The sequence below is a fragment of the Salmo trutta genome, chromosome 3 (assembly GCF_901001165.1).
Source record: "Salmo trutta chromosome 3, fSalTru1.1, whole genome shotgun sequence".
NCBI classification, from domain to species: domain Eukaryota; kingdom Metazoa; phylum Chordata; class Actinopteri; order Salmoniformes; family Salmonidae; genus Salmo; species Salmo trutta.
In genome coordinates, this window is record NC_042959.1 from 19,092,251 (window position 1) to 19,236,429 (window position 144,179).

General features: G+C 42.8%; 1 protein-coding gene across 3 annotated transcripts; it reads right to left on the reverse strand.

Annotated features, from left to right (window-relative positions):
- Positions 1-1,617: 1,617 nt before the first annotated feature.
- On the reverse strand, positions 1,618-80,684 carry glra4a (glycine receptor, alpha 4a). 3 transcript variants are annotated; one of them, XM_029725905.1, is made up of 10 exons: positions 80,315-80,684; positions 19,385-19,518; positions 17,416-17,483; positions 15,641-15,864; positions 14,695-14,777; positions 9,275-9,412; positions 8,754-8,968; positions 6,299-6,448; positions 4,592-4,720; positions 1,618-2,645 (listed from the first exon to the last, which is right to left on the reverse strand). In XM_029725905.1, the coding sequence occupies exons 1-10, from the start codon at positions 80,380-80,382 to the stop codon at positions 2,352-2,354; spliced, it is 1,503 nt and encodes a 500-aa protein (XP_029581765.1). In that variant the 5' UTR covers positions 80,383-80,684; the 3' UTR covers positions 1,618-2,351. The 3 variants fall into 3 exon arrangements, with proteins under 3 accessions (XP_029581765.1, XP_029581772.1, XP_029581782.1); XM_029725912.1 differs by lacking the exon at positions 4,592-4,720 and having other exon boundaries at positions 19,376-19,518; XM_029725922.1 differs by lacking the exon at positions 4,592-4,720 and having other exon boundaries at positions 80,315-80,683.
- Positions 80,685-144,179: the final 63,495 nt, after the last annotated feature.

Below are 144,179 nucleotides of genomic sequence, written 5' to 3' on the forward strand. Positions count from 1 at the left end.
GGAACTTTTCCTGTTGTAGTCTATCCCCCTTGGGTTGTGATCGCTGTGAAGAAACCGAGAGACAGACCCTCGCTGTTGACTACAAAATCCAATCTTTTTGACATTTGCCTATTGCCCTCAGATTTCCTTTTCAAAAATCTACTTAAGCTGTCAGAGGCGAGTATGCAGGGTTTAAGCGAATGTGTCAACCCACTATATTCGTTCTCATGTCCAGAAACCCTTCAACTCTCTGAGGCAATGTGCCTCACCTTCCCCCATTTCCGATGTTTCTTTTCATGTATTTATGTCTGGAAAAGGGGGTCATCATCAAACTTGATTTGAGACAACAGGAATCGAGCTCTCTGTAACTTGTCATAGTGAGGACAGTGTTTTATTATGGGCCTTCTAGGCCACCTTGGTTTAACTCTGCAGTGGGCATGTGGAAGAGTATACACGTAATTTCAGAATCATAATGACAAGCTCCATCAGAGGGGAAAAATAGCCCCTTCAAAATCTGATTGTATGGAGATTGTATGCAACTATCCCCCAAGTAATGAGATCCCACTCCCTTTCAGTCTGATTGGTTTACGTGCTGGTTTTTGACAATAGGTCTGTCCGTATGCATTGATTCATCAAGTGTCCACAACCTCCTACCTTTAACCTTCCATGAACATAGACATCTAAAAGGCACAGATCACACCCCCACATCCACCCGCACATGGGAGCACAGCAAACAAGAGTTGATTAGGAATGCCTCGCCTCAGACAAGGGACAGTAAGCTGAAGTTGCTGGTCTGAATTCATTGTCATTAGCAGTGAACAGCAAGTCCTTTTTAAACTCATTAGTTGATAAAACACCCTCTGATTTCCCATTAAAAAAACGTTAATCCTCCCTTGCTGGCAATGCCCTCTTTCTTTCCACGTCTCCACACATCCATAGCCACACTGGGGACAGGAAAATGAACGGGTGCTTTCATACGTTTCACTCAAGGATTCTGGCAGTGACGCTTCTAATAGAGAAAAGTATAGGGGTGATGCATGTTTCTGCTAGTGACAATTAATGCCCTTCTCAAACTGTTGATGCTCACTGATGTTCTATTTGCTGGGAGGCAAAGTTGTAACATTTTATGAAATAGTGGCAACACTTCTTGCACTTGCCTAATGGAATTTGGCCCACAGTTGCTGTACTCTAAGTAATACTGCCTGAGGGGGTGTAGTATATGACGAATTGACCACGGCTAAGGGGCTGGTTTTAGGATTACAGCCCTTAGCCATGGTATATTGCCCATATACCACAAACCCCCGAGGTGCCTTATTGCTATTATAAACTGCTTACCAATGCAATTAGAACAGTAAAAATGTATTTTTTGTCATACCTGTGGTATTGTCTGATATACTGTACCATGGCTTTCAGCAAAATCAGCATTCAGGACTCCAACCACCCAGTTTATAATGGAAACTAATGGAAGACTATAACAGAAACCAATTGTCTATGATGCTGTAAATCTGTTGGGGAATTTCCTGACTGTTTTAAAAGTCAGTCTTGAATCTTCTGTGTATTACAGCTCTGCACTTCTGTGATGCGAGCAATTTCAATCTTCTGCCAACAATACATTTAGCGACAGAGGAGCAAAAGCAATTGCAATTTCCTGGCAGAATATCCCATTTATTCAAATGTTAGACAAAAGGAAATACACATTTGTGAGGTGTGCAATCGATGAACAACTCTGTTTATATACAGTTTATACATTTGTGTGTGATACATATATAATCTCGTCATATGTAGTTAAAACAACATATCCCCACCCCATTAAATATCCAGAATATCAAAGACCCCAATCCCTCCCTCATTTGTTTGGCAATCTAAAGTTGTAAAAAAAGCCTTTTTATTGTTATTTTTTTTAAAAACATTCATTCAAAGATGCATTGAGTGTTAAAATTCAAGTCAGCATTATCCATCCAGCTACAATCAATATTCACTTTGGAATATGGCTAAAGGCAAAGACCACGACTTCAGAGTTCAGGCAGAAGTTCAAAGACTAGCATTGTTATGTCTCTAGTCTAGCGTCTGTAGCATCTGTTGTAATCCAGTCAAAACAAGAGGAGTAAGATAAAAGAGAACACAAAAAACAAACTGCAATCTAACACCAGTTTGAATCCATATCTTCACTTCGTTCTCTGCTCACATGCTCTCGCTCTGAGATCCTGAAGGCCTACCTGAGCAGAGTTTTAGGATCAATGGTTATGAAGCATATGCCTCAAACACTTCATCCTCCTTTTTTAATGTATATCTTGCAGGCAGTTTTGGTTGAAAGAAGAAAAACTGTAGCATGAGACAATGAGGAAGTTGTAGGGATTAGAGCAGAGAGCGTATTACAAGTTTGCATGGATGTCTTCGTGTCGCAGCACTTTGTAGGTGATCCAGTAGAAAATGTTGAAGAAGAGGAAGCTCAGAGGGAAGACGGCCCTGGATATGGTGTCGATGCGCTTGGCCCGGTCCACGAAGCGCTTGCGGACTGCTTCGCCATCATAAACAGACACCGCTGGGGGTGGCGGGGTGAAGACCGTTGCCCCCTCCACAGTTGTTCCATCCTTGGTCTGTAGGCAGTGACCCAGTCCGTAGCCGCGGAAGTAAAACCCACGGCTGTCTCTCGCCAGTTCCTCTTCCTGGGGAATCAAAAGGAAAACACAGATTGGCTTCACACTGTCAACAGCTCATATTTCATCCCAGTGGATAATTTTCAGACGCAGGCATTTGGGATGTATCGTAGCAAAAGGTCTACAGGGTGAGGGCACGACCTAAAAACAAAAAAAGATCAAGCATGCCTGAAAATATAACTTAAAGGGAGCTGTATTTCCAGCCTAAAGTGTTGTACTTTTGCCTCGTGTGATGGATTCTTTATGAGAGATGATGTTTATAAAGGGCTTTATAAATACATTTGTTTGATTGATTGATTGATTGATTAATTAATCAAGCCAGCGACCTAAGATCACTTTTGTTCAATCATCTGCCTTTCCGGAGTGTCTCTACACAGAGGGAGGGTAGAAGGAGAGGAACAGCATCATTAAAGCGATGGGGAAATTTTAATTATCAGTATAACAAAAATTACCTCCATTTCTCTTTGTAGGCTAAGGACACTTTTTCCCCTAAATTTCTGAAATAATGGATCTCTCAAGGTGCCTGAATGAAAAGTCATGGTCCGACAAAAAACTCACAATGGGCATTACCATGTGATGGATGGCACCCTTTCCACGCAGAGTGAGACGCCCTGTTCCCTTTCTTTGTGGAGAATATTAATAGACATGTAGCTTAACGCTGACAGTCCTTTGACACCTTGAAAGATGCCATTTGGCAGGGGGAAAGTGGAGATGTAGGATCTAAATTGGGTGATTAATAGTCAGTGTGAAAGCAGTGAGTCAATTGACCCCCCCCCCTCAAGTGTCTCTCTCCCTGACCCTTGATGCCCTTAGTGAAGGGCAGTTACCAATATGTCCCCATTTATAGCCCAATTTCAGCTCCGCCATGTTCCTTTCTTCAATAATGAGCATTGGCTTCCCTCTCCGACTTGCCTGCCTTGTTCCTTGGCTGTAAGTGAACTTGGTAGAAACTAACCATTTATCTGTTGCACAATGACAAATTACACCTTACAACAGAAGGATGAGGAGATCTTCTTGCACTTAATTATCTCTTCTACTTCCACCTAAACTACAGTAGATCATGTGCTGAGGTCTAATGATGCGTTTCACTAAAGATAATAGGTACTCATCGTCGTTGGCCCGTGCTCATGGCCCCAGTCAGGTAGCTTCGGTACACATTTTGTGATTTGTTGAAGAGGAGTGGCGTTCTCACCACTGGGATCAACAGCATGCAGTGTCCTGACTCTGCAAAGCAGGGGCGGACAAGGACCAGAAATTGGCCAGGGCATTTCTGACACACCGGCCCTGGGTTGGTCCATTTTGGGCCAGCGTCTGGTTAATTGGACAGCAGTCAATTAGCCAAATGGTGATCATTCTGAGCAAAAATCATAACATTTGCATGCCCATGCATGGGCTGCGCCCGCATTGCGTCCTAAAGATAGACCAGCCCACCGAGCATTTGCCCGAACTGCCCTATTGCCAGTCCGTTTCTGCTACAGAGTGTAAACTGAGTGTATGTGGAAAAGTTTGTGTTAAAAATGGAGTTGCACTTCTGGTGACTTTCCTTTTACCCGACTGCTAGAAATTCACACCAACGTTTTACATTATCGACTTTGGCTTGGGGGTCAGAGCAGCAAGTAGTTGTCGCCACTTTGAAATCAAACAGGTAAGTATATTTCAAGGGGTATGTATACTTTCTGAAGGCACTGTGAAACCCAACCCCCCCCACCCCCACAAAGTGATGACAGATGAGGGAGAGAACACACCTGGAGCCGCAGACATAGAAAGACATCGGACTTCAAATCAATGTTTATAATTAGGACGGAGTGAAGGTCAGGAGCCAAACCAGGGGAAGGAGAGTGAGGAGGGGCTTGTTTTAGGGCGACACATGGTGGAGCAGAACACATTCAGTTTGGGGATCAGAAGTGGCGGAAGACATTCGGTTTGGGGTCAGACGTGACACGGGTTGGTTTTACCCTGGCACAGGCGCTGCAGTGCTGATTCAGGTTCCCGTGGTAGCTGGTGCTGGTAGTGCTGTTGCTAGGCAGGTCGTTCACTTTCCTCAGTGACTCGACACTCCCCGGTTGATTGGCCAAGGCCATGGCCTCCGTAGGGAAAGGAGCAAGTACACAGATTGGAATAATGCCATTTGAAACCATGCTATTCTCTTAATACCAGTCAGAAACCATGCTTTTCTCTCTTTTAAAACCAGTTAGAAACCAGTTGCACATTGGACTGTGTACTTATTTGCTCAGCTTTTATTATATTACAAGGGTCCCGAGAGAAAGATTCGCTTAGTTCCTCAAACTTAATTCCACAGAAATGCTAATCTGCTTTTTGCTGAGTGCAGGAAATGTTCTCTGCTTCATTCCAAATTCAGCTAAAGCACTAGCTTTGAGACAAAACATGTGATAAAAGAAGTGGACATAAAATGTGGAAATAAACAGAAAACAAGCTATGCTATTTAGTCTTTAAGTCAGAAGTGCTCAAGGAAAACGTTGAAAGTACAATTCATCATCCATAGCTGTTACCAAAGGAATTACTGTGGCTCAGGAGGCTGAGGAAAATATCCTTAAGGAACTAGAGTAGGCTCGGCAAACACCCTACAATATAACACATTTTAATTCCTGTATGATGTAAGCTGTAGTGTATACAGTATAGGTACATGGGTGCTTGGGACTCAGGGACTAACTGCTCTCTCTGGTTTTTCAAAGCTGAAGACCATGGAGGTACAATAGGTATTGATGAACCCTGGTCAGTCGGTGGCAGTAGCTAGGTGTGCTCCATCAGACCAAGGCTTTGCTTCAATACCACCCTAGATGGATAATTCAGAAGCCAAATTTCTCAACAGGAGTAATTGCCCAACTGATGTGGAGAGGAGGAATCATAGGGAAGTAGGGGTGCTGAAGGACCCCCTGAAAAATAGGAATTAAAAAACAATATTAATATTTCCTCACAAAAGTAATGTACTGGCCCTTTACTAGTCCTGTGTTAGCAGACCGATATAGCCGCTATGGGAGGAGTTACTTCTTGCTCTCATGGACAATCATTTTCTCCCCTGTTATTGATTTGGGTCCAGTAGACGGTTCATTAAATCTGTGGGATTTGTCTGCCCTGGACAGTGGAAGCTTTACTACAAGTCTGGGAAAGCAGCCCAGACATTTTGGAGCACAGCTTAATGTGATTCTTTCGGACTCTTGTCTCTGCTCTTGAGATTTAATTCTGTTTCGCTAAAGGGTCTTCCATTTGATCATATGCTCTCAGTAGCACTACTGCTCTACACTCTCTACAAGTGGGTACATGGTGGATAGGTTGTTTGCCTGGAAAGTAATACTTCAGATCAGCAATTTAAAGTCGTAAGCTCTTGTTCATCCTTTAAAACCCCCTGTATTACTTTCCCAGAGTTCCAGTGATGTGAGGCTGGAAAACAGCCTGTTAACCCAGCAGGGGAATGGTGTGCCGGGGGTAGCAGGGAGCACACAAACCTCTATGCAAGTTAGTGCTCACCATGGAAATGAGCTGAGCCTGAAACGAGCTGATCTTTCTCATGTAATGTGACGGCCAGCTGTAGTGTGTTGCCGTTGTCAGTTTCTGAATAAACATAGGCGCACCATAACATGGGGCAAAAGTCAGTGTGATAGGAGATGACAGGTAGGTGTGTGTGTGTGGTAGTTTACACTCACTATTCTCTGCCGCCGCTGCTTCTTCCTCAGTCTGATGAACTCCTTGTGTTGCCGTGAGACAAAGTTGACTGCTGCGTACTCGAGCAGTGCGGCGAACACGAACAGCAAGCACACGGCCATCCAGATGTCAATGGCCTTCACGTAGGACACCTGGAGACGCAGGGAAGGAACACACAAGGTCGCCGGGTCATCAATAGCCAATCAATTGAGGTGTTGGTGTGCATAATGACGGCGGTGTGGTGCAAGGACTTTCAACCCATCCCTCAACCAGGCAGACTAAGGAGCCATGTCCTCAGAATGGCTCAGAATTCCAATGGGAGTCAATAAGATACAGGCAGACATCATCCTTGAGAGGTCACAGTAAGACCCAGGTAAAGTCAACTCCGCTCTATTCATGAACACGCCAAGGTCAAAACAGGTCAAACTCAAATTGGAAATTCAATAGTCTGCCAGCTACCTGTCTAGACATGGCCTAGTTATTGTGATATGTGCTTATCCAGTCTAACCTAGCTATTGTGATATTTCATTATCCAGTCTAACCTAGCTATTGTGATATTTTCTTAACCCGTCGAACCTAGAGGCCTAGCGTGAGGCAGCAGTTACTTATCCAGGTACTTCCACATGTGCGTCATGGCAAGCATTGCAGATGCTGGGAGTATTGGTTATGAACTGGACCGTTACATTGCGTTCTGTTGATCTGTCAGGTGATGATAACCAGGTGTAACATCAGATTGATCTTAGCTTCATACTTCGAAAATTGGCATGGTCTACTTTGAACCAGCCTGCTAAAGTGACATCTGAAATAGCCAATCAGCATTGGGAGAGGAGTCATTTGATTGGACTGAAACAATTTGAAAGATTCTGATACATAGCCACCAAATCTAGCGGTTCCTACAAGCTCTGCATTGACAGCGACGCATCTGGTGTATAGCGTTTACGCGCCTTAGCACTGCTAGCACTTACTATACTCGCCGTCCATCATCCCACTTACTTGCCTTACTTTTTAACCTGTTTGGGATAGGGGGCAGTATTTTCACGGTCGGATGAAAAAAACGTACCCGATTTAAACTGGTTACTACTCTTGCCCAGAAATGAGAATATGCATATAATTAGTAGATTTGGATAGAAAACACTCTGAAGTTTCTAAAACTGTTTGAATGGTGTCTGAGTATAACAGAACTCATATGGCAGGCAAAAACCTGAGAAGATTCCAAGCAGGAAGTGGCCTGTGAGAATTTGTAGTTCTTCTTTTGGTTCTCTATCGAAACTACAGTATCTGAGATGTTACGTAGCACTTTCTAAGGCTTCCATTGGCTCTCTAAAGCCTTCAGAAAGCGGATTGAGGCGTCTCCTGTCTCTGGGCAGAGTAAGGTAGCTCAGTTTGTCAGTGGTCTGCCTGGTGACAGAGATTGGATATGCGCGGTCCCGCGACCATGCTGTTTTTTCTTTTCCTCTTTGAATGAATACACTATTGTCCGGTTGGAATATTCGTTTTTTTTACGAGAAAAATACCATAAAAATGGATTTTAAACAGCGTTTGACATGCTTCCAAGTACGGTAAAGGAACATTTTGAATTTTTTGTCTCGAAATGCGCTCGTGCGTTACCCTTTGGATAGTGACCTGAACGCACGAACAAAACGGAGGTATTTGGACATAACTATGGATTATTTGGAACAAAAACAACATTTCTTGTGGAAGAAGCAGTCCTGGGAGTGCATTCTGACGAAGATCAGCAGAGGTAATCAAATTTTCTAATAGTAATTCTGAGTTAAGTGAGCCCCGAACTTGGCAGGTGTCAAAATAGCTAGCCGTGATGGCTGAGCTATGTACTCAGAATATTGCAAAATGTGCTTTCGCCGAAAAGCTATTTTAAAATCTGACATAGCGATTGCATAAAGGAGTTCTGTATCTATAATTCTTTAAATAATTGTTATGTATTTTGTCAACGTTTATGATGAGTAATTTAGTAAATTAACCGGAAGTTTTGGGTGGGAATGCATGTTCTGAACATCACATGCTAATGTAAAAAGCTGTGTTTTTTTATATAAATATGAACTTGATTGAACAAAACATGCATGTATTGAATAACAATGTCCTAGGAGTGTCATCTGATGAAGATCATCAAAGGTTAGTTCTTCATTTAGCTGTGTTTTGGGTTTATGTGACATATATGCTTGCTTGGAAAATGGCTGTGTGATTATTTCTGGCTATGTATAATCTAATGTTTTGCTTTCGCTGTAAAGCCTTTTTGAAATCGGACAATGTGGTTAGATTAACGAGAGTCTTGTCTTTAAAATAGTCGTATGTTTGAAAAATTGAAATTATTGCATTTCTGAGGATTTTGTATTTCGCGCCACGCTCTACCATTGGATATTGGCGAGGCGTTCCGCTAGCGGAACGTCTGTCCTCAACACACTACATCCCTGATGTTGGTAGACCGTTATCTCTGCTGACCTTGGGTAGAGAGGCACGGGACCCGGAGCTCTGGGTGGTCATAGTGAGCACGGTGGTGATGCCTAGGCCCACTCTAGCCGGGGCAGCATCCATGTTGATCCAGAAGGAGACCCAGGACAGGATGACAATCAGCAGGCTGGGGATGTACATCTGGATCAGGTAATAGCCCATCTGTCTCTCCAGGTGGAACTTAACCTCGATGCAGGTGAATTTACCTGCCACCGGAAACAATAGAAATGGCAAGTATGTGTGTCAGTCTTTCTGGCATATTCAGAATAATTTATGTAGTTTAAATGTGTAGGTGGGAAAAGTTGCCACTGGTCCATGTTGAGAAGGAAGTTGTTGCTACTCCATTGAGCAATTAATTATATATATTTTTCTCAGTTAAACTAAGTGAGCAGAAGGCACTGTCTTTATGCTCTGAACTTTTCTTAAACTTGGATTCAATCCACAAACCTCTATAATGTCATTTATGTTTCTACCAGAAGAACAATGGAAGTGAAGTAACACCAAGGTCCCACCTGTGTTGTAGTGCTTGGTGCAGTAGCCTAGATCCTGCTCATCTTTCAGCACAAACTGTGGGAGCGTCAGATCATCAGCCACCTGCACCGGGTTCTTGGCCAACCACTCGAAGATCAGATCATTCATGGTATACCCAACTACAGAGAACGAGACAGTGGGGGGAGGGGTGGGAGAGATTGAGAAACAGAGGTGCAAAGGGAAAGATATAAGGGTTGGGCGGTTTCCAGATTTTTGTATCGTCATTCTGGGATTTACAATATTACATGCTTAATACACAAGGGGGTGCCAAACAAACGCAAAAAAAACGACCATTGGGAATCTGTTTCCAGAATGCTAACAAAAGTAGCGCAAGTAATAGCGAATTTCCATGGAGTCTGCTAGCTAAATATGCTAACAAACACACACGAAAATAACAAATTGCAAAGACAGGCAATCCAGCTCATAAAGTTATAAATATATGTAGGAGCTATCGAATGCCACTTTTGGTGAGTTTGGACATTTACAAGCGAATGTGAATGAGACATTGTGCAAATGAACACTGTTTTGATCCATGCTTGTCTGCTCTGAAGCAGCATGTGTACACAATGTCTGTCCGGAGTCGCTAGGGCAAGGGGCCTGCCTGCTCTGCTCTGAGAAGATGTGGAAAGTGCAGATGGAGAGGAGCAGACAGGCAGAGTAGAAAAATGCAAGGAAATCAAAAAGATAGCATTGGCAGCTGTACAGATAACTCCTCCAAAGGGCTTTGACTTCTTTGACACGGCAGAAAGCTAAAGACATTATGATGCCCCGTCACCTTATTAATTCAGTATCTTACTTAGATAACTAGCCACCCTTACAAAAAAAGTGCAGTAACTGCAGTCGACTGGTATTTTGGACACAGTAATTGCAGAATAACTGCAGTGTACTGCAATATAATTAAGCAATAAGGCACGAGGGGGTGTGGTATATGGCCAATATACCACGGCTAAGGGATGTTCTTATGCGCAACGCGGAGTGCCTTGATACAGCCCTTAGCCGTGGTATATTGGTCATATACCACAAACCCCCGAGGTGCCTTATTGCTATTATAAACTGGTTACCAACATAATTAGAGGAGTAAAAATAAATGTTCTCTCATACCTGTGGTATACGGTCTGATATACCATGGCTGTCAGCCAAATCAGCATTCAGGGCTCGAACCACCCAGTTTATAACTGCAGTTATACTGCAAAATTACTGTAGTAAAAAAAAGTATTTGCAGCATAGTGCACTTTAACTGCAGTTATACTGTATTGTACCTCGGTTAAACTGCACTCTGACTGAATTTTTCATGCAGGAAAAAAAAGATAATATGCGTAAGAAATCTTATTCTGCGTTTTGTAAAGAAGCTTATTTATTTTATTTTTGTAATTTCTGCACACACATTTTGTGCTTCAGTTGCACCTCTCCACTCATGAGAATTCAAGAACGGGCATTCTATCAGCAGACAGCGCTTTGACTGATGTGTAGCTACTTTTCTTGGTATAGCCAACCTACTTTTCTCTGGTAAAATTCAAGATGAACTTCAAGAAAAACATGATAAACGTTAGAAATATGATGGCCATGCATCGTTTTTGCAAAAACCTTGTGTGGCTGCCAGCCGAATAGCGTTGCACTTCTGTTCATGAAAATTAACCCATTTTCTGCCGAATGTGTTGTACTAACGTATTTCTGACGGAAATCTATAGTTGCACGTCCCTGATCACTCGATTGAAACCAAAAACATTCAATATGAAATGCGACCCGTCAATACACAGCTGGACTCACCTGCTCCGGCTTTCTCCCTTTGTGCTATTTACACATGACTGGCTCAACTGTTCTGGTGAACTATAAGCTTCATAATGTAAAAATAATATGTAATAACCTGCTTTATCTCCTAACGCATTGCACAAGTTGACTGCAGGTATTTACTTAAAAAGTAGCTACAATGTATTGAAAAACTTCAAAGAAAGTTTCAAATGGTATTGATGGTATTGAAAAACCATCCCGTGGTCATTTCCAAATAACCTGGTATACGGTTACCGCCCAAGCTTAAATGATAGACATACGGAGAGAGGGAGAGAGTTGAGAATGGGAGAGATGGAGGGATGGACAGAGATAGACTGGGGTGGAAAGAGAGAGAGGTGTGGGGTATACAGGGTGATGTCCCTCAGTCCAGCTGCCATTCTGTTCACATCTCCCTCTCCGCCTGTTTGTCATGATAAAGGTCATACACCATAGTGGCAGACCGTTTGCTTGAAGGTTGTATGCGAAGGGTGAACGTGAGATGCATGCCTCCCCGACAGCGGGAGCTAATGGCTTAATGGATGCAGGATTGCCCTTGCATTCGCTTACACGTGTTTGCGCCGCTGAAGACCCACAAAGCCTGTCAGTTTGGCGAGGTTACAGTGTAAGCAAACATACATCACACTCGACCAAGCACCCATACGTAACCACTCAAGACGAGACTGTAATTGCTTTGCACCCCCCATTAGAGCACAGCATACAGGACTTGATTAGAAGTGCCTCGCCTCAGACAAAGGACAGTAAGCTGAGGCTGCCGTGGAATACTTGACACGTCTGAATAATACTACTGATGTCCATCTGGGATGTCCATCTGAGTAACAAAGACATCAATTATTCAAGATATTATCCCCCGATCCTTACCAGCAGACTGAAAACAACGGCACCACTAAAACACACGTATTTCTCCCCTGTTGACTTCTGAGTCATTCTCACAACCTTCATTAACGAGCAAGGAGAATATCAAGGTTTTCATAATGGTGATGAAATGTTCTCTGGACTGTCTGGATGTGTTTGACAAGGTTACCTAGTAGAGAATATGGTTTTGTATTGATGTGGTCTGGTGTATTTCTGATGTTTATGGGCCTTGTCCCTGTAAAAAACACATTTAGATGGTGCTCTGAATTAGTCCAGTCTAACTCTGTCCTGTGGATTTACACTTTATCCATTTACTTACTAGCTTAATGATACCAAATTGGGTCACAAGAACACATTATGATTAAAAAGATTGTTTGAATTATGAAATAGCTACATGATCTGTCAGAATAAGGCAAACATTAAAAATGTAAATGTTTACTAGAGTTCAAGGCATCAAGATTACAGCTAACAAACAGCACTGGAATCCTCAGACCACTCCCTCTTTCCCTCCCCCCTCCCTCCCTCTCAATGTGGCAGCGTTGGCAGTTGGCACATCGCGTGGCAGTTAAACCTGCAACTGTGTCCTCGCCCTGTCCTCCCGGGCAGACAAGGTGATCACACCCTTGGGCGGTGTAGTAACACTTGTCAAAACAGAGCTGGCCGGCCCCTTTAGAGCCACGGAGAGGAGGGCTTCCTTTAATCAGAAATGATTAGGACTCCTGTAATGGCCCTGTCAGGTAGTAAACCTGCTGGCTGGCACGTTCTCCGCTGTTGGACAAGATCTCTCCTCACTTGCTCTCCACACTTTAGGAGGGTTTAACTGCAGACAACGGAGGGGGGGATGATGACGACGACAGTGGTATCGGGTTACTCTGTAGGGCAATGCTGAGAATAGTGAACCTCACAGATGTAGGATTTTAATTTGATCATTCTTTTGTTGCTGAGAATTTTCCTGAACCACGCTTCCAAATTTGCATAAATTCACAGAAAACCAACATGGTTACATTAACAGTTTAGCACTTTTCATGTAGCCTAATTGTGGCCAACTTATAGCCTATCCACAATCAAGCAACGTTATGAACTAAACTTTCAAATCCTATTGCTGCAGGATTATTTTGCTGTGACAATATAGGTCAAATTAAGATCCTACATCTGTACATGCATTGATTCCCACAAATATATTTATTAATCTTTATCATATTTGGCATTGAAATACACTGAGTATACAAAAGACTGGCCAAGCGAATCCAGATGAAAGCTATGATCCCTTATTGTTGTCACTTGTTAAATCCACTTCAAATCAGTATAGATGAAGGGAAAGAGACAGGTTAAAGAAGGATTTGTAAGCCTTGAGACAATTGAGACACGGACTGTGTATGTGTGCCATTCAGAAGGTGAAAGGGCAAGACAAAAGATTTAAGTGGCTTTGAACAGGGTACGGTAGTAGGTGCCAGGCACACCGGTTTGTGTCAAGAACTGCGACGCTACTGGGTTTTTCCATGCTCAACAGTTTCCCATGTGTATCAAGAATGGTCCACCACCCAAAGGACATCCAGCCAACTTGATACAACCGTGGGAAGCATTGGAGTCAACACGGGCCAGCATCCGGCATGGACACCTAGCAGTGTCCATTCCTCGACATATAGAACCCCACAGTGGAGGTTTCATAATACCCATAAAACCTAGTGGTCAAACAGGAAAATGGTTCCAATTGAAAAACGATTGGAACCATTTCCCTGTTTGACCACTAGGTTTTATGGGTATTATGACTCATAATGTGGGACACTCTAGAGGCTGTTCTGAGGGCAAAAAGGGGGGTGGTGCAACTCAATATTAGGAAGGTGTTCCTAATGTTTGGTATACTCTGTGTATATGCTCCAAGCAAGTTCCTACACTAGTAAAGATCTTCCAATTGAAACAGAGGGGCAAAGCAATAGGAATATTAACTAGACTTAAGTTATTTTGTCTGGCCTTGTGGAGGGCACCAGGGGTGGGTCATATAATAAAAGGGAACATAAAATGAAGGTTTCATTATTGATATCCTGGAAATTGGATTTGTGGGGGGGCAGATGCCATCAGTGCTGGGGGCAAGGGGGTAGCAAATTGACTTCTTTTTTTCTTGACCTTTTATCTAGGTAATAAGGAAGGACATGCTATATCCAGGATTTATCCACTGACTTTGTTCTATTTATATTTTTTATGAAGAGATTCCTACATGTTTGATACACCACACATTAATTTCATTACCCTTAAGGGATATCACTGTCAAAGGGGCGGCAGGTAGCCTAGTGGTTAGAGCGTTGGACTTGTAACCAAAAGGTTGCAAGATCGAATCCTCAAGCTGACAAGGTAAAAATCTGTTGTTCTGCTCCTGAACAAGGCAGTTAACCCACTGTTCCTAGGCCGTCATTGAAAATAATATTTTGTTCTTAACTGACTTGCCTAGTTAAATAAAGGTAAAATAAAAAGCGTGTAATTTGTCAGTGACTACACAAGTCGGTGTCAGAAAGTCCATCTTTTATTTTATGCACGCGTAACCGTCATCAGAGGATGTTTGATAAAAGCAGCAACTCAAAACCTAGCCGGTCACATTCAGGCATTGAACATAACCTCAATCAATGTCACCCCTTTGTGATGATAATATCACTTAAGATTTTCACAACTTAAATTGCTCCATCTATAAGCTAATAGCCAGTGTGAAAAGGGGAGGAGGAGTTGAAAAGGAAAACGAAGAAGAGGAAGGAGATAGAGGGAGACTCACAGCTTTCAAGCTGCATGGTACAGGTCTGAATATCCATGGGGAAATTCTTCAAGTCCATAGGGCAGGACAGGATGAGAGTCAGCCTGAGATAGAAAGAGAGAAGGGCAGCTTTAGGTTAAGGTAAAGGGCAAAGGAGAGCGTGAAAGAAGAGAATTATAACATACAGAGAGAAATGAAGACAGAGGCCAGGAGGACAGCTGCAAAGGTCACTAAAGGTGCTTCACAGGGCAGACATTTGATTAAAACTCACCTAATGCTTTGACGGTGGACAGTTTTACGACCTATCCCAAGATTAACTCTGTACTATACATTACGGCATGAATTGTGAGCGTTTTTCTGCATTATCAAAAAAGGCAAATTGCAAAGGATGCCGTGAGTTACAATGCCATTTGGTTACAATAGCAAACTAATTGGTAGACACATCCTTCCCTTTATTTATTGAGGCGCTGATGCATTGAGCCTTCAAGGAGCCGCGGGGAAGAGAAGTAACTATTAAGGAGTTTGAGTTAAGAGAAGCAGTGTAATTACCTGCTGTAATGCATTGCCCAGAGGACAGACGAGAGGCACCAGCGCTACGCTGCTCGCAGCAGGAGCCCCATCGCTATTGTGCTGCGATGACGTGAAATTCCAGGCTCAAAAATATCCCCCACAAATGAGCCTTTGAAGTTTCTTTGTGTCCTCGGTTTCAGAGGTAGCTACTAAAATGCCTTTTGGACTACTGTGTAATTGTTAGCGAATAAATCTGCTGTTGTAACCAATATGGTATGCCTAACTGCATGTTTTTGAATTCCTTTCATGGGGTCATGAATGTTGATGAAGGAGAGATCGATCAACTCACAGCAGTGTTTGGTTTTGATTGTGTGGCTAATATATTGGTATCAAAGTTAATGTGATGAATAACTCACTTGCTCCCCCTGTGGCCACAGACTGAACTGTTTCTGCTCACCTGATGCTATATAGTACACTCCCATCTTGGAAGATCCGCAGCAGTTTGTTGTCGGTGGTGACCTCGTGAAAGTTAGCCCCCTTCTCGTTAGCGAAGAAAAGGTCAGGCTTCCAGATGGAGTCCAACATGGAAGGATCCAGGTCCAAGGAGTCGTCTGGGTACTCCTGGTAAGCCAAACGGGGATCGTTCCACTTTTGCCGTAGGAACACATTGAGCCTGTAGTCCTGTGGATTGACCAATAAATTTAGTAATCGTCTCTTTCTCAATGAATCTTTCCTCGATTCCTCGCATTCCCTTTCTTCGCCGCCTCCTCCTCAAAAACACACTGGAAAAAAGGTCAGGGGCTGGATTTGGAACTTCTCCTGGAATGCGGTTGAGAAGGAGGCGTGGAGGTAGGACGTCAGGAATTGTGGAAGATGAATCGAGATTGAGACATAGTAGTTCGAGACAGTGCGTCATACCTTGTCACACACAATAGGAGGCAATTAATGAAGTGATACCATTGCCAGGTTTCAAATCTTCAATTAGGTTGTTCGGTTCATGATCGTCTGTCTCTGATGTAAAGTAGGAAGTCTGATTAAATTAATAACCTTTACTGTTGTTAATTATAGCCAAGACAATGCGACATTTTAATTAGTTCTTTCAAAAGTAGGGTGTATTTATACTTTGGAAAGTAGTGTGAATCTATGTAGTTTAGGGTTACGCTAAAGGAATTAGGAGTCATGCAGGAGTAATTTACATGTTGTCCATTTGTAAAGGGGGAAATCACAGACAATAACCTAGAATACTACCAGATTCTGGGTTAATCTAAATTCTGTTCAGTGCCTGTTGAAATGACAAAAATATGCTTTGTGGGAAGCAAAATCAATGAATGACTACTTTGAAATTTGGTTAATTCCACAAAAAGTTCACATCCTCATTTAGTCACAGGAGTTATTCAAGTGAATCTTTAAGTAAATGCTCATGGTATTGAGAAACTCAACTGTGTCGGTCTTCTTCGGCAGTTCATAACGGTCTGTCTCTGTTCCCATGAGGCACCACAAATAAACTAAGGGCAGCACAACACATTAATCACAATAAACACTAGGCCTTTACCACATCGTCCAGTGACATCACTAGTGTCCTCTGTCCACACTGACCTAACCTGGGGTCCAGCCCTCTGTGCCAAAAGAACCTTTAACAACTACAATCTACTGACCAAGCACTTTCCCTCTTGTATTGGACAGGCTTACAGGGAGAGATTCTTTCGCACTTCTCCCATTTCACTCTTTTTTCCCTCCAATTTTTCATTTTAATTGCAGAGCGGACAGTTCATTATCAGAACATCACTGACCCACTGGTCTCTGAAGGTTGCTCTGATAGACTCCAGGAAATAAAGGGAGAGAGGTGAGGGAATTGGTCCAATACTGAGCAGGCCAAAGGGTAGGAATTAACAGGGTATTGTATTAGCTGGAGGAGATCATTTAGATTTCTCTTTCTTCAATTCAGGGATTTAGCTAGAGTATACCTGCTCAAATATGCTCCTTATCACGGTCATTCATGATTACAAAGCAATGAGACTGCCTTAGGTTTATCATGCTACCTGGATAATTATGGTATTTTGTATAAAGCGCATATTCATTTACATTTTTTATTTCACCTTTATAGAGGTTTGTCTCTCTGAGACCCGTTCAAGATGGCAGCAGTCAGCAACACATTAAATTATTAGCTTAAAACCGTTTCTAATTCCAGGATGTTAATTTACTGTGGAAATTCAAGTTGGTCAGTTGACTCACCATAGTAGTTTCCGTGATGGACCCAAAGCTGTTGATGAAAATATTGCAGGTGACATTCACAGGCGGACCTGAAGAAATTATAAATAGACAATCCATCACTCCTTATATGGAAGAATCCTTTCAACTGTTTGACCTGCTGGGTAAAAGTTTGTTAAAGATCATTTTGAAATCTTTGAATGACACTGATGGTTATTGTATGTACAGGAAGTGGTGGGTGTCTTGCTGTCAACTCTGATGTGGAGCAAGTATGAAATAGCCACTCATTGGCCAGTTTATTAGGTACACTGTCCCTAGCCGCATCCTCTGAGCATGCGCAGACCAGCTGGCTGGTGTGTTTATGGACAATTCAATCGCTCCCTATCCCAGTCTGTTGTCCCCACATCCTGAGGACTTCAGGAAACAGCAGAGGGAGCACCCCTCTATCCACATCGAAGGGACAGCAGTGGAGAAGGTGGAAAGTTTTAAGTTCCTAGGCGTACACGTCACAGACAAACTGAAATGGTCCACCCACACAGACAGTGTGGTGAAGGCGCAATAGCGCCTCTTCAACCTCAGGAGGCTGAAGAAATTTGGCTTGTCACCCAAAACCCTGACAAACTTTTACAGATGCACAATCGAGAGCATCCTGTCGGGCCTGTCACAGCCTGGTACGGCAACTGCACTGCCCTGAACAGCAAGGCTCTCAAGAGCCTTGGTGCGTTCTGCACAACGCATCACCGGGGGGGGGGGGGCAAACTACCTGCCCTCAAGGACACCTGCAGCACCCGATGTCACAGGAAGGCCAAAAAGATCATCAAGGACAATAACCACCCGAGCCACTGCCTGTTCACACTGCTACCATCCAGAAGACAAGGTCAGTACAGGTGCATCAAAGCTGAGACCAAGAGACTGAAAACAGCTTCTATCTCAAGGCCATCAGACTGCTAAACAGCAATCACTAACTCAGAGAGGCTGCTGCCTACATGGAGACCCAATCACTGGCCACTTTAATAAACGGATCACTAGTCACTTTATATAATGCCACTTTAAATAATTCCACTTGAATAATGTTTACATATCTTACATTACTCATATCATATGTATATACTGTATTTTATACCATCTATTGCATCTTGCCTATGCCGCTCGGCCATCACTCATCCATATACTTATATGTACATATTCTCATTCACCCCTTTAGATTTGTGTGTATTAGGTAGCTGTTGGGGAATTGTTAGATTACTTGTTAGATATTACTGCACTGTCGGAACTAGAAGCACAAGCATTTCGCTACACTCGCATTAACATCTGCATGTGACAAATCTTTTTTGATTTACCCCACCCCATTCATGAAATGGTTTGCTATAGAAAGTAGGCAGACCTGAATTGAGGCATTCAGTTACAGTTTGATTGAACGTTAGCATGGGCAAATGAGTTCACTTTCCTTGCTTTGTCTAACACTATGAATCTGAATCTAGCAAAGAAGTTGTATTTAGTTTCATAGCACAAACGTTTGTTACAATGTTTCTTACACTAGCTTTAGCCACGGAGGGAGCAGGCCTGCCCAGGCAAGTGCAGGGGGTTGCCTAGCAACACGTGCCTCGGAGGGAGACCGTGTCTGCCTGTACAGCACAACGGATTCCCATGATTTGTGAATATGTTCAGACTGAACAGCTAGCGTGACAGCTAAAATGGCTTCGAAAAAATATGATTACAGCTATTAGGGAGAAGTATCTAACAAAATAATGACATTATGGCATTCAGTAATCAAAATATTTCATATAATAGAAATCTGGGTACATTCATGGACAAAATTCTAACTTATTCATTCAAACTAAGTAAGCAGTTCTATGCTTCCTATACACTTCTACAGGCAAGTCCTATCTAGCTTTTTATTAAAAACAGTGGCTGTCTGCTTGCATTCATTCCGTGAAGTTTCAATGTTTTTTTTATGGGAGCTGTGGCCCACTTCTGAACATACTTAAGGTACCTTTGAAGTTGGGTCTGATGCGGGCGTCATAGCCAGACCTTTTCCCCATGAGCTTGTCCAGGAAGTCAGACGGGGACTGCGAGGAGGGGACTGTCCTACTAGAGGACTTTATCTCCTCCTTACAGGAGCCCGGTCTGAAGAAGAACAAAAACAAACACATAAAGAGGGGGAGAGAGAAGCAAGAGTTAGAGAAACTTCAAATTGGCATCAGTGGAATACATAATGAGAGAAAAACAACTTTTACACGGCCGCCTCCGAAAACCCATCTTTTGTCACGTGATGTTCAGTACATAGTGTTCAATAGACCCTAACTACAGTGAGGCGGCGAAAGGGGAAAGGTACATCCACATCCAACCCCAGCACTCCCTCTTTCAGTGTGTACTCCAGCCTGGCTTAGCAGCAGTGGGGCTTGACAGATTGATGGCTCAATTGAAATGCTGTGAATGTCACACCAGGGGAGGAAGGCTTTGATTCCAGCTCCAGCATGGCTCAGTCTGCCACTGACAGGCCCAACAGGCCAAGGAGAGAAAGAGAGCGATTGAGAGAGAGGAGGAGAGAGCAGTTCCGGAGCCCACGGGCCCTGGCTTGTGTGATGGATCTCTCCTGGCTGGCATGCCACTGATTCTGCACGATGCTTTTGATGCAATTGTTAGCGGATCAATCACGATCCTGGCTCCCTCCTGTGAACTATGGACGGCTATCCCACCCCAGGCCCCTCCCCCAGGCTCCCTGTGTGCTGTCTGCCCTGTGTAACCTGGGCTGTGAAGAGGCTCCCTGTGCCGTCTGCCCTGTGTAACCTGGTGCCCTGTGTAACCTGGGCTGTGAAGGGGCTCCCTGTGCCGTCTGCCCTGTGTAACCTGGGCTGTGAAGAGGCTCCCTGTGTGCTGTCTGCCCTGTGTAACTTGGTGCCCCTGTGTAGCCTGGGTGGTGAAGGTTCCAGACAGATCACAAGGTTTCTGAACTGTACTCATCTGCTGAGTCCCATAGACTCTTGTTTGAACCCCGGTCTCCTACGTGCCAAGACTGTGTTAGCCTAATGAGCTAAAGCCAAGGCATTTTCTTGAGAAACTAGCACACAAGTCTTCAGGTCTCAGGCAAGGTTACTTATCCAAATAACATGGTTCAACGAACCACCACCTCCATTTCAGAAGCACTGGCGCTTTTGATATGTGTATAGAGTTGGGTATGAGAAAAAGAATGAAGCCCAACACGCGTTGGCCAGCTACACAGGCAAACACCTCGACAAGCCACAACACTGACTCCATTCAATCCTGGAAGAACCCCCAAATCTGATGAAACCGGGTAGCAAACTTAGCTACATAGATATGATTGTCATTTTTTTTTTACATGATTGGGATGCTCTGGTGTTTCTGATGACTAAATTTAAAACAGGATATAAAATGGTTTAAAAGCCTTGAATAGTATCACACATTACTCACTCAAACTTTGCTGTGATGTGTTTAATAAGATGATGCCTGCACAAAAAAACATGCATTTTTAATGATGAGAGTAAAACCTTAGGATTTGCGGTCTCCTTGGATGTCTGACTAACGTTCACTTTCTCCACCCTCCATTGAAAATCAGTCATCAACTATATACCCCTGAGGAATCTACTGAGCTACATCTCAGTCTCTCTTACTGTGGGAAAGTTCCTGAATTCCCCCTAGTCTTTGGTTCATCTGCTGTTGAATGAAGTTTACAGTTGATGCTACTGCATTGATGCACCTTCCATCTCTTTTACTCTCGGTTATGGCCACAGAGGCACACACACACACAACGTTGTATGGGTAACCTGAAAATAATTCTATCCAGTAAATATAGAAATGAAACATATCTGCTGTGAGACCAAGCTCCAAATTACATTTCCAAAGACAAAAGCAAATCGGATTTTCTTGACAAGTTTGAAATAGCGATTTCCTCTGAGCTGCAGATTTGTGACTCGATCTCGCCTCGAGCGTTAAAAATCTAAATAGCTGTGACAGTTCTCTTCAGACTTCAAGAAATATTGACACATGAGAAACTGGTCTCCTTAAATACAATTGCGAAGGTGTTGGCATGGATTTCTGGGTGATTGTGACAGGCCGGCGGGAAGGTGACTGAGGACAATTACCTGCGAAAATCGAACAAATCTCCATAGGGTGTCCATTTTATGACGCCCATGTCAGTTAAGCCGCAAAAGGATTCAGTGGAGTTGGGGAAACTTTTTTATTCACATTCTCGCTCAAGACGGAGTGAGCCGAGAGCATAAGCCAACCTAGTTCAACATACTTTTGAGAGAATGAGTGAATTTCAGCCTAGAATCGTGGAGCTGTCTTTAGGTGACTCATTATGTGCCTGGTAATACTAATAAACTGAGGACAGTTCAGTTTGAGATGTCTCCTCTGATGGCTCTCAACTACCTCGTACCCCTGCATATCGACTCGGTACTGGCACCCCATGTATAATGCAAAGTTATCAGTACTCATTGTGAATCTATTATTACGTGATTTACTTTTCTATTATTTCTCTATTTTCTCTCTCTCTGCATTGTTGGGAAGCTCCCATAAGTAAGCATTTCACTGTTAGTCTACACCTATTGTTTACAAAGCATGTGAGAAATACAATTGAAATGTTATTGTTTTTAAAGCTGTTACTTTAATAAGCAGTTAGAATTTTGACTTGGGGACTGAGAATATATTTATTTGGACCATCCAACCCACCCGTTACATACTGACTGCTGCTATAATAAGCTAACTTTCAAAAGACATAAAAAAAAAGAGTGGTCCTCGAGTTTGGATCCTTCCCAACATTATATAGGCTTTCTTCAGTCCACAACAGTTCTTAGGTCCTGTTTGTAATGGTCTGCAGCCCTCTCTCATGTGAATGTTGACCCATGTGCCCTTGAAAGCTGTGGGATTCCTATGCATCCCCTTAGGGTTGATGGAGAGTTGATGTACTGTAAAGCCTAACGCATTTCTAATCTGAGTCTTGCCTACACTGTCCTGCGTCATCAAGGGTAAAACATTCTTGCCATTAAGCCAGTGAAACCTGCCGACCACAACAATTAAGCAGCCCAAAAAACACCACCACATTGAGGTCTGATAGGTTTTTTCTTACAATTGACTAAATCCTAATATGGACACCATATTACCCGACGTTGAATGTAAATTGTGCAACTTTATCTGACAGAGGTTGTGGCCTCCAAGTCTGTATTGCTTGCATCTTTAGGTCAGCGGTGATGGCTCGACAGAGCAACAGGAACCTGTTAAATAAAACCGAGGGCCTCTTCCTAAATCACTGAGATGCAAGTTGGGACATAGATAGAGATAGATAGATTCTCTCTCTCTCTCTCTCTCTCTCTCTCTCTCTCTCTCTCTCTCTCTCTCTCTCTCTCTCTCTCTCTCTCTCTCTCTCTCTCTCTCTCTCTCTCTCTCTCTCTCTCTCTCTCTCTCTCTCCTCTCTCTCTCTCTCTCTCTCTCTCTCTCTCTCTCTCTCTCTCTCTCTCTCTCTCTCTCTCTCTCTCTCTCTCTCTCTCTCTCTCTCTCTCTCTCTCTCTCTCTCTCTCTCTCTCTCTCTCTCTCTCTCTCTCTCTCTCTCTCTCTCTCTCTCTCTCTCTCTCTCTCTCTCTCTCTCTCTCTCTCTCTCTCTCTCTCTCTCTCTCTCTCTCTCTCTCTCTCTCTCTCTCTCTCTCTCTCTTATTTTCTGTGTATCAGATTCCTGTAATGTGGTTAGTTTATTATTGACTTCCAGACAAACAACAAATTTGGTCAACAATGTGTTTTGAAACAGAGGTTAAATTGTTGCCATATTTCTTGAAATTATAAACAAAGAGAGACACAGGGACTTGTAACTGCTCCGCTGTCAGAGAGGAGAAAAAAAAGATCTATATTTCTGCCATAGATCAAATGCAATTGGAAACCTCAAAGCTGTGGGATTTGGCAAACCTTGAACAGTGCTGTTACCAAATACAACAGGAGAATTGCATAATAACTCAACAGCTGTTCAGAATGCATTTTGGTGAGGGGGAAAAAAATCCTGGAAAACATCCTCGTCACTGATTTTTACATGCAGAAATTTAGCATGAATCGTTAGCTTCTCATTTTTACATCCCTCTTTGAGCAACAACCGAGACAGATGAACGCATAGTGAGAATGTCATTTCCTCAAGATTGCTTGTGCCAAGTGTATTCAACTCCCTGTCTTGTATGTCAGTTTTTGTTTAGCATCAAAGATGAAACTGCATAGTACTAATTCAGAATGAATGCGATATTTAACTTTGGCAGAACACCACAGGACCAATATTTCCCATTTCATTAAGGGAGGTGAGTGTGTATATCATCTTGTGTTGATTGTGTCGACCCAGTGTAATATGCTGACAGTCTGGTTTGAGAAGGAAGTACTGTGTCGACTTCCATCAGCCCTGTCAGGAGCAGTGAGTGTACGGTCAGCACAGCAACAGCATTTGACAGTCCTGTAACTATTGGAAACATCTTTGGAGGCCTCCCTTTGCTGCTTTTTTAAGCTTTCGTCACTTCTTGATTTGACAGATACAATATTAATAAATGTCTTATGTCAGTCATTAAAGGCTTACAATAAAAGATTTTGCTCATGGGCGTAGGGAGTTTATTTTAGGTACCACAGCTTGTTCTGAGTTTGAAGTGACCATGTTCACCGTTTTTGTTGTTCTGTTGACTATGCAAGTCATATGGGGCTGGAGCTTTCTGCTAATTTGGGGAGTTTATCTCCAGTGAGTTTTTGCAGCCAATACCTTACAATGCTTCCAAGACAGTCCAGCCTTCTGCCTGAGCCTCACTAAGCTAAAGGTTTTCTGACATTTGGAGCGCCATTGAACAGCGTTATACAGTAGCATGTCTTCTACCCCCATACATAATGCACTGTTTTCTCTTTCTCCCATCAACTCCAAGCTTGGATTTATGAGGCTATAATCTTCATGAGGAGTTGAGGCAACCAGTAAGGCTGAGGTAAAGCAAGAGAGACAGCTAACAACGCTATATAATATATCATGTGAACATTCACTACAATGCAGGGACAATGAGAGATGCAACTGAAAGTGAAAGAACACAGAACTGAGACAAGTCAGGAGTTGTAGAACAACAACTGTCTGACTGCATTGAACTGCATTGTATTAAATATATTTAAACTGGAGGAAGGGGGAAGGGTGTCCGGGTCAGTGTTTAGGGCACCAACTCTTCTCTCCACAGGCATCATTGGACCCCTAGGAGTCTATTAATCACACTTCTTTACTTCCTCTTTCACCACATTAAAGCTATAGCCGACACTGTTAGCGTGGACAGTCTTAAATAATACATCCTCGCCTCTTGACCTACCTTAATGCAAGTCTCAAACTATTTTACTCAATGTTACTTTTACTCTGTTATTCAAAAAATGAACTGGCACATTTGACCTTTGTTGCAGGTGCAACTGAATAACATGAGAAAAAGAAGAAACCCGCGCTTTGCTCTTCAACTTGGAGTCGAGGAAAAATTATACAAAATATAACATTCTGAATTTCATAAATATTAGAATAAAGTGTGTACTAAGTCTATTAAAACACGTCTAAAAACACTATTAGAATATTTACAAAATACACATTGTTATATTTGGTAACACGTCCATTTTTCCTTGACCCCAACCCCATTCGATGCATTGAATGGAGCAATGTCTACAGAAGGGTGCAAAAAAAAAAAAAAAAAACGATCAAAAGCTCTGACGAAGGCCTTAAGGCCGATTCGTAAAGCTTAATAAAAAAACGGTGATACTAGCAAGAGCAGAGTGCGGGCTTCTCTTCTCTCATGTTACTCAAGCACTGTTGAAATACTTTTGCCTGACAACAAGAAGCAAATTGGCAGCGCCTCTATGTAGAATTCACCAAATTAGATTCATTTTAATTAGACCGAGCCCATATTCAGCTCATGAATTGCAAACATATGCTGCCAATTGCTTTTTATTCGTGAGCCCAGTGATCAGAAAGCATATCAATTTGGAATAGTGGCCCCGCCGCTCCTCGGATTTAGCACGCGTCACGGGAAATCAGAGTCATTTAGACAGCCATGCGTTTTGTGTTATTAGTATAATGGGAGATGGAACAAAATAGGTATGTGCGAACGGGAAAAATTATTAATTAATTGACAGGTGACAGTTTATTTACTCACTACTTAACAGATAAAGCGGGAAAAAGTGTGAAAATCAATGTATTCGTTGCTCAATAGAACAATTTGAGGATAAGGAGGGAAATGCAGTGGAGAAGTCTTAAAAAAATGTTTATGGGAGAAAGACAAATGGCCAGACATTTCATTGTGTGTTGGTGTGTGTGTGTGTGTGTGTGTGTGTGTGTGTGTGAGAGAGAGAGAGTGTGTGTGTGAGTGTTATTTATGTTAAAGGAAATGAAACTGAAAGGGAATCTGAAAGGCTTCACAGACCTCACCAATCCCCAGCTGAAGTAGCAGATGGAGGTGGCCATCAACATCGGCGTGGTGGATGATCTCAAAGCCAAGTTTGGTGGTTTGCTGAAGGATGAGGGTGTCCAGACCCCAGTGGAGTCTTTCAGAGTGCTAAACCCTGACACATGGCCAGAAGACCAGGCCAGCCTTCTCACCTTTGGCGATGATGGTGTGGCAGACCTGATGAGGCATTTCAAGGAGCCTCTAGAGAGGTAAGAATTTATTTGACACTGCATTGCCATATGAGAAAATGTTATGTTTGCATATTTGCAAACTCACTTGCTCTGTTCAATCCTGCAGATTGGGGTGCAACATGGCTGCAATCCACTACAAGTGGCAGGGGCTGAAAATCCTGGTCAGCCACAATTTGAAGGACAAGTCCTGCAGTGGCATGTGGGAGACCTTGTTGACAAAGGACCCCTACAGACACGATTACAAGGTAGACTAACAGTCCTGAGTGGTTATGTAAGGTATCCTATGGTTGGTTTTGATAAGTTAAATGGTAAGAATTAAATTCAATTGAAAGATATCTTGGTGCTGCCCATTTCAGCCGCCCAATGTGAGCGAGGCTTCTCTGCGCAACACCGGATTAAGAATTCGACAAGAAGCTTCCTTGGGGTCTCTACCACCGAAGACCTGATGAGGATCAGCCTGGAGGGGCCTTTTGTCAAGGAGTTGGATCCCACTCCTGCCGGGGACCGCTCGCTGACCTCTAAGCCTGCCAGACGGCCAACATACAAAAGCATCTGGACAACTGATATCCTTTGTGTCTAGTAGGCATGGGTGGTATGTGCTGTTGCACAGATATGTGTCCCTTAGTACACACACAGTGTAAATATGTATGGAATAAACTGTTTGTTAATAAACTCTGTTACTTGAACATTTTATTCTGTGCTCCTGAATTTCTTTGTGTGCTCCTACATTTTCTCATTTAGGAGCACATGTACTCCTTGGGGAAAAAGTTAGCGTAGAACCCTGATTCCTCATCAACCAGACCAGATCATGTTAGTACAGCTTACAATTGGCTCATTCATCCCCCTCCTCTCCCCTGTAACTATTCCCCAGGTCGTTGCTGTAAATGAGAATGTGTTCTCAGTCAACTTACCTGGTTAAATAACGGTAAAATAAAAATAAAAGTACATCTGTCTTTGATCAGCAAAAAAAGACACCCTTTGTAACAACTGGGTTACATTGCAAAGTACAACGATGCGGTGCACAATTGACTGCACATATGACACAATCACACGCTAAAACATTTAAAGTATGTGAATATATACTTTTTTTTACAATAAAACCAAATGAATTGAACCTTGTACACAGAGTGTTGACAAGCCCTATTTCATGTTACATATCCACTGACCTTTATATGGTAATATATCAACATGTCATTTTGTGTCCTGAATGACCCATGTGGACCTTCTCGCTCTATGGCCTGTAACAGAAGCCCTTCGCTATTGATCAATAGCCTCATTGGGGAATGGGATTTGGAGAACATTGCAATTTACCCCTGCACATTCGTCTTCACTGCCACTGCACTATGGCGAACAGTGATGGTGCTCTACACAGTAGCAGGCTTCAGCAACTCCCAGTCGAACACAACAAAAGGGATCGCATCAACAGCTGGACAAAATACTTCAAATGAACAAGATGAACTAATATGCACTTGAAGCACTAAGCACTTTGACATGCAAATACAGGCCCAGCACGACAGACATTTTAAGACCTTTGCACTATCCTGCCGACCTTTTTGAAAATATTCGGTAAATATCTGTAGCTTTTCTCTGTTGTGTTTTACATATGAATATGTATCTTGTCTGTATGTACTTTGACTGACGCAAAATGTTTTCTGAATCTGAAAATGCTCTGCCCGAGAAATTGTGAGAAACTGGCATGGGTCAGATGTAAAGGCCAGATCTATCCTTTGTGAGCAGGGGGCGAAACCCCACAAGACGGCAAACTGGAATACAGTGCAAAGGGAAGGGATCATTGCCGCTACCTTACTTTCCAACCAAGGTGCCTGAATTAAGGAGCAAAGAAGAAGTCAGAAATACACCTGGGAGGAGAAACATGTTTTTGTTGAGTCGTGACTGGGTTGTGGCTGGGTCGTAGCTGGGTCGTGACAGAGAAGTTAAGTCATAAATGGTGATGGGGAGTTCCTGGTTCAATTTACAGTAGAGGCTCTTTGCAAGACACAACTCCAATATGTTTCACTGCTGGGCTGTTACTGTCATGGGGAGAAAGTTACAAATGTATAACTTTAGAGCATTTACATTTCCTCAATTTTACACAAATTTCAGCTCTACCCGTTATGTAAATCAACATTTTGTAAATCAACATTGCAGTTAGTGTTGAACATCCCAAAATATTCTAATAGGCCTACTACTATGTTATGTTTTATTCAAGACACCTATCTTAAGAATGAGGAATTGTATTTCCTGTTTACCATTGAAGTCTGAAGGAAGAGAACATACAGGATCACATTTGACTCCACTTCGCTGCCTTATCATTTGTCTATGGATCTCCGAGAATTCATTATCCTTCAACAATTGTTTTTCAGAGTACAGTTGAGAATTGGAGGTATAGAGTGGGTGGGGAAATACTGTACAGGGCTACAAGAGACACAGGAGCAGGCAGTAGAGTAAAAATAGTCCCGGGACATAAATTGACCTTGCGAGTTGTGTGGCTGGGTTGGAATCTATCCAGTCTCATTTCTACAAAGATAGCATATGATTTTGTTCTTTCTTATTGGTCTCTCTTCCATCTCCACCTCATCACTGAACTATTAATATTCACTACTGTGTTTATGCTAAGTATTTTTTAAATTACAAAATATAATTTGTTTAGTGCGCAACGCAACAAATTGCTAAATTAGCTTTATGGAAACGCTGTACATTTAGCCGTCTGATTGCAAGCCCTGGGGTATAATGATTTAAACTAATCCATGCTGCTAACCCACTAAGAAATCAATCGCCACTTCCGACGCTCGTGCACTCTAATTTGTAATGCAATCTTCAATCTTGCGGGAGTGAGTCTTGACATCTCTAGAGGCCCAACAGAAACGATGTCTCCAAGCTTAGCCTCGTCTCCAGACTGACCGGGATACAATAGGCCTCCACTCTTGAGGGTAGAGCTACGTCTGGTCTGAGGGTAGAGCTACGTCTGGTCTGAGGGTAGAGCTACGTCTGGTCTGAGGGTAGAGCTACGTCTGGTCTGAGGGTAGAGCTACGTCTGGTCTGAGGGTAGAGCTACGTCTGGTCTGAGGGTAGAGCTACGTCTGGTCTGAGGGTAGAGCTACGTCTGGTCTGAGGGTAGAGCTATGTCTGGTCTGATGTCCCATTTAACTCCATTCCAGTTTTAGCTGATCTACTCCTCTAGTTTCAGTCTTGCAACTTCCATATTTCTTCACACTGAAACCTTCAAACTATTCATATTGACTGTTCCCTCTAATGTGATGCTGCTATCAGCTAGGTGTCTGGATGTTACACGATTAGAAGTGAGAGAAGCTTTTTCTATCACGTTGGGTTTCTTCAACTCTTAATTACTACATCTGCTGTCACTTTCAACCGTCTCACTGAGTGCCGACTCGCAAAAACCCAGCAGTTGATTATTCTATTATTAAATTATCATGGCAGCTGTTTTTGTCTCTTTTCAACATTCGTCTAAGTAACTAACTGATTAGGTAGAATCCAGTTTAATATGCGCATACATACTCAAAAGGTCACCCACTAATTGTGCCCAATGTAAGGATTTACATATGGAGAAATTCACACATTAATGAGCCCAATATATTTGTTTTTCTCAGGTATGTTGTCAAAGCTTTGGTATAAGGTCTTTAGAACTGCCTTTAAGTACTTCAGTCTAGTAACAGCTATTTTCAAATTGCTAGACTTAATGCTACTGAAGGCCTACTGTACGGTGAATGGCATTGATTGCATTGTTCTGCTCAGCACCTGAAGGACTTGATGAATCCTGTTAACACCTGCAATACTTCAACATCCTCCTTGTTGTCTTAAAAACAGCAATTACTCATAAAAATGTTGACAAGCGGATTGAACTCTACCCTGTTGATCCCACTGCTACCCTACAGCAGGGTTTAAGGGCTTCTAGCAGGTGTGCTTCCCAAATGGCACCATACTATTCCCTATACAGTGCACTACTTTTGACCAGAGCCCTATGGGATTAGGCTTCTAATTTGGGACACACGCCTGGTATACAGTCAGCTCTGCTGAGCCCTCAGTCCAGATATCTCCTGTCTCTCCCATCCTCCCTGTATTCAACACACCTTCCCACACGTCCAAGATCTGATATCAGCACGGATTGCCTCCGGTCAGTCTCACTGCAACACTGCTAGCATGGATCTCTGATAGAGACAGTGACTGTACAGGCTGTGAAAGAGGTCTTTGTGTCTGTTTAGGGCTGGAGATATGGCAGGAGTACAACGGTTGATGTGTCTGTTTAGGGCTGGAGATATGGCAGGAGCAGCTCTATAGACACTAGGCCTGTCCCCGACGAAATAAATCTTGGTCGACCAAGAGCCATCTGTTGTTGCACCAATCGATTGGTCAAAATTGTTTAAACGTGTATTTTTCAATATATTGACACTCCAAGTGTTTTAATCAAATCCACTATATTCACTGAGCTTGTCTGATGCTTTAAGCACACGGTTTGATTAACTAATTAAGACACACAAATTACTAGAGGGAGTCCGACCAGCAATTGATTTGATTGTGCCGGGCCCAGACTTACTGCACTGTGTAAAAATAAAATAAATACAAAAGAATACTGAGTGACTGATACTAGCACCTGTTTTCTCTCTCTCCTCCCTGCTGCAGCAACCACCACAGAACATAAGCATATATCGCGCTGTCCATGTTGCAACATAATTACAGCCATTTCTGACTGAAAAGTTCTGTAACCGAAATCCCTCATTTGTTTAGGAAAAACATTCCCTATTCCCTCGACCCTTGCCCTCTTTACGTGGCACATGTATCCATCGCATGCACGTGACCAAATACCTATTGGCATGGGACTAGTATTACTATAGAATGTTGTTTATGTAATTATTACTCCAGAATGTCCGTTATTCCAGAGGACGATTCGGACAGGAAAAGTTTAATTCTTTATTTTCTTCCAATAAATTGACAGTTATGACGGAAACCTGGAGGTTTATAATCACGTTATATCTACCGTAGCTTTGATTGGACTGAGCATGTCAACATCATAATTTCAAAATCTTAGCAAGTAAGCAGTCATTATGAATCAAGTCGACAATCTACTGGCAAATCCTTTTCAAGGATTTTCAAATGAAGAGAAATGATAGATAAAACGTATTGGTGCTGATCGGCCATTTGACATCAACATTACACAACAAGTTGGAAATCACAAAATCAACAATGAGTGGTTTGGAAGGAAATCAGTGGCTAACTGCAAACATTACAAAGCAATCACGAGCCTGCTATTCAGTGGAGTGGGTGTGTGGTCCAAGTCTGGGTTTAAGGGTCTCTTTTCCAAGTTTAAAAGGATAAACATTCACATGCAATATCATAGGCCAGAAAAGGTAGAATACACTGGCCATGCTGTCAATCCAGCGTGACTTCTGCCACATTCAAAAGAGCTGGAAAAATGTTTCAGAACATTAACCATGTGTGGCTCTCGTTTTGTACTGTTCTGTAGTTTTAACCCGATGATTCGTCTGACAAAGAACTTTGCGTCCTGCAAGCCCAGGCATGGATCCAAGCTGGCGAGTCATTCAATGTCATCTTCACAGACGAATCAACCGTGGCCCTTGAGCAATTTGCTCAAAATTTCTACAAAAAAGGAAGAAGGTCAAGCAAGCAGAGTCCCAAGCATCCCCTCGAACTCCATGTGTGGGGGGCAATTTCTCGCCAGAGACCAGGCCCATATTTGATTTTTGTTGGTAAGTTTGGCTATTTACAAATCAAAAAGGTACATCAAATATTGTAGCCTACACCTCACGGACTGCTATGTGTTCCACAATAATTCACTGTTGCCTCCATTTTCAGGTATCACGGCTCGAGATTTCTTTGAGGAAGAAATCATCAAGAGTTATGCTGGACCCTATAAGTAAAAGGTTAAAAAAAAAAAAAAAAGACCTACAACACCTACGGTAGGCCTACAGTATATCTAAAAATGTTTTTTTAATCTCTACATGCATCAACTGAAAACATTAATCCGGAACTCTGCCAAACCTACAAGCAAAGGTGAACTGGTCAAGGCCATCAAGACGTTTTGGCTAGAGAAATTGACGATACTACAATGCAACAAATACATTGATCATCTCAGCAAGATTTTACCTGTGGTCGTGGAAGTAGGTGGCTGTGCAACTAAAATGTAGTTTAAATAACCATCTGCATTTATGTATTTTTTCTAGTTATTTTAACGAAACCATAAAGATGTTGAAGAAATACTCTGCTGTTTTAAGTTAGAAATGTAACACTTCAGAGTACTTATGCATCGAATACATTGCAGGTAGGGGGATGTTCACACCTACAGTAGCCAGGCTATGAAGAGTATTGTCCTGCGAAATCGGGCTACAAGTGTTTGAAAACCTATTTTCAAAATGCCACCAGCTGTCCATCACTACTGTAAATAAAAACACAGCATCTTGTTTACATTCTTTATTGTAACCACAATGTCACAAATAATTTGTATCTACCTTTCCACTTCTAGAGTTTGGGATTCATTTGATAAATATTATATTTTTATTCCAAGAAAAATAAAAAACCCTCTGGGTTTCCGTTAGGATGGAACGAAAAAAATGGCGCTGTATAACGTGACGGTCGAGACTGGGGTTCAAATCCCCGATGGGGAGGAAGGAGTAGGCTGTCCTTGTAAATAAGAATTTGTTCTGACTTGCTTAGTTAAATAAAAGGTTACACTAAGAGCATAATATTTCTAAACCATAATTGTAGTCTAACCAACACCCAAACGGAGATTGTCAAAATAAAAGTCTCATTGATTTATCAAGATCAATCCCCATGCTCGTCTCAGAGCAGCCCAAAACAGTTGTAGGCTATTGCTTCAAATCCTTTTGCTTCTAACTTCTATATGCTCTTTAAATAAATAAGACCTACACCACTTTAACGTCACATTACTCAACACTAGTGAGACTCATGTTGCCCATGGTAGGCCTACAGTCTATCGAAAAATATGACATGACTCTCTGCCGATAATTACATAGAGGATATTTCTGTAATTCAGTGACATTTATTCCTATAGTAATTAGTTATGGATCCATAACTAAATAAACATGGCTTTTGAAAGAGTATTTTTATTATTTTATTAACGAAAGCTTAAAGATGCCACTATTAGTTACATTGTTTTAGTTTGAACGTGCAGACTGGCACTAAGAACAGAACAGCGGGAACGTTTCCCGAGTCAGCGCAATTATTAGTGCAATGCCCCTTAAAGTGTTGGCAGTGTGGCGGGGGGGTCCACCCCCCTTCCTTCCCCATGGGCTAAGTTGGTCTTCTGTGCGCAGCTCTGCGGCCCATGCCGTGCCCCCTGCCCTTGTGCCTTGAACCTCGCGCGCTTTCAGTGGATACAGCTGAGAACTGCAAGGCAATCCCATTGTGCACCACTCTGGAGCCATGACCAATATATATTGTCCTGCTAATAACAGGGTTAATAATATATCTGTGAGAATATTCAACAGGCTCTAAATTAATAATACATTGCTTTGTTTAAAAAATAACAATATTTTGGAGATTTTGTTTTCAAATAACGTAAAATTAGCAAGAAAAAGGCCATTCTTGAACATGGGGTGAGACAATGTTACTAATTTGTAAATGAAGCCAGTTACTAATTTAGAAAGATTTATTTCTGTTTTTAGAGGGAGAGAAACCAAAAACCTACAGTCATCTCATGGGTCTACCAGTCGAGGCCAGCAAAGGTATTGAACCAGCATCTGTAACAACACAGCTTGCACTGCTATGCAGTGTCTTAGACCGTTCCACCACTCAGGCACTGTTCAACATGACTGGTCGGGAGTGGCCTACAGTACTACAGTAAGAGCAAAATAATCCTAACCAAATAAGATAATAAAAACCTTAGTGTAACAACAGTTTTAGTAAGTAATACTGAAGTTGTGCACAATTAATTATCTGTTTCTATTTAGGTTTATGTCCCCCATTCATTGTCAGAGACACAGTAGGACCCAAAAGCATAATCAGTGCTCTAACGCCCCCTTGCGCTGGTCTGGAGCAATGAAGTGGTGACTCAGGGTACCGTACTAAACCACAAATTACATCTAAGTCCTGCAGCATAATCACAAAACTTTTAGTGGAGCAACCACTGTATTTTTCAGCCGTTGAAAATATTTGTTTTTATTAGACACCTATGTTTGGACAAAGTCAAGGGCGGTCTGGGCCGCACCAGAAAAAGACATCGACAGGGCGTCGGTCCATGCTTACTGAGGTGTCCATCTCGTTACATTTTATCTCCAGCCTGTAGCTACATAAAAAGGCCACATACTCTTTCTACCATATCTGCTACATGATACATGTGAGATTTTTTGGGACTGAACGCTGCAGAGATGCGTCTCTCCAACACCCTGGAGAGGCGTGCTGGGAATCGATAAGCAACATATCTTGCCCCCCCCTCCGCCTTTGACAAAGTGGGCACTGCTTATCACAGGGCGGCATCAGCGCTCACCCAAAAAGCCCATATGCCATTGGTTGAGAGCAATTGTAACTGTTTTTGGGGAGAATTATATGAGGTTTTATGTGTTGTTGTTGTTGGTGCGTCTTGGTCAGTTTAGAAAATGTCACACTCGTCAATCTGCCGCCACAGGCGGCCGCCTAATCCTGCCTAATGACTGGGCAGGCAGTGCCTATTGCATATCATAATCATATCAATAAATTGGTTATAACAAACTCTGAACACGTAACAGCAAAATGGATGCAGAGGTCATGACAAACCCGAAATGGGGGAACATTTACAGGTTGCGCAGGAGTTAAAGAGAAAGTCAGATGTGTGAAATAAATGTGACTAGTTGTGGAAAATATTGGAGATCATGCAAGGTAAGGCGCAAGCATATTGTTGTGCCAAACAGGTGCTATATAGATTACAATAGAATTATTATGACCGTTTGGAACTAAATAAAGTTTAAGAATACTAAAATCTGTTGTAAAGTTTTTTTGCTAATCCTTTATTACAGCAAACACTAACAACTGTTTCCCGAGATGGAGCAGTTTATTTATTGTTTAAGCTAATTATTCAAGGCTTGCTTTATTTTATTTTAAAAATAAAATGCGAAATTGAATTTCAAATCATGAATGACTTGTATGCTGGGTGATGACATGAACAAATCAATGATTGATTGATACAGTAGCCTATAGAAGTATTGAAATATTGGCCTAAGTAAGTTACAGCATTAAGACTAAACAGGACGTGCTCTTGGACCTACAGCTCGATGGTGGTTAAACAAATCAAATCAAATGTATTTGGTCACAGACACATGGTTAGCAGGTGTTAATACAAGTGTAGCGAAATGCTTGTGCTTCTAGTTCCGACCATGCAGTAATATCTAACAAGTAATCTACCAATTCCACAACAACTACCTTGTACACACAAGTGTAAAGGAATGAATACGAATGTACATAAAAATATATAAATGAGTGATGGCCGAACGGCATAGGCCAGATGTAATAGATGTTATGGAGTACAGTATATACATATGAGATGAGTATTGTATGGTATGAAAACATATAAAGCAGCATTGTTTAAGGTGGCTAGTGATACATTACATCAGGATGACAAGATGCAGTAGATGGTATAGAGTGCAGTATATACATATGAGATGAGTAATGTAGGTTATGAAAACATTATATAAAGTGGCATTGTTTAAAGTGGCTAGTGATACATCTAATTACATCAAGATGGCAAGATGCAGTAGATGGTATGGCATACAGTATATACATATGAGATAAATAATGTAGGTTATGTAAACATTATCTAATATAAATAATATAAAGTGGCAAGTGATAAATTGATTACATCAATTTTCCCATTATTAAAGTGGCTTGAGTTGAGTCAGTATGTTGGCAGCAGCCACTCAATGTTAGTGATGGCTGTTTAACAGTCTGACGTCTGAGATGGAAGCTGTTTTTCAGTCTCTCGGTCCCAGCTTTGATGCACCTGTACTGACCTCGCCTTCTGGATGATAGCGAGGTGAACAGGCAGTGGCTCGGGTGGTTGCTGTCCTTGATGATCTTTTTGGCCTTCCTGTGACATTGGGTGGTGTAGGTGTCCTGGAGGGCAGGTAGTTTGCACCTGGTTATGCGTTGTGCAGACCTCACTACCCTCTGGAGAGCCATACGGTTGTGGGTGGAGCAGCTGCCGTACCAGGCGGTGATACAGCCCGACAGGATGCTCTCGATTGTGCATCTGTAAAAGTTTGTGAGTGTTTTTGGTGACAAGCCGAATTCCTTCAGCGTACTGAGGTTGAAGAGGCGCTACTGCGCCTTCTTCACCACGCTGTCTGTGTGGGTGGCCCATTTCAGTTTGTCTGTGATGTGTACGCCGAGGAACTTAAAACTTTCCACCCTCTCCACTACTGTCCCGTCAATGTAGATAGAGGGCTGCTCCCTCTGCTGTTTCCTGAAGTCCACAATCATCTCCTTTGTTTTGTTGACATTGAGTGCGAGGTTATTTTCCTGACACCACACTCCGAGGACCCTCACCTCCTCCCTGTAGGCAGGCTCGTCGTTGTTGGTAATCAAGCCTACCACTGTAGTGTCGTCTGCAAACTTGATGATTGAGTTGGATGCGTGCATGGCCACGCAGTCATGGGTGAACAGGGAGTACAGAAGAGGGCTGAGAACGCACCCTTGTGGGGACCCAGTGTTGAGGATCAGCGGGGTGGAGATGTTACCTACCCTCACCACCTGGGGGCGGCCCGTCAGGAAGTCCAGGGTGGGGGAGGGACTTATATGCGTCGCAGAAGTTAGAATAACCATGATCCAGGGTTTTACCTGCCCTGGTAGCACAACCGATATGCTGATAGAATTTGGGGAGCCTCGTTTTCAGATTAGCCTTGTTAAAATCCCCGGCTACAATAAATGCAGCCTCAGGATATGTGGTTTCCAGTTTACATGGAGTCCAATGAAGTCCTTGCTATACTAAGCCTGCTAATGACACTACTTATTAATAACAATAAGGAGCTCAAGAAAAAGGAGCGTTATTGTTATATTATTTAGTGTAAACACTAATTATAAATAATACGAGAGACTTTTCTAACTAAAATAAGTGTAAAGCTTTTATTGCAGCAAAGCAAATATCAAAACGGCCGAATTTGTGAAATTGTTTACTTGACATGTCGTTGCATGAGGCTTGGTGCTCACGGAATCAGTAGGCTATTAAACAAACACTCAAAACAGGCAACAGAAGCAGGATCTGTCATATTTCTGTACATATACAGTTGAAGAAAGAAGTTTACATACACCTCAGCCAAAGACATTTAAACTCAGTTTTTCACAATTCCTGACATTTAATCCTAGTAAAAATCCCCTGTGTTAGGTCAGTTAGGATCACCACTTTATTTTAAGAATGTGAAATGTCAGAATAATAGTAGAGAAGAGAATGATTTATTTCAGCTTTTATTTCTTTCATCACATTCCCAGTGGGTCAGAAGTTTACATACACTCAATTAGTATTTGGTAGCATTGCCTTTAAATTGTTTCACTTGGGTCAAACGTTTTGGGTAGCCTTCCACAAGCTTCCCACAATAAGTTGGGTGGATTTTGGCCCATTCCTCCTGACAGAGCTGGTGTAACTGAGTCAGGTTTGTAGACCTCCTTGCTCACACATGCTTTTTCAGTTCTGCCCACACATTTTCTATAGGATTGAGGTCAGGGCTTTGTGATGGCCACTCCAATACCTTGACTTTGTTGTCCTTAAGCCATTTTTCCACAACTTTGGAAGTATGCTTGGGGTCAGTGTCCATTTGGAAGACCCATTTGCCACCAAGCTTTAACTTCCTGACTGATGTCTTCAGATGTTGCTTCAATATATCCACATCATTTTCCTCCCTCATGATGCCATCTATTTTATGAAGTGCACCAGTCCCTCCAGCAGCAAAGCACACCCACAACATGAGGCTGCCACCCCCGTGCTTCACGGTTGGGATGGTGTTCTTCGGCTTGCAAGCCTCCCATCTTTTCATCCAAACATAACGATGGTCATTATGACCAAACAGTTCTATTTTTGTTTCATCAGACCAGAGGACATTTCTCCAAAAAGTACGATCTTTGTCCCCATGTGCAGTTGCAAACCGTAGTCTGGCTTTTTTATGGCGGTTTGGAGCGGTGGCTTCTTCCTTGCTGAGCAGCCTTTCAGGTTATGTTGAGATAGGACTCGTTTTACTGTGAATATAGATACTTTTGTACCTGTTTCCTCCAGCATCTTCACAAGGTCCTTTGTTGTTGTTCTGGGATTGATTTGCACTTTTCGCACCAAAGTACATTCATCTCTAGGAGACAGAACGCGTCTCCTTCCTGAGCGGTATGACGGCTGAGTGGTCCCATGGTGTTTATACTTGCGTACTATTGTTTGTACAGATGAACGTGGTACCTTCAGGTGTTTGGAAATTTCTCCCAAGGATGAACCAGACTTGTGGAGGTCTACAATTTTTTTTCTGAGGTCTTGGCTGATTTCTTTTGATTTTCCCATGATGTCAAGCAGAGTCACTGAGTTTGAAGGTAGGCCTTGAAATACATCCACAGGTACACCTCCAATTTACTCAAATTATGTCACTTAGCCTATCAGAAGCTTCTAAAGCCATGAAATAATTTTCTGGAATTTTCCAAGTTGTTTAAAGGCACAAGCCTAGACATCACACACACACACACACACACACACACACCTTAGTCCTGGTATATTTATGGTGCTGCTGTATACTCCATACTAACTTAGTGATCTTGTGCTTTGTGTCCGCCCTGAGATTTTAAGGTTGGGGTTTTGATCCCCAGTCCAGTCATACTAAAGACTGTAAAAATGGGCACTCAGCATTAAGGAAATTAATTGGGGGTAATGCCCTTGGATAGACATGCGGCCTGTCCAGAGGGTGTATAGTGCCTTGACTTTTTCCACATTTGTTACGTTACAGCCTTATTCTAAAATTGATTAAATGAAAAATATAAATAAAACAGCAATCTACACAAAATAACCCAGAATTACAAAGCAAAAAAAAAATTAAGCATTAAAATCAGAAATACCGTATTTACATAAGTAATCAAACCCTTTACTATGAGACTCGAAATTGAACACAGGTGCATCCTGTTTCCATTGATTATCCTTGAGATGTTTCTACAACTTTATTAGAGTCCACCTGTGGTAAATTCAATTGATTAGACATGATTTGGAAAGGCACACACCTTCTATATAAGGTCCCACAGTTGACAGTGGAAGAAGTGGCTTCCATCATTCTTAAATGGAAGAAGTTTGGAACCACCAAAAGCTGGCCGCCCGGCCAAACTGAGCAATCGGGGGAGAAGGGCCTTGGTCAAGGAGGTGACCAAGAACCTGATGGTCACTCTGACAGAGCTCCTCTGTGGAGATTGGAGAACCTTTCAGAAGGATAACCATATCTGCAGCACTCCACCAATCAGGCCTTTATGGTAGAGTGGCCAGACGGAAGCCACTCCTCAGTAAAAGGCACATGACAGCCCGCTTGGAGTTTGCCAAAAGGCACCTAAAGACTCTCAGACCATGAGAAACAATATTCTCTGGTCTAATGAAACCAAGATCGCGCTCTTTGGCCTGAATGCCAAGCGTCACGTCCTTAGAAAACCTGGCATCATCCCTACTTTGAAACATGGTGGCAGCATCATGCTGTGGTAGATGTTTTTCAGCGGCAGGAACTGGGAGACTAGTCAAAATCGAGACAAAGATGAATGGAGCAATTTACAGAGAGATCCTTGATGAAAACCTGCTTGATAGCGCTCAGGACCGCAGACTGGGGCGAAGGTTCACCTTCCAACAGGACCACCCTAAGCACACAGCAAGTGGCCTCAGGACAAGTCTCAATGTCCTTCAAGGGCCCAGCCAGAGCCCGGACTTGAACCCGATTGAACATCTGTTGAGGCATGAAAATAGCTGTGCAGAAACGGTCTCCATCCAACCTGACAGAGCTTGAATGGGCGAAACTCCCCAAATACAGGTGTGCCAAGCTTGTAGCGTCATACCCAAGAAGATTCGAGGCTGTAAATCGCTGCCAAAAGTACTTCAAAAAAGTACTGAGTAAAGGGTCTGAATACTTATGTAAATGTGATATTTCAGTTCAGTTTTGTATTTTTTAGAAATTAGCAAACATTTCCAAAGATCAGTTTTTGCTTTGTCATTATGGAGTATTGTATGTAGATTGATGAGATAAAAAAAAAAAAACATTTTAGAATAAGGCTGTAACCTATAACATGGAAAAAGTCAATGGGTCTGAATACTTTCCGAAGGCACTGTACTTGTACATCAAGCTGCCTCACGCTACAGAAATGGGAGATGGGCTCCTGCCCTATGGCCAGTTCTGGCTGGGACAAAGCTTAGGGTTATCATTAGGGTTACCATCAGCGTTCAACACCATAGTGCCCTCAAAGTGCATCAATAAGCTAAGGACCCTGGGACTAAACGCCTCCCTCTGCAACTGGATCCTGGACTTCCTGACGGGCCGCCCCCAGGTGGCAAGGGTAGGTAACAACACATCCACCACGTTGATCCTCAACACAGGGGCCCCTCAGGGGTGTGTGCTCAGCCCCCTCCTGTACTCCCTGTTCACTCATGACTGCACGGCCCGGCACGACTTCAACATCCTTACATTTTCCAATGACACAACAGTGGTAGGCCTGATCACTGACAACAACGAGAGAGCCTATAGGGAGGAGGTCAGAGACCTGGCCATGTGGTGCCAGGACAACAACCTCTCCCTCAACATGACCAAGACAAAGGAGATGATTGTGGACTACAGGAAAAGGAGGACCGAGCACGCCCCCATTCTTATCGATGGGGCTGTAGTGGAGCAGGTTGAGAGTTTCAAGTTCCTTGGTGTCCACATCACCAACAAACTAACATGGTCCAAGCACACCATGACAGTCGTGAAGAGGGCACAACAAAACCTATTTCCCCTCAAGAGACTGAAAAGATTTGGCATGGGTCCTCAGATCCTCAAAAGGTTCTACATCTGCACCAGCGAGAGCATCCTGACTGGTTGCATCACTGTCTGGTATGGTAATTGCTCGGCCTCCGACTGCAAGGCACTACAGAGGGTAGTACGAACTGCCCAGTACATCACTGGGACCAAGCTTCCTGGCATCCAGGACCTCTATTCCAGGCAGAAGGCCCTAAAAAGTGTCAAAGACTCCAGCCACCCTAGTCATAGACTGTTCTCTCTGCTACCGCATGGCAAGCGGTACTGGAGTGCCAAGTCTAGGTCCAAGAGGCTTCTAAACAGGTTCTACCCCCAAGCCATAAGACTCCTGAACATCTAGTCAAATGGCTACCCAGACTATTTGCATTCCCCTCCTCTCCACACCACTGCCACTCTGTTGTCATCTATGCATAGTCACTTTAAATTTGCTCTACCTATATGTTCATACTATCTCAACTAACCAGTGCCCCCGCACATCGACTCTGTACCGGCATCCCCCTGTATATATTGTTATTTTTACTGCTCTTTAATTACTTGTTACTTTTCTCTTATTCTTATCTGTATTTTTTTTAAACTGCACTGTTGGTTAGGGGCTTGTAATTAAGCATTCCACTGTAAGGTCTACACCTGTTGTATTCGGCACATGTGACTAATAAAATTTGATTTGAATACTACTAGATTATCTCCTGTACTATTCTGTTTTCTCATCCACAGTGCACTTTTCGCACCAAAGTACATTCATCTCTAGGAGACAGAACGCGTCTCCTTCCTGAGCGGTATGACGGCTGAGTGGTCCCATGGTGTTTATACTTGCGTACTATTGTTTGTACAGATGAACGTGGTACCTTCAGGTGTTTGGAAATTTCTCCCAAGGATGAACCAGACTTGTGGAGGTCTACAATTTTTTTTCTGAGGTCTTGGCTGATTTCTTTTTGTTGGTTAGGGGCTTGTAATTAAGCATTCCACTGTAAGGTCTACACCTGTTGTATTCGGCACATGTGACTAATAAAATTTGATTTGAATACAGTGCATTAGATTGGACCTGATCATTTAATAATTGATTAAGCAAGTAGGCGAGATGTACGCATCTTGGCTCGTTAGGGTAACATGCTTACGGTTGCTCACTGTGTGTGTGTTGCTCTTTACACACAACATTTACAGCAGATGTTTGCTGACAGTGGGTTGATGTAATTTACACCTGTCAATAACCTTTTCACTAACCTTGCCATATGCAAAGCGGGTGTGTTCAAATGTAGTCAGTATAATCTCCCTGATCAGAGACCCAGGGGGCTTCATGTTCTTGATCTAGTCAAGGCCATGAAATGCAGTGATGAGAGGAGTACGATTGGATTTTAGATGTGAGCTAACTGGATTGGTAATTGGGTTAGATAATGAAGTGTGTGTGTGTGTGTGTCGGTGTGTGCCTTTCCCCCTTCCCACCACCTCTGTTTCAAATCCCATTGGGATTTCTCACCAGATGGAATCACACACAATCCCATGGGAGGAGTCTACATACAGTATCTTACTGTATATTCAGAACCTGCAGTGTGCTTCTTAAATGGACCCCTAGTGCAACACATTTGTAAAAGTATTCCATTGTATAGGGAATAGGATGCCATTTGGGATGCAAATCAGTCTGCTTGAGTGAGATGATAAAATGTCTTCCACTTGCCACTGAGCCAGCATGAATATGAATGGCGGTGTCAGCTCATCAGTCGAAATGGTAATCACTTGAATATGGATGGAGGTGTCAGCTCATTAGTCGAAATGGTAATCACTTGAATATGGATGGAGGTGTCAGCTCATCAGTCGAAATGGTAATCACTTGAATATGGATGGAGGTGTCAGCTCATCAGTCGAAATGGTAATCACTTGAATATGGATGGAGGTGTCAGCTCATTAATCTCACTCAGTGGCGGTCGGCTCATTTAAAATGAGGGAGGATAAATGTTTTCATGAGCATGGCCTCATTTCTGTTACAGCATATTTGATGTCTGTCATTCATATTACATTCACCCAGCTCCATGTAACATCGATATGTTTAGGCTACTTACTACATGATACTCAAATTTTCCCTATACCCATCATCATGAGGTTACTACAACCTAGCCTATGAATGAAAGTTCACAGGTCGAAAGAAATTTGAGTAATCAAGGTGGCAGACAGCGACACCTTCAATACCGCCTTCCACAAACTTACCTGAATCTAGCTGATCTATGTTGTACTCATTACTCCAACAGTTGCAAACGAGTTTCTATTGGACAAATCCAGGTATGTTTATCCCCATTTTGTTCCGTTTCTTTGGTTTAAGAAAAGTTTTCAGAATCGGCGGAATGAATACACCCCTGATCACACGCAAACACGATTCACTTCTATAGCAGCCAGATCATTGAAGAATACCTTCTCGCATCTATGCGCTCTCCTCCTCTCACCTTTTCGCTTCACTTGTGGACTTCAGTGAACAACAAAATCAGCTGCCTGTGACCAGGCAAAAAAAAAAAAAAAAAAAAAAACTTTCCAAGCCAACCCATATCATAACCGCTAACTGCTACACCCAGCCTACGTCGTTGTCACCATATTAGCTAATGTCAAGTTAACATAGTAACTACCGTAGAACTAATGCGTTAGTAAACCCACTACAATCATGCAGTACAGTTAGCAAGCAGTTTAGTAGTTACACCAGTGGGCCCCGGAGGCAATAAATTAATAACTTGAGCCTGTCAGAGATTGTGTGTGTGCGCGCATGCGTGCATGCCTGCATGCATCCATGTTTGTTTGTGTATGTCGGCTGGGGTTTTCAATCATGCTCGTGAAAGACGCAAGAGAAAGTAAGGCTCGTCAAATTGGTTGTTTTCCATATCAGCCATGCAGTTAATGATGCATTTGACTGTGTACAAACCCTGGGAGGAGGTTCCTCTTCTGAAACCTGACAGATGCACAGCACCAGATAAGACGGCATGTGAACCCTCTCCACTGTAAGTACGAACAAAAGTCATGTTTTACTCTCTGAGGCTATCAGAAATACATGTTCACACTAAAAATATTGAGCTGCTTTTTCAGGAAAAATCTTTACCAACAACAGCAATTCATTATTCAAAAGTCAGTTCCAAATGAGAAACAGCATCTCAGTGTTAGAGGCGTCACTACAGACCCTGGTTTGATTCCAGGCTGTATCACAACCGGCTGTGATTGGGATTCCCATAGGGCGGCGCACAATTGGCCCAGCGTCGTCTGGGTTAGGCCGTCATTTTAAATAAATGTTTTTACCTGACTTGCCTAATAAATAAAGGTTAAATAAACATTTAAAAATAGACTCATGCACTGAGTGTAGACTAACCAGGTGAAAGCTATGATTCCTTATTGGACATCCAGCCAACTTGACAACTGTGGGAAGCATTGGAGTCAACATGGGCCATCTCAATATTAGGAAGGTGTTCTTAATTTTTTTCGTACACTCAGTTTGTGTCTGATTCACACAAAAAGGCCCACATTGAGCTCTACTGGGCTGTCCTGGTTACACATACACCATAGCTACTGCAGGAAAGGACTACATTAAAAAGTTATATATCCGAGCCAGTACGGTACGAGTTGGCGCTATAGTGTGAATTGGCCAACTGAGTGGATAGACTTTGGCTCCCCTCCTGAACAGTATAATCCTCACTCACTAGCTGGTCTAACTCCAGCAGAGCTCTTGCCCACTCGTATGGTAGTCCAGAGGACGAGTCCTCTTTTGTGTGGAGTGCCTTCTATTTGTAAACTGGCACCAACTCCACAGTGTGTTGGACACACACAAACACTGCAGAATTGCCATGCCACAGTCCACTTGATTCCTCTGTTGCTCTGGGCACGATGCATGCTGAAAGAGATGTGGACACGCATTTCCATTTTAGCCATTTAAGGACAGACAAGAGCAGTAAAGTATAGGACAGTGACATATAGCTAATCCCATTGGGAGTATGTACGTGGGTTTTCCTCATGACCCATTACAACTTGTGTTTGGCCAGGAGACTTTTAGAAGTCTGTATGTTGAGTGTGACCGAGACAGCTCTCTCCCAGATTTCGTCACTAATAGTATGTGCCCTACACTGCCGGAAGAAAATGTGAAGAAAAACTCCATCTTTAAGACAAATTCACTTTGTGTAGACAGACATCTCCAGAGATTGTTGCAGTAAAAAAAGTACCCACCATATAGTGCCATCAGTTAACGTCTACAACATGTTTATTCAGCGATCCAATGATATGTCCCCTTATTGAAAGGCAAACGACCCTCCAGCCAATAGGCAGTCAGCGATTTGGCCTTGTCCCCACAGCATAATGATGTGGGTGACTGGGTGTTTTACGGGGGCCAGACAGATTCATGGGAAGAGCCAGTGGTCAAGCATTAAGGTGAGAGCAAAAACAAGAGTTATGTCCGAAAGGGCATCCTATATAGTGCACTACTTTTGACCAGAGACCTATGGGACAACCTATAGGGCTCTGGTCAAAAGCAGTGCACTATATAGGGAATAGGATGCCATTTGGGACGCACCCAAGGATGAACGTCAGGAGCCTAATCGGTGTATGTTTGCCCGATAAACGAGATACAGCGCCAGTCATGTAATGATGTGGAGGAGGCTGTGGGCCTGGCCATGCCTAATACAGTCAGGTATACCGGTACCACAGCACCTAGCAGGAGAGAAGACTGGGAAGGTTGGGCAGGGTTGTGTTCATTATGCACAAAAACAGAAGAAAACGGACTGAAACAGGGAGGGTCCACCAGGACTTGTCCAATAATAAAACGCTCAGTTTACAACATTTCTGTTGCGTGGCCTACTGAACTCCACCCTGCTCTGTGCACATACAGTATGGACACACGCTCAATGTTCCAACCCATAAATACTGTGTTCCCATTATGATGGATGGTGTCCCGTGTGTCGGCACTGGGTTAGTTAGTGTACTGAATATATTGCTACACATGTCCTAATCACTTCTTTTAAAAGGAGTGAACTCACACTCTTTGTATTTTTGACATTTATTGGACAAGGTTGTGAGATAGAGAAAAACAAAAGGACAGGGAGAGAAGTAGGTCAGATTCAAACCCATGCAGTGGAACAAAGATATTACACGTGACCAAGGCAGACCACTGGACCACCCCAGGCCTGAAACCCCAATACTGTAACAACTTGGACTACAAATCCCGACCGTACCTCACTTAAGGACAGCTAGTCAATCTCATTAATGGTGTGTGGCTGGGTATCTGGGACTGGACCAGAGGACACAGTATAGGGGGCTTATGACCACAGATAGCCTCAGCTGTTTCACGCTTGAGAAAGCACCTCCATCAGTTTCTCTGTAAAATATCTACTAAAACCTGTACTAATGCAGAACAAGTATCAAAGTGTAATGGAGAACGACACTGAACTAATCAATAAATTACAATTGTTATTGCAACAGATTATTGGAGGAGGCTTCCAAGGGTCTCGGCCAGTACAGTGGCGGATGCAGAACGTCGATAAAGTTAGTTAGTACACACTTCCTGTGTAGTAGCTAGCTTAAGTAGCGAGGTCAGTGCACAAGTCAGCCTTTGCTACTCGGCGGTGGCACGGTTGTGATTAGTGTTGTTGGATTTAATGTGCTCTTGCAGTAGCAGGCTGGATGGAGTCAAAGAGATCTGCTCTGACACCAGCCCTGCTAATTTATGCAGTGCTGCGAGGAATTAAACGTCTCAGGTGTGCACCGGCAACAGCTTGCTCTCATTTCTTGCTGTTGGAGAGGAGCGGGGTCCGCCACACGCTACCATTGTGTTATCTGACGAGCACAGTTGTAATCCCCCCCTTCTCAGGACTGCTTCGCCAGCCATGTGTGACATGGGCTTCAAAAAAAGAAAAAAAAAGAGAGATGGGGTGAGTGGGGTAGAGAGGGTAAGCGAGAGAAGGACAGAGAAAGATGTGTTTTGTTATTTGGGGTCTTATCGAGATGCTTGTTTAAAGTCTGTACTTTGTAAGTGTGACCTCAATACCACCCTATATGCTACCTCTGATAGCATCACCTATACAGACGAGCTACACAGTGAATCCCTAATGGACACCGCTTTAACTTTGCAGCCACTTTCTCTAAACTGCATTTTATAAGGCATATCACTTGCATTATATGGCCTTAAGGATCTTAGGTAGGCATTGTCATAGACCTACATAAAAGAAGACAGTTCTAAGCAGTGCCAATAACCTAGATTTAAGTGTAGTTATGCGATCAAACTTTATTCATATAGCCCCATTTAAAACCACTTGTCACAAAGTGCTTTACAGTAACCTCGCTTGGACCACCTAAGAGGACGCAGCAGCACAGTGTCAAGGAAAAACTCCCTTGAAGAAAGAGATCTTGATAGGAACCAGACCTTCTTTTCCTCCTCTGGCTGTACCGGGTAGAAGTCTGAAGTGCATAATATGCTCATCTAGTCAAGACAGGTGTTCATTTAGGCAGTGCCAAAAGGGCAGTCTCATCAATCATTTCCTGACCAACCTTTAACAGTTCTTCTGAATTCTGAATTCTCTCGTCTATTTTGACAGACCAATGCAAGGTTAAACTGAAATGTTGACCTCATGACTTCTCATTTGGTCCAAATTCCTTTAGCTGTCAACTCCGTTCCACCTATTTGCTCCCACGCTGTTTCATCTTAGCTGAGGATATCTCCTCGGAAGGATTCTACCTGCACTGACACAATTCCATGCTATCAGACCTCGGCTAACTTACAGTACCCATCTTTCAAAATGAAATTCTGTAACCACACCATTACACACCAGGCTCACACTTAGCATATGGAATTTTATTTTGGTTGTTGCTAGAACTCATTACACCGTTGCCTAATAAATTACTACGATGTTATGGCACTCCACTTAAATTGCACTAATTTGTAAGAGTTTGGTCAGTTTAGTTCTATATAAATGGAATCATTGCTTTATCTGCTGTTTCTATATACAGCGACGGACATTACATACCAGCTTCGATAGTAATTATGGAGTAATCACATGCATAAGCGTTACATAATGGAGGCCAAATTGGTAATCCATTGACGAGGTCGAGAGGTGTCAGTCAGTCAGTCAGTCAGTCTCTCAAGCTATATGGTGTGGGCTTAATGATATGATGAAAGCCTTTGTAATGGGCCCACTACATGTCCCTAATCGCAGTGAACATGATGACTTGCAGCAATGGTCTCAGGAGCCATTGGCTGGAGTGCTACTCAGCCAATTAAAGGCCATTTTCTTTATTGGGAGCAAGAGAGAACAGATTCCATGGATTCCCTCAGGTAGCCATAGACAATACACCAGTATAGGGTTTGGTATAAAACAGGGCAGCCATACTCAAAAGGCTGACCGGATCCAGGATGGGGTCATTACGGTCCGCGGGTCCCGACAAAAACAAACCCCACACCCGGTCAAAAGATTGGGGTCACTTAGAAATGTCCTTGTTTTTTAAAGAAAAGTACATTTTTTGTCCATTAAAATAACATCAACTTGATCAGAAATACAGTGTAGACATAGTTAATGTTGTAACTGACTATTGTAGCTGGAAACGGCAGATTTTTTATGGAATATCTATGCAGGCGTACAGAGGCCCATTATCAGCAACCATCACTCCTGTGTTCCAATGGCACGTTGTGTTAGCTAATCCAAGTTTAACATTTTAAAAGGCTAATTGATCATTAGAAAACCCTTTTGCAATTATGTTAGCACAGCTGAAAACTGTTGTCCTGATTAAAGAAGGAATAAAAAAACTGGCCTTTAGACTAGTTGAGTATCTGGAGCATCAGCATTTGTGGGTTTGATTACAGGCTCAAAATGGCCAGAAACAAAGAACTTTCTTCTGAAACTCATCAGTATATTCTTGTTCTGAGAAATGAAGGTTATTCCATGCGAGAAATTGCCAGGAAACTGAATATCTCGTACAACGCTGTGTACTACTTCCATCACAAAACAGCGCAAACTGGCTCTAACCAGAAGAGAAACAGGAGTGGGAGGCCCCGGTGCACAACTGAGCAAGAGGACAAGTACATTAGAGTGTTTAGTTTGAGAAACAGACACCTCACAAGTCCTTAACTGGCAGCTTCATTAAATAGTACCTGCAAAACACCAGTCTCAACATCAACAGTGAAGAGGCGACTCCGGGATGCTGGCCTTCTAGGCAGAGTTCCTCTGTCCAGTGTGTCTGTTATTTTGCTCATCTTAATCTTTTCTTTTTTTTGGCCAGTCTGAGATATTTCTTTGCAACTCTGACTAGAAGGCCAGCATCCCAGAGTCGCCTCTTCATTGTTGGTGATGAGACTGGTTCAGTCTGCTTTCCAAAAATCTACATTTAAAGCTAAGTAAAGGTTACCTTGATTGACCAAGGCATCTTCTCAGCTTTTTACAAAGCACTTTACAAGTAAGACTTGAGAACTGTGCACCATTGGCATTTCTCCCTTTAGTTGTTCACATTACTGTAATACATTTCAATAAAATGTGTAATATGTTGTGTAATTAAAAGTACAACATTCAGTTTGAAAATGAACATCAAAACATCTGAATAAGCTAAATATGAGGAACAATATAAATCAAAACTTCAACTACAGAAAAGGATGCTGGTAATATATGCACATTTTTCTGCACATGCATTTTTGAAAGGAGACAAAATATATTTTGTACAAATTTAAGTATACTTTAAAAAAATGTATATTTAAGTACATTTTCTTGAGATATAAAATGATTGTTAACTTCTCCATTTTTGCAAATCTTATAATAAAGTTGTTTGAATAAGCTACAGTCCATCTTCCTTTTGGTTAGAATTTCCACGACAAGTTACAAAGTGGGATTAACAGCTTTACACACCTGGATTGTGCAATATTAGCCCTTTATTCTTTTCATAATTCTTCAAGCTCTGTCAAGATGTTGGGGATCATGGCTACACAGCAATTTTCAAAATCTTGCCATAGATTTTCAAGAATATTTAAGTCAAAACTGTAACTTGGCCACTCAGGAACATTCATTGTCTTCTTGGTAAGCAACAGTGTAGATTTGGCCTTGTGTTAGGTTATTGTTCTGCTGAAAAGGTGAATTCCTCTCCCAGTGTCTGTTGTAAAGCAGGTTTTGCTCTAGGATTTTGCCTGTTCTTAGCTCCATAATGTTTCTTTTCATCCGGTGAAACTCCACAGTATTTGCCAATGTCAAGCATACCCAGACAATGATGCAGCCACCACCATGCTTGAAAACAAGCCAACAGTTACTCAGTGATGTAGTGGGGGAAAAAAGTATTTGATCCCCTGCTGATTTTGTACGTTTGCCCACTTACAAAGAAATGATCAGTCTATAATTGTAAAGGTTTATTTGAACAGTGAGAGACAGAATAACAACAAAGAAATCCAGAAAAACGCATGTCAAAAATGTTACAAAATGATTTGCATTTTAATGAGGGAAATAAGTATTTGACCCCTCTGCAAAACATGACTTAGTACTTGGTGGCAAAACCCTTGTTGGCAATCACAGAGGTCAGACGTTTCTTGTAGTTGGCCACCAGGATGCACACATCTCAGGAGGGATTTTGTCCCACTCCTCTTTGCAGATCTTCTCCAAGTCATTAAGGTTTCGAGGCTGACGCTTGGCAACTCGAACCTTCAGCTCCCTCCACAGATTTTCTATGGGATTAAGGTCTGGAGACTGGCTAGAACACTCCAGGACCTTAATGTGCTTCTTCTTGAGCCACTCCTTTGTTGACTTGGCTGTGTGTTTTGGGTTATTGTCATGCTGGAATACCCATCCACGACCCATTTTCAATGCCCTGGCTGAGGGAAGGAGGTTCTCACCCAAAATTTGACGGTACATGGCCCCGTCCATCGTCCCTTTGATGCGGTGAAGTTGTCCTGTCCCCTTAGCAGAAAAACACCCCCAAAGCATAATGTTTCCACCTCCATGTTTGACGGTGGAGATGGTGTTCTTGGGGTCATAGGCAGCATTCCTCCTCCTCCAAACACGGCGAGTTGAGTTGATGTCAAAGAGCTCCATTTTGGTCTCATCTGACCACAACACTTTCACCAGTTTTCCTCTGAGTCATTCAGATGTTCATTGGCAAACTTCAGATGGGCATGTATATGTATTCTTGAGCAGGGGGACCTTGCGGGCGCTGCAGGATTTCAGTCCTTCACGGCGTAGTGTGTTACCAATTGTTTTCTTGGTGACTATGGTCCCAGCTGCCTTGAGATCATTGACAAGATCCTCCCGTGTAGTTCTGGGCTGATTCCTCACCGTTCTCATGATCATTGCAACTCCACGAGGTGAGATCTTGCATGGAGCCCCAGGCCGAGGGATATTGACAGTTCTTTTGTGTTTCTTCCATTTGCGAATAATCGCACCAAATGTTGTCACTTTCTCACCAAGCTGCTTGCCGATGGTGTTGTAGCCCATTCCAGCCTTGTGTAGGTCTACAATCTTGTCCCTGACATCCTTGGAGAGTTCTTTGGTCTTGGCCATGGTGGAGAGTTTGGAATCTGATTGATTGCTTCTGTGGACAGGTGTCTTTTTTACAGGTAACAAGCTGCGGTTAGGAGCACTCCCTTTAAGAGTGTGCTCCTAATCTCAGCTTGTTACCTGTATAAAAGACACCTGGGAGCCAGAAATCCTTCTGATTGAGAGGGGGTCAAATACTTATTTCCCTCATTAAAATGCAAATCAATTTATAACATTTCTGACATGTGTTTTTCTGGATATTTTTGTTGTTATTCTGTCTCTCACTGTTCAAATAAACCTACCATTAAAATTATAGACTGATCCTTTCTTTGTCAGTGGGCAAATTTACAAAATCAGCAGGGGATCAAATACTTTTTTTCCCCCCACTGTATTGTGTTGGATTTGCCCCAAACATAAGGCTTTGGATTTAGGTCAGTTTTTTTGCAGTATTACTTTAGTGCATGTTTTCAAATTTGTATTCTGTGTATTTGTATTATTATTTTCACTCTGTCATATAAATCATTATTGTGGAGTCACTAAAGTGTTGTTGATTCATCCACAGTTCTCCCTTCACAGCCACAACTCTGTAGCCGTTTTAAAAATCACCAATGGCCTCATGGTAACATCCCTGAGCAGTTTCATTCCTGTCCTGCAGCTCAGTTTAGAAGAACGACTGCATCTTCAATATTTTTTTTTTATTAACTTGACCATGCTTATAGATATTTTCAATGTCTGATTTGATATCGTTACCAATCACTGCCCTGTAATGTTTAATTCTTCCACTGATAGTCGAGTATTGTGTGTGGATCGTTAACAAAAAAGGACTATTAAATAAATTGTAATCTCACTTTGTAACACAAATTGTGCAAAAAGTAAAGTGGAGTGAATACTTCCTGAAGGCACAAAATATTTTGGGGGGAATTCAGTTGGGATTTACCTCCTGGTGTCATATGAACACATAAGACATGGAAAATGTGTAGAATTGCAGGAAATTAGCTTGAAAACCACTACATTTTCCCTTCGCTCCATGGCATAATGTGCAGAATGCAGGAAATTAGCTTTAAACTGAACATTTCTCTCTCTGCCAACAAGAGGGGTGTGAACAGTCTGGGGATGCACGTGTTACAAAGTGTGTGTGTGTGTGTGGGGGGGTTTACTAATAAATGATATAAATCCATCCAGACCTTTGCCACCTAGGACATTTGTATGACTTGACCTTCTCAAATAGTAGTTGAGTACCCCTGGTATGGCCTATACACTGGCCATTGTGTTCAATATGACACAGTGGCCGTGTCCGAATACCGATACTTGCGTCCAAAACAGTAGGCCGTTTGAGTGTGCGTAAAAATTAAGTTTAATAGTATGCGACATTTCAAAAATCAAGTATATTTTAAATGCCCGGATGTCAGTCATTTCCGCTTTGACAACAGCTTATCAATTAGACATGGGGATGCGCTACAGAAATCAACGAAAAGTGGGAAACGACGGAATCACGCATGACGCATTCACAGTATGCCAAAAAATAATGTTTAATAGTGTGCGACACTTCGAAAATCGAGGATGGTTTAAATGCCAGGATACACAAATTTTCATCTCTTCATCTAATTGAATTCGATGCACACTTTTACAGTGCATTGGAAGAGGTAAGCTGCGAGTGATAGGCCGTAGCTCTCGTCAAGTAGCCAACAAAGCTAGGCTGCTTAATTGGGAAGATGCCGAAGCTTCTGCGGTGGTGTTCAAATGTATGCTAAGTAGTTTGTTCTCCTTAATATGATCACGAGTATTGCATTGTAGGTTATCTTTGAAAAACAGAAGTATTTTTTTATTTATTGGATTTATTAGATGAAGTGGATTTCTATTTCCTCATTGAAGTGTTTCTTGTTTTTCCGCTTGGCCTTCGTCAGAGCTTATTTCTGAATGTGTCAGCACCAGGGACTCAGGAGGTGGCGGTGTTATTGATGTCATGTTAATCAGGACTTTTGATTTTAACATATGGATTGTTTTAGTTTTGTAGGCTCGGCTACCTATTTAAATTATACAATTTATGGATCAAGCCTGTGCAATAGCCTTTTGATTTGCACATTTGAAAAGTTTGTGGTGTGTGTACTAGGCTATTTGATATACACTGTGCACAAAACATTAAGAACACCTTCCTAATATTGAGTTGCACCCCTTACTTTCGCCCTCGGAACATGGACTCTAAGGTGTCGGAAGTGTTCCACAGGGATGCTGGCCCATGTTGACCACAGTTGTGTCAAGTTGGCTAGATGTCCTTTTGGTGGTGGACCATTCTTCATACACATGGGAAACTGTTGAGCATGAAAAACACAGCAGTGTCGCAGTGCTTGACACAAACCGGTGCGCTTGGCACCTACTACCATACCCCACTCAAATCCTTTGTCGTGCCGATTTACCCTCAATGGCGCACACACACTCCCGTTCAAAAGTTTGGAGTCACTTAGAAATGCCCATGTTTTCCATGAAAACATTCATGAAATTAGTTGCTAAATGAATAGGAAATATAGTCAAGAAGTTGACAAGGTTATAAATAATGATTTTTTTATTGAAATAATAATTGTGTCCTTCAAACTTTGCTTTCATCAAAGGATCCTCCATTTTCAGAAATTACAGCCTTGCAGACCTTTGGCATTCTAGTTGTCAATTTGTAGAGGTAATCTGAAGCGATTTCACCCCATGCTTTCTGAAGCACCTCCCACAAGTTGGATTGGCACTTCTTACGTACCATACGGTCAAGCTGCTCCCACAACAGCTCAATAGGGTTGAAATCCAGTGACTGTGCTGGCCACTCCATTATAGTCAGAATACCAGCAGACTGCTTCTTCCCGAAACAGTTCAATAGTTTGGAGCTGTGCTTTGGGTCATTGTCCTGATGTAGGAGGAAATTGGCTCCAATTAAGCGGCATCCACAGGGTGTGGCATACATTGCAAAATGGAGTGATAGCCTTCCTTCTTCAAGATCCCTTTTACCCTGTACACATCTCCCACTTTACCACCACCAAAGCACCCCCAGACCATCACATTGCATCCACCATGCTTGACAGATGGCGTCAAGCAATCCTCCTGCATCTTTTAATTTCTTCTGCGTCTCACTAATGTTCTTCTTTGTGATCCGAACACCAACTTAGATTCATCTGTCCATAACACGTTTTCCAATCTTCCTCTGTCCAGTGTGTGTTCTTTTGCCCATCTTAATCTTTTCTTCTTATTGGCCAGTCTGAGATATGCATTTTTCTTTGCAACTGACTAGAAGGCCAGCATCCTGAGTTGCCTCTTCACTGTTGACGTTGAGACTGGTGTTTTGAGGGTACTATTTAATGAAGCTGCCAGTTGAGGACTTGTGAGGTGTCTGTTTCTCAAACTAGACACTAATGTACTTGTCCTCTTTCTCAGTTGTGCACCGGGGCCTCCCACTCCTCTTTCTATTCTGGTTAGAGCCAGTTTGCGCTGTTCTGTGCAAACTCGTACACAGCGTTGTACGTGATCTTCAGTTTCTAGACTGACCAGGTGAATCCAGGTGAAAGCTGTCATGAAAAGAGCAGGTGTTCCTAATGTTTTGTACACTCAGTGTATGTTGCAGCATTTGGTTTCATCAATAAATATGTTGAAATATAACTAAATTATCTGTTTCGGTCTTAAGCCCTTTTTAAAATAGGATAGATGGGCTATGTTATAGGTCAAATGTGATAGTCTGCCTATAACCAGCCTGAGTAGGCCTATAACTCCATTCCTGTTCAGAGTAATTCATTTAAATGGTAAATTAGCTACCATCAAGCTGGTTAATGTGAAGCATGTCTGTTGAATTTGGAAAAATCCAACTGCACTCGGCCCCGCCCCACCTACTCAGCCAACAGGAGTCGCTACTGAGTTGCAGACGTAGCATATTGTATACCTTTTACTAAGTATGCAACAATGACTACATAGTATGCAGTACGCTAGTATTGGTATTCGGACACGGCCAGTATGGAATGGTATGTGGTCATACAAGACGGTTGTAATGACTCCTATGTTAGTACAAGGAGAGGCTGTGACTGTCTGTTGATATTGGGTTGTACTGATAGAAGTTTGTGACATATGGCAGGGTTTAGGAAAGACTGCGAGCGGAACACCAGTCATCTTACATATGCACTTTAAAGTTTGCGTCTCTCCGACCCAGACCAGCGGACGACTTTGCATACTGATGACTTCTAGCCGACTGCTGTCTAAGTCTGCGTCTGAAATGGCACCCTATTCCCTTTACTGTGCACTACTTTGGACTAGAACCTATAGTAGTGCGCTATAGGGAATAGATTCCATTTGGGATGCAGACTTAATCATTAGGGGGACTTGTAAGGAGGGAGAGATTAAAAGTAGACATGGGGCTCCCATCATCCGCATCAGTTACATTCCATGATGGGCGCTTTATTTAGTGACTCTGGGTTTGGTGGCTGGCAGTGGAGAAATGTCACTGTCAACTTTGCCACACAAGTCTGGGGACATAGTGGGTAAGGGTTACAGGGTAAAAATTCAGTGTCCTTCCTCTCTCCGGGAAAAAATTGGGTGAAAAAAAAAATACTAATTTAGGTTACTGTGCATGTGAGGTGATATGCTTGACAAGGAGATATGACATAATTGGCCCCTTTCCCTGTGTTGCAAATTGAAAACGGAATACTCATTTTCACTTCACTGAGTCAGTCTGGGCCTGCTTCAACAGAGGGACACTTAGAATTGGCTAAATTATAGCAGGTCAGATCAGTCTTCACAGTGACTGCAAAACCCACCTCATTCCAGACACAGACTGTGGCCTTGTCTGAATACCCATACTAGTGTACTGCATACTATTTACTCATTGTCGCAGACTGTTTAGCACGTACCGTTTAGTAAAAAGTATGCAGTATGCCATGGTTGCAACGCAGTAGCGGCTCTTGACTGGCTGAGTAGGTGAGGTAGGACCGAGCGCAGATGGATTTTTCCAAATTCAACAGACATGCATCGCATTAACCAGCCTGATAGCTAATTTACAGTTTGATGAATTTCTCTAAACTCTGAATAGAATAGGAGTGGAGTTATAGACGTACTCAGGCTGGATATAGGCAAACTAAGCCATTCAACCTTTACCATAGTAGCCCATCTATCCTATTTAAAAAAGACTGAAGACAGAAACAGAGAATTTGGTTGAATTTCAATATGTTTACTAGTGAAAGTGCTGTAACATATATAAATTAAATCAAATAGCCTAGTACATACACAAACTTTTTAAATGTTCAAATCAAAAGGCTATTGCACAGAAAAACGTGGACAGTCGGGTGCATTACGAATTCAGAATTGCTGGTAGGACGATGGATAGGGCTGCCGTGCTTCAAGCTCTTAAGAAACTTCGCAATATTTAGATTTTTTTATGTGTTATTCTTACATTATTAGCCCAGGAAATTTTTGGTGTTATTACATACAGCCGGAAGAACTTTTGGATATCAGCGCGGCGGTAACTCACCAGCATTACGACCAGGAATACGACTTTCCCGAACCAGATCCTTTGTTTGTACCCCCCAGGGCAATTGAACTGGTACCAGAGGCTGTTCCAAAACTCCGCCAGCGGAAAAGAGGTAATCGGAGAGGACTTTTAGTCTAACTCAGGAGGCGAGCACACCACCCACCGCTTCCAAGAATATTACTCGCTAATGTTGAGTCTGGATAACAAATTTGACAATGATTCTCTTACAGAGAGACATCAGGGAGTGTAACATACTCCGTTTCATGGAAACATGGCTCTCTCGGGATATACTGTCAGAGTCCGTTCAGCCAGTTGGGTTCTCAGTTCATCGCAGGAATAAATAGAAGGGCGGGGGTGTACGTTTCATGATTAACTACTCATGGTGTGATTGTGATAACATTCAGAAACTCAAGTCCTTTTGTTCACCAAACCTAGAATACCTCAATCAAATGCCGACAGTATTACCTCCCAAGAGAAATCTCTTCGGTTATAGTCACAGCCGTGTATATTCCCCCTCAAGCCAATACCACAACGGCCCTCAAATAACTACACTGGACTTTATGCAAACTGGAAACCATATATCCTGAAGCTGCATTTATTGTAGCTGGGGATTTTATCAAAGCAAATTTGAAAAGGTGTTCTATAGTACTCGCACTGCTAAAACAAACGATCACTGCTACTCCAACTTCCGGGATGCTTAAAAGGCCCTCCCCCGCCCTCCCGTCGGCAAATCTGATCACAACTCCATTTTGTTCCTCCCTTCCTATAGGCAGAAACTCAAACAGGAAGTACCCATGCTAAGGACTATTCAACGCTGGTCTAACCAATCGGAATCCACGGTTCAGGATTGTTTTGATCATGCGGACTGGGATATGTTCTGGGTAGCCTCCGAGAACAACGTATACAAATACACTGACACGGTGACTGACACGGTGACTGAGTTTTATCAGGAAGTGTATAGGAAATATTGTACCAACTGACTATTAAAACGTACCCTAACCAGAAACCATGGATAAATGGCAGCATTGGCGCAAAACTGAAAGCGCAAACCATCGCATTTAACCATGGCAAGGTGACTGGGAATATGGACGAATACAAACAGTGTAGTTATACACTCAATAAGGTAATCAAACAGGCAAAACGGCAGTACAGAGACAAAGTGGAGTCGCAATTCAACGGATCAGACACGAGACAACTACGGACTACAAAAGGAAAGCCAGCCACGTCACGGACACCGACATGTTGCTTCCGGACAAGCTAAACACCTTATTCGCCCACTTTGAGGATAACACAGTGCCACCAACGCGGCCCGCTACCAAGGACTGTGGGCTCTCCTCCTCCATGGCTGACGTGAGTAAGACATTTAAGCGTGTTAACCCTCACAAGGCTGCCGGCCCAGACGGCATCCCTAGCCACTCCTCAGAGCATGCGCAGACCAGCTGGCTGGAATGTTTACGGACATATTCAATCTCTCCCTATCCCAGTCTGTTGTGCCCACATGCTTCAAGATGCCCACCATTGTTCCTGTACCCATGAAAGCAAAAGTAACTGAACTAAACCACTACTGCCCCATAGAGCTCACCTCTGTCATCATGAAGTGCTTTGAGAGGCTAGTTAAGGATCATTTCACCTTTACCTTACACCCTAGACCCACTTTAATTTGCTTACCGCCCCAATAGAGCCACAGACAATGCAATCGCCATTATACTGCACACTGCCCTATCCCATCTGGACATGAGGAATACTTGTGTAAGAATGCTGTACATTGAATGCTGAGCTATAGTCAACACCATAGTACCCTCCAAGTTCATCATTAAGCTCGAGGCCCTGAGTCTGAACCCCGCACTGTACAACTGGGTCCTGTACTTCCTGACGGGCTGCCCCCAGGTGAAGCTAGGAAACACCACCTCTACTTCACTGATCCTCAACACAGAGGCCCCACAAGGATGGGTGCTCAGCCCCCTCCAGTACTCCCTGTTAACCCATGACTGTGTGGTATGCACGCCTCCAACTCAAATCAATCATATTTATTTATAAAGCACTTTTTACATCCGCAGATGTATTTGGGTTTGGCACCTAAAGATTTTACAGATGCACAATTGAGAGCATCCTGTCAGGCTGCATCACCGCCTGGTATGGCAACTGCACCTCCCGCAACCGCATGGCTCTTTAGAGGGTGGTGCGGTCTGCCCAATGCGACACAGGGGGCAAACTACCTGCCTTCCAGGACACCTACAGCACCCGATGTCACAGGAAAGCCAAAAAGATCATCAAGGATAACAACCAGCTGAGCAACTGCCTGTTCACCCTGCAACCATCCAGAAGGCGAGGTCAGTACAGGTGCATCAAAGCTGAGACCGAGAGACTGAAAAACAGCTTCCATTTCAAGGCCATCAGACTGTTAAATAGCCATCACTAGCACATTAGAGGCTGCTGCCCTATATACATAGACTTGAAATCACTGGCCACTTTAATAAAAATTGGAACACTAGTCACTTTAATGTTTACATATTTTGCATTACTCATCTCATATGTATATACTGTATTCTATCCTACTGTATCTTAGTCTATGCCGCTCTGACATTGCTCATCCAAATATTTATATATTCTTAATTCCATTCCTTTACTTTAGATTGTGTGTATTAGATATTACTTCACTGTTGGAACTAGAAACACAAGTATTTTGCTACACCCGCAATAACATCTGCTAAACATGTGTACTGTATGTGACAAATAAAATTTGGATAGCAACATAATAAAGCACTGATCATTGGGAACGAGATCAGAATGACTGCTAAGGCTTGAAACATATATTAAATAATTCAATAGGTAGCCTAGCCGACAAAACTAAAACAAAATCAGATAAAAAGGCCTGATTAACATGACATCATTTATGTCCCCAGTGCAGACACATTCAGAAATCTAAAAAGGGTTTAGTATTTTGTTTAAAAGCTCTGACGAAGGACGAGAACAATAAACACTTTTCAGTGAGAAAATAGAAACCCACTTTGTGTAAAAATAAAATGGAAAAAACAACTTCTCAAAAGATGTAGCCTACAATGCAATACTCGTGATCATTTTATGGATAACAAAAACTACTTAGCATACATTTCAACACCACCGCAGAAGCAGCTGCCATTTTCCCAATTAAATAGCTTAGTTTTATGGTTGGTTACTTGAAGAGAACTAGGGCCTATCACTTGCAGCCCACCTCTTCCAATGCATTGTGGAAAAGTGTGCATCAAATTCTATTAAATGAAGAGTTGAAATGAGTATAACATCCTGGAAATGTCACATACTATTAAACATTCTATTTTTGCTTACTGAGAATGCGTCATTACGTTGTTTTCCGCTAATTGTTGATTGCGGTAGCGCATTCCCATATCGAATTAATCAGCTGTTGTCAAAGACAAAACGAGTATGACATCTGGGCATTTAAAGTGTCCTCGATTTTCCAAATTTTGCATAGTTTTAAAACGTAACTATTTTTTCCTCACATACTTAAAAACGGCCTACTATTTAGGACGCAAGGGTATTTGGACACGGCCAGAGTGATATTCAGTGTGGATCCCAGGCTACTGTACCTCTCAGCCCTACATACTCGGTTATCGCCAATCCCTTATCCTTCAGTTGTGTACAAAAGGAGGATGTTCTGCACATTCCATCTCATGGTAGAGACATGTTTCAGGTCAAGCGAGGTGCCGGGTGAAATGGGCTGAGAACCATCTGTTTCTTCTCTCCCGGCCCAAGGTGTCAACCTCTGTCACCAACACACTGGAGAGATCATCAGTAAATTGTAACCTCCAAATTTTTTAAATCAGGTAAGTCCCTTAGAGACAGGAATCTGGCAAAGAGGAAGCTGCAATGCATGCTTGAATGTATGCCTTGGGTTTGTGTGCTCATTTCCTGTTTGCCGAAAGCTGCCCAGGCGACAAGACAAATATTGATAGTAGGGGAAAATTTGGTTTGCTCTGTACAAAATGAGTGTGGCTGGACGGAGGGCTATTGAGCTCATATAAGCTGCTGGTAAACAGCCTCAGACAACTATGTGCACAGGGGATGAATGGTAAAACAGTACGTCTAGCCAAAGGAAAATTAGCATTTTTGTCTGAAGTGTATTCTGATGGTGTTGCTATTCCAAAGCTGTCAGGTAGTGCCCGGCTGCCTGGCCATGGATGAAATGCATTAAGAATGCGTTATGCATCGGTTTAACTCAATGCATATTTTGATTCAAAAAAGACAGAACGGATGCTGTTCAACGTCCCTGTTGTCCGTCACGTATGATGAGCCCCGTAGACAAACATTGTCTCAATACGGTTGACAGAGGTGACATTTCTATGTGGCTGGGTCCATATTCAAAGCTTTTGGTGGTTCTCTAACAAGAATGATATGATTTGGCTACTTTTTCAGTCACTCATTTGTATCCATTCTCTTTGAGTATTACTTGTCTTGTTTGACTGGATCCTCATAGCGCATTCCTTCAAGGTAGAGATGACAGGCAGAGGAGAACAGTCCCTTTTCGCCACCCACCATCTAACTTGGCCCTCATTTTCTACCATTAACCCACATGTACATCCCATCTGCCCTTCCTCTTTCTTCCCCCCAAAACATCTCATTAGTCTCCTCTGACTGTGAATAACTACCATAATCGGCTGAGACAGAGAAATTTAAGATAATGAAAAGATACTCCAGCACATTGGAGATCTTAATGTTCCTCATATTCAATGAATATAATACCAACGTCTCAGTCTCAAAAAACGGACAAATGTAAGAAAAGTGTCCCCACGTACGATTTATTATTAAGACATATTTCTCTTCATTTGTATGAACCACTGTACCCCAACATTCTTTGAGCAACAGGACTGTGATTCATTCAAAATCAAGGCTCTCTCCTTTGTTGACTAGCCCCGAGTCTTGCTCCGTTGATGCTTTCATACTAGAGAAAACAGCAGTCAGAATTTTATTAAAGCAGTAATAGCAAGTTCATGTCATTTCTGGAGGACTTTTTTTTTTTTTTCAAAGTCTGTTGTATCAATTAGTAGTTAAAAGCATGCCCCGAATCCAAAGCTTCCCCAAAGACAAGTTTGTTTTGATGCGTGTTGTGTGAATTTGAAAAGGAATCGTTCCTTCAGACGACAGTTCCTTGACACAAGTTGTCATGTTCCCTACTATTGTGGATGTCACTGATACGTAGAATAATAGATGCTATTTAGCAGATGCTTTTATCCAAAGCTACCAACAGTCATGTGTGCATGCATTTTACATTTGGGCGGTCCTGACAATATGTCCAGAATATTTTACATGGTTGGTCCAAATCCTTACCAATCATCTCTGTCCCATGAGGGTTATTACTTCCCTATTGGTCCAATTCCAATATGATCAAGCCATCTTCCATCTTAAAGTGGCCAGTCAAAACTGTTTTCAAACATGATTGCAGTATGACTGGGCTTATAAGAACACATTTCACTAAGCTCTGTAGACTATGGGCTCTCCACCCATGTTCCAGGATCCTAGGCCTATAGGATCCTGTACTTTCAGTTATTTGGCCACTTAAATTGTGACAAACTTTATCAAAACATATATAGGCCTATGGGCTAGAATACATGATGCATGCGACTGATTTGAAAAAGTAGGCAAAACATTTCTTTAGTAGACTGCACACCCTGGGCAAGTGATACTATTCTCACCCATCAGACTATTGTCAATTTCATTTAGCCTTTACATATACTAAACAATAGATGTGTGAATTTAGTATAGACTTAGAACGGATCAGTGTCATGTAATTAATCGCTTGAACAGCTAATGAAGGACACTTTCCCGCAGTTCATTTTCATGACAGCCAGGTAGGCTGCTCCTGTTGTAAAGCGAAGCGATGTGCTTAATATTAGGAAAGTTGAGAAATAAATATAGTGGCCTAAGCTATAGAAAGCTAATTGGATCCTCTTTTTAATAGTCATCAAAACTCTGTTTTCTCACACGATAGCATAGCCTATAGAATTGTTGTGCAGCATGGGCTTATAGGAACTCTTATTTCATTCTATGCATCAACCAGCAATGAGGAGCTGGATCTCGCTGTGCAATATTCCACTCATGAAGTTTTTGATTTGATTTTGGATTTCCTTTGCATTGATGTCAGAGGGATTAGAGGGACAATAGAGAGCTAAGTTCCGGCCATTAGCGACTGGTCGTTAGCAAGTTTGGTAGGCTACTTATGATAAAATCTAATTTTATTTGTCAAATGCACCGAATACAACAGGACCTTAGAGTGAAGTGCTTACTTACAAGCCCTTAACCAACAATGCAGTTAAGAAAAATACCAAAAATGAAGTAACAAACTAATTAAAGAGCAGCAGTAAAATAACAATAGTGAGGCTATATACAGGGGGTACCGTTTAGAGTCAATGTGGGGGGCACCGGTTAGTCAAGGTAATATGTACATGTAGGTAGAGTTATTAAAGTGACTATGCATAGATAATAAATAGAGTAGCAGCAGCGTAAAAGGGGGGGATGCAAATAGTCTGGGTAGCCATTTGATTAAATGTTCAGGAGTCTTATTGCTTGGGGGTAGAAGCTGTTTAGAAGCCTCTGGACCTAGACTTGGCGCTCTGTTACCGCTTGCCGTGCGGTAGCAGAGAGAACAGCCTTTGACTAGGGTGGCTTCCTCTGACACCGCCTGGTATAGAGGTCCTGGATGGCAAGAAGCTTGGCCCCATTGATGTATTGGGCCGTACGCACTACCCTTTGTAGTACCTTGCGGTCGGAGACCGAGCAATTGCCATACCAGGCAATGATGCAACCAGTCAGGATGCTCTCGATGGTGTAGCTGTAGAAGCTTTTTGAGGATCTGAGGACCCATGCCAAATCTTTTCAGTCTCATGAGGGGGAATAGGTTTTGTCATGCCCTCCTCACGACTGTCTTGGTGTGCTTGGATTATGTTCGTTTGTTGGTGATGTAGACACCAAGGAACTTGAAGCTCTACCTGCTCCACTACAGCCCCATCGATGAGAATGGGGGTGTGCTCGGTCCTCCTTTTCCTGTAGTCCACAATCATCTCCTTTGTCTTGATCACGTTGAGGGAGAGGTTGTTGTCCTAGCACCACACAGCCAGGTCTCTGACCTCCTCCTTATAGGCTGCCTTGTCGGTGATCAGGCCTACCACTGTTGTGTCATCGTGCAAACTTGATGATGGTGTTGGAGTCGTGCCTGGCCGTGCAATCATGAGTGAACAGGAAGTACTGGAGCCTGAGGGGCTCCTGTGTTGAGGATCAGCGTGGCGCATGTGTTGTTACCTACCCTTACCACCTGGGGGTGGCCCGTCAGGAAGTCTAGGATCCAGTTGCAGAGAGAGGTGTTTAGTCCCAGGGTCCTTTGCTTATTGATGAGCTTTGAGAGCACTATGGTGTTGAACACTGAGCTGTAGTCAATGAATAGCATTCTCACATAGGTGTTCCTTTTGTCCACGTGTGAAAGGGCAGTGTGGAGTGCAATAGAGATTGCATCATCTGTTAGGGTGGTATGTAAATTGGAGTGGGTCTAGGGTTTCTGGGATGATGGTGTTGATATGAGCCATGACCAGCCTTTCAAAGCACTTCATGGCTACAGACGTGAGTGCTACGGGTCGGTAGTCATCAGAGCGCCATTTTGGACAAGCCTAGTTACCGTGACTGAGTCACATGGAAATTGACTGTGGTCATGGCCCTTGACTGGCGGTAATACGGTCACTGTAACAGCCCTAGGTGGAATGCATAAGACAACACACAAAGGGATTTCTGAGAGTGCCCAGCAATCTTGTTTATGAGGGGAGTCCTGGTTCCAGTTCAGATCATTTGCTCCTATTCTAGGCCCTTCCTGTCTTCCCTTAATGGGCCAAGGAGGACTGGGTAGGTTTTAACCTGTTGGGGGTAGGGGGCAGTATTTACACGGCCGGATAAAAAACGTACCCGATTTAATCTGGTTATTACTACTGCCCAGAAACTAGAATATGCATATAATTATTGGCTTTGGATAGAAAACACCCTAAAGTTTCTAAAAATGTTTGAATGGTGTCTGTGAGTATAACAGAACTCATATGGCAGGCAAAAACCTGAGAAGATTCCTTACAGGAAGTACCCTGTCTGACCATTCCTTGAGCTTCTTGCCTCTGTTTATTGAAGACTGAGGATCTTTGCTGTAACGTGACACTTCCTACGGCTCCCATAGGCTCTCAGAAGGCGGGAAAAAGCTGAATGATGTCATTCCAGCCCCAGGCTGAAACACATTTGCGCTTTCGGCAAGTGGCCGATCAGAGGACAATGGGCTTAGGCGTGTGCACGAGTCCACCCCATGCTTTATTTTCTTTCGTCTTTTTTACCTAAACGCAGATTCCCGGTCGGAATATTATCGCTTTTTTACGAGAAAAATGGCATAAAAATTGATTTTAAACAGCGGTTGACATGCTTCGAAGTACGGTAATGAAATATTTAGAAATCTTTTGTCACGAAATGCGCCGTGCGCATGACCCTTATTTACCATTCAGATAGTGTCTTGAACGCACGAAGAAAACGCTGCTGTTGGAACATAACTATGGATTATTTTGGACCAAACCAACATTTGTTATTGAAGTAGAAGTCCTGGGAGTGCATTCTGACGAAGAACACCAAAGGTAATCAAACTTTTCTAATAGTAAATCGGAGTTTGGTGAAGGCTAAACTTGCTGGGTGTCTAAATAGCTAGCCCTGTGATGCCGGGCTATCTACTTAGAATATTGCAAAATGTGCTTTCACCGAAAAGCTATTTTAAAATCGGACATATCGAGTGCATAGAGGAGTTCTGTATCTATAATTCTTAAAATAATTGTTATGCTTTTTGTGAACGTTTATCGTGAGTAATTTAATAAATTGTTAGTAAATTCGCCGGAAGTTTGCGGGGGGTATGCTAGTTCTGAACGTCACATGCTAATGTAAAAAGCTGGTTTTTGATATAAATATGAACTTGATTGAACAAAACATGCATGTATTGTATAACATAATGTCCTAGGTGTGTCATCTGATGAAGATCATCAAAGGTTAGTGCTGCATTTAGCTGTCTTCTGGGTTTTTGTGACATTATATGCTAGCTTGAAAAATGGGTGTCTGATTATTTCTGGCTGGGTACTCTGCTGACATAATCTAATGTTCTGCTTTCGTTGTAAAGCCTTTTTGAAATCGGACAGTGTCGTTAGATTAACGAGAGTCTTGTCTTTAAAATGGTGTAAAATAGTAATATGTTTGAGAAATTGAAGTAATAGCATTTCTAAGGTATTTGAATATCGCGCCCCAGAATTCAACTGGCTGTTACGTAGGTGGGACGATTTGGTGCCACCTACCCTAGAGAGGTTAAAAAGACGAACCCAGTTCTCTCGTGCTGCTATATTTATTGCTCAAATCTTTAAATTAAGCACATTCACTTGCTTTACAAAACGGTGTAGCCTACCTGGCATATTAAATAGAGGTCGACCGATTATGATTTTTCAACGCCGATACCGATTATTGGAGGACCCAAAAAGGCCGATACCGATTAAATTGGCCGATTTTACATTTTTATTTGTAATAATGACAATTACTACAATACTGAATGAACACTTATTTGAACTTAATATAATACATCAATAAAATCAATTTAGCCTCAAATAAATAATGAAACATGTTCAGTTTGGTTTAAATAATGCAAAAACAAAGTGTTGGAGAAGAAAAGTCAAAGCACAATATGTGCCATGTAAAAAAGCTAACATTTAAGTTCGTTGCTCAGAACATGAGAACATATGAAAGCTGGTGGTTCCTTTTAACATGAGTCGTCAATATTCCCAGGTAAGAAGTTTTAGGTTGTAGTTATTATAGGACTATTTCTCTCTATACGATTTGTATTTCATATACCTTTGACTATTGGATGTTCTTATAGGCACTTTAGTATTGCCAGTGTAACAGTATAGCTTCCGTCCCTCTCCTCGCTCCTACCTGGGCTCGAACCAGGAACACATCGACAACAGCCACCCTCGAAGCAGCGTTACCCATGCAGAGCAAGGGGACAACTACTCCAAGTCTCAGAGGGAATGACGTTTGAAACGCTATTAGCGCGCACCCCGCTAACTAGTTAGCCATTTCACATCGGTTACACCAGCCTAATCTCGGGAGTTGATAGGCTTGAAGTCATAAACAGCACAATGCTTGAAGCATTGCATAGAGCTGCTGGCAAACGCACGAAAGTGCTGTTTGAATGAATGCTTACGAGCCTGCTGGTGCCTACCATCACTCAGTCAGACTGCTCTATCAAATCATAGACTTAACTATAATAACACACAGAAATACGAGCCTTTGGTCATTAAAATGGATCGAATCCGGAAACTATCATTTTGAAAACAAAACGTTTATTCTTTCAGTGAAATACGGAACCGTTCCGTATTTTATCTAACGGATGGCATCCCTAAGTCTAAATATTGCTGTTACATTGTACAACCTTCAATGTTATGTCATAATTAATTACGGCCTTTGTTAGGAATAAATGGACTTCACAGTTCGCAATGAGCCAGGCGGCCCAAACTGCTGTATATACCCTGACTGCTTGCACGGAACGCAAGAGAAGTGATACAATTTCCCTAGTTATAAGAAATTCATGTTAGCAGGCAATATTAACTAAATATGCAGGTTTAAAAATATATACTTGTGTATTGATTTTAAAGAAATGCATTGATGTTTATGGTTAGGTACATTGGTGCAACGACAGTGCTTTTTTCGCAAATGCGCTTGTTAAATCATCACCCGTTTGTCGAAGTAGGCTGTGATTCAATGAGAAATTAACAGGCACCGCATCGATTATATGCAACGCAGGACACGCTAGATAAACTAGTAATATCAACCATGTGTAGTTAACATAATCACTAGTTAAGATTGATTGTTTTTTATAAGATAAGTTTAATGCTAGCTAGCAACTTACCTTGGCTTCTTGCTGCCCTCGCGTAACAGGTAGTCAGCCTGCCACGCAGGCTCCTCATGGAGTGCAATGTAAGGCAAGTGGTTAGAGCGTTGGACTAGTAACCGGAAGGTTCAAAAACGAATCCCCGAGCTGACAAGGTAAAAATTTGTCGTTCTGCCCCTGAACAAGACAGTTAACCCACCGTTCCTAGGCCGTCATTGAAAATAAGAATGTGTTCTTAACCGACTTGCCTAGTTAAATAAAGGTGTATAAAAAAAATATATAAAAAAAGAAATTAAAAAAACGAAAATAAATAAAAATTCTGCAAATCGGTGTCCAAAAATACCGATTACCGATTGTTATGAAAACTTGAAATTGGCCCCAATTATTCGGCCATTCCGATTAATCGGTCAACCTTTAATATTAAAAACGTAACCGCACAATCTCCATTTGCTATTCAAGTGCAGGCCATTTTGTGGGCCATTCTTAATAAAAATAACCATTCCACACATATATTAGTAGGCCATATGTAAACACCAGATTAAATTGAGAATAGTCTGATGGTTAAGAATATTATCAAGTGCTTGTCAAATGGTGAATGAGAGATTGATGAAGTGTGTGCAGCATGAGCAAGAAACAGAGTAGAGCGCTTACCTTTCATGCAACTTTTTTCAAATAATACTTTGAGTTGCATCAAGCAGCCTTAAATTGCATTTGAAATCAAAACATATAACCTAACATTTGTATCACAACTAAAGTTGCATAAATAACTCAGAGAACCCGTTTCTTTGCTAATCGCTCAACACAATAGCCACATGTGCGTACTCCCTTGGAAATCATTTGTGGAAAATATACTTTCTATTTTATTCAGTTAAATTCTATTGTTCCTACTATAAAATAACGCCACAGGAATTATAAGTAAATCTTGCCTGCTAAATGAACTAATGTAGCCCACAGACATATGGCATAGCTAGATCAGGATGACTTAAAATATGCTATTCTGTTCCTCTGAAATAGGCTACAATTACTCCTCATCATAATGTTTCTTTAGACCTGCCTAAAATAAATAATGGATTTATTTTGATGGTGTATGCTACAGGATTTGGCGCTTGTCTGAGTGAGGGAAATGCTGTAAATCGAGAGTCGTCGATGTGTTCTGAAAGATGAGACGTTGGGGATTATAATAAAATACCCCATTGATGTCATACAAGCTAGGCTTGGGTGGTGCACCATATTTGGAAATAGCCACAGGATGGTATTACAATACCGTCAATAGAAACAATTTCTTAGATATTTTTTTTAATACATTTGAATATTTGTTGGTACTTAAGTAAATACCTGCAGTCCACTTGTGCAAGATGTTAGGAGATATGTAAGATAGTGTTCTTCATTTTACCCATCGCATAATTTTTCCATTATGAAGCTTACCGGTAGTACTCAGTGACGTGGTTTATGTTTACAAGCGCACAATGACGAGAGACTAGCCTCGTATGAACCATCCTGATCTTGTGAGCTCACATTGTGTATCCGTATAATGAAACAGAATGTGAGCTCGCCAGATCAGGATGGTTCATACGAGGCTAACGAAAGACCGAAGCCTTGGGAGTCACTCACTGTTGTACAGCACACACCAGATGATCTAGTTACAGTACGCAATACACAAAAAAAAATTTGCCAGCTAGATATCTTATAACTATTAAGTGCTAAAAATGCTATGCAGTTGTAAATTTGGTTTGCTAATTAAATAGCTAGTTAGCTAAGTGTTTAGCTTCTTCAATATCAAGCTTCACTTGCCGGTAACAGAGAACTCCCTCCTCGATCAAGAGCCTTGCTGTCTAATATTTGTTTTGCAACAAACTGTGAGTAGCATTTTTTATTGACTTGTATAAACTTTATGAGCTGGCATGTCTGTCCTGAAAACAGTTTAAGTCAGACGCTGTATAAAAATGTTTGCTCGTGCTCGTTAGCATTCTCTATAGGATTTTATATGTACTTTTTGGCATTGCTAACATTCAGATTAAAGGCTTAGCGGGTCTCAAAAATAGTACCCTTGTGTTCAGTGCCAGTATAACCAAATATCCCAGTACGACAATCTGTATCCCACTGAAGCCTAGTAGGCTATATTAAATGGATTTATTAGACTTTTTAAAATGTAGATGTTCCAAAAGGTCTGAAACATTGGCTTGTAGACTATGCGTGGAAACCGGAGATGCTAAACGTGCTTATGTTAATTAGCGGTCAATTACCGTGAGGCCGGAAGTTATTTGCATGACAATCACCGGCTGACATTTCATGACCGCCACATCCCTAGTTCCACCCACTCGACCACGTTCAACCCAATCCCTTGCTTATTTACAGAATTATGACCACTAACCCATTTTCAGAAGAAAACGCTAATATCTCGAAGTTCACTATCCAGTGTTGAGTACATATTTAATAAATTAAAGTGCTCGTTCGTGTTCCCTGTCGTCCCTCCCTGGGCATATGATGAGATGGGTCAGTTCAGCATGGAAGACAGACACTGGGATATTGTAGTGTCTGAGTAGGCCAGAGCAGACTCACATTTAGCGTGACTGCTAATCACACCCCTGCAGGCCCGGCTACACAGCAGTTATTGATGGGGAGGTGCTCTGAGATCAGGGTCATGTTCACGCATGTTTGATGATGCATAATGAACACCAACCAGCTCAGCTCTGACTCAGTCTGGGTCCCTTCACTAACCAAATAGCACTGGGAGCAGGGTCTATGCCATTTTACGGCTGTAGATGCCGGTGTCTGTCTTTATCCACACGTTTGGTTAGCAGTGTAGTGAACACACACAGATGTAAATTACACACACGGAGTCTCCCCTACAATGACTGATTACAAAGCGTGTAATTTACTGAGCCCTGCTCGATGTCCTGGATTGTTAGTCCCTAAGAAACCAACCATAGGTCACTCCTTCCCCATCCCCACAGGGGACTGCGTCATTCCCTCTCCCTCCCTCTTATTTCTTGCCATATTTTGCCCCCTCCCGTCCACCAAACCAGATGTCCCCTCTTCCTAGTCTACCTCTATCCTACACCCCATTCTCTTTCTACGTCTCTCTATTCCTCCCATCCCCTCCACACCCTCTGTCTAACCACTTCTAGGCCCTGCGCTCTCCTTTTCACTCTCTCCCTGCCTGGTTGGAGGGCTGATTTCTCTGAGGTGGTGCTGTCAGTTCCCCTGCTCCCAAAGCTAAAGGGCTGCTCTCTCCAGCCCCAAGGTTCACCGACTGTTGAACCTGGCGGTGGGATTATGCAGATCTTAATTCCCTCTCCTGCTCACACCTGGGTTTGACAGGGCATGAAATAGGGAAAGCGTTCACTGCAAAAGTTTCCACTACGCAGGTTGAGAGATACAGCAAAAAGAGAAGAGGGAGAGGAGAGGTGTATATGATATATATAAAGAGAGCGAAAGAGGTGCACACACACACTCTACTCATTCAAATTCTTAATTTGTTTTACATTGTAGAATAATAGTGAAGACATCAAAACTAATAAATAACATATGGACTCATGTAAACTCAGCAAAAAAAGAAACATCCCTTTTTCAGGACACTGTCTTTCAAAGATAATTAGTAAAAATCCAAATAACTTCAGATCTTCATTGTAAAGGGTTTAAGCACCGTTTCCCATGCTTGTCCAATGAACCATAAACAATTAATGAACATGCATCTGTGGAACGGTCGTTAAGATACTAACAGCTTACAGACGGTAGGCAATTAAGGTCACAGTTATGAAAACTAAGGGCACAAAAGAGGCCTTTCTACTGACTCTGAAAAACACCAATTGAAAGATGCCCAGGGTCCCTGCTCATCTGTGTGAACGTGCCTTAGGCATGCTGCAAGGAGGCATGAGGACTGCAGATGTGGCCAGGGCAATAAATTGCAATGTCCGTACTGTGAGACGACTAAGACAGCGCTACAGGGAGACAGGAAGGACAGCTGATCGTCCTCGCAGTGGCAGACCACGTGTAACAACACCTGCACAGGATCGGTACATCCGAACATCACACCTGCGGGACAGGTACAGGATGGCAACAACAACTGGCCGAGTTACACCAGGAACACACAATCCCTCCATCAGTGCTCAGACTGTCCACAATAGGCTGAGAGAGGCTGGAGTGAGGGCTTGTAGGCCTGTTGTAAGGCAGGTCCTCACCAGACATCACCGGCAACAATGTCGCCTATGCGCGCAAACCCACCGTCGCCGGACCAAACAGGACTGGCAAAAAGTGCTCTTCACTGACAAGTCGCGGTTTTGTCTCACCAGGGGTGAAGGACGGACAAGAGTTTATCGTCGAAGGAATGAGCGTTACACCGAGGCCTGTCCTCTGGAGCGGGATCGATTTGGAGGTAGAGGGTCCGTCATGGTCTGGGGCAGTGTGTCACATGTCGTGTCTTTGGCTATGCCGGATTAAGTGATATGACATGCTATTCTATAAAATCCTTTCTCTGTAATTAATATTACCTGATTGAGCTAATCATGTAAAATGTAATTAACTAGAAAGTCGGGGCACCACGAAAGAGTGTTTATAGAGCTGTTATCTTCTGAATAAACTCTTAAAGACCTAGTAATATTTTACATCAATAGCAGTCAATAATATTCGTCACCTTATGTCTGTCTCATCTGAAAGTTGTAAATTCTTGGTTATCTTCATGAATCCTGGCTAACAAGTTGAATCAGCAATACAAAAATTGGGTTTAATTATTTATTTACTAAATACCTAACTAATCACACAGAATTACATATACACAGAACGCAAATTACGTCATACAGAAAACGTCCCTGGGGGACAGAACCTGTATGGCGGCTGGTTACACAAAGAGAGGGGGTTGGGCTTGAATGAAAGAGCGAGAAGACTGAGGAACAAAGGGAGAAGCTAAGCTTTCGTAAATACAGTATCTTATGCATTCTAAATTACCACCCATTTGGAAAAGGAAAATGCAATAAATATTTACTCTGAGCTGCGCTTCGGTAGGTTGGTCGTAGATGCTGGCCAACAGAGATCTTCCTGTCCTCGGAAGAACGTATCCAATTTACCACCAGAGACATTGTAGTATCTTCGTTGTGTGTTAGACTGGATACGTCGTCCGTCCTTTCCTAGCTCACGTTTACAGCTGCTGTTGCTAACTCAATGGCTAGGAGGTCTCACTTCTTTAGTGAATAAGAGTTCAAAGTTCATACCATTCACAACCAAAGCTCACGCTGAGGTTGGCTTAGTTCTGTAGTTGACATGTTAGTCCTTTTTAATGGACTAACATGGATCGTATGGATCGTCGTCCTTTCGTCCTCGGAACAGAAGGTTACATTTTCGTCAAGGGCTTATATAGTGGAGGGAGAGAAGGGTGTGTTTCATAGTTTATAACCCATGTCTCTTCACAGGGGCGGGCCACTGATTGAGCAGGGCTCTAACCTTATGAAAACCCAATTATCTCATTTGGAAGCTAAAATTACATTTAATCTTTTCACAAATAGCGTCATATTCAAACATTTAAATTGCACAACAATTCCATGTGAATCTGATAACTACAATGTGTAGACTTTCCAAGAAATACAGTTTGTCGTCCTGTCATCAGTCATAATGTCTCAGATGACAACCGAACTGACATCATATTCATTAAGTACCAACGCATATTTTCAACTGGTTCTATTACCGAAATATGGTTCCTTTCCCCCCCCCCCCACTTGTTTGATGTTCCCAGACTCTCTGTTTAACAAAGGCTATTCAAGAGTCCTTCAGTAGAGTCAGAGAGAGAGGGAAGGGAGAAAGATATGGGGGGGGGGGGGGGGGGGGTCATAAACCTTACCCACAGGCCAACGTCATGACACACAGCATCATCGGACTGAGCTTGTTGTCATTGCAGGCAATCGCAAAGCTGTGCATTCCAGGGAAGACATCCTCCTCCCTCATGTGGTGCCCTTCCTGAGGGCTCATCCTGACATGACCCTCCAGCATGACAATGCCACCAGCCATACTGCTTGTTCTGTGCGTGATTTCCAGCAAGACAGGAATGTCAGTGTTCTGCCATGGCCAGCAAAGAGCCCAGATCTCAATCCCATTGAGCACGTCTGGGACCTGCTGGATCGGAGGGTGAGGGCTAGGGCCATTCCCCCCAGAAATGTCCGGGAACTTGCAGATGCCTTGGTGGCAGTGTGGGATAACACCTCACAGCAAGAACTGGCAAATCTGGTGCAGTCCATGAGGAGGCGATGCACTGCAGTACTTAATGCAGCTGGTGGCCACACCAGATACTGACTGTTACTTTTGATTTTGACCCCCCCTTTGTTCAGGGACACATTATTCCATTTCTGTTAGTCACAGCTGTGGAACTTGTTCAGTTTATGTCTGTTGCTGAATCTTATGTTCATACAAATATTTACACATTAAGTTTGCTGAAAATAAACACTGTTGACAGTGAGAGGACAGAGTGGTGTGGAGGGGGGCAATGTGAATAGTCTGGGTAGCCATTTGACTAGATGTTCAGGAGTCTTATGGCTTGGGGGTAGAAGCGGTTTAGAAGCCTCTTAGACCTAGACTTGGCGCTCCGGTACCGCTTGCCGTGCGGTAGCAGAGAGAACAGTCTATGACTTGGGTGACTGGAGTCAGACAATTTTTAGGGCCTTCCGCCTGGTATAGAGGTCCTGGATAGCCGGAAGCTTGGCCCCAGTGATGTACTGGGCCGTTCACACTACCCTCTGGAGTGCCTTGTGGTCGGAGGCCGAGCAGTTGCCATATCAGGCAGTGATGCAACCAGTCAGGATGCTCTCAATGGTGCAGCTGTAGAACCTTTTGAGGATCTGAAGACCCATACCAAATCGTTTCAGTCTCATGAGGGGGAATAGGTTTTGTCATGCCCGCTTCACTACTGTCATGGTATGCTTGGACCATGTTAGTTTGTTGGTGATGTGGACACCAAGGAACTTGAAGCTCTCAACCTGCTTCACTGCAGCCCCATCGATGAGAATGGGGGCATGCTCAGTCCTCTTTTTCCTGTAGTCCACAATCATCTCCTTTGTCTTGATCACGTTGAGGGAGAGGTTGTTGTCCTGGCACCACACGGCCAGATCTCTGACCTCCTCCCTATAGGCCGTCCTGTCGTTGTCGGTGATCAGGGCTACCACTGTTATGTCATCGGCAAATTTAATGGTGTTGGAGTCGTGCCTGGCAGTGCAGTCATGAGTGAACAGGGAGTACAGGAGGGGGCTGAGTGCACACCCCTGAGGGGCCCTTGTGTTGAGGATCAGCGTGTGTTGTTACCTACCCTTACCACCTGGGGGCGGCACATCAGGAAGTCCAGGATTCAGTTGCAGAGGGAGGTGTTTAGTCCAGGGTACTTAGCTTATTGAGGAGCTTTGAGGGCACTATGGTGTTGAACGCTGAGCTGTAGTTAATGAAAAACATTCTCACATAGGTGTTCCTTTTGTCCAGGTGGGAAAGGGCAGTGTGGAGTGCAATAGAGACTGCTTCATCTGTGGATCTGTTGGTGCGGTAAGCAAATTGGAGTGGGTCTAGGGTTTCTGGGATGTTGATGTAAGCCATGACCAGCCTTTCAAAGCACTTCATGGCTACAGACGTGAGTGCTACGGGTCGGTAGTCATTTAGGCAGGTTACCTTAGTGTTTTTGGGCACAGGGACAACAGTGGTCTGCTTAAAACATGTTGGTATTACAGACTCGGACCGGGAGAGGTTAAAAATGTCAGTGAAGACACTTGCTAGTTGGTCAGCGCAGGCTCGCAGTACACGTCCTGGTAATCCGTCTGGCTCTGCGGCCTTGTGAATGTTGACCTGTCTAAAAGGTCTTACAGACTGCGGAGAGAGTGATCACACAGTCGTCCGGTACAGCTGGTGCTCTCATGCATGTTTCAGTATTGCCTCGACGCAAGCACAGAAGTAGTTTAGCTTGTCCGGTAAGCTCGTGTCACTGGGCAGCTCTCGGCTGTGTTTCCCTTTGTAGTCTAATGGTTTGCAGGCCCTGCCACATCCAACGAGTGTCAGAGCTGGTGTAGTACGATTTGATCTCAGTCCTGTATTGACGCTTTGCCTGCTTGACGGTTCGTCGGAGGGCATAGCGGGATTTCTTATAAGCTTCCGGGTTAGAGTCCCGCTTCTTGAAAGCGGCAGCTCTACCCTTTAGCTCAGTGCGGATGCTGCCTGTAATCCATGGCTTCTGGTATGGTCACTGTGGGGACGACGTCATTGATGAAGCCAATGACAGATGTGGTGTACTCCTCAATGCCATTGGAGGAATCCCAGAACATATTCCAGTCTGTGCTAGCAAAACAGTCCTGTAGCTTAGCATCTGCTTCATCTGACCACTTTTTATTGATCTAGTAACTTTGTTTGCTTGTAAGCAGGAATCAGGAGGATGGAATTGTGGTGAGATTTGCCAAATGGGAGGGCGAGAGAGAGCTGTGTATGCATCTCTGTGTATGGAGTATATGGGATCCAGAGTTCTTTCCCCTCTGGTGCACATTTAACATGCTGATAGAAATTTGGTAAAAAACTGATTTAAGTTTCTCTGAATTCAAGTCCCCGGCTACTGAGAGTGCCACCTCTGGGTGAGCGTTTACTTGTTTGTTTATGGCGGAATACAGCTCATTCAATGCTATCTTCGTGCCAGCCTCAGTCTGTGGTGGTCTGTAAACAGCTACAAAGAATATAGATGAAAACCTTCGGTAGAAAACTTTTGACCGGTAGAGTGTGTGTGTACACACACACACACACACACACACACACACACACACACACACCTACCTGTGGTAGCCATGCTGGTTAAGCATGCCTTAAATAAATCATAGACTGTGTTATGGTGCTTTGCTGGAGACACTTCCTCCTCCATGCTTTACGTTGGGAATTACACGTGGAGATCCGTTCACCCACACTGCGTCACAAAGACACGGCCGTTGGAACCAAAAATCTCAGATTTGGACTCCAGACAAAGGACACATTTCCACCAGTCTAATGTCCATTGCTTGTGTTTCTTGGCTCAAGCAAGTCTTCTTATTGGGGTCCTTTAGTAGTGGTTTCTTTGCAGCAATTCAACCATAAAGGCCTGATTCACACTCTGAACAGTTGATGTTGAGATGTGTCTGTTACTTGAACTTTGTGAAGCATTTATTTGGGCTGCTATTTCTGAGGCTGGTAACTCTAATGAACTTATCCTCTGCATCAGAGGTAACTCTGGGTCTTCCATTCCTGTAGGAGCAAGTTTCATCATAGCGCTTGATGTTTTTTCGCCTGAAATTGAAGAAACTTTCAATGTTTCTTCAATTGACTGACCTTCATGTCTTAAAGTAATGATGAACTGTCATTTTTTGAGCTGTTCTTGCCCTAGTATGGACTTGGTATTTTACGAAATAGGGCAATCTTCTGTATACCCCCCCTACCTTATCATAACAACTGATTGGCTCAAATGCATTAAGAAAGAAATTCCACAAATTAACCTTTAACAAGGCACACCTGTTAATTGAAATGCATTCCAGGTGACTACCTCATGAAGCTGGTTGAGAGAATGCCAAGAGTATGCAAAGCTGTCATCAAGGCAAAGGGTGGCTATCTGAAAAAACTAAAATATATTTTGATTTGTTTAACACTTTTTTGGTTACTACATAATTCCATGTGTTATTTCATCATTTTGATGTCTTCATTATTATTCTACAATGTAGATAATAGTAAAAATAAAGAAATACTCGAATGAGTAGCGGTTCTAAAACCTTTGACCGGTAGTGAGTAATATATATATTTAAAAACACACACACACACACACACACACACACACACACACACTGAAGTCAGAAGTTTACATCCACCTTAGCCAAATACATTTAAACTCATTTATTTACTCATACATTTAAAGTTTTTCACAATTCCTGACATTTAATCCTAGTAAAAATCCCCTGTCTTAGGTCAGTTAGGATCACCACTTTATTTTAAGAATGTGAAATGTCAGAATAATAGTAGAGAAGAGAATGATTCATTTCAGCTTTTATTTCTTTCATCACATTCCCAGTGGGTCAGAAGTTTACATACACTCAATTAGTATTTGGTAGCATTGCCTTTAAATTGTTTCACTTGGGTCAAACGTTTTGGGTAGCCTTCCACAAGCTTCCCACAATAAGTTGGGTGGATTTTGGCCCATTCCTCCTGACAGAGCTGGTGTAACTGAGTCAGGTTTGTAGACCTCCTTGCTCACACATGCTTTTTCAGTTCTGCCCACACATTTTCTATAGGATTGAGGTCAGGGCTTTGTGATGGCCACTCCAATACCTTGACTTTGTTGTCCTTAAGCCATTTTTCCACAACTTTGGAAGTATGCTTGGGGTCAGTGTCCATTTGGAAGACCCATTTGCCACCAAGCTTTAACTTCCTGACTGATGTCTTCAGATGTTGCTTCAATATATCCACATCATTTTCCTCCCTCATGATGCCATCTATTTTATGAAGTGCACCAGTCCCTCCAGCAGCAAAGCACACCCACAACATGAGGCTGCCACCCCCGTGCTTCACGGTTGGGATGGTGTTCTTCGGCTTGCAAGCGTCCCCCCTTTTCATCCAAACATAACGATGGTCATTATGGCAAAACAGTTCCATTTTTGTTTCATCAGACCAGAGGACATTTCTCCAAAAAGTACAAACTTTGTCCCCATGTGCAGTTGCAAACCGTAGTTGGGCTTTTTTATGGCGGTTTTGGAGCAGTTGCTTCTTCCTTGCTGAGCGGCCTTTCAGGTTATGTCGATATAGGACTCGTTTTACTGTGGATATAGATACTTTTGTATCTGTTTCCTCCAGCATTTTCACAAGGTCCTTTGCTGTTTTTCTGGGATTGATTTACACATTTCGTACGTTCATCTCTAGGACACAGAACGCATCTCCTTCCTGAGTGGTATGACTGCTGCATGTTCCCATGGTGTTTATACTTGCGTACTATTGTTTGTACAGATGAACGTGGTACCTTCAGACATTTGTAAATTGCTCCCAAGGATGAACCAGACTTGTGGAGGTCTACCATTTTTTTTCTGAAGTCTTGGCTGATTTCTTTTGATTTTCCCATGATGTCAAGCAAAGAGTCACTGAGTTTGAAGGTAGGCCTTGAAATACATCCACAGGTACACCTCCAATTGACTCAAATGATGTCACTTAGCCTATCAGAAGCTTCTAAAGCCATGACATTTTCTGGAATTTTCCAAGCTGTTTAAAGGCACAGTCAACTTAGTGTATGTAAACTTCTGACTCACGGGAATTGTGATACAGCGAATTATAAGTAAAATAATCCATCTGTAAACAATTGTTGGAAAATGTACCTGTGTCATGCACAAAGTACACGTCCTAACCGACTTGCCAAAACTATAGTTTGTTAACAAGAAATTTGTGGTGTGGTTGAAAAACAAGTTCATGACTCCAACCTAAGTGAGTGTAAACTTCCGACTTCAGGTGTATGTATAGATGTATAGATAGAGAGGAGAGATAGAGAGAAAGACTGACCAAGAGAGAGTGAGTGAGAAAGGAAGCAACAAATGTATATACAGAACGCAGGGAAGAGATAGTGGGACCGAGAGAGAAATAGAGTGAGCGTCTCTCTCGTGTCTGTCAACCCAGACACCTTGTCTAAACAGAAATGAGACCGCAGCATTCCACAGTTTTTTTATGATAATTAAATCAAGCATTGTACACCTGCCAGGTACACTCAATTCATCCCTCCATTTCTGAAATCGTATCAGGACAGATTTTTCAAAAGAAGGCATTTGTTCTAAAAAAAAAAAAAAATGGTTTAGTAGGTAGAGTTTATGGTGAGGTTACCAGGTTATGGTGACTGTTATATAGTGGTTACAATATACATGTAGCCACTACTTATAATACAAGTTCAGCTGGATGCTCTACAGGTAGTTTAAATCAATACAGGTTATCTTCTCTCTCCCTTCTGTTTAGGTGTGGGTGAGATAGAGGTCTTTTGCATCATATTGTGTTAATACAAGGTTAACATGCCAGGTAGAATCACACAAACCTGTTACTTGCACATAAGGAGACAGTGCTGTGAATAATCCATTGTTTGCATGTCTCTTTCGTTGCTAGTTATTTACCCGCCGTTATAAACCGATTGTTAGTGGTCAACATCTTGCCTCTATTTTTCACTGAGCTGTCAAGATAACTTTGAATGCATTTTTAAAAACAAAGGATCTAGGGTTTAAATATTCTATATTTGAATGTGTTTGCCAATGTCCAAATATACAAAAGTCCGGTAGCAATCAATGTCCGGTTAGTCTCAAAATCAATTGATCATAACTTCACCTTTTATTCCTCTGCACACTCAAAGCAAAATTTAACCACAATAATCAGATAGATAGTGATATAATCTCGGTGAGGGATTATATGAAATGTAGAAAAAAAACACTCTGTTGCCCAGTGAAGGATAACCCACAAGCAATGCAATACTGTCTTTCTTACCTGATAAAGCCTCCTTGAAAAAAGCAAAAAGACAAGACATATAGAATCCTTATGACCTGTGGGAGCATTCTCTGGCTCAGTCTCTCAATCCCTCCCGTTGGAATAATTTGCAGAAAATAATCTGAGCGGCAATCAAATCCACTGAGCGGTTTTTGAGACTAGGCAAAAGAAAGGCATCGTCTCTGTGAGTCTGCAAATCTAATACAACAGTTTGGCTTTGGGGAAAGAAACTTCTTCCCCCCAACCACTAAATCCAGAGGACTGTACGAATCCACTCGGTCTCTTCTTTTACACTTGTGTTTGTGTTTGTCAGTGTGTGTTTTAGCGGGAGTGTGCTTTTCTTCTTGTTTCTCGCTCTTTTTTTTTTAATGGCAAACTGCTTACTCCAGGAATAATACGCGGGAGGATTTAAAGGGACAGTAGCCTCTTTTTTGATATTGGTCAGATAGATAGATGGCTATAGAGCTCGGTAGTTTGCAGTCCTAAAACCCCTAAAAAAATAACATCTGGTTAGTTCAGCCATCCCTATGGATAAAAAAATGGGAAAGAATAGAGTTTTTGAATAAACCCCACAAATAAATTCTGAGGTTAACACAGGCTCTTATATTTTGTGCTACGAGATAATAGCAGTTGGTTAACATGAACTTTATGAATGATGAAGCCTTTATGATTTATGTATTTTTATTATTACATACATTCTTCAAAATTCACAAAAAGTGGCTTTAGCTGATGAAGATTATCTCATAGGACAAAACGTATAAGATCTCCTAAACCTGTGTTTACTACAGACCTTATTTTGGGCGTTCATCCCAAAACTAAAAAAAATCATTTTTCATTTTCCTCATAGGCTTTGTCCAACAAACCATGGCGGAGTTAGTGCCTACAAAAAGACGCCATTACTATTTCTCTCTTTTGCAATTAGCTCTGTGTGGGAGATCAAATCACATTTTATTTGTCACATGCTCTGTAAACAAAAGGTGTAGACTTACTTACTGGTCCTTCCCAACAATGCAGAGAGAAAATTAATGGAAATAATGATAACTTGGCTATATACACGGGGTACTAGTACAGAGTGGATGTGCAGGGGTGGTAAAAACTTTCCGGTTTCCAGCCGGAGATGGGTTTTCCTCTTCGTTTCAATACGGGGAGAAGATTTTTTGGGGACGGTCGAGTGGAAAAAGGCTACAGAGACAAGCGGGAACCACAGGAACTTCTGTTATGAGTGTGGGGATTTACTGCCTCTACCTAAGCTGCAGGATACAGTCTTCTGTTTCAGCTGTGAGGAAGGGAAGATGAAAAAGAGGAAGGCATTGACGAGAATGAGGAATGCAGAGGTTGAGGTTGAATTTGATGAAGATGGTGATAGAAAGAGGGACGGGGGGCGAAGAAGAGTGAGCAGTGCACCAGGTTGAGTGATGGAGGTGAAATGGAATTGATTGAGGGCGAGGTATGTGAAGTGGAACATGTGGTGAAGAGCTTGGAGCCTAAGCCTTTCATCAATGGACATAAAGAAGAATCTGGTCCAGTAGGAGTGACATTTTGGGAGAAAGTGGATCCTTGCCATTTAGCAGATCCATTTGTGATTTCAGGGTGGGTGGGAAAGGAGTTGGGTGCAGTTGAGTCAGTGAAGGAAACCTGTAGTGGGCTTGCGATATTTGCATGTTTCTTCCATCCAAAAGGGAGTGGGCGCTCCGTGTCACACAACTCGGGGCAAGATCAGTTTCTTGCTTTGCTCTTAGTAACAGGGTACCATTGAAAGGAGTGATTACTGGGCTAGCGGTAAATGTAAAGGTGGCCAAGTGTCGGTTGGAGTGATGTAAATTTCACCGGACTCTGGAGCAGTAGAAATGCGTTCTCTGGAGTGATGAATCACACTTCACCATCTGGCAGTCCGACGGATGAATCTGGGTTAGGCGGATGACAGGAGAATGCTACCTGCCTGAATGCATAGTGCCAACTGTAAAGTTTGGTGGAGGGGGAATAATGGTCTGGGACTGTTGTTCATGGTTCGGGCTAGGCGACTTAGTTCCAGTGAAGGGAAATATTAACGCTACAGCATACAATGACATTCTAGACGATTCTGTGCATCCAAATTTGTGGCAACAGTTTGGGGAAGGCCTTTCTGGTTTCAGCATGACAATGTCCCGTACAGCGAGGTCCATACAGAAATGGTTTGTCAAGATCAGGGTGGAAGAACTTGACTGGCCTGCACAGAGCCCTTACCTCAACCCCATCGAACGCCTTTGGGATGAATTGGAACGCCAACTGCGAGCCATGCCTAATTGGCCAATATCAGTGCCCTACCTCACTAATGCTCTTGTGGCTGAATGGAAGCAAGTCCCTGCAGCAATGTTCCAACATCTAGTGGAAAGCCTTCCCAGAAGAGTGGAGGCTATTATTGCAGGAAAGGGGAGACCAACTTCATATTAATGTCCAGGATTTTGGAATGAGATGTTTGAGTAGCTGTCCACATACTTTTGGTCATGTAGTATAACACTTAACTAGTTGCCTTGAACTCAGCTCCCTAGCAACTCAACAAGCACCAGCTGCTAATAATTGCCAATCAGCCTCCACTGCCATTTGCAACACTTAACTAGTTGCCGTGAATGTAGCTCCTCAAACAAGCTCCAGCTGCTACTAAATCAAATCAAATTTTATTTGTCACATACACATGGTTAGCAGATGGTAATGCGAGTGTAGCGAAATGCTTGTGCTTCTAGTTCCGACCATGCAGTAATATCTAAGAAGTAATTTAACAATTTCACAACAACTACTTTTACACACAAGTGTAAAGGAATGAATAAGAATATGTACATATAAATATATGGATGAGCGATGGTCGAACGCAATAGGCAAGATGCAGTAGATGGTATAGAGTACAGTATATACATATGAAATGAGTAATGTAGGGTATGTAAACATTATATAAAGTGGCATTGTTTAACGTGACTAGTGATACATTTATTACATCCAATTCTTTATTATTAAAGTGGATAGAGATTTGAGTCAGTATGTTGGCAGCAGCCACTCAATGTTAGTGATGGCTGTTTAACAGTCTGATGTCTTTGAGATAGAAGCTGTTTTTCAGTCTCTCGGTCCCAGCTTTGATGCACCTGTACTGACCTCGCCTTCTGGATGATAGCGGAGTGAACAGGCAGTGGCTCGGGTGGTTGTTGTCCTTGATGATCTTTTTGGCCTTCCTGTGACATCGGGTGGTGTAGGTGTCCTGGAGGGCAGGTAGTTTGCCCCCAGTGACGCATTGTGCAGACCTCACTACCCTCTGGAGAGCCATACGGTTGTGGGCGGAGCAGTTGCTGTACCAGGCGGTGATACAGCCCGACAGGATGCTCTCGATTGTGCATCTGTAAAGGTTTGTGAGTGTTTTTGGTGACAAGCCAAATTTCTTCAGCCTCCTGAGGTTGAAGAGGCGCTGTTGCGCCTTCTTCACAACGCTGTCTGTGTGTGTGGACCATTTCAGTTTGTCCGTGATGTGTATGCCGAGGATCTTAAAACTTTCCACCTTCTCCACTACTGTCCCTTCGATGTGGATGGGGGGGTGCTCCCTCTAATGTTTCCACGATCATCTCTTTTGCTTTGTTGACGTTGAGTGTGAGGTTATTTTCCTGACACCACACTCCGAGGGCCCTCACCCCCTCCCTGTAGGCCGTCTCGTCGTTGTTGGCAATCAAGCCTACCGCTGTAGTGTTGTCTGCAAACTTGATGATTGAGTTGGAGGTGTGCATGGCCACGCAGTCATGGGTGAACAGGGAGTACAGGAGAGGGCTGAGAACGCACCTTTGTGGGGCCCCAGTATTGAGGATCAGCGGGGTGGAGATCTTGTTTCCTACCCTCACCACCTGGGGGCGTCCCGTCAGAAAGTCCAGGACGCAGTTGCACAGGGCGGGGTCGAGACCCAGGTTCTCGAGCTTAATGACGAGTTTGGAGGGTACTATGGTGTTAAATGCTGAGCTGTGGTCGATGAACAGCATTCTTATATAGGTATTCCTCTTGTCCAGATGGGTTAGGGCAGTGTGCAGTGTGATTGCGATTGCGTCGTCTGTAGACCAATTGGGGCGGTAAGCAAATTGGAGTGGGTCTAGGGTGTCAGGTAGGGTGGAGGTGATATGATCCTTGACTAGTCTCAAAGCACTTCATGATGACGGAAGTGAGTGCTACGGGGCGATAGTCATTTAGCTCAGTTACCTATGCTTTCTTGGGAACAGGAACAATGGTGGCCCTCTTGAAGCATGTGGGAACAGCAGACTGGGATAGGGATTGATTGAATATGTCCTGAAACACACCAGCCAGCTGGTCTGCGCATGCTCTGAGGATGCGGCTAGGGATGCCGTCTGGGCCAGCAGCCTTGCGAGGGTTAACACGTTTAAATGTTTTACTCACGTTGGCTGCGGGGAAGGAGAACCCGCAGGTTTTGGTAGCGGGCCGTGTTGGTGGCACTGTATTGTCCTCAAAACGAGCAAAGAAGTTGTTTAGTTTGTCTGGGAGCAAGACATCAGGGTCCGCGACGGGGCTGGTTTTCTTTTTGTAGTCCGTGATTCACTGTAGACCCTGCCACATACCTCTCGTGTCTGAGCCGTTGAATTGGAACTTTACTTTGTCTCCATACTGACGCTTAGGTTGTTTGATTGCCTTGCGGAGAGAATAGCTACACTGTTTGTATTTGGTCATGTTTCCAGTCGCCTTGCCCTGATTTAAAAGCAGTGGTTCGCGCTTTCAGTTTTGCATGAATGCTGCCATCAATCCGCGGTTTCTGGTTCGGGAAGGTTTTAATAGTCGCCGTGGGTACAACATCACTGATGCAATTGCTAATAAACTCGCTCACCGAATCAGCGTATACATCAATGTTGTTGTTCGATGCTATCCAGAACATATCCCAGTCCACGTGATTGAAGCAATCTTGAAGCGTGGAATCAGATTGGTCAGACCAGTGTTGAACAGACCTGAGCACGGGCGTTTCCTGTTTTAGTTTATGTCTATAGGCTGGGAGCAACAAAATGGAGTAGTGGTCAGATTTGCCGAAAGGAGGCAGAGTGAGGGCTTTGTATGCGTTGCGAAAGTTAGTTAGTAACAATGATCCAGAATTTTGCCAGCCTGGGTCACACATTCGATATGCTGATAAAATTTAGGGAGCCTTGTTTTCAGATTAGCCTTGTTAAAATCCCCAGCTACAGTAAATGCAGCCTCAGGATATGTGGTTTCCAGTTTACATAGAGTCCAATGAAGTTCTTTCAGGGCCGTCGAGGTGTCTGCTTGGGGGCGATATACACGACTGTGATTATAATCGAAGAGTATTCTTGGTCAGGTGATTAAATGGACTTGAGTTCCTGTATGTTATTATGATCACACCACAACTCGTTTATCATAAGGCATACACCCCCGCCCTTCTTCTTACCAGAGAGATGTTTGTTTCTGTCGGCGCGATCCGTGACAAAACCAGGTGGCTGTACTGACTCTGATAACGTATCCCGAGTGAGCCATATTTCCGTGAAACAGAGAACGTTACAATCTCTGATGTCTCTCTGGAAGGCAACCCTTGCTCGGATTTCGTCTACCTTGTTGTCAAGAGACTGGACATTGGCGAGTAGTAAACTTGGGAGCGGTGGGAGATGTGCCCGTCTACGGAGCCTGACCAGAAGACCGCTCTGTCTGCCCCTTCTGTGGCGCCGTTGTTTTGGGTCACCTGCTGGGATCCGATCCATTGTCCTGGGTGGTGGACCAAACAGAGGATCCGCTTCGGGAAAGTCGTATTCCTGGTCATAATGTTGGTAAGTTGACATTGCTCTTATATCCAATAGTTCCTCCCAGCTGTATGTAATAAGACTTAAGATTTCCTGTGGTAACAGTGTAATAAATAATACATAAAAAAACAATATACTGCATAGTTTCCTAAGAACGCGAAGCGAGGCGGCCATCTCTGTCGGCGCCGGAAGTACTAAGTGCTAATCAGCCTCAACACCTGTTCTCACTCTCCTTAATCACCACTACCATCCTACTTAAACCTCACAAAAAAGTCATTCTTTTTTTGCTTCTCATGCAAGACACTGTGTGTGAAAAACCTTTATCGTAAGGTCTACTCAAGTTAGATAACTTACTTAGATTACAATGGAGATTGATCTCACTGCCTTGTATTCCGAGATGTTTTCAGACTAAGTTCCAGACTCTCCATTATCGGGGACACACCACCTCAAACTAGACAGCTGTGTCCGTTGTCTCAGTACCCCAACACCGTTCCAAGCCTCACAAAGAACCGAAATGCTTTGGCCAGCCTTCAGGCTGATCTCCCCACCGCCTTGCCCGCCGGAGCTCACCATCCTCCCTTCTCCGCATGCGGGGAAGGCTCGACCCCCACCATCCCACCCTTCTACAGAACCCCTCCCCTCTGCTCCCGCATCCACTTCTGAGTCATCCAAATCAGAGCCTCCAGTGCTGTCAGCCTGGACTGTTTTTAGTCTACAGAAGAAGCTCCAATTACTTGGCATCTCCCCCCTGCACTAAATGTCAGCTGCTTTCACTGCTGGGTCACAATTGTCGTAGCCACCTCTCCGCGGACACGAATGGTCCAGAAGGGCCATACTTATCCATTCTGACGAACGTTCTGTGGTACACCTTAACAATGGCCATTCTGACTCCCTCCGTATCATGAGTTTCCTAAGACGTCTAGCCTGGCAATCTGTTAACCAATCGCTTCGTTCTTAGAGCTGTACATGTACCCGGCTAATGTAACTCAATCGCGATTTAGGTGCTTGGCCCCGTATACAGAACCCCTACCAACCCCTGTCCCTCCTTATACATCTATCACATGCCTTTTTCTCCAATGACTTGGTCATTATGTCTGCCTTCGTTACAAATGCCAGCTCATCCCTCTCCATGCGGACATCTTCCATCCGAACTTTCTCAATTTGCTTACTGGGTCTCCATGTTCATCCTCTCACCCGAATGTCTCCCTTCTCCTCAAGGTCCTCCAATGCACCTAAGCCCTCCCCTCCCTCCGCCCCTTGCTGCCAGCCCATCACAATCGACATCCTGTCTGCCTGCATCCAGACGCGGTCCGGTTATCTCCATTGCAGTCTCTTCCACAGTAGAATCAATGTTTTTCTTTTCGAGGAAAAAATATATTCCTGAAATGTTCTGAGTTTACATCCTCATCTGCTATCTACAACCCTCCCTGTCATCCTAGCGAGTCAAATGTCCCCATCCTCGACAAAGATTTCACCATCAAACACACCAAAACCGATCAGTTTGGCGGAACCACACCAGTGGTCAACCCGCATCGGCGCTGTCTCCCTGACATCCCGACGTGGCATCCCAGACTTCACCATACAACTTCTCAGCCACTTGTCCACGCAAGCCTATCATTCCTACATCTGCTCCGACATCAGCCCACAACAAGCTGAGCCTGGTTCCAGGTTTTATTTTTTTCCTTGCCACTGTCGCTTCTGCTAGCTCTCCTGGGATCTACGGTTGGTTCACTGTGGACATCTCGTCCGTATGCCTGTACTACCTCAACTATATTGCCAACCATTCAGCAGCTACAGTCCAGAACCTCTAACTTCCTCTCCAGGGTCTGACTAACTTGGAGTTCTCTTTTTGTGGATTGCCTTAACCACAACAATCTAACTATCCCGGCCTGACAGTAATGTCTATGGGAGACTCCAAGCCAAACCCTACAGAGTCCCCCCCCCCCCAGATCCTTCATCTGCAGATCTTGGCTTCATCCAGTCCATTCTCATTCCCCTTATGAAACTTATTCTCCGATCCATCTCCTCAAATATTCTAAACCCGTTTCATGTCTGGTCCTCAACTTGTGAACTGTCAAAGTGAAAAGACTGTTTTAACCATAACCCTTGATTTACATTATCAACCGACAAGCATATACCTGTCAGTGGCAATTTTTGCAAACCCCCCCATTTTTTTTAGATACATGCCAGCAAAGCCACTATACAATACATGAATTGCACTATAACTGTGACAAACGGTGCCCACAAACTGTTAGGGCCGACATAAAGCTGTCCCAACAACAGAGCTTTCTTTTCAGCACAATGGAATTGATCCTTACCACTGCTACAGCTGGCTATCAGCAGAGCCTTGTCTGAGAGCGAAACAGTGCTTTCAGCCTCATTTTTTTTTTTAAACGTAGCTGATATGGCTGACTTGCTTAAACAAATGTGGTTTCTACTGACAATTGAGATGTACAAACTATGGCATAAGGGAATGATGGGCAGATAAGAGGCAATCTGTAATTTCAATTAAGACATTATTGAGAGACCTAAGACGGACATAGTCAACTTTTTGTTCAGCACTTTTGAAATTTACAGCAACAGAATTCAGAATATGGGCCATTCTTAATGTTCTCCCTGTACACCAAGTCAGAACCGTAGGATAAATAAAGGGAGCATATAAGCAGACAATGAAAGCTCTTATAGTATTCAATGGTGACATTTCTCTAAAACAGGCTATAGGCTACATGTGCACCACCAAGTCAGAACAGTAGGCTAAGTTATGAGTGGGAAAGGGACCAAATTATTAGGGCGAGGCACATGGTCTACTAACACAACTTACACTTTCTTAGCTACAGTATACATCTCTCCCTGGCATATTACATAACTTATGCAGCAGCATACAATACATTTTTGGACTCCCCTTGTTGTGCTGTGCTAACTTGAACAGGAGTTGCTGCGATGGTCCTTGTGGGAAAATGTTGTCATCAACATTTGGAATTCTGTGGATTTATGGTGCTTTCAAGACAACTGGAAACTCTGGGACAAAAAACAAGGTTGATTCATGACGTCAGTGAACTTCCGAGTCGAGCTCTAGAAAGAGGCCTGAGTTCCCGACTTGGAATTCCGAGTAAGTTGACTGTTCAAAACGTATTTTCCCAATCGGAGCTCGTTTTTTTTTCTTCAGAATTCCTACTTGTTTTGAACTGAGATTTTCCAGTTCTGAGTTTCCAGCTGTTTTGAATGCGGCAGAAGTCATGCTGGATTGACAGCATGGCCAATGTATTCAACCTTTTATGGCCTATGATATTGCATGTGAATGTTTATCCTTTTAAGCAAGGAAAAGAGACCCTTAAACACAGACATGGACCACACACCCTCTCAACTGAATAGCAAGCTAATGATTGCTTTGCAATGCTTGCAGTTAGCCTTTGATTCCTTCCAAACCACTCATTGTTGAATTTGTGATTTCCTATTTGTTTTGTAATGTTTATGTCCAATGTCCGATGAACACCAATATGTTTTATCTATTATTTCTCTTCATATGAAAATCCTTGAAAAGGATTTTCCAGTAGATTGTTGACTTGATTCATAATGACTGCTTGTCTAGCTTGCTAGCTACGATTTTGAAAGTATGATGTTGACATCAGTCCAGTCAAAGCTACGGTAGATATAACGTGATTGTCACATCCTGAACTTAGAGAGTCTGTTTTATTCTCTATTTGGTTAGGTCAGGGTGTGACTTGGGTGGGCAAATCTATGTTTATATTTCTTTGTTGGCCTAGTATGGTTCCCAATCAGAGGCAGCTGTTTATCGTTGTCTCTGATTGGGGATCATACTCAGGCAGCCCTTTTTCCCACCTGAGATTGTGGGATCTTGTTTTTGCATTGTGCTGTTTAGCCCTGCAGAACGTTACGTTCGGTTTTGTATTTTGTTGTTTTGTTGGTGTTCATCAAATAAAGTAAGATGTATGCTTACCACGCTGCACCTTGGTCTCCTCATTCAAACGACGAGTGTAACAGTGATTTGATGTCATTTTATCTGTGGCCAATGACCTTAAGCCTTCTTGGATGGGAACTTCTAATGTAAATCTATGGCAGCACCCAAGGGGCTTGAATTTCGAGCTCTCCCTGTATATTTTGAGATGATGTAGTGTCCCCATGATTGACAGAACACTGAGCCAATCACGGCCAACTAGATAACATTACCAACCCCTACGCTCTGTATTTTCCGCTGGCTGCCCCACCACCACAAAAAGCTATAAAGGCTTTAACACCTGCGTTTTGGAGCTTCCTTACTCAAGAAAGCAATAAAGAGACCATGTTTGTATGCGGCTTTATTGACTCAATTAACTCATTTCTTTTACATTGTTTACAAACTGATATGTGACACATTAATGCCAACACCTTTTAAGTTTCTCGCTTAACAGATGGGGCTCAAAACAGGTGGGGCTCTGCTCTGAATGACAGGTCGCCATTGATACATGCCACATTTTACCGAGTTGTAAAGCATAGGGGAGGTAAAGGGTGCATAAAACGCGACACACAAAGTAGTGTGTCCTGGGGGGTTAAATCTATTTTATGCGCAAGACACCCAACTGGGGATATAGCCTTTTAAAGAACACCAATGCACTTTGGCTGCGTTTACACAGGCAGCCCAATTCAGATTTTTTTTCCACTAATTGGTCTTTTGACCTATCCGATCTATTCACATCAGATCTTTTTCAGAGCTGATCTGATTGGCCAAAGGACCAATTAGTGAAAAAAATGTTTTGGTTGACTGTGTAAACGCACTTTTTGTAAGGCAAGTCATTTTCTCCACATTCTCGTTTATCCACTAGTTTCTTTTGATGCCACCACGCTGAGCCCTCAATCACCAATCTGAATAGGAATGTCTCGCGAGGCACTTTTCTGAAGAAAAACACAAAGTAAGGAGTGATAACGGAATTCATTTAACGGGTTTGTAAACTGGGAGATCAAAGGGTGGGAGCACAACATGAGAAATCACTCTCGGGTCCTAACCATCAATTTTCCTCCATTCTGTTTAAGTCATTCATCTTCCTTGCGGATTTTGCCATATGCCCCTGACGCTACCTAAAGAGATAAAGGTCTTGTATTTTTTTAATCTATTCGTGGGGAGAAAACACGCCCGATTAAACTCATCCTTTTTTGTGAGTGGGACAATTATCTGCCTGTTCCTTCTGCACTGAAGCCAGCTTATTAAAAATGCATTTGATTCTGATGCTATGATTGCCAGCTTCACATTTTCCCAATCACAAGATTTTGCACTCTTTTGTTCTTTCTCTCTCTTCCTCTCTCTTCACTTTGAAATAAAAAGCTCTTATTTTATCGTTGCTTTTACTGGGAGTTTTTCTGGCTGCTAAAGCGCTTCTCCCTGGGGTGCCATGATTCAGCAGACAGAGTAGAAGCCAGAAAAGATTTGGAAAATTGACTGTAAAATGGCTTGCTACACCTGCCACTGTTGGGTTCCCTGGTAGCTGGCGTCGTGGCTTTGTGTGTTTTGACACAATTGTATATTTCTCTTTATTTTTTGCTTTCTCTCTCTCCTCCCTCCCATCATGTCTTGTAGACAACCACTCCATGGTAACAACCTGCAATGGAGGAGGAATGGAAGCGAGTGATAATGAGGGAAGTGGAATAGTGTCGAGACGAAAGTTGTGGAATGGGGTGAGAAGTGATGGTGGAGGGAGAAGAAGTGATGGTGGAGGGAGAAGAAGTGATGGTGGAGGGAGAAGAAGTGATGGTGGAGGGAGAAGAAGTGATGGTGGAGGGAGAAGAAGTGATGGTGGAGGGAGAAGAAGTGATGGTGGAGGGAGAAGAAGTGATGGTGGAGGGAGAAGAAGTGATGGTGGAGGGAGAAGAAGTGATGGTGGAGGGAGAAGAAGTGATGGTGATGGTGGAGGGAGAAGAAGTGATGGTGGAGGGAGAAGAAGTGATGGTGGAGGGAGAAAGGAAGAAGATAGGGGGAAGAAGAATGGTGTTTGTTGGCAGCAGCACTTATCAAACACTATTCTGACACCATCATTTTCCCTGAGCATGGAGCTACACACCTAGGCTTGGTTGGCTGACATGACCCCCCCTAACGGGAGTGCTGACATCTGGGGCCGGGGATACATCTGTCACCCACCTAGACAACGTGACAGGGAGAGCGCAGCTCTGACCAAATATAGGCGAATATTAATGGTGCGTGACCATTGTCTTGGGGACAGCTTGCTCGGCCACAAATCAAGTTGTGAATTTTCCCCTCTTTTGGGAGATTTGGAGCACAGGAGCTGTCACTTCTGCTGTTTGCCTTACTGTGTTTGTGTGTATGTACTCTGGTGTGTCTACAAGTGAGCAATGGTGAGCGTTTTCATAGTCATAACAGAGACAAAACTTTACATGAGAAGTACCAAACAGTCAATACCCATTAAAAAGACGGTCTTATTGATTAGGCAGTAAACGGAAGAAAAAGTACTGAAACGTTTTGATATAGTGTACTCTTATGAATATAGGAAAAAAGGTCTGTGCTACAATTCAACGCTAACATAGACACTACAGATTAAAGTATGTACAGTATACTTAAGAACACCTTACATGGGCGAAAACAGACAGCTACAACAGACAAACCCCACACAATGGATGCTGCTATAAAATAATACCAACCCAGTTATTCCAATCCATCTCATGCTGCGCAACCTCTAACATCATTCTATTCCCTTCCTTCTACTTATGGGAGCTAGCCACGAAAGGTATGACTCCAGCTGTGGCAGTCAGTCAGACCATGTCTCTTTCATGTTCCTTTCACTCATACAACCCCAATAGAACATCCTCTCCCAGCAACCTTAATATAACCAAACACATACCTCTCAGCAACCCTAATATAGCCAAACATGCATGTACTTAGCCAAAGTTTTGATCTTAATGCAGCTGCTTTCATCTCTGTCACATACAGTACACAAATGTAGTTTTACTTCTGTCTAACTTCCCGGCAACCTTAATTTAACCAAACTTGTCCCTTTTACCTATACAACCTTAATATAACCAAACACGCAGGTAGGGCTTCTTAGGTCCTGTACTTCGCTGCTTTCATCCCTGTCACATACCTGTATCACCGTCTAAATCACAGAGAATTTAAATTGGAATGTACACCCGACATGCCCACATTTCAACAACAACAGAACGTATTTACAGCAAAGGTTGTCAAGGTTGTGTTCCTAAGTGCATGCAACAGAAAAAAACAAAGCATTTATTATTATTATGAGGCTAGGTAGTACCTCCCTGTTTCAGTCAGTATTCTTCTGCTAGGTGCCTAACGATCACTAATACATTCCCCAACAAGAAACCAAAAAGAAGGGGAACTAACAAAGAGTCACTAACAACAACCAAAATGAATCAGGTGTGGTTTTAGGAGACGTTCTCAGACACACATGGGGGTGTCCACTGAAAGTTGACTAGCAACAAGAAACGGGGTCCTAAAAGACACCAACCATGAGTCCAACTAAATTTTCCCAAGAAAAGGCAAATTAAAATAAAAACCGACACCAACTTGTAATATGGAGTAAATAGTAAGTGGTGCTAACTAAAGATAACACACGATAAAAGGCTTTGTTTTTCACAAACTCAATGAGGAAGAGTCAAGGTCTTCCAACATCTCTTATGCCCACTGGGCCAGCCGCTCTTACATATCATCTGTGCCAGCACAGGTGAAACTAATGACTGACTAACGAGGCGACAGGTGCAACACATCCTGACCAACTAGGATGATTCTAATCAGGGCAAGCCACACCCAAACAGAACCAACCTTGAAATCGAAAACGAAATTGAGCAAAGCCCCAAAGCCTATAACATCACAATCCGGTCTTTCCAGGCCTTCAGCTCTCTATTATGTTGTTGATGTGAGTTGCAATCCAACAGAAAGTGGCCATAAAGCAGGCTTAGGGGATACCTTCCAAGGGGTGTTGACCCTACACTTCCCTCTGAAATTGGTAAGCACGTGCACAAACACATCCCTGAGGCGCACAATCCCCCCAGTCTGAAGTCCCCAAGGAGGGATTGACCTGTGGCTGTAAAGCTCTGTTTGTAGCTAACCTCGCCTTCCACTGATCCTCCATAGCACAGCAGCAGACTAAACACCAAAGACCCTGGTTCAGTGGAATACTACAGGGTTTGTCTTGGAGATAGAAATTAGTCCAGCTAAATCTTTGGTCCCTCCTCTTAGATCAGGAGAAGCATCTTTTAAGGTTAGAGAACATCAATTAGTCAAAAAGAGAGGTTAGACAACCAAAACCTTGAGAAAGAATGATATAGTCAAAAACAGAGGGTAGACAACCAGGTCGTTTCAAATCAAGCTGGTGGACAGTGAGACATAACATAAATGGAAGGTTTAAGATAATGGAGATGGGGCGTGGAGTTAGATTCACAAATCACTTTATTCTAAGGTGAACAATAGAGTAAGATAAGTACAATCCCAATCACAACATTAAAGGATCTGTTCAGCATTTCCAATGGTGGGCTTTTAGAAATACACAACATCTACTTAGAATATACACATGGTGCAAAGACAACAAAACCAATTCTGTGAGAAAGTTATTTAAAAGGTATGCAAATAAGCCTATTCAAAGATAGAGGACCCATATGCAACAAAGAATAGGCCTGTTCATTTTACAGCGCCCCATACATAAAGATGTCATTCCTCCCTTTAAATCTAATCCTCATAGTCTTTCTCAATTTGCCGGTTCACATTTTTATCTCCAAAAAACCTGGTTTGAGGCAACTTTCGAAATCACAAAAATGCTTTCTAAATATAATATTTATATCATTTGATTACGTGTGTGGCTCGCCAGAAAGGAACGTTCCCGAAAGCAGATGTAAATCCAGAGGGATGGCGTTCGCTTGCTCTTTCTCCCTGTTGACAGCAAGGCTTTATTCAATGGGACAGACTCTAGCATGAGTTAGCAGGCCTAAAGCGTTCGTACAATATCCAAGGCAGCCAAAGTAGACAGCCCATCCACATGAATGGCAACAGGCACTGACAGAATGAAAGGGCTGACATCGAGCAGATGACTACCCATATCCAGATATGATGTAAGATCATAGTGGTGATATAAGGAGAGTTAAATGGGGAATTCCACCCAGAAGTTGAAATTTGACATTTTGTTCTTGACCTTTCTTTAATGTTTATCTGATATGTTTACCATGTGCCAGGGTGCCAGGAAATTCAAATCCTGACATCAGCTGTCGGTGCTGTGGTGAGTGCCAATTTTCTATTTATTTAACCTTTAATTTAACAGCGAGTCATGCTGAGACCAAGTTCTCTTTAACAGATGAGCCCTGTTCTCCAAACAAGGGAAGACAAACAATTCTCTTACTTCCCAAGGTGTTTTCTAAGCAGTCAAAAGTATTCTGTCTCAAAGTATGTGGGTAACAAAGATGCCAAAAAAGATTTTCATTAACAATGCAACATTTGGGTAAGATGTCTCTGGGCAAAAATAGGGTGTTTTTGTGATTTGAAAACTTTCCCCGGTGCTAAGACGAGAGTCGTCTAAACTAAATTCCAATGTTTAACACAGACTCATTAAGGAATCTTCATAAGGTTTTCTGAGAATTTCCCCCACGACTTTCAAATAAGTTTTTATATCTTTTTGACAGCGTTGTGCTTTGTGAAAAGTCAGAGTCCAAATTGTCATTTTCTGGTTGCAAACAGTTTTTTTTATTGAGGAATCATAATATAACCTGTTTTCAACCAATTGGTTGCAATTTAGTAAAGACGTCGTTTTCATGATGACATTAAGACATCATGAGAAAGACGTCCTATTTCGCTTAATATCTGTTCAGATAACCAGATTACAACCGGATAAAAACGTCTGTTTGCGAAAAGACGTTAAGAAAATGTTGTTATACAACCTGAACATGACGTTTACAACCTAACCAGTTTTGCCTGCCGGGTAGTGTTCCAAGTCTGAATCAGTCCCCGATTAAAGAATAATGAAAATCAGCAGGACTTTTGGCCTCAAGGTCCAGTTTTGAGAAAAAGGGATCTAAATGATGACCCAGGTCATGAGTTGTCCTCCAGACATGCAGCACCAATTTAAAGGATGTAATAATAATAATAGTAATAATAACAATAATAATTTGGTGGGTGCTTATATTTATCCTATTTCATACACAAGTGTGTATTATGGGCATGTGTGAATTGGAAATGTGTTTTTTCACATATCCCAAGTCTCCCCGAGACACCCTCTGAGAGTTTGTCCTAAGTATTTAAAGGATGTATGACTTTGGTATCAGAAGTGGGACAGAATGTACTGTGAGGAGTTATTTTCCATACACTACTACTCAACGTCCTCCAGCCTATCCATTATGTCCTTAACACCAACATTGCTATAGCTTCTGATATATGTGAAAGTGGTCGGAACTCAGAAGTAATGATATGACAGAACATAAATAAACCTGCTTCGAGAAGATTACAGAAAAAAAGCAGACATCTGCCATCGAATTCACCCGGCCGGCTTCAAGTCGAGCTCCCGGATCGCTTCGGCCATTAATGCAGTGAAAGGTGCCTGATTGACACATAACTACAAAGGAATCTCTGTGAACTCAGCGGGAGACGGCGATCTCCACAACAGCAACATCAACCCCTTTTAGATTAGACATGAACAATGCCAGGAGGAAGAAGTGGAAAAGGTAATGGGGAATTATATGGATGTCATACCCCTGTGGATTTGCTGGCCTCATTTTCTCTCTCTGTCTCCCCTGGATAGGGCCAGCTAGGATGTCTCCTCTGGATAGGGCCGGCTAGGATGTCTCCTCTGGATAGGGCCGGCTAGGATGTCTCCCCTGGATAGGGCCGGCTAGGATGTCAACAAACAGCTGTGGTGAGACTCAAGGAGAGAGCAGTCTTGTATCGAGAGCAATGAGCGTGAGCATAAATAGCCAGAGCAGTTAAATGAGAGGAAAAGGTTTAATGAAAGGAAAATGCTTTAATGACAGATCATGGCTATGCAGGTTAGTCAGGTCACCTCTGTTGGATTATTGGGATGCCTTCCTGCCTGCTCATAGGGCATCCGTATGGTTTCCTTTTTACGTATGGTATGGTTTCCTTTTATTTTACTTACGAACGGTATGGTTTCCTTTTATTTATGGCCTTACATGGACACTTTGACTGTATAGTTTTATTGGGGGAGGATCTCCAGATACCTCATTCAAAGTGGTCCCCTTACATCTAAAAATACATTTCAGACAAGAAATGCCCCGTATTAGTTTAACCATTTGTTAGAAAAGATTACCGTACTGGATACATTGTCTTGGCGTTAGGCTCTGCTCCTTTGGGGTAACTCACAGCCAGAGCGTGTAGAATGTTAAGATAATAATTATAATTACAGGCAGTGAGCAATGTACGCTGTAACAATCTCCAAAACAGAAAAACCGCTGGCAGACAAACTGTGTATGGAAGAAGCGTGCCATTTTAGAGCTTTAATTCAGCAATGCTATCTGTATGACACTATGTGTAGCATGATTGTGAAACTACGCTACTTCCACCTTGAATGGAATGACGATTTTCTCCGTGATTGGTGTGTGCACCGAACGCACAGACTCTGCCGTGCTGGCATAGTACTCCTGAGAATAATCCTACTAGCTAGCTAAAGCCGGCTTTGACTAATAACAGTAAAGCAGGCAAATTGATTGATCTGAAGCGGAGAAAATTTGGAGCTTCATGTGATGACATTTTTTTTTATTTCATCAATATAAAAGGTCCTTTTGCTATACTTTACTCAGTGGGCCCACATCAATACTTTCTCCCTCACAGAGACCTTGACAGGCAGACACTTTCCCCCCTCACAGAGACCATGACAGCCAGACACTTTACCCCCTCACAGAGACCACGACAGCCAGACACTTTTACCCTCTCACAGGGACCATGACAGCCAGACACTTTTCACCCTCACAGAGACCATGACAGCCAGACACTTTGCACCTTCACAGAGACCATGACAGCCAGACACTTTCCCCCCTCACAGAGACCATGACAGCCAGACACTTTCCCCCCTCACAGGGACCATGACAGCCAGACACTTTCCCCCCTCACAGAGACCATGACAGCCAGACACTTTCCCCCCTCACAGGGACCATGACAGCCAGACACTTTCCCCCCTCACAGGGACCATGACAGCCAGACACTTTCCCCCTCACAGAGACCATGACAGCCAGACACTTTGCCCCCTCACAGGGACCATGACAAGCCAGACACTTTTCCCCCTCACAGAGACCATGACAGCCAGACACTTTTCCCCCTCACAGAGACCTTGACAGCCAGACACTTTTCCCCCTCACAGACACCTTCACAGATAGACCAACTACTCTCCCTACTTCCAGATAAGCACCAGAAACCCAAAGTGGAACCGTTGCTGGTCTTTCAATCGGTAACGTCCATTCACCACCTTTTCACACTCTCTCTCCGGCTTATGTCCTACTGCTTAGCTAGAGTGTCTCTGTCTCCGACTCTCCGATAACGCTCCTTTTCAACCATGTGGGGAAGGCCCAAATGACAATTCGAGACCTTGTCTGCCCCTTCCTACTTCATTTGCATTCCTACCGTCTCGGCCATGTCGTTCATTTGGAAGTTAAAGAAGTAGAGGAAGGATTGTGTGGTGCGGAGAAATAACCTGGGACTCTTCTACAGGTGTCCTTGTGTGACGCCTTCAGTGGTTCAGGGCTTGTGCCTCTCAACGCCTCAGTCCAGTGGCTGACTTCAGAGAAGCCACTGTTCAACCTGGTCCAGCTGCCTTATGCTGTGTTTTCAATTATAGACATATATGCAAGACAGTACATGCACAAGCACACACGAGAGTGTATGCATATGCACGCACACACACACGCACATGTATTCATTGAAATGTGTATTTGGCCTGAAAAGCATGCAATGATTTTATTTGCGATAATTTAGAAAATGACTGACATCTCTCTCTCTCTCTCACACGCACACCTTCCATTCTCCATATATCAAATGCCATGATTTGTGCGTCGAGCACATTTGTCCATTAACAAGACATGTTGGGAATGTTAGATATGTTACAGTGGATTTTAATTGTAAAGCCTTTTTATGACATGGCAAGTGGTTGTACAGAGCGATTGTAACAATGAAATACAGATCTAATTGTGTTGGCTTGAGTGTGTACAATTGTATGAGACTGAAACATATTGTGGACGTAAATCATCTGAAGTGCTGACTAACACTTGCTTGTTGCTACTGAACATTCTACTCTGCTCCTTGTCCTCATTTCAGACCTCAAAGCACTTCCTATTAATTCTTTACAGTCTAAGACGTTGGAGGAGAGAGGGGTGCTAAACTGACATATGGAATTGTTTAAACATGGTTATACTATGGCTCATTTAGCTATTTGATTTTGAATTGTAGGACTCCTTTAGGTATAAAAATAAATACAGCACCAGTCAAAAGTTTGGACACACCTACACATTCAAGGGTTTTTCTTTATTTGTACTATTTTCTACACTGTAGAAAAGTAGTGAAGACATAAACTATAAAATAACACATATGGAATCATGTAGTAAGCAAAAAAGTATTAAACAAATCAAAATAAACTCAGCAAAAAAAGAAACGTCCCTTTTTCAGGACCCTGTCTTTCAAAGATAATTTGTAAAAATCCAAATAACTTCACAGATCTTTATTGTAAAGGTTTCCCATGCTTGGTCAATGAACCATAAACAATTAATGAACATGAACCTGTGGAACGGTTGTTAAGACACGAACAGCTTACAGACGGTAGGCAATTAAGGTCACAATTATGAAAGCTTAGGACACTAAAGAGGCCTTTCTACTGACTCTGAAAAACACCAAAAGAAAGATGCCCAGGTTCCCGGCTCATCTGCGTAAACGTGCCTTAGGCATGCTGCAAGGAGGCATGAGGACTGAAGATGTGGCCAGGGAAATAAATTGCAATGTCCGTACTGTGAGACGACTAAAACAGCGCTACAGGGAGACAGCTGATCGTCCTTGCAGTGGCAGACCACGTGTAACAACACCTGCACAGGATCGGTACATCTGAAATTTTTTTGCTGAGTTTATATTCTATATTTTAGATTCTTTAAAGTAGCCACCCTTTGCCTTGATGACAGCTTTCCAAACTCTTGGCATTCTCTCAACCAGCTTCACCTGGAATGCTTATCCAACAGTCTTGAAGGAGTTCCCACATATGCTGAGCACTTGTCAGCTGCTTTTTCATCACTCTGCAGTCCAAATCATCCCAAACCATCTCAATTGGGTTGAGGTCGGGTGATTGTGGAGGCCAGGTCATCTGATGCAGCACTCCATCACTCTCCTTCTTGGTCAAATAACCCTTACACAGCCTGGGAGATGCGCTGGGTCATGGTCCTTTTGAAAAACAAATGATATTCCCACTAAGCGCAAACCAGATGGGATGGAGTATCGCTGCAGAATGCTGTGGTAGCCATGCTGGTTAAATGTGCCTTGAATTCTAAATAAATCACTGAACAAACAAGTCTCTTCTTCTTATTGGTGTTCTTTAGTAATGGTTTCTTTGCAGCAATTCAAGGCCTGATTCATGCAGCCTCCTCTGAACAGTTGATGTCGAGATGTGTCTGTTACTTGAACTCCGTGAAGCATTTATTTGGGCTGCAATTTCTGAGGCTGGTAACTCTAATTAACTTACCTTTAGAGGTAACTCTGGATCTTCCTTTCCTGTGGCGGTCCTCATGAGAGCCAGTTTCATCATAGCGCTTGATGGTTTTTGCGACTGCACTTGAAGAAACGTTCAAAGTTCTTGAAATGTTCCGCATTGACTGACCTTCATGTGTTACATTAATGATGGACTGACGTTTCTCTTTGCTTATTTGAGCTGTTCTTGCCATAATATGGACTTGGTCTTTTATCAAATAGGGCTATCTTTTATACACCACCCCTACCATGTCACAACACAACTGATTGGCTCCAATGCATTAAGAAGGAAAGAAATTCCACAAATTAACTTTCACCCTTGAATGAGTAGGTACTGTATATATCTTTTTGGGTAAAATATTGATTTTGGCCATGACTATTAATGCCCAGAGAAACGCATTGAATAACACATTCATAAATGGCAAAAAGGACAGTCAAAAAATAACTGATAATAAACAAGGTTTTGAAGTGTGTCCTAAATCTAGGAAATATATAAAAACTCAGAAAAAATATATATATATTAATAATTTTTTTCTGAGTTTTTACACACATAGATCTAGGACACACTTCAAAACCTTTCATACTATGATTTATTTTTTGACTGTCCTTTTTGTTCTTTATGAATGTGTTATTCATTTTTTTGGGTAGACACAAAACTACCTTAATACTTCCATTTGCTTTTTAAACAGGTACTGGTTACTTCCAGACGAGTCCCGTGACACTTGGGGGTGGAGGTCATAAAGCAACACGGTGAACACCATTGTGTCTGTGAGAATCTCCCCTTTTCACAATGGGGTCTCATTAGCTTGTAGCCCAAACTGTTCGGACACTACCAAACAGAAGTTGGCACATCGACAGCACCAACTTCAGACGAGTCTCCTGACACTTGTGGGGGTAGAGCAAAACTGAGAACACCATTGTGTTTGTGAGAGTCTCCCCTTTCCATAGAGTGGTCATTGTAGAGTGGTCAAACCGTTTGGATGCTACAGACGTTAACGTGAGAAGAGCGATTTTCGGGATGTCTCATGGTTGTTGTGTAATCAAACTTGTCTGTACATGAGTAAAACAATTACTTATGGTGTATCTTTATGAATGCATTTATTTCTAATTTAACGTTGCTTCACATTACAAGCCACATGAGAGTTTTTCCTCATGAACCCCTACATTCCCACAGGCCCTCATTAGCATATGGCTAATCAGGATGCAATATGCAAATAACACCACAAGGATCTGACAAATACCGCTCTAGCTCTGCCGCCGTAGATGCGGAATTGCGACACAGGCTGATGCGGTGGATTGAGACACGTCCAATGAATTATTTTTTTAACGGATTTTGATGGGGATTTTTGTATTATGTAACTTAGATTGACGCACCGGTGTGTCAATTGACTCTAGTGGGTTAAAGAAAAAGAAAATGCAAAGTTTTTGTTACCCCTTAAAATAGCTCACAAAACCAACCCTTACAAGTAGAAGTGCAGTAACTGTAGTTGACTGTGGTATTTCGGACGCAGTAATTGCAGAATAACTGCAGTTATAATGCACTGTAACGGCAGTTACCCTGCAAAATTACAGTAGTAAAAAAACGGTTATTTTGGACGCAGTATTTGCAGTATAGTGCAGTTATACTGCAATGTACTGCAGTTAAACTGCACTCTGACTGCAATCTTTTTTCGTAAGGGAAAGGACTATCTCGTCGTAAATTGTAGAGGTGGCCCTTTTGAGCAGCATCAATATGAGTCAGATTCGTAACAATGGGATGTGAAGGAGTGTTTAACGTTGGCTGTCCCATTTTCCTCAGCTATGTGTGGTGTGCTCATGGGGCTGGAGATGGGACGATGTGGAAAATGCAACAATACAGTGCCCTGGGGCTCCTATATAGCTGCAGTGCTGAATACATAATGGAGAAAAATGAATGCAACACAGGCATTAAAGGTAATTAGCAAACAGCAGTGTGGCTGCTGAATCACTTGGTCATTGGAGAATTGTATGAACTCCCATCCACTGCTGTTTTTACGTTTGCATGTGTCTTGCTTACCTGGAATTTGTGATTTATTTTTTATTGGACTCCAGAACATGATACATTCCCCTGTGGAAAGCAGGGATACATTACATGAAAATGTTTTCAACTTTAACCTCAGTAGAAGGCAGTCTTGACACAAAATTTTGAACAGAATTGCAATGCAATTGTTCACTGGATTAGTCTAAAACTTTGCACATACCCGTACACTGCTGCCAAAATCTAAATTGCGCCTGGGCTGGAATAATACATTATGGCCTTTCTCTTGCATTTCAAAGATGAATACAAAAAAACACATGTTTTTTCTTTGTATTATCTTTTACCAGATCTAATGTGTTATATTCTCCTACATTAATTTCACATTTCCACAAACTTCAAAGGGTTTCCTTTCAAATGGTATCAAGAATATGCATATCCTTCCATCAGGTTTTGAGCTACAGGCAGTTAGATTTGGGAATGTCATTTTAGGCGAAAATTGGAAAAAAGGGTGCAATCCTGAAAATGTTATTAAGTATCAAAGCGCACAGTGTTTCCAAAGTCTAAGAAAATCATCTCCACGTCAAGTCATGTGACTGTTTGAATTTCCTTTAGTGTTCACCTTTATGATGTTATATATCAATTGTGTAATCTGGGACCTGGACTGATGGAAGAGCTGTCTTGACCAGGGACTAGGAACCCGTCATGTTAGTACATGAGTGATGCTCCCTCTTCACCATGTAAACCTCTCTCTGATAAGCCCTCTGCTAGGCTAGCATCAGATGTCTGACTGAGAAAATGCACCTACAATTAGTTTAGCCTTGTCTACTCCGCAGGAAGTGCCTTAAAATGAAGCGCAATGATGTGAGTGCCCCTACTGAACCATCTTATTAACTGGTATGAGACGATTACCGCAGATCAACAGGGTATTTGAAACACATGCGTCTGTGAGGTTATTAGAAATTAATATGTATTCATGATGGAATTGTTTGATTTTCAGATTACCCATAGTTCAAATTGAAAGAATGAATCGATATTTTTTTTTTTTAAATGGCGTCCCTAAGCCACAACATGAATCAAGTTTGAACTTAGTGGTTGACAATTTGGCTCCAATTACCATTGTGTCTATTGACACCCCTGGTTGGTCTGAATCCTATTCGCTGGCATGAGTTAATTTGTTTTTCTCTGATTGTTATTGATGTCCAGAGCTGCTGTGGAATGGAAATGTTTCTCAGAGCCAGAGTTAATGGTCTAAGTGGGAATTGAGTTTCTCTACATAACACTGACCAGACAGAAAGCTTTCCTCGACCGTTAAAACTGTTTGTCAGGAAGAAGAGAGGTGGTTACTGAGTCCAACATGAAAGGGCTTTTTGTTTTTGACCCATGATGAAATCTGAAGTAAGCTCAGTTTCTATTTTTTGACTGCAAAAGGTAGAAACTGTCGTCCTCCAAATATAGCAGACAGTTAATGTCAACTAATATAAAATGATAACTACAATTACGCTGATCTTAACAGACCCTTCCCCTGCTGTATGACAAGCGCACCAGCATTTTTCATGTGAAACAGACGTTTAAGCACTTCAAAGCACAGCTTGCTAATTGATGTAGTCAACTTTAGATGAGTCAGTGGCAAGAGGAAGGACCATAACTATCATTATAACATTAGTACTTGCTGCATGACAGCACATTGTGGGATGATAAAGCAGCATTTCCTAGATGATTGATTGTTGTGCTCTGGTAGCATGCTGGTGTTGGCACAGGGTGAGCTAGGCCTTTGCTAAAGTTTGAGGGTGTTTTGAGGGATTTACTTTAGGCTACACAAAGCCTGGCCACAAAGGCTGTGTTGACATTGCAGTGATTATAGATGTCACGTCCTGACCATAGTAAGATGCTATTTTCTATGGTAGGGGCATGTCAGGGCATGACAGGGGGTGTTTTGTGTTTTTCTATATCTATGTTCAGGTTCTAGTTTTTCTATTTCTATGTTTTTTTGGGGGGGATGATCTCCAATTAGAGGCAGCTGGTCCTCTTTGTCTCTAATTGGAGATCATACTTAAGTAGTTTTTTTTTTTCCCACCTGTGTTTGTGGGTAGTTGTCTTCTGTTTAGTCTTCTGTACCTGACAGAACTGTTGGCCGTTTGTTTGTTATTTTGTCTTTAGTGTTCTGAGTTAAAATAAATATTCATCATGAGCACTCGACACGCTGCACCTTGGTCTACTCCTTACGACGAGCGTTACAATAGACAAGTTTTTCCTGAATTTGTGGGGCAAAAACATTCAAGATGTTGAACATTTAGGTGAAAGTATATAGTCCTGTGATAAAGCTCATAGAGAGGTTTGTGTTTAGCTGTGTACTGTTGGCCCACCTTTTACTCTTTAGCCTCCTCTGTACACTTTTATTTCAGGAAGCCACCCAACACACCATCAATGTCCTAGTTGAGCGGTAGTCTGCCTCAGCACGCTGAGAGAGCAAAGTAGGGGGGCTACTGTAATAAAAAAAATGGTGCTAATGTCAATCTAGATGCAGGAGGGTCTGGGGGCTAGATGCAGGAGGGTCTGGGGGCTAGATGCAGGAGGGTCTGGGGTCGGTTTTCTCAGATGAGTACAGAATGAAACTTCCAGGAGTCCCAGTAATGACTATTTAATGAGTCGGGAAAGGAGGGAAAGTTAGAAAAGAGGAGAGAGAGTCAATTTTCTGAAGTCTGAACACCACCCAGAGCCACGTTTGCTTGAGCTTCATTTTGCTGTCTCGACTGGTTATTCCGTCAATGTGTATGGTACACAACCCTTTTAATAAGTGATATTCACCTGGATTCAAATAAAGAAATCATGAGTAATTTCTTTATTTTAATCCAGGTGATTATCGCTTATTAATGGGTTGTGTAACGTACACACATAAAATATAGCATTGAAAACAGAGTGGTGTTGGGGAATTAAGTTTGTTGAATGACTGGAGACCAGAACTAGTGACAAAATATATATAATCTTAAGTAGCCTTATATAAATCATTATGAAAGAAATGTGTACTTGTGTTTGAAATAAAAACATTGTATTCTTTCTGTACCTCTTGCAGGCTAAAGGAACATTTTGTCTAATAACCTCAGACCATCTGATAAGATTACCTTCCTCTGTCTAGGCAAAAAAAAAAAAATTCTCAGCCTGGCTTCAAAATAAGCCCCTAGCTAGAAAAACCACCAGAGATGCAACAAAATGGCAAACAATCCAAGCATGGGGTCTTCCTTCTTCCTTGACCTTTGCCATCAGAACAAACAAGAAGGAAGACGTTGCAGCAGGAGGAACACACTCTTCTCAAACTTCGGCCAGGTGCCAAGTTTGTTTTGAGAACGTTGCTTCTTCATAGGCCCTCCCTGGTCTCCCTGCTCATGAATGTTTTATTCTGTGTAGCAGAACCAGATTAAGCAGCCCAAAACGCCTGTGAGAAAGAGCTGTGAGATGCTTCTTCCGGTCATGAGCAGGGTATTATCGCTTAACGCACCTGCTCTAAAGGCCAGACGTCTCATGTCCTATTCAATCCCTGACGGCACCAGCTAACAGTAAAATTTTGAAAAATGTCAGAATTCAGAGCTCTGGTGCAGAAGGTTAGAGTACTAGATGAACATCCCAGCATTCCGTTGATAAACGTCCTCTGTGACTACTTTGTGTTTTGGCTAAAGCTCCTCTGAGAGATTTCTCAAACTCAGTCTCGGTTGATTTTAGCCAACTTGGCACAGAATTCATTTCAGTGTCTATTTTTGATTTACATTTGGTTGAGCAGTCAACTAACCTGAATTCAATGTGAAATCAACAAAAAATGTCAATCTGTCATTGGATTATGTTCAAATTCGGGTGACAAAAATACGAAATTCCCTAACACTGATTACTTTTTGCAAATCCAATCAATTTTCCACATTGATTGAACATTATCACATAGATTTTATTTTGTTGAAGTGACATGGAACAACGTTGATTCAAACAGTTTTTCCCAGTGGGAGACAGCTTGATGAGCTGAAACTACTCCACCATACAGGGCTCAGCAGGACTGTCTATGATCTATTATAAATGCATTTGATACCTCGCCTCTCACTTTGGACTAGAAACTCATATTCTGGTCAAATCAGAGAAGGAGCAGAGATTCCTGAGCGGATATCTAAAAACATGAACGACTTTCTGAGGTGTCATCATGTTCAACGTGCCCCCTCAATTTGATCAATTTTGAAGATAAATATTGACAAGGTATACAAAGAATAAAAGCAAATACATTGAATTCAATGCCCCCCATCAGTGACCCATAAAACATATGGTTGCACGATCACACTGTTTTAGATTATACTCCTATTGGGGCCTTCCGAGAGGCACAGCGGTCTAAGACGCAAGAGGTGGCGCACAATTGGCACAATTGGGTTAGGGGGAGGTTTGGCCCATCGCGCTCTAGCGACTCCTGTGGCGGGCCTGGCGCATGCACGCTGACACGGTCGCCGGTTGTACAGTATTTCCTCTAACACATTGGTGCGGCTGGTGAAGCAGATGGTGAAGCAAGCAGTGTGTCAAGAAGCAGTGCCGCTTGGCAGGGTCGTGTTTCGGGGGACGCATGGCTCTCTACCTTCGACTCTCCCAAGTCCGTACGGGAGTAGCAGCGATGGGACAAGACTAACTACCAATTTAGATATCCCGAAATTGTGGAGAAATAGGAGTAAAAAAAAAATATATATATATTATTCTCCTGTTACATGTAACATGCTTGTTACAGTGTTCACTTCTAGATGAACACTGTTATGTTCTTTACAGCAACACTTCTACTGTCCACACAACAAAGCTGCCCAAGGAGACCAACGTTGCACTCAATGCTCTGTCCAAGCTGGCAACAGCTCTAACTCACTATTAGAGCACCCGTTATAGCTCTCTTCACAGAGTACACAGAGGCTACATCCCCATTCTCCACCCTACAGGGGCTACATCCCCATTATCCACCCTACAGAGGCTACATCCCCATTCTCCACCCTACAGGGGCTACATCCCCATTATCCACCCTACAGGGGCTACGTCCCCATTATCCACCCTACAGGGGCTACGTCCCCATTCTCCACCCTACAGGGACTACGTCCCCATTCTCCACCCTACAAGGGCTACCTCCCCATTCTCCACCCCAGAGGGGCTACGTCCCCATTCTCCACCCTTCTCCAGAAATATGCACTTGCACATTCCATATCATGGATGTGAAAGCGTAGGATTGGTGTAAGCATTGGCAGGAGTAACTTTCCACAATTGCTAAATCCATTCAAGTAGGTACGCACTTGAGGAGAAGGGTGAAGAATTGGGATGCAGCCTTTGACAGCAGCTCCCACACTCTCCAGTTTGATGTAGGTTAATTGCTTCACGCACTGGCTGGGAAATTAATTAAACACTTTGCCGTGGCTCTGAACAGACAAAACTCCCCTTGCTTCCCAGAGCACCTAAATTTTGCCCCCAGTGTTTTTGTCAGAGCTGCTCTAGCTGAAGAGGATGCCGCCCCTTCTGACACTCTGCTGCTCTACCTGGGACAGCTTGGCTGGTGAAGGGGCAAGGATGGTCATTTGTTTGTATACTGGCTGAGTCGAGAGCAGGGAGTCGAACAGCAAACTGCTAATTGCAACGCTATCTGCCTGAGTCAAATTTAAATAATTCAAGTACTGTAAGTTGATGATTTGTTTGGTTAAAGGTTCCCTAGATGAGATGGAGAACAGGAGGGGGTGGATGGAATGAGAGGAGAGGGGGTACGAGGAATGAGCAGAGGATTCTCATTGACTGAACCAGTCCAGTAATTACATACACTAAAGATGGAGACTTGAGATGTGTCCCAGATGACACGATATTCCCTATGGGCCCTGGTCAAAAATAGTGCACTATATAGTGTCATTTGGGACGCACTTTGGATATACAGTGCATTCGGAAAGTATTCAGACACCTTGACTTTTTCCACATTTTGTTACGTTACAGCCTTATTCTAAAATATATTAAATTGTTGTTTTCCCCCCTCATCAATCTACACACAATACCGCATAATGAAAAAGCAAAAACAGGTTTTTAGACATTTTTGAAAATTGATTTAAAAAAACAACGAAATATCGCATTTACATGCGATTACAATCTTGAGTCTTGGGTATGACGCTACAAGGTTGGCACACCTGTATTTGGGGAGTTACTCCCATTCTTCTCTGCAGATCCTCTCAAGCTCTGTCAGGTTGGATGGAGAGCATCGCTGCACAGCTATTTTCACGTCTCTCCAGAGATGTTCGATCAGGTTCAAGTCTGGGATCTGGCTGGGCCACTCAAGGACTTTCAGAGATTTGTCCTGAAGCCACTCCTTGTTGTCTTGGCTGTGCGCTTACGGTCGTTGTCTTGTTGGATGTTGATCCTTTTCCCCAGTCTGAGGTCCTGAGCGCTCTGGAACAGGTTTTCATCAAGGATCTCTCTGTACTTTGCTCCATTCGTCTTTCCCTCAAGCCTGACTAGTCCTCCAGTTCCTGACGTTGAAAAACATACCAACAGCATGATGCTGCCACCACCATGCTTCACTGTAGGGATGGTGCCAGGTTTCCTCCAGATGTGACGCTTGGTTTCATCAGACCAGAGAATCTTGTTTCTCATGGTCTGAGTCCTTTACGTGTTTTCAGCAAACTCCAAGCGAGCTGTCATATGCTAAAAAAAAATATATATGCCTTTTACTGAGGAGCGGCTTCCGTCTGGCCACTCTACCATAAATGCCTGATTGGTGGAGTGCTGCAGAGATGGTTGTCCGTCTGGAAGGTTCTCCCATCTCCACAGAGGAACTCTGGAGGACCGTTGGGTTCTTGGTCACCTCCCGGACCAAGGTCCTTCTACCCCGATTGCTCAGTTTGGCTGGGAAGCCAGCTCTAGAAATAGTATTGGTGGTTCCAAAAGTCTTCCAATTAAGAATGATGGAGGCCACTGTATTATTGTGGACCTTCAGTGCTGCAGAAATTTGTTGGTACCCTTTCCCAGATCTGTGCTTCGACACAATCCTGGACAATTACTTTGACCTCATGGCTTGGTTTTTGCTCTGAAATGCACACCTTATATAGACAGGTGTGTGTCTTTCCAAATCATGTCCAATGAATTGAATTTACCATTGGTGGACTCCAAGTTGTAGAAACATCTCAAGGATGATGAATGGAAACAGGATGCACCTGAGCTGAATTTCGAGTCTTATAGCAAAGGGTCTGAATAGTTATGTAAATAAGGTATTTCTGTTTTTTATTTTTAATACATTTGCAAAAAAATATAAAAACCTGTTTTTGCTTTGTCATTATGGGGAATTGTGTGTAGATTGAGGATAAAAAAATATATATTTTAGAATAAGATTGTAATGAAACAAAATGTGGAAAAAGTCAAGGGGTCTGAATACTTTCCGAATGCACTATACAAACATACAATGTGTTTGTTTCCCTCTTGACTGATGGTCAAGTCATACAGCAGCACTGGTAATAATTGTGCAACTAGCCGACAGCATATTTTGCAAATGAGATGCCGCATTTCTGGGAGCACAATATATGCAGTCTCCACATTATGAATACTCACTTCATTTTCAATGCATGCATCCCTTGTCCCTCCATACAATGTGAGACAGCATGTAGTCATTGGGGAAACATATTTTTTGTCCCATAGAAATGAACTGTATGAATCATACACATCTCAAGTTGGTGCATGAGCATTTAGGTCACAGACGCGTCTTTGGTTAAATCAGATTTGGCCGCCTGCAGCAACAAGTGTCTCTATTCTATTGTGGGATACAACACCCACTCTGGGGGGACTGCAAAATGTGGAGATTTCTTGTTGTGTGACACACGAACACACACATTTTCATAACATAAACAGATGCAAACAGCTTATAGTAACACATTTGCCTTGGCACGTCCACATCTTCTGTAATGAACAATGATCACCTCCTGCCTATAGGTGATTTTCATCACAACCATCACCATCTACACCGTCATCCTTCTTGTTCTTCTCAAATCTCTGGATTTCATTCCTCAAACGACCCACCGTGTTTTGATTACATCAATGGTACCCACCACCTGGTGCTGCTGTCTTAAGGCAGACACCTTCAAATACCAAATACCCAAAACAACCAGCCATCTTCCGTCCCTGTGTCTATATTTGTATTTAATGATGTGGTTGCCGAGGCTTGGAAGATTTGCATTTGAAAAATACGTCGGTGAATCCCTTTCTTTGCCGCATTTTTTTTTACTTGAAGTTTTCATCTTAGCTCACTTTAAGATGGGTGACTCAGAGATAGTTACACCTTCCTCTCTTTCCCCCTCCTCCCTCCCTCCTCCCCACGCCTAGAACTTCAATAGGCCTTGGAGCGAAGTCTGTGTGTAGAGCTACTTGCCGGGCTCTCTGCTTGAGGCAGCCTTTGAGCTCTACTTCATACTGCTGCCGAGACCCTGTAGTGTATTTCTCCTCTTTTTCTCTTTTTTGCAAGCAGTCATGTCCGCTTGCGATATTACGACCACGAAGTTACTGCAAACAACGAACACTGTTTTTTTCCCCTCGGACATCATTGCACGTGAGATAGAAGAAAAGAATGGCTGCCATTTTACGGGCTCCTAACCAACTATTCTATTTTGTTAGTTTTTTCGCATTGTTTGTAACTTATTTTTTAACTTATTTTGTACCTAATGTTGCTTCTACCGTCTCTTATGACCGAAATAACTTCTGGACATCAGAACAGCGATTTTTCACCTCGAACTGGGCAAAGATTTTTTTTTTAACTAGTCCAACGCGATCCACCTTAACAGGTTAGGTGGATCCCAAACAATGCTACCGCTTGGTATTTCATCCTTGTTTCTCTCCATTCTTTGAGAGACAGAGTGTCACACATTGAAATGGTAATGCTAGGATATTTTTTTAGCAGATCTAAGCCTTGTCCAGGATACTTGCTGCTCCGCATGGCATTGTTTCTGGTACACATTGACTTGCCTATAGTCTCCATAATAAATACAAACTGCGGCGCACAATTGAATAAAACAGTAGCAATGTAGACTCCAATCCAATAAGCGGGAATAAATTGAGCTTTTGTACGAGGCCAGGTGAGTGTATCTAATCCCCTTAATGAGACAGAAACATCCACATACTTTTCTTTTCTGCAAACTGGCTGGAGAAATGTAGGCCACCCAAATGTCTCTGTGTCCTAATCAGATCAAATTAACAAAATGTTTATGAATGTCTGTCTGTTGTTTAAAGCTGCTTTGTGTGTGGGGACTGGGGGCAGGATGATACAGGTTTTCAGAGAATATGTCCCAAATGGCACCCTATTCCCTATGAATACCATAGGGCTCTGGTCAAAAGTAGTGCACTATGTAGGGAATAGGGTGCCATTTGGGACATAAGCAGGGGCTTTAATTACTGAATCTCTTGTTAAATGCACGACATTTGGAATTACATAGGAAATAAAAGGATTGCCTGCAGATATTAGCATCTGTCTAATTCTGTCTTGAACAAAATAGTATTAATTTATTTGGCTCTCTTTTTTGGAATTGAGCTACTTAAACGGGCAATCTGGGATCACCTCTTTATAACTTATTTAAAAGTAAAAAAATACACCAATCCCAGATTGCCCTTTAAGGAAATGATAACTAACTTGATGTGGTTGAGATATTTTGATTGCTCTATCACCGCCACAATGAGCATCTAGTACTTTTTCTATTTCTGTATTTTTGTGGGAAAGAAATTAATTTGTAGGACAGTGATGACAATCTAACTAAATCTAACTCTGGAACAGCTGTGCCTACCCACCTCAGGAACACACAATTTAGAAATGTGAATTATAGAAGATACCATTTTTGTGTGTTGGCTGTTCCCATTACTTCTAAACAAATTTCGATTAACGACATGACTGCAAAGCCCACCAGGAGCCATAATATTGGGCCTCTTGTCTCGTGAGTTAGAAATAGCATAATTAAATATGGTTAGTAGGAAAATGAGGCAGAGGACCTCGATAACCAAAGAATGTATGACGAAGATGGTGTTCAAGACGTAAAAACACTACAAGTTTAAAATAATTCAGCAGATTCATGAGGGTCGTCTGTTACCGTGTTGCTTGCTTGCTGGCTCCGTACACACACAGTTTGCACAACTGATGTACAACACAATTGACACAACTGTTTTGATACAGAGTATGTCTGCACAAAAATGTTTACACAATGATTGTCGAGACACAGACCGCACAATAGTTGTGTAATAACTTTCGTGCAGACAAACTCTCTGTTGTATCACAAAAATATCTGTTGTATCCCAATTGTGGTGTCAAATGTGTTGTACATCAGTTGTACAACCTGAGTTTATACGGGGCCTGGATATTTTCCAGCAGGGAGTTAGGAGGGAGGAAGGGAACGTATTGGAACAATAACCAGGCAAACACTGGTGATGTCTCCCCCGACACCCGTTCAACCACCCAACCATTCTCTACCCTCTCGTCTCTATGGCAACCGTCGTCTTTTAAAGGCTCCCAAACCCTGGATTTAATTTGCATCTGGCAGTTACATGGCTGCCGGTCCAACTGTGTGTAACCGAGTAAATGGGTCTTTCGATGCTTTGGTCTGTGAAGAAGTAGCAGCAACATTTGTAAAGTTGGACCCATTCCTCTTCTTCCAATTTTTTTTATCTCGTCTTCTGTAGTAATGATCATCATCTGACGCACTGAACCAGCCTGCATCAATTATTCATGTTAACCTCTGAGTAATACAAGGTTGCCCTCACGTTGAATCACAAACACAGAGGAGATTTAAACCTATGCATCCCAAATAGACCCTTATTCCCGATGTAGTGTAGTACTTTTGACCCATTTGGGATGCACCCTATTACTTTTCTGCACCTCGTGTTTGGAAGCAGATCTACATAGGATGGTGACTGTGGTTGACTGGATTTGCCTAACCCCAATGCGTTTTCAATAGAATCTATTGCAGTCAAATGATCAATTGCCAGTTATTGCTGTATCTCTTACAAGCTCTAGTTGAGTGGTGGAGTGGTAGGGTGTATAACATGTATCCCCATGCAAGCTTCTCTTCTTAGGATAGATATTAAGGGGAATGTTGGGCCTTATCGAGCAGCAGTTTGGAATCTGTGTTTTTGAAGTTTCTCTCGCTCTCTGTGGGAGCCAGCTGTTGAAGAAGAGATTGTGTAATTCTGCCCCGCTCGTTCTTGTCACGTCCTGACCATAGTAAGATGTTATTTTCTATGGTAGAGTAGGTCAGGGTGTGACAGGGGGTGTTTTTCTTTGTGTTGTACTTCTATGTTCATGTTCTAGTTTTGTATTTCTATGTTGGTTTTGTTTGGGATGATCTCCAATTAGAGGCAGCTGGTCCTCGTTGTCTCTAATTGGAGATCATACTTAAGTAGGTTTTTTTCCCACCTGGTGTTGTGGGATCTTGTTTTTGTATTGCTCAGTGAAGCCTGCAGAATGTGATGTTCGTGTTTCTTTGTTTATTGTTTTGTATAGTGTTCTGAGTATAATAATAAATATTTATCATGAGCACTCAACACGCTGCACCTTGGTCTACTCCTGACGACGACTGTCACAGTTCTGCTTCCACTCTGGCAGCCATGATGGAGCCACCCTGAGATGGATGTTGAATAAAGCCCCCCCCGACAGGCTCAACAAATGAGACCCGGCGAGAGCCAAGATGTAATAAATAAGATAAATTTGACAACATACACTGAACTGTTATAGCTTTGTCTCAATGACTTGGCCGGTGTTGATCTATGTGCAGCTGCAGCATGTGTGTTGAGTCAATTTGGCATTGTCTGGATCTCCCAGGTGAGAGTCATACCTTCGCCGTGGCAATCTCCAGGATGAGACGTTCCCACAGAAGTCCTGGGGTCACTGACGCCAGGAGTGGTGTGACAACTAATGAAAACTTCAATTAACTAAATTCATGTTACTGTGTGAATTCAATTAAATCATGTTTGGTTTGTTTCAAGAGCTTATAAAGAGCTGCACATTTGTATACTGTATATCTTATTGCATTGTATGTTTTCTGGTTGATGTATTATTAAAGTGAATGGATTTAAATTGTATGCTGGGTTGACTGGTTATCAGGCACATTCCACATTCAAATGAAGTTGATTAGATTAGAATCTGGGTGTGTTATTCCAGCATTATGTTCTCACTAGAAAAGTGCAAAGAGATGTTAATTCAGGTTCGGGGTGCGTTCCCGCTTGAATTTGGTTTAAAGGGTAGTGAATTTGCTCATACTTTGAGATCTTGCTTCCAAGCAAGATCTCAGTTGTCAGATACCGTTTTTTTCTCTCAGAGATTATTCTGAACTGAAGACATGTGTAACCACGTTAAGTCTTAGTTGATAGTCATTTACTCTGTGTATTCTGTAATGTATCATGTATTTCATGTACACTGGAATTGTTTGAGTGTCAATCATTTAGTGACATACTGTCAGGTGTGCGCTACTGGTAAGAAGTCAGGTGCAGGAGAGCGGAGAGTTGTGATCAGGCGCACACTTTAATTGGCAGAAGTAACCACAGACGGACGCAACGTCAAAACCGCCAGCCAAATGGCAAAAGTGCAAAGCGCGACAACAGTCACAATAATGCATAAGTTAAACAATAAACACACTCGGGTACAACACAGTACCCGGGGAAAACCCAGCCTGGCGCGTAACACGAAACATGTAACAAAAACAATTCCACACAAAGACATGGGGGGAACAGAGGGAATATATATGTAGTGTGATTATGGAATGTAAACCAGGTGTGCAGGGAAACAAGACAAAACAAATGGAGCAATGAACAGTGGAGCGGCGAAGGCTAGAAGACTGGTGACGTCGACCGCCGAACGCCGCCTGAACAAGGAGAGGAGCCGACTTCGGCGGAAGTCGTGACACTTACATTCTATTAGTTGAATTGAATAAATGCATTCCTTGTTTTACAGAGTCTTTCCTTGATTGACTATATGCCTATAATTTAGTAGGTCTATTGATAGTTGTTAATTACACTATACACATAGCACATGCTTAGGTACCAACTTGACATCCCTGAGCTGGGGATGTGGATGGCGCCAGACAAGATGGCTGCTGTTTTATGGGCTCCTAACCTATTGTGTGTGTGTTTTTCCACATTATTTGTAACTTATTTTGTACATAATGTTTCTGCCACCGTCTCTTTTGACCGAAAAGAGCTTTTGGATATCAGGACAGCGATTACTCACTTTGAACTGGATGAAGATTTATTCTTTAACGAGTTGGACGTGAAGGATTTACTTCAGACACCCACCTAGGCCAACATCCCCGTCATTCGCATGAAGAAGAGACGACGATATCGGGGACGCAGTTTGGGGTGCCTTGTAAGGATCCGACGGCGAGTGAGTAATCCCCCTCTACCATCAGTCCTATTAGCCAACGTGCAATCATTGGATAACAAAATGGATGAGCTCCGATCAAGACTATCATTTCAACGGGACGTGATAAACTGTAATATCTAATGTTTCCAAGAGTCGTGGCTGAGTGACGATATGGATAACATACAGCTGGCTGGGTTTTCAGTCCATCGGTGTTACGGCTGTCCTAGAGAGGGGACCAAAGAGCAGCGTGGTAAGTGTTCATTATTATTTATTAAACAAATTAAACACTATAACAAAGAAACAAAATGAAAAGCCAAACAGTTCCGTCAGGTAACGAAATACAAAACAAAAAATAACTACCCACAAACACAGGTGGGAAAAGGCTGCCTAAGTATGATTCCTAATCAGAGACAACGATAGACAGCTGCCTCTGATTAGGAACCATACTCGGCCCAACACAAATAAATACAAAACATAGAATGCCCACCCCACACCCTGACCTAACAAAATAGAGAAATAAACCGTCTCTCTCAGGTCAGGACGTGACAAACGGCAAGAGAGAACAGCTGCCTTCGGTAAGACAAGGGGTGGCGGTCTGTGTCTATTTGTAAATAACAGCTGGTACATGAAATCTAATATTAAGGTAGTCTTGAGATTTTGCTCACCTGAGGTAGAGTATCTCATGATAAGCTGTAGATAACCCTATTTACCGAGAGAGTTTTCATCTATATTTTTTGTAGCTATCTATTTACCACCACAAACCAATGCTGGCACTAAGACGGTACTCAACGAGCTGTATAAGGCCATAAGCAAACAAGAAAAGGCTCATCCAGAGGAGGCGCTCCAAGTGGCCAGGGACTTTAATGCAGGGAAACTTAAATCCATTTTACCTAATCCGTTTGCTCCCCCTCGCCCTCCATTTGGCAAATCTGACCATAACTCTATCCTCCTGAATCCTGCTTACAAGCAAAACTAAAGCAGGAATACCAGTGACTCGCTCAATAAGGAAGTGGTCAGATGACGCAGATGCTAAGCTACAGGACTGTTTTGCTAGCACAGACTGGAATATATTCCAGGATTATTCCGATGGCACTGAGGAGTACACCACATTAGTCACTGGCTTCATCAATAAGTGCATCGATGACGTTGTCCCGACAGTGACCGTACGTACATATCCCAACCAGAAGCCATGGATTATAGGCAACATCACACTGAGCTATAGGGTAGAGCTGCCGCATTCAAGGAGCGGGACTCTAACCTGGATGCTTATAAGAAATCCCGCTATGCCTTCAGAACCGGCAAAGCGCCAATACAGTACTAAGATTTAATCATACTACACCGGCTCTGATGCTCGTCGGATGTGGCAGAATCAGTCTAAAACTATTACAGACTACATTGGGAAGCACAGCCGCGAGCTGGCCAGTAACACGAGCCTACCAGACGAGCAAAATCACTTCTATGCTCGCTTCAAGGAAAGCAACACTGAAGCATGCATGAGAGCATCAGCTGTTCCGGATGACTGTGTGATCACGCTCTCCTGACAAACTGGCAAGTGTCTTCACTGACATTTTCAACATGTCCCTGACAGAGTCTGTAATACCAACATGTTTTAAGCAGACCACCATAGTCACTGTGCCCAAGAACACCAAGGTAATCTGCCTAAATGACAACCGACCCTTAGCACTCTCGTCTGTAGCCATGAAGTGCTTTGAAAGGCTGATCATGGGTCACATCAACACCATTATCCCAGAAACCCTAGACCCACTCCAATTTGCATACCGCCTCAACAGATCCATAGATGATGCAATCTCTATTGTACTCCACACTTCCCTTTCCCACCTGGACAAAAGGAACACCTACGTGAGAATGCTATTCATTGACTACAGCTCAGCGTTCAACACCATAGTGCCCTCAAAGCTCATCACTAAGCTAAGGACCCTGGGACTAAACACCTCCCTCTGCAACTGGATCCTGGACTTCCTGATGGCCTCCCCCAGATGGTAAGGGTAGGTAACAACACATCTGCCACGCTGATCCTCAACACAGGGACCCCTCATGGGTGCGTGCTCAGTCCCCTCCTTTACTCCATGTTCACTCATGACTGCACGGCCAAGCATGAGTCCAACACCATCATTAAAACCTTTACGGGATTGGTGTCCCCCCTCGGGACGGTTGAGTTAACATAGGCTAATGTGATTAGCATGACATTGTAAGTAACAAGAAAATTTTGCAGGACATAAATATATCTGATATGGGCAGAAAACGTAATTCTTATTAGTCTAACTGCATTGTCCAGTTTACAGTAGCTATTACAGTGAAATAATACCATGCTATTGTTTGAGGAGAGTGCACAGTTATGAACTTGAAAACGTATTAATAAACCAATTATGCACATTTGGGCAGTCGTGATACAACATTTTGAACAGAAATGCAATGGTTCATTGAATCAGTCTAAAACTTTGCACACATACTGCTGCCATCAAGACAGTCCTGAAGAGGGCATGACAACGCCTATTCCCCCTCAGGAGACTGAAAAGATTTGGCGTGGGTCCTCAGATCCTCAAAACGTTTTACAGCTGCACCATCGAGAGCATCCTGACTGGTTGCATCACGGCCTTATATGACAACTGCTCGGCCTCCGACCGCAAGGCACTACACAGGGTAGCGCGTACGGCCAAGTACATCACTAAGGCCCAAAAAATTATCCGACTTCAGCCACCCTAGTCATAGACTGTTCTCTCTGCTACCGCACGACAAGCGGTACCGGAGCGCCAAGTCTAGGTCCAAAAGGCTTCTTAACAGCTTTTACCCCCAAGCCATAAGAATCCTGAACAGCTAATCAAATGGCTACCCGGACTATTTACATTGTCCCCCCCAACACATTTTTACGCTGCTGCTACCCTCTGTTTATTATCCATTCATGGTCACTTTACCTCTACCTACATGTATATATTACCTCGACTAACCGGTGCTCCCGCACATTTACTCTGTCCTGGTAGCCGCTGTATATAGCCTCGCTACTGTTATTTTATTGTTGCTCCTTAATTATTTGTTATTTTTCTATTTGTTATTTGTTATTTTATCTTCAAAGACTATCTTAAATAATCCCCCACCTCATCTTGACCCCCCAAATGTTTTATTCACATAATAATGGAGTCAGATTGATACATGTAGTTTATTATTATTCATCATAATTTCTACACAACTATATACATAATGGTGACCCCGAATCCTCAATCGATGGGGATTTCCACCCACCTACAAAGCTATGATCCCTTATTGATGTTACTTCAGTGTTGATGAAGGGGAGGAGACAGGTTAAAAAAATATTTCTAAGCCTTCTAAGCCTTGAGACAATAGAGACATGGATTGTGTTTCTGTGCCACTCAGAGGGTGAATGGGCAAGACAAAATATTTATTTGCCTTTGAACGGAATATGGTAGAAGGTGCCAGGCGCACTGTTTTGGGTCAAGAACTGCAACACTACTGAGTTTTTCATGCACAACAGTTTCCTAAGGCCAAAAGGGGGGGGGGGGGTGCAGGCCATGGGAGAACTGGGACATTTTCAGCTTCCAGGAATTGTGTACAGATCCTTGCGACATGGGGCCGTGCATTATGATGCTGAAACATGAGGTGCTGGAGACGGATGAATGGCACGACAATGGAACTCAGGATCTCGTCACGGTATCTCTGTGCATTCAAATTGCCATCGGGTTCGTTGTCTGTAGCTTATGGTTGCCCATAAAATAACCCCACCGCCACCATGGGGCACTCTGTTCACAGCATTGAAATCAGCAAACCTGCTTGCCCACACAACGCCATACACACTGTCTGCCATCTGCCCGGTAAAGTTTGCGGTTGTGGGGCCGGTTGGATGTACTGCCAAATAACCTAAAAAGACGTAGAAGGCGGCTGTCACGGTTGTCGTCGGTGAAGGAGGACCAAAACGCAGCAGGTATGTGTATGCTCATCTTGAATATTATTTATTTTCAAAAAATTAATACAAAAGGAACAAAAACACAAGAACTAACGAACGAACAACAAACAGTCTGGCAAAGCCTAAGGCTCAACACAGAACAATCACCCACAAATACCAAACACAAACACACCCTACTATATGGGACTCTCAATCAAAGGCAGATAGACAACACCTGCCTTCAACTGAGAGTCCCAACCCCAATTAACCAAACATAGACATACACTCACTAGACTCCACATAGAAATACCTAAACATAAACCAAAACCCGGAATTACTAAATCAAACACCCTTTTAACAAAACACACCACCCTGAACCACATAAAACAAATACCCTCTGCCACGTCCTGACCAAACTACAAAACAATTAACCTTATACTGGCCAGGACGTGACAGCGGCTTATAGTAGAGAAATGAACAATTATTTGGCAACAGCTCTGGTGGACATTCCTGCAGTCATCATGACAATTGCACGCTCCCTCAAAACACGAGACATCTGTGGATTGTGTTGTGTGACAAAACTGCACATTTTAGAGTGGCCTTTTATTATCCCCAGCACAAGGTGCACCTGTGTAATGATCATACCATTTAATCAGCTTCTTGATATGCCACACCTGTCAGGTTGATGGATTATCTTGGCAAAAGAGAAATGCCACACCTAATAGGGATGTAAACAAATTTGTTGCCCCTGTTGGAATATTAAACCATTGTCAATTTGACGTGTCTGAATCTGGGTCTTACCTTGATTCCTGATAGTTATGTACACTAGTCCATATATCACCACACATAAGGTTATGTACACTAGTCCATATACAGTAGCACCACACATAAGTCACTGGCAGCTTCTTGTAAAACATCTATATCTGTTTGAAGGTGGCAAAAAATAGGCTTGTAAAGGAGATTGGACAAGAAGAGGCCCTTAGAGTTTGAGGTTGTGTGTGTGTATATCAGTGTGTTTGTGTCTGGGATTTGGTGTGTGTGTGTGTGTGTGTGTGTGTGTGTGCGTGTGTGCATGTGTGTGCATGTGTGTGCATGTGTGTGTGTGTCTGTGTGTGTGTGTGTGTGATTTTTTCCGGGGGGGGGGGGGGGGGGCGGTACCAAGTCAGTTGCACAACTGAATGCATGCAACCGAAATGTGTCTTCCGCATTTAACCCAACACCTCTGAATCAGAGAGGTGCGGGGGGCTACCTTAATCGACGTCCACATCATCATTGCCCGGGGGAGCAGTTGTTGTTGCATGACAGACTAGTCTTTCACATATCTGGAGCCAATATGATCCTGTTGTTGGCAGAGGATTTTTCACCTTTCAGAGTCTGTCCTCTTAAAATATTCACACTGTACAACATTAAATATGGATGGAAACTGTTAAACAACACAATGGAACACTGTATCTATGTGTTTGTCGGTGAGTAAGTGAGTGGGTGGGATGGATCTTTGCTGCCCTAGTGATAGAGCTGCTATTCCATTTCCATTGCGGTGCTGCAGAGTAGACTTTCTCCCCTGTGCGGCCTCCACAATTACTGTTCTCTCTCCCTGACACGCTCACTTTCTCTGCTTCTAATTCATTCTGAATCAGCTGGTCTGCAAGGAACCCACCCCCCCACCTCTCCCACCCCCTGGTTAAGTAACCTCTGAGTGACTCCCCAACACACACACACACACACACACACACACACACACACACACACACACACACACACACACACACACACACACACACACACACACACACACACACACACACACACACACACACATATATACACACACACACACACACACACACACACAAGACACACTATGCTGAGGATCTAGGAAGTTAGGAACGAGTCTGGCAGCAGGAAGTTCAACTAGTCTGGCAGCAGGAAGTTAAATTGGTCTGGCAGCAGGAAGTTCAATTGGTCTGGCAGCAGGAAGTTAAACTGGTCTGGAAGCAGGAAGTTAAACTAGTCTGGCAGCAGGAAGTTAAACTGGTCTGGTAGTATGAAGTTAAACTGGTCTGGCAGGAGGAAGTTAAATTAGTCTGGCAGGATGAATTTAAGCTAGTCTGGCAGGAGGAAGTTAAACTAGTCTGGCAGGAGGAAGTTAAATTAGTCTGGCAGCAGGGACCTGGTCGAAGTTGGAGTTAAAACATTGTTTAATGTTAAGGTGGAGTGAAACAACACCATTTGAGGATCCAATGATCTTGTATAACCATGCTCCATATAGTACATTGGCACAGTGAACACCGTCATACTGCAACGGCATTGCAACAGATTTAAAAATCTGGTGCTGCTGTACAATTGTTTTGCTGTCTTTTCTTCTTCAGAGACTGAGGCTGGGAACAACAAAGTAGAATCCCTGATGGGCAGGCCAGGTTTGAGGCTTAGAACGGCTTGTTCTAGTTGAGCTGTACAACATTGCATGACAGACTAGACTTTCACATATCTGGAGCCAATATGATCCTATTGTTGGCAGAGGATCGTTCACCTTGCAGAGGCTGTCCTCTTAAAATATTCACACTGTAGAAAATCAAATATGGATGGAACCTGTTAAACAACACAATGAAACACTATCTGGCTGTGGCAGTTTTTTCTCACTTGGTCTTCACTCTTAGCAAAGTATTAAAGATGCATTGTCATTGTGTATGCAGCTATGCTGGCGCTACCGAAGATCTGAGCCTTTCAAAAAAGGAAAAATTACAGAAACACGCAAAGATGACCGCAACAATGAGCTAGCTATTCAGTTCATTTCATGGTTTATTTCATGGTTCTCTTTAATTAATTAAAGACTAAATGTGCTTCCCAAATGGCACCCTATTCCCCATTAGTGCACTACTTTTGACCAGAGTTTGGCACTTTCCTTTGTGTTGTATAATACTTCAGCCTCGTCATAATTTTTCTGCATTGAGCCAGAAAGCTTATATTTTCCTTAATCAGCTCCCTGAGCAGTATGCAGCTGTGAATAAATATCCCGTAATTGAGTTATTTTGCTTAATTCTGTTTCATTTGGAATCTCATCAGTCCTAACTGACTCCCGCTGACTCCCACTCGTTGATGAGAGAATTAGATTGAACTGGGAGAGTAAAGCCCGCTGTATAATCACAAGATGTGGGGCTACCAATTAAAAAGGATAATCATCTCCGAAGCTCGTTCCATTACGCCCATACAGTATAGAGATTGGAATGCCCCCATATTGAATAATATTCCATATATTTATAATTCACCATAAATTCACAAATCTACAGTGGGGGAAAAAAGTATTTGATCCCCTGCTGATGTTGTACGTTTGCCCACTTACAAAGAAATGATCAGTCTATAATTTTAATGGTAGGTTTATTTGAACAGTGAGAGACAGAATAACAAAAAAATCCAGAAAAACGCATGTCAAAAATGTTATAAAATGATTTGCATTTTAATGAGGGAAATAAGTATTTGACCCCTCTGCAAGACATGACTTAGTACTTGGTGGCAAAACCCTTGTTGGCAATCACAGAGGTCAGACGTTTCTTGTAGTTGGCCACCAGGTTTGCACACATCTCAGGAGGGATTTTGTCCCACTCCTCTTTGCAGATCTTCTCCAAGTCATTAAGGTTTCGAGGCTGACGTTTGGCAACTCGAACCTTCAGCTCCTTCCACAGATTTTCTATGCGATTAAGGTCTGGAGACTGGCTAGGCCACTCCAGGACCTTAATGTGCTTCTTCTTGAGCCACTCCTTTGTTGCCTTGGCTGTGTGTTTTGGGTCATTGTCATGCTGGAATACCCATCCACGACCCATTTTCAATGCCCTGGCTGAGGGAAGGATGTTCTCACCCAAGATTTGACGGTACATGGCCCCGTCCATCGTCCCTTTGATGCAGTGAAGTTGTCCTGTCCCCTTAGCAGAAAAACACCCCCAAAGCATAATGTTTCCACCTCCATGTTTGACGGTGGAGATGGTGTTCATGGGGACATAGGCAGCATTCCTCCTCCTCCAAACACGGCGAGTTGAGTTGATGCCAAAGAGCTCCATTTTGGTCTCATCTGACCACAACACTTTCACCAGTTGTCCTCTGAATCCTTCAGATGTTCATTGGCAAACTTCAGACGGGCATGTATATGTATTCTTGAGCAGGGAGACCTTGCGGGCGCTGCAGGATTTCAGTCCTTTACGGCGTAGTGTGTTACCAATTGTTTTCTTGGTGACTATGGTCCCAGCTGCCTTGAGATCATTGACAAGATCCTCCCGTGTAGTCCTGGGCTGATTCCTCACCATTCTCATGATCATTGCAACCCCACGAGGTGAGATCTTGCATGGAGCCCCAGGCCGAGAGAGATTGACAGTTCTTTTGTGTTTCTTCCATTTGCGAATAATCGCACCAAATGTTGTCAACTTCTCACCAAGCTGCTTGGCGATGGTCTTGGAGAGCTCCTTGGAGAGCTCTTTGGTCTTGGCCATGGTGGAGAGTTTGGAATCTGATTGATTGATCGCTTCTGTGGACAGGTGTCTTTTTTACAGGTAACAAGCTGCGGTTAGGAGCACTCCCTTTAAGCGTGTGCTCCTAATCTCAAGCTCCTAACCTGTATAAAAGACACCTGGGAGCCAGAAATCTTTCTGATTGAGAGGGGGTCAAATACTTATTTCCCTCATTAAAATGCAAATCAATTTATAACATTTTTGGAATGCGTTTTTCTGGATATTTTTGTTGTTATTCTGTCTCTCACTGTTCAAATAAACCTACCATTAAAATTATAGACTGATCCTTTCTTTATCAGTGGGAAAACGTACAAAATCAGCAGGGGATCAAATACTTTTTCCCCCCACTGTAATAGCCTGTTACCTTGATGGGGCGGTGGAGTCATTTACCTTCCATAATGGAAATAATGGATATACGTCACATTTCCAAGATCTGTAATTCATACACTAACAATGTTCTGGTTTTCATTACACCCTGTTGGCACATGTTTATTCCCTGACTGGTGGAATCCATAGTCTTGTTAGGATTATGAGGGGATCTGATAATTGTATTCTAATGATATTATCTAACAATTTAAAAAAAACACACCCTTAACTCTGCAAACCTCACACTGAAATCTAACTGGCCCTTTCACCAGATGCTTGTGGCTCTCACCATTCTAGGAGGGGTGTATATAAATAGGCTATATGTAAAAGGGGCCTGTGGTGCAGCACCGAGCGAAAGGCGGTCTGGGAAAGGTTGTAGCCGGGGCTAGACAGTGATAAATGGGGCGTGTCTGGAGCTATCGGGGCTGATGGCAAGAGTCCGAGGCGTCTCACAGCCCCCCTTCTTGACGTCCCACTGCCCTTTGAGGAGCGTCGGACAAAGAGGCAGGCAGACGAGCAGAACGAGCGACCGCTCCTTTAACTCAATGGCATATTGGAGACGCAAGCAGATAGAGCGAAGGGGCTGGTCACCGCTGATAAAGGCTGGGGGTGTCCTTGAGAGGAGAGGAGAGAAGGAGAGCAGGGAGGATAAACAACTGGAGGTGATCTTACCTTAGAGGGCACTGTGTGGAAGTGTGTGTGTGTGTGGTGGGGTCTGTGTGTCCGTGACAGTGGGACGGTGGAGTTGTCACTTTGTCAACAAAGCAGCATTACAGAATTATTAACCCAAGTTTGGGAAGATATATAAAGTTTGGGAATATATAACGTGATCTGTGCATTTGAACAACAGCATAACACATTTTTTATTTTGCATTTAATAACAGAATCACCACTGCTGCACATGCTGCCACTGTTTTGATTACCAAAAGTTATATTTTTAGAATGAGCAGCTCTCAGCCAGCTCACAAGTGCATTGGTAACACAAGGCTAGCACAAGGAAAACGCACAGATGCGACAAGTGAAAGCAAATTATCTACCTGGAAGTAGCTAGCTAGCATCATGCCACAAGCACGATGAGCTCGCCAGTAACTTTAGTTGGACTTGATTGGCATGTGAGCTAGCAAGCTAGAGTACTTTCAGAAAGTATTCACACATGTTGTGGAAATGTTTTGTCACTGGCCTACTATACACACAATACCCACAACATTGTAGTTACTCCACAATACTAACCTAATTGACAGAGTGAAAAGAAGAAAGCCTGTACAGAATAAAAATATTCCAAAGCATGCATCTGGTTTGCAAGAAGGCACTAAAGTAATACTTAAAAAAATGTGGCAAAGCAATAAACTTTTTGTCCTGAATACAAAGTGTTGTGTTTGGGGCAAATCTAACACAACACATCATTGAGTACCACTCTCCATATTTTAAAGCATAGTGGCGGCTGCATTATGTTATGGAGATGCTTGTAATCTTTAAGGACTGAGGAGTTTTTCAGCATAAAAAAGAAACGGAATGGCGCTAAGCACAGGTAAAATCCTAGAGGAAACCCTGGTTGAGTCTGCTTTCACCTTTCAGCAGGACAATAACCTAAAACACAAGGCCAAATATACACTGGAGTTGCTTACCAAGAAGTAATGGAATGTTTAGATGGTTGAAAGAATGCCAAGAGTGTGCAAAGCTGTCATCAAGGCAAATGGTGGCTCCTTTGAAGAATCTCAAATATAAAATATTTAGATTTATTTAACACTTTTTTTGTTACTACATAATTCCATATGTGTTATTTAATAGTTTTGCTGTCTTCACTATTATTATACAATGTAGAAAATAGTAATAATAAAGAAAAACCCTGCAATGAGTAGGTTTGTCCAAACATTTGAATGGTAATGTATGTAAAGGATATATTTCTGTATTTCATTTGCCAACATTTCTAAAAACATGTTTTCAGTTTTTGTCTTTATTGGGTGTAATCCATTTTGAATTAAGGCTGTAACAAAACAAAATGTGGAATACTACTTTTTAAAGAGACTGTAGCTACCGGTATGCTAGCTTGCCTGTAGCTGGTGTCTACTAGCTAGCATCTAATGGCAGTGTTACGAATTGGGCACAGAGCCATGTTTTTTTGTGCTACCAGATTCGCGAGAATGTTCTAGCTAATATACCCGCTGTCCTTCAACTGTTGATGGATGTCCTGTTCAGGTCCCAGGCTCCCAATGACTGTCATGCTGTCGCGGCCGCCATAGTGACACTGTTATGATTAGTTTAATACAAGTCAGGTACAATTTTCTCTTTGGCTGTTGACTACCTGTTAGAGTAGATCCAGAAGGTCTGAGCACTCATTTCAGAGCTCCAGGACGGTCCATTTTACTTTGTGCTGTTAAAATGTGAAAAATGATTTGGTAGTGTCCCCCCTCATAGCAAATAGCTGACAAAACAATCCAAGCACTGGGCCCATGGTCCGGGCACCCGGAGATGCTGCTGGCAAAGTAGTAAGTAACTGCTTGTAACAGCTTGTATTGAACAATATATTTTTTTAACGGAAAAACTTTCACATTTCCACACGTTCATGAGCATTTTTAACATTACCTAAATAAAAATACTTGAATTTTTTTACTCTTAAGTAGTTTTTTGGGTAATCTGTACTTTGCTTTACTATTTATGTTTTTGACAACTTTTTATTTTACTTCACTACATTCCTAAAGAAAATAATGTACTTTTTACTCCATACATTTTCCCTGACACTCAAAAGTACTCATTACATATTTAATGCTTAGCAGGAAGGATAAGGGTCCAATTTACACACTTATCAAGAGAACATCCCTGGTCATCCCTACTGCCTCTGATCAGGCGAACTCAATATACCCAAGTGTTTTGTTTGTTTGTGCCCCTGGCCATCTGACAAAAAAAAAAATCTTAATATAACTCTGGTTTGCTTAATATGTCATTTGAACTTATTCATACTTTTACTTTTGATACTTAATTATATCTAAGCAATTACATTTACTTTTGATACATACGTATATTTAAAACCAAATACTTTTAGACTTTTACTCAAGTAGTATTTTACTGGGTGACTTTCACTTAAGTCATTTTCTATTAAGGTATAGTTACTTTTAGTCAAGTATGGCAATTGGTTACTTAATGGGCTAATGGGATAATGGGCCTCTGTACACCTATGTAGATATTCCATTAAAAATCAGCCGTTTCGAGCTATAATAGTCATTTACAATATTAACAATGTCTACACTGTATTTCTGATCAGTTTCATGTTATTTTAATGGACAAAAAATTTGCTTTTCTTTCAAAAACAAGGACTTTCTAAGTGACCCCAAACTTTTGAACGGTTGTGTACATACATACACACACATATATATTATATAATGGCAGTGATGGAAGTCATTGAAACTCGTTTTTCAACCACTCCACAAACTTCTTGTTAACAAACTATAGTTTTGGCAAGTCAGTTAGGACATCTACTTTGTGCATGACACAAGTCATTTTTCCAACAATTGTTTACAGACAGATTATTTCACTTATAATTCACTGTATCACAATTCCAGTGGATCAGAAGTTTACATACACTAAGTTGACTACGTCTTTAAACAGCTTGGAAAATTCCAGAAAATGATGTCATGGCTTTAGAAGCTTCTGATAGGCTAATTGACATAATTTGAGTCAATTGGAGGTGTACCTGTGGACGTATTTCAAGGTCTACCTTCAAACTCTGTGCCTCTTTGCTTGACATCATGGGAAAATCAAAAGAAATCAGCCAAGACCTCAGAAAAAAATTGTAGACCTCCACAAGTCTGGTTCATCCTGGGCAGCAATTTCCAAATGCCTGAAGGTACCACATTAATCTGTACAAACTATAGTACGCAAGTATAAACACCATGGGACCGTGCAGCCGTATACCACTCAGGAAGGAGACAAGTTCTGTCTCCAAGAGATGAACGTACCTTGGTGCGAAAAGTGCAGATCAATCCCAGAACAACAGCAAAGGACCTTATGAAAATGCTGGAGGAAACAGGTAAAAAAGTATCTATATCCACAGTAAAATGAGTCCTATATCGACAAAACCTGAAAGGCCGCTCGGCAAGGAAGAAGCCACTGCTCCAAAACCGCCATAGAAAAGCCAGACTACGGTTTGCAACTGCACGTGGGGACTAAGGTCATACTTTTTGGAGAAATGTCCTCTGGTCTGATGAAACAAAAATAGAACTGTTTGGCCATAATGACCATCGTTACGTTTGGAGGGAAAAAGGGGACGCTTGCAAGCCGAAGAACACCATCCCAACCGTGAAGCACGGGGGTGGCAGCATCATGTCGTGGGGGTGCTTTGCCGCAGGAGGGACTGGTGCACTTCACAAAATAGATGGCATCATGAGGCAGGAATATTATGTGGATACATTAAAGCAACATCTCAAGACATCAGTCAGGAAGTTAAAGCTTAGTCGCAAATGGGTCTTCCAAATGGACAATGACCCCAAGCATACTTCCAAAGTTGTGGCAAAATGGCTTAAGGACAACAAAGTCAAGGTATTGGAGTGGCCATCACAAAGCCCTGACGTCAATTCTATAGAAAATGTGTGGGCAGAACTGAAAAAGCTTCTGCGAGCAAGGAGGCCTACAAGCCTAACTCAGTTACACCAGCTCTGTCAGGAGGAATGGGACAAAATTTACCCAACTTATTGTGGGAAGCTTGTAGAAGGCTACACAAAACGTTTGACCCAAGTTAAACAATTTAAAGGCAATGCTACCAAATGCTAATTGAGTGTATGTACACTTCTGACCCACTGGGAATGTGAAAATCTGAAATAAATCATTCTCTCTACTACTCTCTACTCTCTACTATTATTCTGACATTTCACATTCTTAAAGTAAGGGGTGATCCTAACTGACCTAAGCCAGGGAATTTTTACTAGGATTAAATGTCAGGAATTGTGAAAAATGGAGTTTAAATGTATTTGGCTAAGGTGCATGTAAACTTCCGACTTCAACTGTATATATATAAATATATACACTGCTCAAAAAAATAAAGGAAACACTTAAATAACACATCCTAGATCTGAATGAAAGAAATAATCTTATTAAATACTTTTTTCTTTACATAGTTGAATGTGCTGACAACAAAATCACACAAAAATAATCAATGGAAATCCAATTTATCAACCCATGGAGGTCTGGATTTGGAGTCACACTCAAAATTAAAGTGGAAAACCACACTACAGGCTGATCCAACTTTGATGTAATGTCCTTAAAACAAGTCAAAATGAGGCTCAGTAGTGTGTGTGGCCTCCACGTGCCGATTTGACCTCCCTACAACGCCTGGGCATGCTCCTGATGAGGTGGCGGATGGTCTCCTGAGGGATCTCCTCCCAGACCTGGACTAAAGCATCCGCCAACTCATAGACAGTCTGTGGTGCATGTGGCGTTGGTGGATGGAGCGAGACATGATGTCCCAGATGTGCTCAATTGGATTCAGGTCTGGGGAACGGGCGGGCCAGTCCATAGCATCAATGCGTTCCTCTTGCAGGAACTGCTGACACACTCCAGCCACATGAGGTTTAGCATTGTCTTGCATTAGGAGGAACCCAGGGCCAACCGCACCAGCATATGGTCTCACAAGGGGTCTGAGGATCTCATCTCGGTACCTAATGGCAGTCAGGCTACCTCTGGCAAGCACATGGAGGGCTGTGCGGCCCCCCCAAAAAATGCCACCCCACACCATGACTGACCCACCGCCAAACCGGTCATGCTGGAGGATGTTGCAGGCAGCAGAACGTTCTCCACGGCGTCTCCAGTCTCTGTCACGTCTGTCACGTGCTCAGTGTGAACCTGCTTTCATCTGTGAAGAGCACAGGGCGCCAGTGCCGAATTTGCCAATCTTGGTGTTCTCTGGCCAATGCCAAACGTCCTGCACGGTGTTGGGCTGTAAGCACAACCCCCACCTGTGGACGTCGGGCCCTCATACCACCCTCATGGAGTCTGTTTCTGACCGTTTGAGCAGACACATGCACATTTGTGGCCTGCTGGAGGTCATTTTGCAGGGCTCTGGCAGTGCTCCACCTGCTCCTCCTTGCACAAAGGCGGAGGTAGCGGTCCTGCTGCTGGGTTGTTGCCCTCCTACGGCCTCCTCCACGTCTTCTGATGTACTGGCCTGTCTCCTGGTAGCGCCTCCATGCTCTGGACACTACACTGACAGACACAGCAAACCTTCTTGCCACAGCTCGCATTGATGTGCCATCCTGGATGAGCTGCAATACCTAATCCACTTGTGTGGGTTGTAGACTCCGTCTCATGCTACCACTAGAGTGAAAGCACCGCCAGCATTCAAAAGTGACCAAAACATCAGCCAGGAAGCATAGGAACTGAGAAGTGGTCTGTGGTCTCCACCTGCAGAACCACTCCTTTATTGGGGGTGTCTTGCTTATTGCCTATAATTTCCACCTGTTGTCTATTCCATTTGCACAACAGCATGTGAAATTTATTGTCAATCAGTGTTGCTTCCTAAGTGGACAGTTTGATTTCACAGAAGTGTGATTGACTTGGAGTTACATTGTGTTGTTTAAGTGTTCCCTTTATTTTTTTGAGCGGTATATATTTTTTTTATTACTAAAAAGTTTTATTTGATTTGATATTTTTACCTATCACAAGAGGCGGGCTGCCACTAATGTGTGTTTGTGTGTACGTGTGCGTGTGTGTCTCTGCATGTGTGTGTATGTACAGTATATGGAGGTCTCCAATGAGAGGTGGGTGGGGGATAACTATGTTTCTCTGAGAGGGGGTGATTCCAAAGTATGACCAATTCATATCAACCATATCTTCGGTTGAAAGCTAATAAATAATGGCTGTACCAAACCTGAGAAGCTGAGACATGGCTTTCTATTCTATTCAAATGATCAATGCTGTACTATCCCATTTTGGTACACCTTGAATTACATCATTCATTTACTGCTAGGAAAAAAAATGAAAATAATACAATTGTTTGAAAACAGTTGAAAAACATCAGATGGTTGTTGACAACAGCCTGTATACCTGTGGGTAATTGTCCAATCATTTTTTCATCAACTTGTGCACTACTTCACTTCCTCAACACATTTGCATTTTCCCCCTGGTCTCCACATTTTTCCGTCTCTCTTTTCCTCCATCACTTGATGAATGACCCAGACCAGCTGTCAGTGTAGAGACATTTAATGGCTCTTGTATTCACTCTCACACGCCTGCAGTCAACAGAGTACGTGGCCCAAATGGCACCCTGCTTCCTATTTAGTGCACTATAAAGTAGTGCACTATAAAGGGAATAGGGTACCATTTGGGATGTAGTCGGAGAAACCTCTTCATGCTCTTGTGGAATTATGTCCGTAGACGTGTGTCACGCCCTGACCATAGAGAGCCCTTGGTTCTCTATGGTGTTGTAGGTCATACTTAAGGATCATACTGGGATAGGGGGCAGTATTTTCACGGCCGGATAAAAAACGTAGCCGATTTAATCTGGTTACTACTCCTGCCCAGAAACTAGAATATGCATATAATTAGTAGATTTGGATAGAAAACACTCTAAAGTTTCTAAAACTGTTTGAATGGTGTCTGTGAGTATAACAGAACTCATATGGCCGGCCAAAACCTGAGATGATTCCATACAGGAAGTACCCTGTCTGACAATTTGTTGTCCTTCTGTTGCATCTCTATCGAAAATACAGCATCTGTGCTGTAACGTGACATTTTCTAGGCTTCCATTGGCTCTCTAAAGCTGCCAGAAAGTGGAATGAGGTGTTTGCTGTCTCTGGGCAAAGAACAGCAGCAGAATTTGTAAGTGGTCAGCCTGGGGACAGTGAGACTGAAATGCTTGGTCACGAGACTACTCCATTTTTTTCTTTCAGCCTTTGAATGAATACAACGTTGCCCGGTTGGAATATTATCGCTTATTTACGAGAAAAATAGCATAAAAATGGATTTTAAACAGCGTTTGACATGCTTCTAAGTACGGTAATGGAATATTTTGACATTTTTTTTCACGAAATGCGCTCGCGCGTCACCCTTCGGATAGTGACCTGAACGCACGAACAAAACGGAGCTATTTGAACATAACTATGGATTATTTGGAACCAAAACAACATTTGTTGTTGAAGTAGAAGTCCTAAGAGTGCATTCTGACGAAGAACAGCAAAGGTAATCCAATTTTTCTAATAGTAATTCTGAGTTTAGTGAGCCCCAAACTTGGTGGGTGTCAAAATAGCTAGCCGTGATGGCTGAGCTATGTACTCAGAATATTGCAAAATGTGCTTTCGCCGAAAAGCTATTTTAAAATATGACACCGCAATTGCATAAAGGAGTTCTGTATCTATAATTCTTAAAATAATTGTTATGTATTTTGTCAACGTTTATCATGAGTAATTTAGTAAATTCACCGGAAGTTTTCGGTGGGTATGCTAGTTCTGAACATCACATGCTAATGTAAAAAGCTGTTTTTTGATATAAATATGAACTTGATTGAACAAAATGCATGTATTGTATAACATAATGTCCTAGGAGGTCATCTGATGAAGATCATCAAAGGTTAGTGCTGCATTTAGCTGTGGTTTGGGTTTATGTGACATATATGCTTGCTTGGAAAATGGCTGTGTGATTATTTGTGTCTATGTACTCTCCTAACATAATCTAATGTTTTGCTTTCGCTGTAAAGACTTTTTGAAATCGGACAATGTGGTTAGATTAACGAGAGTCTTATCTTTAAAATGGTGTAAAATAGTTGATTGTTTGAGAAAATGTAATTGTGGTATTTTAGTTGTTTTTTTATTTCGCGCCGTGCGATGCCATTGGCTGTTGGCTAGGGGTTCCGCAGGCGGAACGGGGTTCCGCTAGCGGAACGTCTGTCCTCAAAAGGTTTTAAGGTGTCCCTGTTCCCACCTGCTTTTGTGGGATATTGTTTGTGTTTGTGCTTGTTGCAACATGTAAGTCACATTTCGTTGCTTGTTTATTGTTTTGTTGAGAAGTTTTCACTTAATAAAAGGATGTGGAACTCAAATCACGCTGTGTCTTGGTCCGTCAATTATCACGAGCGTGACAGAATATCCCACCGTTCAAGGACCAAGCAGCGTGCTCTGGAGGATAAAGTGAGTTGGACCTGCGAGGAAATCCGAGGAGGATGCAAGACCCTTCCTTGGAGAGAATCGCAGAAAGATCAGGAAGGACAGCGATGACGCCGTGGACCGCGGCCACAGAAACCCCAGGATTTTTTTGGGGAGGGGCACATGGGGTGGTCGACTGAGCAGCGGGGAGTGCCAGAGCCTGTTTGGGAGTCGGTGGAGGAATTCAAGGAAAGATACCGGAAAGAGGTGGTAGCGAGGAGTATGCTGCAGCGCAGGCGTGCTGAAGAGCGTGACATCAGTCCGGTGCCATCTGCGCCGGCTCCCCGGACCAGACCTCCAGTGAGCCTCTTCAGCCCAGTACGTCCTGTGCCGGTTCCTCGCACTTGCCCTGAAGAGCCAGAGACCGTCAGGGAGGCGATGGAGAAGTTGGGAGAGAGGAGAGAGATGTTGTGCAGGTGTGTTCTGCACAATATTTGACCTGAAGAGCCTTTCAGCAGTCTGATGAGTCCTGTGCCAGCTCCCCGCACCCTCCCTGAAGTGCGTGTCACCAGTCCGGTGCCAACTGTGCCGGCTCCACGCACCAGGCCTCCAGTGCGCCTTCCCAGCCCGGTAGTCCTGTGCCGGCTTCCCGCACTCGCCCTGAAGAGCGTGTCATCAATCCGGTGCCACCTGTGCTGGCTCCACACACCAGGCCTCCAGTGCGTCTCCCCAGCCCGGTACGCCCTGTGCCGGCTCCCCGCACTCGCCCTGAGGAGCGTGTCATCAGTCCGGTGCCACCTGTGCCGGCTCCACGCACCAGGCCTCCAGTGCGTGTGTACAGTCCAGAGCTTCCAGCGACAGTTCACAGTCCGGAGCTTCCAGCGACGGTTCACAGTCCGGAGCTTCCAGTGACGGTTCACAGTCCGGAGCTTCCAGCGACATTTCACAGTCCGGAGTCTTCCTCTGCGCCGGTGCCCAGTCCAGGTACGGCGTCCAGTCCCGCTCCAAGGCCGGAGCCTTCCTCTGCGCCGATGCCCAGTCCAGGCACGGCGTCCAACCCAGCTCCATGGCCGGAGCCCTCTGAGCCGGTGCCCAGTCCAGGCACAGCGTCCAACCCAGCTCCACGGCCGGAGCCCTCCTCTGCGCCAGTGCCCAGTCCAGGCACGGCATCCAGTACCGCTCCAAGGCCGGAGCCTTCCTCTGCGCCGATGCCCAGTCCAGGCACGGCGTTCAGCCTGGCACCATGGCTGGATCCGGGGTCTGGGTGGGGGCTACGACCCGCACCGGAGCCGCCACCGACACTAGGCACCCCCTCTACCCTCCCCATTTGGTTTCAGGTTTTGCGGCCGGAGTCCGCACCTAACCCTTGGTTCTCTATGGTGTTGTAGGTCAGGGTGTGACTAGGTGGTGTTCTAGTCGATTCATTACTATGTTTGGGATTGAGTATGGTTCCCAATTAGAGGCAGCTGATTAGAGGCACCCAATTATTAAATTGGGGATCATACTTAAGGTATCCCTGTTCCCACCTGCTTTTGTGGGATATTATTTGTGTTTGTGTTTGTGTTTGTTGCACCACATAAGTCACGTTTCGTTGCTTGTTTGTTGTTTTGTTGAGAAGTTTTCACTTAATAAAAGGATGTGGAACTCAAATCACGCTGTGTCTTGGTCCGTCCATTATCACGAGCGTGACAATGTGTAACAACCTGAAGAATATTATGTATTTTTTAAAGGATTCTCTTCGTCTCTTCGTCTGACAATATTGGCAAACTAGTGTTATTTACAAAAGTCTTGGACTCCCTCCTTAAAACATTACTTTCCAAATGATGTAACTTCTTAAGACCAGAGGAAATTATGCCACCAAATGCTTTATCGGCGATGTGTATTTGATTTAATGAAATGGAAAGTCGGAACCCCTTGTTATCTTTATTGGGACTTGAGGTAGGGCTCTATTCAATCTGCATCGCAGAACTTCAGCTTTACAGCTTGATTGAAATTAGAAGGCAATGTTCCCGCGTTAGCGAAGACTGCATTCACGGTAAACACCATATATGTCGGCTCCTGAGGGGAGGACGGCTCATAATAGTGGCTGTAATGGTGTAATGGATGGAATTGGGTGAATGGAATGGTATCAAATGTATCTGACCCCAGGTCCAGATCTGTTTGTGGTGTATAGCCACATGTGGTATGATAATGACCATAGGAGTTGAACAACTAACCTTTTTTGCAGTGAAAATGCAGCTTCAGTTTGTCATAGTCTTGTAGCCATACAACGTCATGTTACTGTGCTTGTTCAGCATGGCATTTAGCTATGTGGTTTGATCAATATATTTGACACATTTTATAGATTTAGCCAATGGTCCAATCAGAATGAGTGATGATGACATGGAGGCTCCCCAGATCATTAAGCCAATTAGCATGTTGTTGTTTTCTCACCCTTGGAAGTCATGCAATGACTTAAAGCCACAACCTGCCATTTCAACAGCCTCACTCTGCCACGTTGTTTGGTAAGATGAGAGATGGGCTGGGGAAAGAAACAACTAAAATTCATAGACTGCTATGGCTGCAAGGACTGACATTCAAGGAGATTGGTATGATAGTGACCATGGAACTTGACAATAACTGGTGTTCTATACCTTCTTGTTGCCAACATTTAAAGTCCTTATTAATGTGTTCAGAAAATAAATAGATGACTGGCCATTTTGGGCACATCTGCAGAAACCTGGAGGCGTCAAGGAGATCTATGTGCTGTCAAGATTGAATCATGTTCCACAAGGCACACGTTGATTTGGTACACTGGCACAGAACGATGACTATTTACTTTACAAGATGCACCCCTGTGTTCCTTTTTTGCCAAAATAGTAAAATGACATGTCACTTTCATGTTATTCCTATGTCATATTACAGTGCATTTTATAGACGAAGTCTGAAGTACGTTACATACGCATTGTTTAGCTAGCAATGGCTCATGAAGGGTGAAGTTCCTAGCTATTCTTATAGACTTTCAATCGGGCTGAGAATAGAATGCACTTCTTTCATAATTTTCCAACACACTAACACAGAACGTTGTGAAATAGAAAATAATTACTTATTTGAAATGTGTGACAGGCATGTCAACCACACGATTTTCTTCATAACACATTTGTGTCCAGTACATTAGTTTTTGTGTCCACTACATGATTATCTTCATAATGCATTCGTGTTCAGTACATTCGTGTTCAGTACATTCGTGTTCAGTACATTCGTGTTCAGTACATTCGTGTCCAGTACATTCGTGTTCAGTACATTCGTGTTCAGTACATTCGTGTTCAGTACATTCGTGTTCAGTACATTCGTGTTCAGTACATTCGTGTTCAGTACACGCCATCAAACTGTGAGAAAATGCTCATGAATTTGTTAGCTAGTCAGCCATAGCTGTTTCAAATTTCTCCTTCATTGTGGAATTGTTACTTTATGAAAGGGTCTCGTTAAATTAAATAGTTGAACAAGATGTTATGTTGCCTTAGATTAAATAGTTGACAGGGTTGGGGTCAAGTCCATAAAAATTCCAGTCAATTCAGTGTTTCGAGTACACTTGGTGCTGAACTTCAAATGGACACCTAGGTGAAAGCAAAATTGTGAAATCTCCAGCCAGCTAATCAGAAGACAAGAATGAACCTATTACCATAATGTTTATATAACAATCCAATCCTCTCAGATATACAAGTGTATCTAGTGTATAGAGGCCATTTAGTATAGGGTTAATTTGGAATTCAGCATTACTTTAATTAGCCCTGTTTATGTCTGCCAGCTAGTTCCCTTCAGAGTGAATTGATTGACACTCTGGTTAGGGTGCCCTATTCTTATGGGTTATGAGGCTTCCTCTTTAAAGCACATAATAGCAGGCATTTATAAAGCAGCTGCTATTCAAAATCAGTGATGGATACAACCTTTGAAACTGCTCAAAGTCAATGTCTGCCGTATCAGTCATCTCAAGCAAACCTTCCCTATCTCTCGCTCTCTTTTTTTTCTCTCTCACTTTTTAGACTTTTCATTCTTCATGGTCTTCTCTCCAGCTCCATCATCTACTTCTCTCCAACTCCATCATCTACTTCTCTCCAGCTCCAAATCAAATCAAATCAAATTTATTTATATAGCCCTTCGTATATCAGCTGAAATCTCAAAGTGCTGTACAGAAACCCAGCCTAAAACCCCAAACAGCAAGCAATGCATGTGAAAGAGGCACGGTGGCTAGGAAAAACTCCCTAGGAAAAAACTCCCAAGAAAGGCCAAAAACCTAGGAAGAAACCTAGAGAGGAACCAGGCTATGAGGGGTGGCCAGTCCTCTTCTGGCTGTGCCGGGTGGATATTATAACAGAACATGGTTAAGATGTTAAAATGTTCATAAATGACCAGCATGGTCAAATAATAATAATCATTGTAGTTGTCGAGGGTGCAACAAGCACGTCCGGTGAACAGGTCAGGGTTCCGTAGCCGCAGGCAGAACAGTTGAAACTGGAGCAGCAGTATGGCCAGGTGGACTGGCGACAGCAAGGAGTCGTCATGCCAGGTAGTCCCGAGGCATGGTCCTAGGGCTCAGGTCCTCCGAGAGAAAGAAAGAGAGAAAGAGAGAATTAGAGAGAGCATATTTAAATTCACACAGGACACCGAATAAGACAAGAGAATACTCCAGATGAAACAGACTGACCCTAGCCCCGCGGCACATAAACTACTGCAGCATAAATACTGGAGGCTGAGACAGGAGGGATCAGAAGACACTGTGGCCCCATCCGATGACAGGGCCAAACAGGCAGGATATAACCCCACCCACTTTGCCAAAGCACAGCCCCCACACCACTAGAGGGATGTCTACAACCACCAACTTACCACCAACTTACCGTCCATCTACTTCCTCCAGCTCCATCATCTACTTCTCTCCAACTCCATCATCTACTTCCTCCAGCTCCATCATCTACTTCTCTCCAACTCCATCATCTACTTCTCTCCAGCTCCATCATCTACTTCCTCCAGCTCCATCATCTACTTCTCTCCAACTCAATCAACTACTTCTCTCCAGCTCCATCATCTACTTCTCTCCAACTCCATCATCTACTTCCTCCAGCTCCATCATCTACTTCTCTCCAACTCCATCATCTACTTCTCTCCAGCTCCATCATCTACTTCTCTCCAACTCCATCATCTACTTCTCTCCAGCTCCATCATCTACTTCCTCCAACTCCATCATCTACTTCTCTCCAACCATCATCTACTTCTCTCCAACTCCATCATCTACTTCTCTCCAGCCCCATCATCTACTCCTCTCCAGCTCCATCATCTACTTCTCTCCAACTCCATCATCTACTTCTCTCCAGCCCCATCATCTACTTCTCTCCATCATCTACTTCCTCCAGCTCCATCATCTACTTCTCTCCAACTCCATCATCTACTTCTCTCCAGCTCCATCATCTACTTCTCTCCAACTCCATCATCTACTTCTCTCCAGCTCCATCATCTACTTCTCTCCAACTCCATCATCTACTTCTCTCCAGCTCCATCATCTACTTCCTCCAGCTCCATCATCTACTTCTCTCCAACTCCATCATCTACTTCCTCCAGCTCCATCATCTACTTCCTCCAGCTCCATCATCTACTTCTCTTCAACTCCATCATCTACTTCTCTCCAGCTCCATCATCTACTTCCTCCAGCTCCATCATCTACTTCTCTCCAACTCCATCATCTACTTCTCTCCAGCTCCATAATCTACTTCCTCCAGCTCCATCATCTACTTCTCTCCAACTCCATCATCTACTTCTCTCCAGCTCCATCATCTACTTCTCTCCAACTCCATCATCTACTTCTCTCCAGCTCCATCATTTACTACTCTCCAACTCCAACATCTACTTCCCTCCAACTCCATCATCTACTTCTCTCAGCTCCGTCATCTACTTCTCTCCAGCTCCATAATGTATCATCTTTCATCATTCGGGAGCATGTTGCACCACACTGTGATATGTTATCTTAGTGCAGAGAAGGCCATGTATACAGATATAGAAGTCCATGTATACAGATATAGAAGTCCATGTATACAGATATAGAAGGCCATGTATACAGATATAGAAGGCTATGTGTACATATATAGATGGTTATGTATACAGATATAGAAGTCCATGTATACAGATATAGAAGGCCATGAATACAGATATAGAAGGCCATGTATACAGATATAGAAGTCCATGTATACAGATATAACAGATATAGAAGTCCATGTATACAGATATAGACAACGATGTATACAGATATAGACAACCATGTATACAGATATAGAAGGCCATGTATACAGATATAGAAGGCCATGTATACAGATATAGAAGGCTATGTATACAGATATAGAAGTCCATGTATATAGATATAACAGATATAGAAGTCCATGTATACAGATAAAGGCCATGTATACAGATATAGAAGGCTATGTATACATATATAGAAGGCCATGTATACACATATAGATGTCCATATCAGATGGTCAATGAGGCTCATTGACCAGCCCTATTGGAATGCAGGTCGTACAGTGTGATGGATTGACCAGGGGGGCAGCTGTCATCCGGTCCCCCAGTGTCTTGGCTCATTGGAGATCTTGGACCGTGGCCGTCTGGATCAAGCAACAGAGAGACACCATTGCACCTTTTGAGGCTGCCAGCCCGTGGGAAGGGGAGTGGGGGGCATTTAGGACTGTGTTTGGGTTATATCTGGATATTGTGCTGTCTTTACAGTCTTTTTAATGTCTCTATAGTTTCTCTAGGAACCCAGCTTGGAGAGTCCAATTGCCTGCTCCTCATTAATTGTGATTCTGTGTGACTCAGTTGGTAAGAGTGTTGCACTAGCAACGCCAAGGTTGTGATTTTGATTCCCCGAGTGATGCGTATAGTGGATTGTTATCGGAAGGATTTTCCCAGTTGGATTACCCTGTGATGATCCTAGTACTGTATTATTGGACAGAGTTAAGGCTAGCCTAGCCGTCAACTTTCGATAGATACAGGAAGTAGTCCACCTTTTCACCGATGGTCTATTTTCATCCAGAATGCCTTGCTCTCTTGTCAGATCTTGTCTACTCTGGTTTCCCTGTGATAAAGTCATAAACAAAGGCTGTGGATAATTGTCTCCGGGAGCTTTTTGGACCTGTCTGTCAAGTCAAGAACCACACATGTGTGTCAAGCAAGAGCCTTCAGGAGGCTAGTGGGTCAGACACTGGGGAAAAAGTATTGAATTCTTGGAGGGTTTGGTATTAGATACTTGGAAGTCGATTCTATAGAAAGCCTTTTTCTCAGAACCTCGACCACTGTCCTTTTTCTCTCCCTCATTGGAATCAATTAATCAACAAGGGAAAAGCAAACGTCAGTTGTCTGGATATTTGATCATTTATTTAGTATCTTACTTTAGTATACTTTGGGTCTGAAATCTCCCGGCAAAGCAGAGGGAATACATTAAAGTCAGACATGTTTTAGGATGCTTTAATTATTCGGTTCTTTCTTTATTTTTGCTCATTCTTCCACAACTTAGAAGGGTTCCCGGTTTTTAATATCAAAAGCTTTTCCCCCGTGTCTTTTTGCATCCATTTGAAATAGGATGTTTTGCCGCAGTTAAATGAGCTTGAATCACGGCTTGTGGTTGCGTAGCAGCGTTTACCGCTACGCTCTAATGTTAATGTCTGATTTGAAGGTTTTTTGGGCTCAGGGCTTTGTGTGAGATCAATGACGAATGTGTCTAATGCTACCCAGATATCTTTTATTAATGTTCAGTACCTTTTTACTCACAATCTCAGCTGATACAGAACTTTTCTCTTATTGAACGCTCCTCTTTTAGACTGTCCTTCCTCAGACCGAGATACCAAGGGTGATTTTCTGCACTCAATGACACACTGAGTGGTAATATTTTAAAACTAGATGGAATTAGTGAAATTATAATCTGCTTTATGTTCTAACTATGATGAAAACAATGTTTTGGCCTTACTGCTATTAGCCCATACAAATGCAATGAATAACATATTCACTACATGGAACAACAGATAGTCCCCCCCCCAAAAAAATCTAAAGGAAGCTTGTTCTGAAGTGTCTGTCCTGTATCTGAGAGATATCAGAAAAATCATTAAATATTTTATGTTTATTTTATAAAAAAACGCTTTAACATCTATTTAACCCCTTATTTTTTGCACTGAACAGTCTCCATATATACAGTACAGTACTTCCATTCATTTTTTCAACTAGTACCGGGGGACCATCTGATGAGTCTTGTGAGGCCTGTGGGCATCCTAGAGCAAACCGACATGTATGTGTTTGTGATAGGCTCATCTTTCCACAGAGGGGTCATATTAGTGTGTAGTCGAAACTGTTCGGACGCTACAGACGATTTTGTGAGAAGACCAATTCTCGGAATCTCTCTGACAAACACCACTCTAGCTCTGTCACCTTTCACTGCAGATGCGGAAGAGCGACATCGGCTGATGCGGTGGATTGAGACGCATCAAATGGAATAGTTTTTTGTATTAACTTGTTGTCATGCAAATTGTTTTTCAGTTCAGCAATATTCCACAAGCAATGCTAGTGAAAACAGATTGAAACAGTTAGTGGTGGATTCAAAAGTATTTAATGGCCTCCTGAGTGGCGCAGCGGTCTAAGGCACTACATCTCAGTGCTAAGAGGTGTCACTACAGTACCTGGTTCAAATCCAGGCTGTGTCACATCCGGCTGTGATTGTGAGTTCCATAGGGCAGTGCACAATTGGCCCAGTTTTGGCCAGGGTAGGCCAATAAATGAAGGCTAATTAAAACTAGTAAACGCTAGCCTGGATATTCTGGACATACTATAGCCTGTATGGTGTCTTATTAGGACAGCCTATGTCTGGGCCTAATGCGGACAGAGTAAACATGTTGGTATATATGCTGTCTTTATTCCCCACTGAAATGTGATGTCAAGTAGTTTTGAACATCAGTCTACAGTACTTCAGATCCCTTTATCACTCTCTCATTGGGAAAACATTTAACATGCAGGACTCCATTAGCATAATCCCAATAGTCCGTTCCTGCCCCCTGTTTTACGAGAGAGAGAGAGAGGCGCCCAGGCCATGAGCAGGCAAACAGGCCCAACCCCCTCTCTTACACTAGCCAAAGCCATGTACCAGATGCTCAGCAGGCTCTGCTCACACTTACTGGTCTGAGGCCAAACCACACGACTAACAACATTGGACATTTTATGGAACACAAAGCCTTCACAATCTCATCCTGGAATATCCAAGGCCTTTGGCCGAAAGAGCAGGAACCTGGACTTCACCAAAGAAATCAGAAATACAGACATTGTCATTATACAAGAAACATGGTATAGAGGAGATGGACCCACTGGTTGCCCTCTAGGTTACAGAGAGCTGGTAGTCCTATCCACCAAACTACCAGGTATGAAACAGGGAAGGGACTGAGGGGGTATGCTCATTTGATGTAGAGCAGACCTAACTTAAATTAATCAAAACAGGAACATTTTACATTTGGCTAGAAATTCAAAAGGAAATGATCCCAACAGAGAAAAATGTCCTCCTGTGTGCTATCTATATCCCCCCACCAGAATCCCCATACTTTAAAATGAAGACAACTTCTCCATCCTTCTCCATCATTTCCAGGCCCAGGGAAATGTACTGATCTGTGGAAACCTAAATGCCAGAACTGGACAAGAACCTGACACCCTCAGCACACAGGGGGACAAACACCTACCAGGGGGTGGCATTACCACCCCCATATGCCCCCCTAGGCACAACTACAACAACATAACCAACAAAAACGGGTCACAACTCCTGCAGCTCTGTTGCATACTGGGTATGTACAAAGTCAACGGTAGGCTTCAATGGGACTCCTATGGCAGGCACACTTATAGCTCATCTCTTGGCCATAGTACTGTAGACTACTTATCACTGACCTCAAACCAGAGTCTCTCAGAGCGTTCAGAGTCAGCCCACTGACACCCTTATCAGATCACAGCAAAATCACAGTCTACTTGAACAGATTAATACTCAATCATGAGGCATCAAAGCCAAAGGAACTGAATAATATTCAGAAATGCTATAGATGTAAGGAAGGGTAACAATAAATTCAATCTCTTTTAGACAACTTCCTGGACAAAACGTGCCACTGTAATAGTGAAGGTGTAAACTTGGCATTAGAAAACCTAAACAGTATGTTTGACCTCTCAGCTTCCCTATCAAATCTGAACATTTCAAATAGAAAACCAAAA

Excerpts from the sequence above, each read along its gene's own strand:
- glra4a (XM_029725905.1), bottom strand. The coding sequence starts at position 80,382 with ATGCTCCCACAGGTCATAAGGATTCTATATGTCTTGTCTTTTTGCTTT. Across the intron at positions 9,413-14,694 it reads TACCATGCAGCTTGAAAGCT|TTGGGTATACCATGAATGAT; the intron begins GTGAGTCTCCCT and ends CGTTCTCTGTAG. Across the intron at positions 6,449-8,753 it reads CCCGTGCCTCTCTACCCAAG|GTGTCCTACGTGAAGGCCAT; the intron begins GTCAGCAGAGAT and ends CTGCGTCTCCAG.